The sequence below is a fragment of the Muntiacus reevesi genome, chromosome 6 (genome assembly GCF_963930625.1).
Source record: "Muntiacus reevesi chromosome 6, mMunRee1.1, whole genome shotgun sequence".
NCBI classification, from domain to species: domain Eukaryota; kingdom Metazoa; phylum Chordata; class Mammalia; order Artiodactyla; family Cervidae; genus Muntiacus; species Muntiacus reevesi.
In genome coordinates, this window is record NC_089254.1 from 27,463,696 (window position 1) to 27,607,874 (window position 144,179).

The window sequence follows — 144,179 nt, forward strand, 5'->3', positions numbered from 1 at the left end:
CTAGAAGAATCCAGAAAGTGGAGAAGGGAATGGCAACCCACTCCAGTACTCTTGCCTGGAGAATCCCATGGACAGAGGAGCCTGGTAGGCTGCAGTCCATGGGGTCGCGAAGAGTCGGACACGACTGAAGTGACTTAGCAGCAGCAGCAGCAGCAACCTAGAAAGATGTAGACGTGGCAATAGAAATAATTCTTGAGAATAGAGTAGGACAAAGAAGAAAATTAGGAAAAAAAAAATGTTCAACTGAGGGAAAACACTACAAAAAAACCAAGCAGAAGTGCTTGTATAAAACTCAAGATTCTGTTCTGTACAGCATGTAGCTGGAAATAGAAGGAGGCAAGGAGCATGCCACTGAAAGTAGTACCTAGAATGTGCTTTCAGAATATTCAGTTTCATACCTGAGGCTAAGGGTCTTTCATGGCTTGGAGAGAGGTTGGGAATGGCATAAGATGAACCATAGATGGGTTTAAGAAAAGAATAACAAGTTTATTTACTTATTTACTAAATTATTTTCTCTTTGCCAAAAGTTTTATTTAATTTACTTTTTAATTGAAATATAGTTTACTTATAATGTTGTGCTAGTTTCAGGCAGGATGTATAGTAAAGTGATTCAGATATACACACACACACACACACACACACACACACATATACATACATACACACACACACACATACACACACACATACATATTGCTTTTCAGATTCTTTTCCCTTACAGGTTTTTACAAAGTATTGAGTATAGTTTCCTGTGTTATACAGTAGGTCCTTTTTGGCTATTTGTTTTATATAGTAGTATGTATATGTTAATCCGAAACTCCTAATTTATACCTCCCTTTACTTTCCCATTAGGTAAGCATAAATCTGCTTTCTATGTCTATAGGTCTATTTCTGCTTTGTAAATAAGTTCATTTATATCCTTTTTTTTAGATTCTACATATAATCAATATCATATAATATCTGTCTTTCTCTGTCTGGCTTACTTCACTTAGTATGATAATCTCTAAGACTATGTTGCTACAAATAACATCATTTCATTCTGTTTTATGACTGAGTAATATACCATTGTGTACAGACACCGTATCTTCTTTATCAACTTATCTGTCAATGGATACTTCGGCGGCTTGTCTTTGCTGCCATAAACAGTGCTGCTATGAACACTGGGTGCCTGTATCTTTTTGAATTACAGTTTGCTCCAGGTATACGCACAGGAGTGGGACTACAGGATCATATGTTAGCTCCCTTTTTAGTTTTTTATGGAATTTCCATACTATTCTCTATAGTGGCTGCACCAGTTTACATTCCACCAACAGTGCAGAGGGGTTCCTTTTGTCCACACCCTCTCCAGCAATTATTATTTGTAGATTTTTTGATGATTCTGATCAATGGGAGGTGATACCTTATTGTAGTTTTGACTCTGTTTCTCTTCTCTACTAATTAGCAATATTGAGCATCTTTTCATGTGCCTTTGGTCATCTGTATGTCTTCTTTGGAGAAATAACTTTTTAGATCTTCCACACATTTTTTGATTGGCTTTTTTTTTTTTTTTTTTGCTGTTGAGCTGCATGAGCTATTTGTATATTTTGGAGATTAATCCTTTGTGGTCGGATCATTTAAAAATATTTTCTCCTATTCTGTAGGCAGTCTTGTCATTTTATTTATGGTTTCCTCTGCTGTGCAAAAGCTTTTAAAAGTTTAATTAGGTCTCTTACTTTTGTTTTTATTTCCACTACACTAGGAGATTGATTAAAAAAGATACTCTGTGTTTTATATCAGATTGTTCTGCCTATGCTTTCCTCAAGGAGTTTTATAGTATCCAGTCTTACACTCATGTCTTTAATCCATTTTGCATTTATTTTTGTATATGGTGTTAGGGAGTATCCTACTTTCATTATTTTACACATAGTAGTCTCGTTTACCCAGCACAAGTCATTGAAGAGACTGTCTCTTCTCCATTGCATATTCTTACCCCCTTTGTCACAGATTAATTGATCATAGGTATGTGAGTTTATTTTGGGGTTTTCTGTTCTGTTCCATTGATCAATATGTCTATTTTTGTGGCGGTACCATACTGTTTTGATGACTGTAGTTTCATAGAATAGTATAAAGTCAGGAAGCCTGATTCCTCCAGTTCCATTTTCCATGCAAATGGAAGTCAAAAGATAACTGGAGTAGCAATACTTACATCATACAAAATAGACTTTAAAATAAAGTCTGTTATAAAAGACAAAGAAGGACATGACATTATGATCAAGGGATCAATCCAAGAGGAAGATATATTTAATAACAATAACATAATTATAAATATATATGCACCCAACATAGGAGCACCTCAATATATAAGACAAATACTAGCACCATAAAATGAGAAATCAACAGTAACACAATCACAGGGGGATAATTTAACACCCCACTTACACCAATGGACAGATCATCCAGACAGAAAATTAATCAGGAAACACAAGTCTTAAATAACACATTATACCACAGATAGACTTAACTGATATTTATAGGACATTCCATCCAAAAGCAGCAGAATACACATTCTTTCAAGTGCATATGAAACATTCTTCAGGAGATATCACATGCTCGGCCGTAAAGCAAGCCTCAGTAAATTTAAGAAAGTTGAAATCATTTCAACCACCTTTTCTAACCACAGTGCTATGGGATTAGAAATCAACTACAAGAAAAAAGCTTTTTAAAAAAACACAAACATGTGGTGGCTAAGCCATATGCTACTGAACGACCAATGGATCAGTGAATATAAATCAAAGAGGAAATAAAAAAATATCTAGATATAAATGACAATGAAAAGACACTCCCAAACCTATGGGATGAAAGAAAAGTGGTCTAAGATGGAAGTTTATAGCAATAAAACCTTTCCTCAGGAAACAAAGAAAACCCCAAATAAACAATATAATTTTACGCCTAAAGGAACTAGAGAAAGAAGAACAAACAAAACCCAAAGTTAGAATAAGGGAAAAATCACAAAGATCAAAGCAGAAAGAAAGAAAATCGACACCAAAAAATGAAAGAGGTAAATGAAATTAAAAGCTGGTTCTCTGAAAAGATAAACAAAATTGAAACTTTTAGCCAGACTCATCAGGGAAAAAAGAGCTCAAATCAATAAAATCAGAAATGAAAAAGAGAAGTTACAACTGATATCAGAGAAATACAAATAACCATAAGCATCTGCTATAAGTAACTGTATGCCAATAAAATGAATAACCTAGAAGTAAAGAACAAATTCTTAGAAAAGTACAATTTCCCAAGATCAAATCAGGAAGAAGTAGAAAATACAAACAATGCCAATTACAAGTACTAAATTTGAACCTGTGATTAAAAAGTTCCCAACAAACAAAAGTCCAGGACCAGATAGCTTCACAGGAAAATCATAGCAAACATTTAAGGAAGAATTATGCCTATCCTTCTGAAACTATGTCAAAAAATTGCAGAGGAAGAAACACTTCTGAACTCATTCTATGAGGCCACCATCACCCTGGTACCAAAACTAGACACAGATATAAAAAAAAGAGAAACTTATAGACTGATATCATTGATGAACATAGGTGCAGAAATCCTCCACTAAATACTAGCGAACTGAGCCTAAATAATGCATTAAAAGTACATACACCATGGTCAAGTGGGATTTATTGAAGGATGGAAAGATTTTTCAATACCCACAAATCAGTGTGATACACCATATTATCAAGTTGAAGAGTGAAAACCAAATGATCATCTCAATATATGCAGAAAAAAGCTTTTGATAAAATTCAACATCCACTTACAATAAAAATTCTCCAGAAAGTGAGCACAGAGGAAACATACCTCAACATAATAAAGGCCATATATGACAAGCCAAGAACTAACATCATACTCAGTGATTAAAAGCTGAAAGCTTTTCCTCTAATTTTAGGAACAAGACAAGGATACCCACTCTAGCCACTTTTATTCAACATAGTTTTGGAAGTCCTAGCCACAGTAATCAGATAATAAAAAAAAAAAAGAAAAAGAAAGAAATGGAATTCACATTGGAAAAGAAGAAGTAAAACTAGTAGTAAAACAGTGTTGGCAGATGACATGATACTAAACACAGAAAATCCCAAAGATTCTTCCAGAAAACTACTAGAACTCATCAATTAAATCAGTAAAGTTTTAGGATACAAAATTAACATACAGAAACTGGTTACATTTCTATATACTAATAACAAAAAATCAGAAAGAGAAATTAAGGAAACAATCCCATTTTTACTACTGCATCAAAAAGAATAAAATACTGAGGAATAAACCTACCTAAGGATGCAAGAACCCTTACATAGAAAACTAAACGACACTGATGAAAGAAATTGAAGATGACACAATCAGATGGAAAGATATACTATCTTCTTAGATTGGAAGAAACAATATTGCTAAAATGACTATACTACCCAAAACAATCTACAGATTCAACACAATCCCTATCAAATTACCAATGGCATTTTCACAGAGCTAGAACAAAAAATCTTAAAATTTGTATGGAAACACAAAGAACACCAAATAGTCAAAGCAATCTTGAGTTTAGATTTGTATTTTAGAAGGAAAACTCTCATAGCACTGTGGGAATGAGATAGCTGGGAGTTCAAGAGAAAGATGAGAAAAGCCTGAACTAAGGCAGCAATAAAGGAATTACACAAGAAGGAAAACACTGCAGAAACTTCACTAAGGTGGGATTAATGAAATTTGTTAACTAATGGAAGACAGGGGTTATACAGCATATATTTCTGAGAGAACAGTAATACCTAGGGCATGCCTAAAACATGATACTCTGCTACTTTTGCTTTGAAAAGGGTTCTTTTAGTGAGTGAAAAACAGTTTGCATTTTGTTGTTGTTGTGATTTATATCATACTGAAATGTGCATCTTTATAAAAAACTTTATTTATGACTCTTTAGGAGGCAAATTTTTCAGATAGAAATTAATGTTTCAGATATTTTATCTCCAGGGGATCTCCCCGACCCAGGTATTGAACCTTGCTTTGTTTCCTGCATTGCACGCAGATTCTTTACCATCTGAGCCAGATTTTATTCAGTTCAGTTCAGTTCAGTTCACTTGCTCAGTCGTGTCCAACTCTTTGCAACCCCATGGACCACAGCACGCCAGGCCTCTCTGTCCATCACCAACTCCCGGAATTTACCCAAACTCATGTCCATTGAGTCGGTGATTCCATCCAACCACCTCATCCTCTGTCATCCCCTTCTCCTCCTGCCTTCAACCTTTCCCAGCATCAGGGTCTTTTCAAATGAGTCGGTTCTTTGCCAGATTTTATTACACGTTGTCAACTAATTGCAAGAAAATCTGAGTCAATTTACCATTCTAACATTAATGGGTTCCTATTTCAACCTTCTACTGTTAGACTAAGTATTGTCACTTAAAAATTCTTTGAGCATTTAATGCGCAAAAATGGCATCTGTTTTTTCATTAATAATTTTTGGATAACAGATAACCCTGAACCTTCCCCCATGTTTTTAAGCATTTGTATTCCCTATCCTTAAAACATATGCTGATGCTTTTTTGCATATATGTCTATTGTAGACTACATATTTTCTTATCCATTTGTATGAACATAGTCTGTGTTAAGTATCTTTACCTTTTTTAAAAAATTTATAAACACCTAAGTTTTAAAGAATCATCATCAAATTTGTTGATTTGTTCTTTTGAAATTAGATACACTATTTTTAGAAAGAACTTTTAGTACCAATGCCAGAAAAAAAAATATATATATGTATGTATATGTTGTCTTAAAAGTTTTACACTAAGCTCTTTAATCCATCATGAATGCATTTTGGTATAAAGTAAGTTTCTAGTATAAAATAGTTAAGCAACAGGATATATTCTAAAACACCTGGAAATTTAGCCATTATTTTATAACAACTTTTTTTTTTGAAAGTCACTCAGTCGTGTCCTACTCTTTGCGACCCCATGGACTATACAGTCCATGGAATTCTCCAGGCCAGAATACTGGAGTGAGTAGATTTCTCTTCTCCAGGGGATCTTCCCAATCCAGGGATTGAACCCAGGTCTTCCGCATCATAGGCAGTAGAGTTTAATATATAAAATATTGAATCACTATGGTGTACACCTGAAATTAATATAATACTGTAAATCAACTATACTTCAATTAAAAAAAAGAAAGAAAAGGCTTAGTTTCACATGGAAAAATTAAAATTAAAAAATGCAATGTTTACAAATCCATGTTGCTTTTTTCCTAAATAACTCACAATTGTCCCAACACTATTTTTCTCTCTCTCTGCATTGATATTCCAAGTATATTTTCTGTTAAATTACATTATCATGGTTATTAGATCCTATTTCTAAGCTATTCTATTTACCAACTCAGTCATCTTTTTTTTATTTTTGCATATCACTTCCAAATCAGGTTCTACTATCTTTGAGAAAAGGGACTGGGTTTTACTAATGCTTGTATTTTCCATAGGCCCTATCACTTTACATGTAGTAAATGTTCAATAAATATTAACATATTTATTACATAAATGTTTAAATTTAATATCCTGCATGCAATTTGCAAAGAATTTCCTCAGCACTGTAAAAAGTTACATTCTTCAAGGTGAAACATGAAGTAATTTTGAAATTGGAGAAGGGGGATGAAAATGGAAGCATTCCAAGTTTAAAAATGCCATGTGAATTTGATTAGAATAATTTAAATTTTGTAGTGACTTCATTCTCCAGAGGCGATGTGATCATGAGAAAATACTGAGAGAGAGAATTTAGTCGTGGGCTTACTGTGAATTACCAAAGCTCAGAAAAGCTTTAAGCTGTGTAATGATGTGCAAATCAGTCCACATACCATTGTGGCTCAACAGATGAACAATGTCAATGGTGCAATGTTGTCTTTACAATGTCTGCTGATACCTTTATTTGGGAGAACCAGCTGTGAATCCTTAACACTGCTATACATTTAGAGTATTGAGCAATAAAGCAATAAGATTTAAAATATATATTCATTTCTCCTCCTGAGTGCATTTGAGTTTAAACGTGCTAAATGTTAAATAAAATCAGTATTAAGTATGTTGTCCCTGTCATGTACAAATATGTGAAGTTTTCACACAGTTATTATATCAAATTGTACAGGATGACTTCAGGCTGAAAAGACTGTGAAACAATCTGTTTGATTAAGGAGACATTAAACTAGACCATCATAAAGAATGCTAGGATTACAAACTTCTATATAAAGGCATGCTCACTACATCTATTAATGTGGGTAAAGAATTGTATAGTTCCAGAAAAGGAAAGTTATGTATTCAGCAAAACCAAAGATATTTGATGTTATTTTTATGACAATATGCAAGTCTTGAAATAAGTATTTATGTATTTTCAATGTTGTTTACATTGTAAAATTAAAGCAACCTAAATTACCATTACAAAAACTCTTGGGATAATATGTGATGGATTCTAACAGGTTTCATTTCCCTGTGATTCTCTTTTTAAAGTAGTTTTAGGTTCCCACCAAAACTGCACGACAAAGTACAGAGGGTTCCCTTTTGCTCCATACCCTCCCATACTTTGCTTCCCCCACTATGGACATTCCATTTCACAGCACTACAATGGATAAACCTACACTGACGTACCAGTATCACCAAAGTCCAAGGTTTACATTAGAGTTCACTCTTGCTGTATTTTACATGGAATGTACAATGACATACATCCACCACTGTAGCATTATACAAAGAAGTTTCACTGCTCTAAAACTCTCCCATGTTCCATCAATTTACCCTTCCCTCCCCTTTTAACCTGGCAACCATCTTTTTCCTGTCTCCATACTTCTGCTTTGTCCAAAGCATATTGTATGGCTGGAATCATAGAGTATGTAGCCTTTTCACATTGCCTTCTTTTACTCAGGAACATACATTTAAGGTTTCCTCATGTCTTTTCATGGCTTGATAACTCAGTTCTTTTTAGTGCTGAATACTACTTCATCTGGATATACATCATGTATTTATCCATTCATCTGAAGGATATTCTGGTTGCTTCTGACTTTTAACAATTAAATAAAGCTGCTATACATGTCCCACGTGCAGGTTTTTGTGTGGAAATAAAGTTTCCAACTCCTTTTGATAAACAGCAAAGAGTTCAAGTGACGGATAATGTGAGCAGGGTGTGATTTAGTTTTGTAAGAAACGACCAAACTCTTCCAAAATGGCTCTGCCATTTTGCATTCCCACCAGTAGTGAATGAGGATTTCCATTGCTCTACATCCTTATAAGCATTTGGTGTTGCCAGTGTCTTAGATTTAGAACATTTTAATAGAATTGTAATGATACCTGGTTTTAATTTGCAATTTTGATAGCTATTTTAATTTCATCAGTGCATAAATGAATAAATTCAGTCTCAGGGAAATTAAATAATTTGCCCATGATTCTACAGCTACTAAGTAGCAGATTAAAAATTGTTTTTTACAGATTCCAAAGCCCTTGTGATTTTTATTCTGCAGGCTGCCTGTTAGCTAGACAAGAATAAAATTCAAATTCACACATGGAGAATACCACAGAGTAGTTTCCAGACTGATTATTACTTGTTTTAGTTTGGGTTCCTCCAGAAGAGGACCCTGAGATAAGGAAATATCAGGGAACAGTGGAGAAAGGAAGGAGGGAAAGGCAGTGAATGAAGGATGTTTGAATACACATATTTCTGTGGGCAGCTGCAGCTTAGTCCTACAGGCAAGCTAGGGGAAGAGTGCTCAGTATTACTCAAAATACAGTGTGTGACAGTACCAGTGTCTGGACACATCCAGGAAAAATTATATATAAAAAGTAAAAGTAACAATTTAGAAACTTTGATAACAACTTGACATTTTTCTACCATCATTTTGTAATTCATTTTACTTTTTTCCAATCCATGATAGACTGAAAGTGAAAAATTGGCCCCAAAATTGTTTGAGAAGCACTAACATGGAACACAAGGCCCAATGTGACTCCTTTCAAGAAACAAGGGAGCTGGGGTATTTACATCTCACTTCCCATCAGGTCAGCCCTTGAGACAGTGTTCAGAAGTGTCCATTTCCCAGCACTTCTGGTTGGGTGGAATGAAGTGATATGCCTGTGGTGGCACATGAAAGTCATTAACAATGGGGTCTGCTACAAACTTTGTGAATAAAAATTTTCACAAAGCTAATAAATTAATTAAAACAGCACATCTCTATAATCACACATCACATCTCTATAATCATCCGGGAAATGAATTAAAGGTTAGCTATGATTTAATTTGCTACACGCTACATAGAGAAAGATAATAGGAAGCTAGAATTTGACTATGCACAGATAAAATATTTCATTCTAAAGTACCCATGAAAATAAATAATACTGCCAACCAAAGCATTGGTTAATAGGTAAGGTAGCTAAATTATAACCGTACCATGAACAAAATCCAACTGTAGTGTAAAGGACTAGTCCATGGAATTCAGGCTATGTGAGTAATGAGTATTTGTCACTTTACAGGGTTTCCTTCATCAACCTAAGATAATTTTGTTATCAGCTTGTTGAAATATTTTATTTTCCACTAGGGAAGCTGAAGGCAAGAGTTTTTCCTTCCTTCTCTCCACTCTCAGAAAGCCAGAGGACTGGCATGTGAATAAAGACCTCAAAAATTAGATATTCTCAACCAGGATTCTGAACCTCGAGCAAGTGGTCCAAAGATGAAAAGATGAAAATAAAGCATTCTTATTTTTTGGATACTTAACTGCTACTACTTATACCTTCCCTGGTTTCTGGCCTTATTTAATCTTAGGCTCTCACCCTTCTGCTGATTCTGTGAGCTCTCAATTTCCTTGCAATAATTTCCTTTTTTTTAACTTATGGATAGTCCAAATCTCTTACTTGAAACCAAAAGTCATCACTGATATGAGGTGGTGGTGAAGAATCAGAGCTCTGACTCATGCCGGCTCAGTAATTCTCTTGAAGAAGTGAAATCAGTCTCTTCACCAAGTTGTTTTTTTGTTTCCACATTTCTACAATCGTTTTAGTTCAGCAGTGTTCTTTATGTAAAATTAGTCTGTGAGATGTTCCCTGAATAAAGGATTCTTCCTTTGGAGAATCTATTTGTATGTTGGCCTATTTAGTGATAGTTGCTCAGTTATGTCTGACTCTGCCACCCTAGGGACTGTAGCCTACCAGGCTCTTTGGCCATGGAATTCTCCAGGCAAGGATACTGGAGTGGGTAGCCATTCCCTTCCCCAGTGTTTCTTCCTGACCCAGGAATTGAACCTGGGTCTCCTGAATTGCTGGCAGATTATTTACCATCTGAGCCACCATGGAAGCCTATTTAAGTTCCTGAAAATTTTTCCAGCAGAGGATTTAAGCTTAACCCAGGATCTCCTTAAACTCAATAATGGAAGTCTTATTTCCAAAAATATTAATGTCTCATACAATTAATATCCATAATATCCAGGATATTTTCATCCGTAAATTACCTTGGAAAGAGACACTGGCTCTAGCAGTTCATTTTTCTTTGTCTTTGCATCTGACACTAGAGTTTATCAATAAGCACACATGAGTCCTTTGAGGAGTCTCTGCATTAATCTATCATGTTAGGGGCTCTTAAACCACAGTATATAAAGCACTATTTGAGAAGTCAGTAACAATGCATATTGCTGGGCATCACACCACATCTATGAATTCAGTATCTCCTGAAAGAGTACAGTAAAGAATCACTCTACAGGTGATTATGTTATAGGCAATTTTCAGTTCACAGCATGAGGAACACTACTTTCTGAAACATTTCAGTGAAAAGTACTTCCTGATGGCTTCTATTCTTTATCATTGGAAGAATCTAGAAATCATAGTCACAATAATATATCCCACTGGCTCAATCATTCATCATCTCCGAAAAGTTGTAGATGAAACAAGTTCACAGACAACTTGTGAACATGAACTTAAAACCTCTGAATAAAACTTCGAATATCTTTGATCTGGACTTCAGGAAGATACAATATTAAAATGTGAATATGGTTTTGGTTGTAACCATGGGGTCAATGGGCTTCCCCAGTGGCTCAGCGGTAAAGAACCCACCTGTAATGCAGGAGCCACAGGAGACACGAGTTAGATCCCTGGGTTAGAAAGATACCCTGGAGGAGGGCATGGCAACCCACTCCAGTATTCCTGCCTGGAGAATCCTTAGGACAGAGGAGCCTGGTGGGCTACAGTCCATAAGGTTGCAGAGTCAGACATGACTGAAGCGACTTAGCAGAAGCAGCACTATCCAGTTAAAGGCTGAACACACACTAAAAGGAGCAGTCTCTCAGATGTCTCTCTCACTCCTATTAACTCTCCGCAGCTTACTCATTTCTCACCATAAACTGAGATATCAAGGTTAAAGGAGTAGGTTAGAAACTTAATTCATCCAATCTTATGACTTATTACAACTAAAGGATTCTGATTATAGGAAGCCCAAAATGAATAGCTAAAATGTTATTTTTAGACTATACATGAATTTCATTTGCTTTCATTAACACAAATAATGAAATATCAGCTGTCAGAAATTTCAAAGACAGCAGAACATGATAGAAACAAAAATTACTCAGGTCACTATCTTCTGAAACTTTTTTTCTTTGTTAGAATTCTTCAGGTAATATATGAAGAGAACAATACTACATTTATTCACAATAAATACTGTACATTTTTTCTTACAGGAAAAAGGTGAGTTGTGGTGACAGTTTTTTTGTTGTAAACAAGCAAACTTTGCCCCAAGCAACTAGCTATATTTGGTCTTAGAAAACCTTACAGCTGATTTGCAAGATTTGGGAGAATTCACTTTTGTCTTTATAGCCCCAAATGTACAGATAATTTGTTAGTAAATAGCTTGCAAGGATCACAGTCTTGCAGCTGGAATATTCACTTATTTTGATAACCAGGATTATGACCTCTTCGCAATTGGGGAGTGATGATATATGGAGTTGTGCTTATTCTTCCATGTCTCCATAAAACTGGCATCCTGACATATATTTGCATGAGCTCCATATAACACAATATGAAACTCTTTCCAAAGGGCTTCAAATTTACAATCTTACAGATTTATATGTTTGTTTTATTCCTCTTGCTACTAAGTTGTGTTGACTTAGTATATAGAGCATAGTGACATCTAACAATATAGAGTTTAAAAATTTGTACATACCTTCTCAATTTCACATTCTCATTATTTGCATAAATTTATATCTTATTTAATATGTAACTTCCATTTACATTTCCACATTAAGAGTTAGACTTTAAAATGTTATGAAACTCTGATGTGATAGTCACTCAACAATGCAGAGTGTACTTATATTAACACATCCTTACAGAGTTTATGGACTGACCTTTTTGCTTTATTGTAGTACTGGACTGTCTCAAAGGTGGCTGCATTTCTTAGAATTCCAAAAAACTAATCTCTGGAAAATACACATGCTGCTTCACCGAAGAGTCACTAATCAGAGCTTGAGTATGTTCCTTTTGTGTTCCAATTTCAAATCCTCACCCCCATTCCAGCTGTTTCTCAGGATCTGTCCTTTAGGACCACCAAAAGCAAAACTATAGCTGTTCAAACGTGGAAGTGAGGAAAGAAAAAATGAAGCTGGGCTGACTTTAATTTTATCTACTTAGAGTACATTTCCAATAGTTGAATTATATTCACAAGTATCATTTTTTTTTCAAGTTTGGGTCATTCATTCAGTCTCTCAAAAGGACTTGCTTTGTAGATCCAGAACACTTGTAATTTTCCAACTAGGTTCCTGGCTTGCTTAGCTAATACTGTGGGCCCCAGTGTGCAGTCCACACCTGAAAAGGGGGAGTTTTTAACGTCGTGGTTTATTAACCAGGTACTTTCCATTCACTCAGTTAACAATTAGAAAAGAGAAAGAAAAAAAGAGAGAGAGAGAGAGCGAGAAACCCTCCTACTTGTTTTTTTACTCCAAATATGGAGATGGAAACTATTAAACAAATAAGAAGGCGGGAAACTCCCGCATATTTCACCTTGACCTGGCTGGAATGCTCTGAAGCCTGTAAGAAGTGGTGCTCTATAAAAAAAAAGATCGGGCTGCTAGTGGAAAAAAGAGAGGTCAGACTTTACCACGGGGAACCTCTCCTGCCCCTAGAGGAAAAAGAGAACCATCAGCCTGTCTCAGATTGGAAACAGCGCCTTGTTTTCATTCAGGGGGACTGGGTTCCCTCCCTCGGCCTAACGTCGTAGTAAAGCGACCCAAAGAGGCGAGCGGCTTTCCCGACAGTTGCCGGGCATAACACCGCCTCCCGGCTTGTACCTAAATTTCTGAGCTGTAAACGCGCAGAAAGGCCCTCCCACCTCCTCTCCTTAGCCTCACTCTTCTGCTTCGCCGCCCTTTGTAACGTCTTTGTTCCGTTTATTCGGAAGGTGACGCTTAAGGTCAAAAGATCCATTGTGACTAGCAAAAGCCCAGGGCCACCACAAGACTCTGGGAAGGATAGGGCTGTCCAGCTCAGGGCTGAGGCTCCAAGCAGAGAAGGAGCCGTGAGAAATTTCAGCCACAACTCCGGGTGCAGCCCCTGCGGACCGGCCCGACTCTCCAAGAGTTGGGAAGACGCTCGGCAATCTTGCGGTGGGGCAAAGGGTGAGCTACTAATTCTGCAAGCAAAACGGGCAGCGCGCACCATCGGAACAGAGGGTGTTGGGGGCAGGGAGAGGCCTCTAGACTCCACTTAGTCTGTGGTAGCGGCCGAGCAGTAAGTATCTCCCAACAAAGGGGCGCGCAGCGTCGGGGTCAGAGGCTGGGACTGTCGCGCAGCGCCACTCTTGCTGAGCGTGTCTCCGCGCTTGCTAGGCGGGCACTGGGGTGCAAGGATTCCGGGAGGAGGGGGAAAGAGAACCGGCTGTGCGATTCCTGCTGCGCGGCTACGCATCAGGAGCTCTTGTGAACGATGGGAATGGCAACTATCAGAGCCAAGGGGGAGAAAAAGAGCTGGAGTGAGCAAAACAAAGAGCGAGTGTGGGCCGTGGTGACTTCATGCCTCACCAATGTCCCGCCCACGCTGCTCCGAGCTGTTGCTGCCGCCGGAGCCGCTGCCGCCGCGCCTGCGGGCGGCCGGGGCAAGGAGCTCTGTAGCGTGGGGCGGTTTCCTAGCAACTCGCCGCCCTAACGCTCCTTGCTATCCACACTTTGGGAGCCCCAACCCCCCTCACCCCAGACGGGGGCCGGGGCATGATCATTCCTCCCCCTCCCCTCGCCAGCTTCGCCTCGCCGGAGCGCACCCCAGAGCGCGACAGCTGTCCGGGCTCTGGACGGCGGCACGCCTGAGCCGCACACTGGGGCCAAGAGAACCAGGGCACGAAGCTCCCGCCCCGTGAAACCAGGCTCCTGCGCCCCCGCGGAACCTCCCCTGCTGAGCTCTCGGTCGGTCGTGCGCTTCACTTCGGGTCAAGCAGGGAGCTGCGATGCCTCGCACTGTGTCCGCCGACGCCGGCGGTGGCTTCTAGAGCGCTCAGGGGCCGCCTCCTCTGGTTGCTGGCACCTCAAGCTTCCTCCCTCGCTAACCAGGACGCTGTCGTTTCGACTTTGCCCGCTGCTCAGCTGATGAGGCTGCAAAGCTGCAACTAACTGAAGTTGGCCTCCCTACCCACCTGTGGAAGAAGCTCGAGCTGATTGATGCGCCATCGACTTTTTTCCCCTTCGGCCTCGCCAACGTCCCCTCCCACAGATGCAGCATCACCCACTGAATGTACATTAGGCTGGTTTTTCCCCCAGCTTCGGGCTTTGTTTGGGTTTGATTGTGTTTGGCTCTTCGCTAAGCTGATTTATGCAGCAGAAGCCCCATCGGCTGGGGAGAGACAAAAGCTCTTTTCTTTGTCCCAGAGCGGGCTGCGGAGCCTTTGCTCGCGTCGCCGCCTCGGGCCATTGGCCGTCAGAGGAGGTGCTTCTCGCGGAGCTCTCGGGACCCGCAAGATTGCCGAGCTGGGAGGGCCGCCTGGGCCCTGAGATGCCGAGCTGTGACCAGGCCGGCGTACCTGCAACGTTTGCTCCGAGCCGCGGGGTCCGCCTGCTGGGCCTGCTGGAAACGTCCTAGCAACACTTGGCACTTCGCGCCGCGGAGCGCGAGCGCGCATCCGGTTAGCAGCCAGGCGGCGGGCGCGGTGCGGTGCGGGCTGCTTTGCATTATGTGCCGCTCGGCCCTGGTTTTCTTTACTGCCACATTAGTCTGCCTGCAAAACTGCAGGCCAGGTCCTGCCCCATTCCTCCGGGCGGCCTGGATGTTTTCAGTTGTTCTTGGACTGGGCCAAAGTGGTAAGTTGTTTTGTTTTCTTTTGTTTTCTTCCTTTTCTCCAAGGTCTTGGGCTGTCAAGAAGAGGCTAGGTAAGTGGCCGGGTGACAGCCTCCAACTGCGGAGAACTTAAGAAGGGCGGGTGTGTGTGGCAGTTCTCCATCGCAGGCAGCCCAAGGGAGGCCAGGTGTCAAGGAAGTATTTCCTCCCTGGAGTGATGGCAGTAACTGCTTGTATCAGGAGACACTATGTGTTGCTCAAGGAGGCAGTAACAGAATGAAAGTTTGGAAAGGTGGTGGATATTTACAGAAGCCAGCTTAGGTGTTCCACTTCATCTTTGAAGGTGCCCTCCTTGAAGGCATCCTTGAAGATGCTCTCCATGTTTCTAGCATTTTGGGTCCACTACCCACTAGCTTGCATTTGATTCAAGCCTGAGAATCAACTGGTATAATGAGAGTGATGGTCCTGTTTTTGAGTCCCTGAAGGAAAAGGATAGCAGCACACGTTTATGCTACCTTAGTGCTTATCCTGAATTAACTGAACACATATGAAGAATATTCCTTCTTTAAGTCACTGTTTTCTCAGCTCAAAAAACAGCTGCCAGCTAAGTCATCCCTCAGTGAGATCAATGACTGAGACTGAGACCCTGAGACAGAAGCCTAGAGCAAGACTGCCAGCTTTCATTCCAGGCAAGCCACTTCTGTCAGAATGACCTGATTTGGAGAGGATAATTCTTTATCATCTTCATTTTATAAATCACAAAGAAAAGCTCAAGTCAAATAGTGTATGAAAAGGTGTTTTGGCACTTCTGAATTATATGCAAATTTAAGGTGGTAGTACTGGATTGTTAACAAACAGTAAGACAAAGTAAGTAATAGTAACAATCATGAATTTAGGATGAGTTCTTACTGGCATTAAATATAAGGAAAATATTTATTTTTACCAATGCAGTGATTATTGCCATACTTTTTAGAAAATGTTACTTTATCTGTGTTTGGTCATTGAACCTTTGAATTCTATTAGAGCCTTTCTCTCACCTCTCCTGTTAAAGGAGACTTGTAATTGTTTTGTAGACTAAACTGTTCCTCTATGCTTTGAATAGTCAAATTTCTATATGATTAAATAGAAATTAAAACCATCAAGTCGTAACCATATAAATAAGAGTCTATAATGGAAAAATGCTATCAATTGGTTGCATATATAGCTGTCTGACATTTGTTTCAAAAGATTTACCCAGTTATGTGAAATGAGAGCAATTAGAATTAATTTTTAACTTGTGGCTGTTTTTTTGGCTTGTAAGTTAATTTTAAATAAGTGATACTTAAGGCAAAGGGAAATGTAACATCATTAATTGTCTCAAGTGAAACACTTGTTTGTTGCAAATTTTCTGGATTTTGTAAATACACACACACATATACATTAGTAAAACGATCAAAACTCGTGTCAGCAAAGTATATTTTGTCCCCAGTAGGTAGATAAAAGAAAAAGTCATACATGCCCCCAGATTCTACTAATAATAGTTTTTTTTTTTAATATTTATTGTGTTTGTTAAGATTAGTCAGGTTCTCCTCTAATAGCTGTATTTCCATCCAGTGACTGTAGCTGATTTGAAGCAAATATTATGAATGGGCTCCCTTGCACCTGCAGTTGTGAAAAGGGAATGCTTATCTGAAATCAGAACAAGGCATCCTTTTCCCGGTCTCTGTCAATATACAAAGGTTTCTGATGTATACTGGTTTGCACTACAGTTAAAAACATGCAAAAAATTTAAATTATAGCCAGGACAAGTCAGAAAATTAGAGATCAGCGTAAACTGTTGTACTTTTGTGATATAGCTACAAGTCTCAAATTATATGTCTTCACAGTACAAATTAGATGCTTAAAGCAGAATAGAAATTTAGGTATCAGTTACAAAGGAAATCTTGTTCCCCTGCTTGGTAGTTTACACCAAGGAAATGTTGAGGGCAATAAAGCTAAACAACAACAAAAACCATAAACTGCACAACTCTGGGTTTAATTTCGAAGTAGAATTTACAAGTCCCAAATATAATGAATATATGGTGAGCAAGGGGGATGTTATTAGTAAAATCTGAACATTATTCTGATCTAGAAAAAAAATTATTTGAGTTTGTTTTTCAACTTTCATTGGTGGAAATTACCGACAATCAGAGAAACAATAACACCATAAAATGGTTAATGAGTAACTGGAAAACACTAAAGAATACCTAATGGTTAATATTTGCAGAGCTAATGTAGGAATACTGCTGTTTCTACCTTTGTTAGTTTTGAAAGGCTAAAAATCACTTTAACCTAAATTTTTATATAACAATACGAGTGAAAAATTTCAGAAATTACCATTTCTTTTTAAAAAGTGGTAGCTATTACAATGAAATTTCATCTTCTGTGCATAGTCAACTATTCTTCTACATAAAAATCAACTGGATTACCATTGTTTTGTAAATGTAGTACTATTTTTACCTCAGAACATATTTTATAGAATAAGTCTTTTCAGAATTCTTTATGCTTACCTAAAGTGAAAGGATATTTAAAAGAACTGATGCTTAATTTTTAAAAATCCAGTTTTCCAGATTATTTACACAATAAGCATGCAAAGTGCTTCTGTCTTAAAGTAACTGAGATACTTTTTGATAAAAAAAAAAGCTTATGCTGTATATGAAAAGGGCTTCCCAAGTGGCTCAGTGGGTAAAGAATCCACCTGCAATGCAGGAGATATAGGCAGACATGAATTCTATCCCTGGGTCAGGAGGACCTTCTGGAGGAGGGCATGGCAACCCACTCCAGCATTCTTGCCTGGAGAATCCCATGGGCAGAGGAACCTGGTGGGCTACAGTGCATAGGGTTGCAAAGAGTCGGACACAACTGAAGTGACTGAGCATGTACAAACACACGTATGTGAAAAGGCAATGATGTTTGTGCTGTGTGTTTTCAAATCATATAAGTAGCTGTTATGATTGGGATAATGCCATAAAATTTATGAGCCCTCAAACTGTTCACCTATTATCAAATTATCAGAAATTTCACCATTTAATGGATTTCTTTGGATTAAGCATGGTATTGACACTCTGTTTCTTCTAATTTTTAACTTTATATTATGGAAATTTTCAAAGCACAAGAAGAAAGAAAGGTGTAAGGAATCACCATAGGTCCATAACCCAGCTTCATCAACTATCAACTCAAGCCAAACTTCTTTCATGTCTTCCTCCCACTCATTTTCTTTTCCCAACAAGACTCTTTTGAAGCAAATATCTCATATAATTTTGTCCTAAAATGTTTCAGTAAATCAAAATACTAATAGAGGAGAAACACACAGTTAATCTCCATAACATGAATTTTTTTTGGCTGAAGTTTAGGGCCAGAAGAACATCCACTATCTTTAAAGAATGTAGAAGTAAGGGAGGCAAGCAAAGACAAAGACAGTTTTAAGCATTTATTTTGCAGTGGTTCTATTATATAGCTCCACTAAAAATATTTGTTAAAGTATCCATGTATATGGAAAAAAAATGTAATTACTTTATTCTAATTGAATCACAGCAGGTATACCTTGTTTGAGTTTCAGTTTTAAAGATTGTTCCCCCTGTCTCTTGAATTGTCATTTTTCTCCTCTAGATCATTTATAGCATATGCATATCCATACATGCTGTAATAACTCTCATCTTTTATTCTCAGTCTCCTTCATAGCAAAAATTCTTGAAAAAGTTGTCCATACTTGCTATCTCCAATTCTCCTCACCTTCTCTTTTAAACCACTGCATTTAGGCTTTCTTTATTATCTCTGACGTTATGCCACTGTTATGATTACAGTGACCTTCCTATTGTCAGATCTGATGATCAGTTCATTGTTTTCATTTTTCTTGACCTGTCATTGGTCAGCGAGTTGATACTGTTGATCACTCCCACCTTTGAGGCACTTTTCTTGACTTCCTGGACCCACATTCTCTTGGTTTAAGCCCCTTATCCATTCCTGATGTTGGTTCTTTCTCATGTTCCAGCCTCCAAATACAGGAGTGGCCCAGGATTCAGCCCTCAAATGTTATTTTCTAGATATATACTGGGTCTTAGGTGGAGCGATCCAGTCTTGGGTCTTAAATATCATTTCTATGCTGACAGCTCTAGTCCTGCCCTCTTATCGAATCTCCAGAGGGTCTAGCAAACTGCCTATTCAACACCTCCACTGTAGGTCTGGGGCTTCCCCTGTGCTCAGCTGGTAAAGAATCTGCCTGCAATGCGGGAGACCCGGGTTTGATTCCTGGATTGGGAAGATCCCCTGGAGAAGGGAATGGCTACCCACTCCAGTATTCTGGTCTGGAGAATCCCAAGGACTATGTAGTCCATGGGGTCACAAAGAGTTGGACACGACTGAGCAACTTTCACTTCACTTCACTGTAGGTCTAAAGATAACCTTAAGATATTCAAAACTAAACTTCCCATATTCTCCTTCAAGTTTGCTCCTTTCCCACTCTTCTTCATCTCAGTAAGTGATGTCAGTCTCCCAGTAGTTCAGGATAACACTTTGGCAGTGCCCTTGATTTCTCTAACACCTTCACTGTCGATGCCTGAGTTGGGTTGATTTCTCTGTTTCTCCCACATTCAACAGTCAGTTCACCACTTCAACTGCCTAAAAAGTTGACTTTGTGGTCTTTTTTTTTTTTCTTTGTCCATTCAGAGTTGATAAAAGTTGAATTAATACTGTAAATATTTTTTTTAATATAGGATATCTTCAAATGGTAGAACCATATATAACACTCTATAAAGAATAAGAGGACTGACCAGGTAGAAAAAGTTCTTAGCATAATTTTTTTAAATGTAGTTTTAAAAGTATGTTTAAGTCTTAAATATATATTATTTATTCATGAATATATATATATGTACTAAGCTAATTAAATCTTGATTGGACTGAAAACATGATTAGTTAATAACAACAAAACGGGAAGTAAGAAGATATAGTTTAGGAGAGAAAGGGACATTGTTAAATAGGATTTAATATAGACAATTAATAAGATAATCAGTTTCCACTCCAACTTGATATTTTTTATGAGATGTAAAAGTATACAGTATATATGATATAGCAATATTATATTGCCTTTTCAGTTTTCCTGTGCTCCATTTTGAATGATCCTTCCTTGAAGCAAACAAAGTATTTGAGATAATCTGGTTTGTGTTTAACAGTTTAGAGCCTTTTATGTCCCACCTGTTAAAATTTCATTTATCCAGGTATAGTTTATGTTAAATTTCTTACTTTGTTCACCATGCCCTTCCCCAGGGCCATTCTGTTGACCACTAGATGGATGTCAGAGGGTACAGTTTTTATCTAAAGTTCTTTAAACTTTAATAAATGGGGCCAGGTATGCAGAGACAATCCAGCTTTCTTTAAAAAAGTAATAAACTATTTGCCTTGTGATACAATCTTTCTCTTGTTTGTGCTTATTAAGCAAAGATGCTCAAAGCATCCTTCTTGAAAGTGCCTGTTGTATAGCATTCTCCATTATTTACATGACATCTTTTCACAGGTTTGATAGGTCTCAGTGAGGAACTTACATAAAAAAAAATTTTTTTTATGTTATTGAATCTTACCTTACCAAACTGACACAAGGAAATAGTCTTTTTAATATGTTCATTGAATGACCTGAAAACAGTCATAACCAATCCTGTATTGTTTATGCTCAGCCCTCCTTTGTCCTTAAAACTCTAGTCTCTGATGCAGCCCAAGTCTATACATTTAGAGTTTTGCCAGCATGAGGACTGTGAGGCCCTAAGTATCTCCTCCAGTTCTATATGAAATATATTCTGTAAGCTATTTATTGATTATAAAAGAAGCTATAGAAAAAATAATATTTTATGCTTATGCATATTGCATTTTATTAAATTGAACAATTAGTGAGCTTCATAAGTAGGTGATCTAATTGTTAACCTTTAAAAATGTAACTTTTCCATTTGTATCCAAAAGATGTCATGTTAAGTATGGCTTCTATATGTAGTGGAAAGAAAGTGCAATGCTTATGTAATTTCACAAGCAACTGGGTACTCTTTCTCTGTACCATGCACTGATATAAATGATTTAAATGATATTAATTTAATCTTCATAATAACACTGTGAGAGAGGTAGATTTGTTATTCCTGTTAAAGAAATGAGAAAACTGCTGAAACATAGAAGAGATAAGTAACTCATTCAAAATCACCTAGCTAGTAAGAAGAAAAGATGGGATTTGAACTCAGTTATGCTGCCTCATAATTCATTTTTAAGAAGTTTCTAGATGTTGCTTAAAGTTATACATTCAGTGTGACTATCAGATAGAGGGCCTTTGTCAGGAGGCCCATGGCATATTTGGAAAAAGGTCTTTGATTCAACCCTTCTCAATTGTTGGTGTGCAAAGCGAATTGTGGTGGAAATCTGGGTGTTTTAGGGTTGTCCAGGAGGCAAGGAAGCAACGGCCACAGGTGAGGGCACAGAAGCCTAGAAAGAGAGACTGGGACTCCTTCCCTGGAGCCCTCTGGATGCCCTATAATGCCGTTGCCCTCACAAAATAACTGAAGAGAGGAGGCTCAAGACTGGCGAATCGGGGTGTGGTCAAAATATGCTTCCAGTGGAAGCCCTCGAATACTCCCAACTCAACCCTAAATGCTTCTCACTGTTTTCGTATGGGAGTAAGAAACGGAAAAAACAAGTGGCCTTATGAGAGTAATCTGGAATGAAACTCCGCCTCCCAAAGGATTACCAATGTGTTAAAGATGTGTATGACTTGTTATGAGACAGAAAGGAAAAGGGAACATTCGGTCAAAGAGTTCAAAGAAACAAAATCATGATACAAGGCATCACATAATTGATCAACATAGGGCTCATCACATTCCTAGACAATTGGAGCCTCTCTGTTATAGAGCTTGATACTCTATATTGTTTAAAATATCATATTATTTTTTCCTCCCTGCATTTTTACAAAGTAGGTGTCCCTTCAGTTGTTAATTACTTGCAGTGATTAGTCAGAGCCAATAGTCTAACAATATTGGTCATTTAGAGCATGGCGTTTCTGGTGTATGCCAGGCTCAAGGCATCTACTGCTATCCTTTCTTCAGGCAGAAGTTTTTGCTGCTTTTTGTGTGTGTGTGTATTTGAGTGTTTTCAGTTTTATAACTATTTGACAATCAGCAGTTAGTTCACATCTATGTTGACTGCCTACAGATTTCTGAAACCGGTGACAGGTATATAGGTAATCAACATGTAGAGTTTGTTGAGTGAATCTTCACCCTTGTTTTCTGGACAACCACATATGGATATGGTATGGGACACTCCTTATTTTTTTGGTTCAGTCAGCTTTTTTAAATCTGGTATCAATGCAGATGTCTAGAGTTCCCACCTCCTTCATGGCAAATTTCCAGATATCCTTGAATGTCCAAAGGTCATGCTTCTTCTAAAGCCTACTCCATACATGCAGAGGATGCTCATGGTTTACTTTCTGGTCACCACCCCACTGACGGCAAGAACTGCCCTCTTGCTCACCAGTCTTTTCCATGGGAGTCATCCAAAAAGCAAGATACTGTGACTCTTCAGGCAGAAGTTTAATGCTGAGACATCAAGAGCTCTACTAAGCACTAAGAACACGATGGTGCTTACATTCTAATTGAAGAGGACAAATACATGTGCATGATATACTAACATGATCACAATTTATAACATAGAATACATATCATACATGCATGTATATGTGTGTATATGTGTGTGTGTGTTAAAATGAAGAAAAAGCAGAGTGAAGAAAGTGTTCTGAGAATGACTGGACAGACTATTATATACAAGACAGAGTAGGCCATTCTAATAAGGGAACATTAGATTTCTTAAATGTTTTTCTTTCTATGGTAAACTTAATACAATCTTTCTTATAGTTTAGCTCCTTCTTGAAAATGGGAGGCAAAAAGATATGCTAGGATTTCTAAGCTGTTGACAGTAATAGGAATTTTTTCTCTTTTGCTATTAAAGGGGATCAACCTTTCACTTATGGCTAGGAAGAAAAGAGTTCAAAGGTCGTGAGGGGGGGATGAGATGATAAATAAGTGGGTGATTTTAAGATGATTAAAGGAAAATGGAGGGTTTTGGTTTTTAGCATCAATTCTTTGTTCATAATGGCTTATCAAATCTATCCCCTCCTTTTAATACAGTGCCACTAGGGTAGAGATAGCCTGAAATAGCCTTCATTCCAGGAGGCAAATCTTTTGGCAAATTCTGTGCATGTCCTAACCAGTCTCCATTATTTCAAACCTTTGTCCACATTTTATCTCCCTACTCAGAACCTTCCATAGCTTCCATTGTCTTCAGGCTCCTCTGTATGGTATGCAAAGCTCTTCTGGAACATCCCATGCCTAACATTGTGGCTCCGTGTTCATACCCTGTTTCCTCATCAACCTGTGACGTCCTTGAGAGGAGAAATTGTTCCTGTTGATTCTGTGTTTTCAATGCCTGGCACGCAACAGGCCCTAATAAATTATTTTAAGTAAATGACTCAATGAATGAGGTGAGGATAATAGTGATCAGTTTTAAATTGGGTAGGTAAGCAAATAAGCTGTATTTAGCTCTAATTCTTACTAGAATTTGATTTTTAAGAAATACACTTTTCTTTTAAAAGTGAGTTCTACTATGAAAGGTTTAACATTATAAAAGATGTTTGTTTATGCATTCCCAGTCCACTCTGAAAAGCAGTCTCTTGACTTCATAGGCAAAACTTTAGAAAAGATCAAAACAGAAACTTGGTACTTTTTAATCTACTTTTTACAAGTCTGTTTTGTTTTTCAGATTTCTGTGATTATTTTCATTGTTTTTAATTAAATATGAAAAGTAACACTCATCCCTTATCCTCAATGTATACTTTTAAATTGATAACTGCTTAGATGATAGAAACTGAAATTTATAGTCATTTTAACCAAATATCTAAAAAAATGTAATAAAGAGACCAATTATTCTAATAAATTATTCATCTAGATTTTCTTAAAGCATCTATAACTTATAGTTAACATTTACAAAGTATATTCTGTATGCAAGACACACTCCTGTATATATGGTATGAAAATATATTCTTTAATGCCCACAACCCTCTGAGGTATATACTCTGATAATTGCCATTTTATAGGTAAGCAAACTAAAGAGTTGTTGAATAACTTGTTCAAAATCTCTCACTTAATAAGTAATAGAGCCAGAATTCAGACCTGCGTGCGTTTGACTCTGCAGTCTAAATCATCACTACAGACTATCTTCCAGGAGTAAGAAGAAACTATATCATGGGCCTTTGGGGCCCTGCTCTGGCCCTCTCCACACCCAAGGAATGCATGGGGCATTCCTGTCCAAAGTCTTCAGTTCCCTTCTAGATCATCTTTAGAATTCTCTGCCCAAACAGCCCCAAACTACTTTCTTTAGACAGTGCCACCCATATGCCAATCCCTAGGAGAGGGGAAATAAATAGAGCTTGGACATGCAGGCTGGAGTATCCATGCAGGTAAGTGACAGACTATTTGTAATGCAGAATTAAGCTAGAAGTGAGAGAAAAGAGGGGCAGATTGAGGGCTGGAGGAATAACACACTGCCAGGTTCCCAACCAGAAATCTAAAGAGTTCAAAATTCTAAATTGAGACCTAGCCTTCTAGGTCATGTTTATCAGTATAGGAAAATGGAACTTATTTTAATTAACAGTTTCTTAGCCTGGGTTTACTGTTAAATAGTTAATCCTGTTATGCCTGCCATCATTTGTACTCTGGTTCCTGGCCCTAAAATAAGTTAGGGACAGGTCTGTCTAGTATATTAAATATTACTGGGGTGAGGATGACAGACAATGAATACACCATACATCACTGAATAAAGAGAACTACTTTATGTCAAGGTAGTTTTGGTAAAATTTTTAAAAATATGTATAGATTACACTGCATTTTCTTGCAATTAGTTTCATAGAGGTTAGTGTATGTATATTTTTAATTTAGTTTTACTTTTTTATTTCCCCTTATTAATTTAAAACATATTATAGAAAAGAACATTTTACTGACATGAATTAGCCAATTTGGTTGAATTATTCACTTGGCATATATTTAATATCTATAAGTGAATTAATGTGTACAAAAAATACTGCCATATTTGCCTTTATGGACTAAAAGTGCTCGTTTTCAATTTAAAAGTCAGTTTTAATGTGACTTTCTGTTTTGACAGAAAGTAAGTTAGCATAATTTACATATCAAAGGAAAATGTAATAAAAGTCAAAATGGTTTCCACTGGGATTTTATAATTTAATTAAATACTGTTCTACCTTCACCATAAGGACGAAGATCCATCCTGGTGCTGCTGCTGCTGCTCATGTTCAGCTCTTTGGGAACCTATGGACTGCAGCCTGCAGACTCCTCTGTCCATGGGATTCTCCAGAAAAGAGTACTAGAGTGGGTTGCCATGCCCTCCTCCAGATCGTCCCGATCCAGAGATTGAACCCGGGTTTCCTGCATATTCTTTACCATTGAGCCACCAGGAAGCCCAAATTCTTGTTAGGAAACTACTAACATTAAACAAAAACATATTAAAATGATCTTCTCTGACATTTTAAAAGATTCCCGACTGAAATTAGCTCAGGAAATAAGAATAAGATCATTAAATTAAAATTGCAGTGTTAAAATATAATGGTCTTATTGGATATATACTCTTAAGATGATTCTAAAAGACACTTTTATTTTGAATACTGTTACTCAAAGTAGTAGCAGTTCATTTTTTAAAATAGCACACAAAGTCTTAACAAGTGGTCTTTCATGCTGACCTTATCAATGAGCCAAATATCATCACTAATGTTGTTTTGGAGACAGTTGTTACTCTCTTTCCTGGGTGTGTTCGTAGATGCTTCATTTTAATCTACATATACTGTTACATTTGTCAGAGTTGGTTGCCATTCCAGAACAGCAGTGGTACATTTTGATTATTCTAGAGAACTGCCCCAATAATCACAGCCTCCATGTGGTATAGAATGAGGAACCAGAACAGTGACCAAAGGCTGTTTCAAGCTATAGTCCACGGGAGAGACTGAATTTGGAAGGCCTGAAAATGGGAAAGGCTGGCAATGAAGACAGAAGAACAGAAGACTAGAAGTATGTCAGCCCTGAAGAAATGTGCCAAATACGTATTAGATATGTGAGGTGTGCAGTAGCTTTTGGTCAGGAATGTTTTGATGTTTTGGACTCAGCCTCCTATTAGGATTGAAAGAGTTAACATACTGATAGTAAAATATACCCGCAGTCAAGGTACTGTTGTTCAAAATATATATGTGTTAACAGGGTTCTATCCTTAGAATTGAACCACAAACATTCTCCAAGGCAGAAGCATTTTTCCTGATTTCAATGGGGGCCCATATATTCAGTATAACTTCCTAGTAACTGTTGCAGGTACTAGGTAGGGAAAAGAGCTTCATCCTTACACAATGAGGGATGACCAACATGCTCTGAAGGAACTTCAGAATATTATGAGTTTGAACAAAGAAAAATATTAAAAATTCAAAATTCTACAGGATCTTAAGGAGGTCCTTAAAAAGTGCCAGACTAGAGAATGTCTTTTCTAATCACCTACTCAAGTCATACTTGGAGGTCAGGCTGGCTACACCTAATGGTATAAGGTATTCACTGATTGCAGTAGAACAAAGAATACAGGAGAGTTTTGGGGTGTGCAGAAATTGCTGTAGAATTGGTTGTTCTAGTTGAAAACAAAGAACTCATTGTAGCAGAACTGAATTATTGGCAGAAAAGAGACATAGCTGGTCTCTTTCTTAATATAAGGCGTACCTCCCAAGGTATCACTATTATTGTCTTTCGTGCATTTGGTTTTGATTTATATGGTGAACTGAGGACAAGTGAACCATAATTTGCAAAAGAAAGCCCTCTAGAAATGATACATGAGACTCAAGTTCCAAGAGAATTTATCTGGAAGATGATAACACTGAAAAATACACTCAAGAAGGGAGTCAGTTTCAGGAATCCTGAACTTTGGTTTAAAATGTCGCTTTCAATGAGTGTTTCATTCACCACTATCTAGAACCAGAGCCCTAAGGTGAAGCTTAATGTGTATAATTACAGTGCCCAACCCCTGAGGTTGCTAATGGAAACACAAGGACTAAATATTATTGGTACCAGTATTTAGTTCACACGATGTGGCTTGTTTGATGCCTCTTTAAGACTTGAAGACCCAACCAGCCACCAGATGCTTGGTGTCATCTGATGGAACCAAGATGGGGTGTTAGAAGGGGTTAGGCATCCTGAGTATGTACCTGGGCCCCACTTAGACAGCATAGCACAGGTGCAAAATAAAGCCCAGGGCCCCCTGTTAGGGAGCACATGTTGCTGACCCTTGGCTACTTGGAGGTCAGCAGAGCATTGATGCCTGAGATCATTGTTCTTGAAGAGCAAGGCTGCAGGATAGATTATCTGGTGGTACACTTGTTGGGGTAGAAACCAACTTATAGGCATTTTTAGAAATCACATGTCAGGGATTTTGGGACAAATTTTCCCTTTTAGAAATGTGTTTGATTTTGAAGTTAAAAAAAAAAAAAAGGAAAAGTGCTGTTTATGACTGAATTATTTGGTGGTGCAGAAATGTTTGGTCAGTTAGATATATAATTGGATATTACACCCTGCTTTCTCACAGGGCAGATTTCTCAAATACTACCCAGATGACATGGGTTTTTTTTTTTCTCTTACATTGGGCACCTATAAATTCCTTTGGGTTTAATTTTTTAAACAGAAAAGACCATGTACAGAACTTGGATTTTCTTGGCCCTTCAACTAAATTACATACAGGTATACCTTGGAGATATTTCGAGTTTGATTTCAGACCACTTCAAAAGCAAATACTGCAAAAGCAAGTCACAAATTTATGGCTTTCCCAGTGCATATAAAAGTTACACTTACACTATTCTATAGACCATTAAGTATGCAAAAGCATTGTCAAAAAATAATGTACATACATTAATTTAAAATACTTTATTGCTAAAAAATGCTAAGTATTATCTGAGCCTTCAGTGAATCATCATCTTTTTGCTGCATGGGGTCTTGCCTGGATGCTGATGTCTGCTGACTAATCAGGGTGGTGGTCGCTAAAGGTTGGAGTGGTTTTAGCAGTTTCTTAAAATAAGACAGCAGTGAAGTTTGCTCCATCAACTGACTCTTCATTTCAAGAAGGATTTCTCTGTAGCATGCAATGCTCTTTGATAGTAGATATAGCAGTATTTCTTTCAAAACTGGAATCAATCCTGTCAAACCCTGCCGCTACTTTATCAACTAAGTTTATGTAATATTCTATATCCTTTGTTGTCATTTCAAAAATTTTCACATCTTCACCAGGAGTAGATTTCATCTCAAGAAACCACTTTCTTTGGTCATCCATAAAAAGCAACTCTTCATCTGTTAAAGTTTTTTATCATGAGATTATAGCAATTCAGTTACACCCTCAGGTTCCACTTTTAATTCTAGTTCTCTTGTTATTTCCACCATATCTGCAGTTATTCCTCCACTGAAGTCTTCATTTCCTCAAAGTGATTCATGAGTGTTAGAATTAACTGCTTCCAAACTCCTGTTATTGATATTTTGACCTATTCCCATAAATCACAAATGTGTTTGATGGTATCTAGAACGGTCAATCCTTTTCAGAAGTTTTCTATTGACTTTGCCCAGCTCCTTTGGAAGAATTGTTATCTATGTCAGCAATAGCCTTATTGAAATACATGTAAGAAATGTATTCCTTAAAGAAAACTTGCAAGTTTAATTTACTCCTTTACTCCATGGCTGCAGAATGATCTTGTGTTGCTGCTGCTAAGTCGCTTTAGTCGTGTCGGACTCTGTGCAACCCCACAGACGGCAGCCCACCAGTCTCCGCCATCCCTGGGATTCTCCAGGCAAGAACAATGGAGTGGGTTGCCATTTCCTTCTCCAATGCATGAAAGTGAAAAGTGAAAGTTAAGTTGCTCAGTCGTGTCCGACTCTTCGCGACGCCATGGACTACAGCCTACCGGGCTCCTCCATCCATGGAATTTTCCAGGCAAGAGTACTGGAATGGGCTGCCATGGCCTTCTCCGGATCTTGTGTTAGGAGGCATGAAAATGAATTAATCTTGAATATCTCCATCAAAGCGCTTAGGTGACTAAGTACATTATCAATAAGCAATAATATTTGAACAGAATTTTTTTTTTGAGCAGTCAGTCACAAAAGTGAGCTAAAAATATTCAGTAAACCATGTCATAAGCAAATATGCTCTTATTCTAGGCTTTGTTCTTCCATTTACAAAGTGGAATAAGCAGAGGAGATATATCATAATTCTTAAGGGTCCTAGGATTTTTCAAACAGTAAATGAGTACTGGATTCAACTTGAAGTTACCAGTTGCATTAGCCCATAATAGGAGAGTCAGCCTGTCCTTTGAAGCTTTAGAGCCAGGCATTGACTGCTCCTCTCTAGCTATGAAAGTCCTAGATGACATCATCTCTCAATATAAGGCTGTTACGTTTACAATGAAAATTTGTTGTTTGGTGCAGCCTCTTTTTATCAATTATTAAATGTCTTAGTTATATCTTCTGGATAATTGGCTGCAGCTTCTATATGAGTACTTGCTGCTTCACCCTGTACTTTTATTTTATGGAGATTGTCTTTCCTTAAACTTCATGAACCAACCTCTGCTAGCTTCAGACCTTTTTTTCTGTGGCCTCCTCACTTCTCTCTGCCTCCAAAGAACTGAAGAGAATTAGGGCCTTGCTCTGGATTGGGTTTAGGCTTAAGGGAATGTAGGTTTAGGCTGGTTTAATCTTTTATCCAGACCATTAAAACTCTCTTCATATCAGCAGTAAGACTGCTTCACTTTCCTATCATTTATGTCTTCACTGGAGTAGCACATTTGATTCCCTTTAAGAACTTTCTCCTTCCATTCACAACCTAGCTAACTGGTACAAAAGACCTTGCTTTCAGCCTGTGTTGGCTTTCAACCTGCCTTTCTTACTCAGCTTAGTCATTTTTAGCTTTTGATTTAAATTGAGAGGCATGATATTCTTCCTTCACTTGACTGCTTAGAGGCCACTGCATAGTTATTAACTGGCCTAATTTTATTTCTGTAGTGTCTAAAGGAATAGAGAGGCCTGAGATGAGGGAGAGAGGTAGGAGAATGGCATGTCGGTGGAGCAGTCAGAACACACTTAATATTTACTGATTTTATTGTCTTATATGGGCATGGTTCACGGCACACCAAAACAATTACAATAGCAACATCAAAGATCACTGGTCACAGATTATCATAACAAATATAATAATAATGAAAAAAATAAATATTGTAAGAATTGCCAAATGCTGCAGAGAGACATAAAGTGAACAAATGTTGACAAAGTGGTACTGACAGATTTGCTTGATGCAGGGTTTCACAAACATGCAGTTTGCAAAAACACAGTAACTACAGAGCGCAATAAAGTGAAGCACAATAAGATGGGTGAGTCTGTAGATGCTTTTAGCTCTACATTAAAGAATTCAAGCTTCAGAGTACTCCAGAATTGGGCCTTTGAGCCCTGGGGAGCTGCCACAGTGGTAGAGGACCTACTGACTGTTCCATCCAATTTAAGATATTTGTTCAGTTCAGTTCAGTTCAGTTCAGTCACTCAGTCGTGTCCAACTCTTTGCGACCCCATGTAGAGGCCCTTATTGACAAGCACAGAACACCCAGAAAAATCCCAAGAAATATGGGATTACCTAAACTTTGGTAGTATCTCTCCAGCATAGCAGCCCTCCTATATATGATTTACCTACAAGGAATTTGGGTCCCCAAGAACTTTACACTTAATAGAATAAATTCATCTTTCTAAGGTTTGGGGGATGCTGTACAATAAGTGGCCTGAAAACAGTCTAAATTAGCTGGTCATACAAAGAAAGCTATTGGATGTTGCCGAGATATATAGTGACCCCCTCTACCTAAAAGATACAAGAGATGCTACATGAACACTGGGAGACTAGCAAGGAATTCTAGAATCTGAGAGGGCATTATCAACAACTTATATAACTTAATTTATATATTAAAAATGGCATATTTGGTAAAAAGGCCTTTCATTCATCTCCCTTTTTAACTGTTGGTGTGCAAAGGTGAAGTATGATGTGAAACTGGGTGTTTCAAGGTTGTTTAGGAGGCAAGGAAACAATGACCACAGGTGCACCTGCATGTGAAAAAGAAACCTAGGAACAGAGTTTGGACTTGGGTTGTTGTTTGTTTGGGAACAGAGCAGAACCTCCCAGGGAAGAAGGGGTAGATAAACTGACCTATCTCTGTGTACTCAGTGGATCTGAAAAATGGATCTGACAGGGTGGGGAGGCACTCAAGAGCCCGGGTCATGCTAAAGAAGCAGCTCCTATTTACCATTCAAAAATAATCGTACTTGATTATACATTTAAAAGGGCTTCCCTGGTGGCTCAGATAGTAAAGAATACACTTGCAATGCGGGAGACCTGGATTCGATCCCTGGGTTGGGAAGATTCCCTGGCAGAGGGCACGGCAACCCCCTTCAGACAGAAGCCTGGCCGGCTACAGTCCATGGGGTCAGAAAGAGTCGGACAAACGACTGAGCGACCAAGTACAAGCACATATATTTAAAAAGGCAGCTTGGGAGTCTTTAGCAGAAGCACAAATGTTGAATGTAAAAGGGGTGAGACATGAGGTCCATGGGGAAACTGAGTGAAAAACAGATGGGTTCAGAGATTAGACCTGGGGCGTTGCAGGATGATTTAATTTTTCTGAATGGAATGCTGCTGTTTTGCCATCATTAATTGATCCAGCTGAATGGACTGACTTTCTGTAGCAACTTAACAATACTGTGTGATCTCTAAGAGATAACACATATTTGGGAGCCAGACAGAATAGAGATGTAATCATGTAATAAAAGGATCTAGCAAACTCCTCAAGGAAGTTTTTATTGATCTTCCTTTTAGGTGACATCCTCCTGTCATTTGCCACCATTGCACCCAGCCTCTTCTTTTCATAGCACACTGTGTGATACGTTAGTTTTTGCCATTACTCTATAAACTTTACAAGGAGAAGTAAGATACCATGCAGGTGGTTTAGCTGAGCTTAGAAACTGTGTGAGTACATAACACAAAATAGTGATGTGGGGCTGATGTGGGTGATCTAGGGTCATTAGTGTTGCAGGGCTTTTGACTTCTCCTGAATTAGACAGGATATAAGGTTAAGTGTATCCTGATGGCAAGAGAGAACCTTGAAGTCCCTTCTAAATATTAATACTTAATTTTAAAATTTCCTGTGCTTCAGCAGAGAATTAAAGTGGAGAGCCTTCATTAACTGAAGATTTCAACTACTTAAGTTTTACTATACATATGGTTCACCTTTTCAGACACAATGTATTCCTAGAAACCATCATAAAGTGCATCAACATAAAGCAAATTCAGGCTGTGTATCCCTTGCCCTAAAGTGATTTACTTGCACTGTCTTTAGTTATTGACAGAAATTGTTAAGTCAGTGTATGTTTCAGTCTTTGTCTAAGACTGTAAGTCAGTCTTTGTTTAAGAGAACAAAGAAAAATTTGAGTTAAAGTAATTTAGGTATTCTAGGTAATATAAAGGTAAGGTTGGATCATATCTTAAGTATGAGGACTTGGTAGAAGCATTTGCAGATTTGAAGAGAAAGAATTAGAATAATGAATGTGAGAAACTGTGATGGAAAGTCAACAAGAGATGAATCAGCAAGGCCTAGGGGTTAGGTAGGTGAGAAAGAAATTTGGAAGGAACAGTGCCCCACAAAAACAGCTTCAGATGCTGATATAAGCTGTTGCTTAGGGGATGCATAAACACTACTTCTGTGTATTTTCAACTTTATGTTTAGAATCCTTGGTTCAGGAGCCTGCTTTCTGTCTCATCCTCTGGCTCCTCCTGAATTTGTCCTTTATCTTACTTCTTTTGGTCCTTGGGCCTAATAACTCACTCATGGTTTCAGATCCATTGGCCCAAATAATTCATGAGAATTCCCTGCTGCAGTCCTGGACCTTAGGGATTCCCAACAATTTTGTCTAAGGTGGAGGTAGTGAGAGTGATATGGGTGATTTTATGGATTTGGGTAAGCTTAAAATCATGAGCAAGATAATGAACACATCGTAAACTTTAGAAAAGTGCCTGGTGATGATAACAAAGATTGCGAGGGGCATATTAAATAAGAGCTGTGAACTTGGAAAGAATAAAAGTTGATACATTTTGGGAGGCAGGGAGGTGAGGAATTGGAGGGAGAACCCTACAAACAGTAAGAGCAAGATTAAGGTGTTGGTTGAAGATTTACCCCAAGAATTATGGAATTCTCCAGGCAAGAATACTGGAGTGAATTGCCATTTCCTTCTCCAGGGGACCTTCCTGACTCAAACCTGGGTCTCCTGCTTTGCAGGCATATTCTTTATCTTCTGAGCTACCAGGAAAGCCCCCCGGAGAATGATAAATCCTAATAAAGCTGAGTATTGACAAAGCAGAAACAATAGCTGGACCATTTGGGGAAATATGGAGACTATGGAGTGAGAATTTCAAAGCACAATACATACTACAGTTCATGTTAGACTATCAATATAAAATGCCCTGAATTCCCCAACTCTTGGTGGTTTTGTAAGAAAATATCCTTGTCCTTGGAAAGTACACCTTGAAGATTATGAGGTGAAGCACTGATCATTGATATACATGTATAAAGAAGTACCTAGTCAAAGTCCAGCCCATGGAAGTAAATTGGGCAACTAACTGAAATGGTTTCAGTAATTTAAATACTATAAAATATTAAATTTCATTCCTACAAGATAGAGCTAGGTGAAAATTTTAAATCATAACTCAGAATTTTCTTTGCTTCAGTCGAAAAGTAAAATGAATATTATAAGAGACACTGAAGTATTTAGAATCATCTTTAGCTAAAGCATAAAAGAGATTTTACTGTAGAGAATGGAATATAAAACATATTATTAATGTGTACTTCAAACTATAGTAGAAACTAATACTAATTACTAATACTAAGCAATAATATTAGTACTAATTACTAATCTGGGGATAAATGACTTTAGTTAATTGATTGATTAAATTGACCTCTAAGTCAAAAGATTTATATAATGTGCCACTGGCATACTTTTTAAAAATCACATAAAGTAATTTAATATTTTTATATATATTCTCAAGAAAGGAATCTGTTTCCCCATTGTGCTATGATTGTCCTTTATCTAACAAATAATATTCCATCAAATTTAATTTACAATATCAATCTTAAATTTATTGACAAAATTTACATCAATAAGTCAAGCTTACTGATAAAATTTATATCATTTAAAGTACCAACTGAACGGTTTTTGAGTTATGTATAGACCTGCCAAACTACCACTAGAAACAACATACAGAACAGTTTCATCCCAGCAAAAATTTGTTTGTGCTTCTTTGCTGACAAAGTTAAAATATAAAACAATGAGTGATTCTGTGTTACAGCCAACTGATAAGTAACTAATGTATCTAACATATAGAGTTTTGGATGACCTTTAAAAATACACCTTTCATATTATAAATTGATCTTAAAATGTCCCCACAAACTAACAGGAATGTACATGCTGTAAAGTGAGAGTTTTCCGCTAATCACATCATTTAAACTCATACTCCACTTTTTAAAGTGTTTTCACAACATAGTGGATGAATACAGCATTTAAGAGGAGGAGCACTTTCCCTACTTCATCAGCAAGGAAGCAAAACCTCAGCAAAGTTAAATTATGAAGTTAAGGTCTGAGGATAGGCAATTAGGGCAAGAACAAGTTGCCTGCTTCCCTGTTCCAGATTTGGCTTCCAGGGCAGAAATGGAAATTCACAAATGGAAACTGCAACTGCAAACACCATTTCAAGTGCTTCTGCCTAATTAGCATGCAGCCCAGAACTGTCCCCTGGCAAGAGATTGGGGAAACACAGTTGTAAAAGGAGAAGCTCTCCCTCTTGCTGAAAAAGGGCCAACCAATCTGATTCAGGCACATGGTAAGACATTCAAGCTGAGGCTTTGGTGTTAAAACTCAAAGTTTCCTTGTGCATAGAAATAAAATGAATTTTGAAAAGGGCACCAAAGTACTCAGGGAAGTCTTTGGCACTGAGGACAGAAAATAATTCTACTGGGGAGAATCTAACATCCTCATCTCCAGAGTTGGACTGATGATAGGAAAAGTAATAACATGCTACTAATATGAAAGAACTGTCTTCAGCAACATGGGAATTATTATTGAGTCATCACTTAAGAATTAATAATAGTACTAATTAACAAGGGTTTTAAAATCATACTTTGGTATAACTGTCTTTATGTTTTCTTCTATTCTATATAGGACAGTGTTTAAGAGAAAAGATTCTGTATTCAGCATTAGATTCACACTTGTTCTCTGAGCTTTCTATTTATGTGACTTTGAAATGAGACTTTACCTTAGTTACTCTTCTTTAAAATGGGTATAACAGTGCTTTCTCCATAAGACTTTTATAAATTTTTAGTGAGATAATACATATGAAGTGCTTGATACAGGGCCAAGGAGGGAATAATCACTTAATAAAATTTGGAGTTTCCCCCCTTATTTTATCTTATTGTATATATAGAGTGGATTTTCAAGTGGCAGAGTCAACTATATATACCTTTTTGGTCTCCGAAATGTGATTACAGGAAAACCAAATGCTGAATGAGCTAAAGCTCACTCTTTGAGTTTTAATTTATTTTTTTATTTAGAACAAAATTCTTTACAATACAGGTGTTTCTCTGCTGCTCTAATCAAATGCATACCTGCAACACGACTTCAGGATTAAAAGATAAAATGAAAAAAATGTATTCCTACTATCCTTGGACATTTTTCTTTACCTCCTTAACTAAGAAATCAATAGTACTTGATTTTTTTTGGGGGGGGGGGTAGGAGAAAGGAAATTCATACATGCCAAGAGTTGGAGAGGAAAAATCCCTAGAACTCTAGTGTGCTAGATTAAAAAACACTATTTAGAGGAACAGAATGGGAAACCGGTGAATATTTTGGCTTTTATAAAAAGGGAGTGTGCCTCATAAATAGGACAGTTGGAATGTATGGAAAAGTTCCAGTTAAAACAAGACACAGAGCACATGACTAATATTGCTTTTCCAAGTCAGACAAATGCAGCTTTAACCAGAATTTGTTTCAGAGGGGCCTCTGGAGCCCTCCTTGAATCTTGAGATTTTCATCTTGTTTCAAATTCCAAATCTGAAATAGGAAAGCCATACTAGGATATACTGTGTTTTTGTCCCTCACCTTTCTTTCTGAGTTTCTCTCACTTTGTCACAAATTCTCACCAGGTGAGTGAATGTCAGAAGACAAACTGATATACACAGGCAAAGAAACAAATGCAAAACTGGATTTGAGCCTCTTTAGGCACTATCTTGTTTTATGTTGGATACCTGCGTAGCCCACCAAAAGAATAGAATATTCACTGTTTAGGAAATAATATGAACTGCAAAGTCATTTTCAAATGCAAATGACAAATATTCTTTATAGCCTTTCATCTTCTTGCCATTTCAAAGAAGATATCTAAAAAAAAAAAATCAAACAAATTTTCAGCCAGATTTCTGTATTTTAGCTATCCTTCAAACCTGATGGATCTTCCTCAATGTGAAGAGATTCCTTCAATAATAATTCATGGTGTTTTATTTCTCCTTCTACATTTTCCGTCACCTGAGCATGAATTGCCTTGTGTTTTGTTATTATTTCTTGTTCTATGCACAAAATAACTGTGCACTTAGGATGCCCTGAGGCCTCAGCTTGCCTAAGGAGTTTCAGTTTACACCTGTTTCACCAGTGTAACTAATAGTTCCCCCTTTCAAGTTAAAAGGTGCTCTGGTGTAGGGCATAAATTATACAGTCACCTAAGGTGGTCTGCAATCAGAACTTTTTCAAAGCAAAGGTGGTTAAAATGTATATAAATGAACCACAATAAAAGTTTTGATATGACCCCTCCAGATTAGCCTTCTTGCTGTGTCCATTTCAACACAAATGAGTGCCATCAATGGCTTCATAATGGTTCTTGTAAATTCCATCATGAATTAAGAGTTTTGATTTCTGTCATCCCAGCACACTTTAAATACTGACTCATGTTGGGATTGCCCCAAACAGGGCAGGGCAGGGCAGACTAATGGAATGTGAAGCATTGCCCTAACATTTCTTAACCTGCCCAGTGTTTAAAGTGGCTTTATTTTCTCCATTTATGCTCCAAAAATTTTTGTGCTAGCATAAAAACTGTATTGTATTCACATGATACTTTTTGCTGTGTACTAAGGAGGGTTTAAATTTGTCCCTGAAACAAGGATTACATATAATAAAAAGCCACATATAATAAAAGTCTAATAAACCTAGTTAATGAGAAGAAAACATACTAGTGCTATTTCCTAACATTTGCATTATAAGGAAGTTCTGCTCAGTAAGAAGTTACTCAATCTCACAGGGGCAAAGAACATTTGCTGAAATGGAATTTGATTTATATCTGAACAATAAGAAAAATAAAATAAGGGCTTCCCTGGTGTTCAGTGGTAAAAACAAAATCCACCTGCCAGTGCAGGGCACACGGGTTCGATCCCTGATCCAGGAAGATCCCACATGCCTTGGAACAACTACTTAGCCTGCGCTCTAGAGACCCTGATAGCTCGGTTGGTAAAGAATCCACCTGCAGTGCAGGAGATCCCAGTTTGATTTCTGGGTCCGGAAGATCTGCTGGAGAAGGGATAGGCTACCCAAATCCAGTATTCTTGGACTTCCCATGCGGCTCAGCAGGTAAAGAATCCACCTGCGATGCAGGAGTCCTGGGTTCAATCCCTGGGTTGGGAAGAGCCCCAGAGAAGGGAAAGGCTACCCACTCCAGTATTCTGGCCTAGAGAATTTCATGGACTGTACAGTTCATGGGATCGCAAAGCTGCACTCTGAGTGGTTTTTGCTTTCACTTTCACTTTCTAGAGACCAGGAGCCCCGACTACTGAGCCCATGTGCTGCAAACTGAAGCTTATGTGCTCTAGAGCTTCTCTGCAATAAGAGAAGCTGCCACAATGAAGAAGCCTGCTCATGGCACCTAGAGAGCAGCCCCCTGCTCTCTGCAACTAGAGAAAGCCCAGACAGAAATGAAGAACCAGCACAGCCAAAAATAAATAAATATTTTTTTTAAAGAGAAAGAAAGCTAGTGAATTTGGTAGGTTTGCATCTGATAATGGTAGCATTCAAAAGTGCTATTACAATTCAGTATCATTCCATTGAAAGATCCCCTGAGGAGGAAATGGCAATCCCACTCTAGCCTGGGAAATCATGGACTGAAAAGCCTGGTGGGCTGTATGTAGTCCATGGGATCGCAAAGAGTCAAACAGGACTTAGTGACTAAATAACAACAACAAAAAAATCATTCCATCACATTTTCAAAGTTCTTTAGAAAGAAACTAACCTTGCTTTTTTTTTTTTTCTAACCTTGCTTTTTAAAAAACCAGCAGAATTATTATCAGAAGACTAATGTAAGGAAAAGAAATTTGTCACTATAGGTATATTTGTGTTTTTCTTCACGTTTGGAAAAATCAACATAAATTCATCCAGATGTGAAATATTAAGTAAACATAGCTATATTGCCTTTTGCAAAAATATGTTGGAGAAAGAAAGATTATTTAAAAATGCAAATAATCAGATCTAGAAAGACATCAGAAATTAAATAGATAAACTCAATTTAGAATATCAATTTTTCGGGCTTCCCTGATAGCTCAACTGGTAAAGAATCTGCCTGCAATGCCTCATCACACATTTATTGAGTGTGTACCAGGTGCTAGGCTTACACACTGAGGAAAGAAAGAAAACAGATATAATCATCTGTTTTCTAGGAACTGACAGTCTAGTAGGTTTACTTTTCCAAGGTAAAGCAAAACATGAAAAATCAGTCTCTTTATGATAGATGATCTGTTTTTTTAATGCTATGCTTAGCATTTCTAAAAAAGTATTTACATTAATTCTACTCATTTTTCTCTTATTTTTTTATTGATATATAACTGACATATAATATTGTCATTTACTGATATACAACATAGTGATTTACAATTTTTAAATGTTATATTCCATTTATAGGTACTGTAAAATATTGGCTATATTCTCTATATGATACAATATATCCTTGTAGTTTTTTTTTAAAACATAATAATTTGTACTTCTTAATCCCCTAACTATATCTTGCTCCTTCCCCCCTTCTTTCTCCCCACTGGTAACTACTAGTTTTTTTTCTCTATATCTATGAGTCTGTTTCCTTTTGTTATATTCACTAGTTTGTTTTATTTTATATATTCCACATATAAATTATATCATACAGTATTTATGTTTCTCTGACTTATTTCACTTAGCATAATACTTTCAATTCATTCATGTTGTTGCAAATAGCAAAGTTTTACTCTTCTTTATGGTTGAGTAATATTCCATTACTCAGAATAATAAAAGATATAGAAGATGTGTTACATATAAACATATATGTATATAACATATATATTAAAATATACATAAATATATAAATGGAATATTTATACATATATATAGACTTCCCTAGTAGCTCAGTTGGTAAAGAATCTGCCTGCAGTGCAGGAGACTCAGGTTCAATCCTGGGGGCAGAAAAATCCCCTGGAGAAGGAAATGACAACCACTCCAGTATTATTGTCTGGAAGATCTCATGGACAGAAGAGCCTGGCGGGCTATACAGTCTATGGGCTGCAAAAGTTGGACACGACTTAGCAACTAAACCACCATATATATACATATATATCCCACATTTTCTACATCCATTCATCCATTGATGGACACTTAATTGCTTCCATATCTAGGCAACTGTAAATGATGCTGCTATGAATATCTTATTAATTTATCCTTTGAAACAGATGAAAAATTATCTTAGGCATTGTGTTCATCTACTAGTAAAAGGGCCTTTAAAAACAGTGACTTAAGTAAGATTGGTGTGAATTTTCCTCTTAATGTCAGAAACAGTTCTGAGAGACAACCCAGAAGGAGGGGATGACTCCACAGAGATGAGCAGCTTGGGCTCCTTTACTTTTGCAATCTTTACTATCTGTCTGTCTATCATGAGACAGACAGACTGTGGCTGTCATGAGAAAGGTTACCTCAAATCTGAAGATTGCTGCTGCTGCTCGGGACATCACATCCATGTTCTAGGCAGGAAGAAGGAAGACAGGCGTAACGCAAAAGGGGCCTTCCAGCTGAATCAACCCTCTTTTTTGAGGAACTCTGACAGAAGCCCCATTCAGCAACTTCTGCCTCCTCATCCTAGTCATCAGAACTAATCATATGACCACATAAGATAGGCTGGCAAAGGTGGTGATCCAGATCTTCTCAATGCCATATTCAGCAAAACTAGGATACTGTTAGTAAAGAACCAGGCAGGCAAATAGCTGTCCTCTGCCTGCTACTCTAATTATTTACTGCTATTTAGGGTACATCATTATAGGAGATACTGATGGCACCCCATCCAGACTCCTTTTATAGGCTAGCACACCATCCCCAGCTACTCTGAATCTTGACTGTTAATGCCTTCAAATGTCACCTTCTCAGAATTGGCTTCCACCGAAGTGACCCACATGTCTCAAAGATAAATGGGACTTTAATCCACCCTGTTCCCTTCCTATGCCCTCCAGGCTGCCTGCAACCAATGACTGGTATGAGGGTATAAAAGTCAGACCACCTTTGCCTCAAGGTGGAAAAACACTTTTGGTATCAATTTGCTATGACTTCTAGGTGGGATTAGGCTGAGATCAGACTTTGCACCAACATATTTGCTAAGCAAATGAGCAATTCAATTTTATATTATATATGTGAACTCTCAAGGAACCAATGAAGAAAAAGATAAATACCAAAGGCTATATTCCTTGCTCTCCCTCTTTTGAGATACTGCTTCAGGCACTAACTTCTTTGTAATATACTTCTAAGCTTTACCCAGCTTCCCTACCCAGATCCATCTTTTCCAAAGAGCTTCCGATATTTCCATCTTTTCTCTGTTGCCTCTTTACTTAATCCTTATTAAAATTTAACAGTGAAAAAAAAATAACCGTGACTTTGGTGGTTTTGTTTCCTCTGCCTGATTTTCTAAGGAAGAACCATAAATCACCTCCTCCCTCTCTATATTTTTTGAGGGGCCTTTAGTAAACAGTTCTCAATCAAAACTTTGAATAACCAGATATTTGCAAGTGATTAGAGCACAAATCTATTTCTTTGTTTTCATTTTTATATCAAATGATAGTACATTAAATTTCATGTACACGAGAGCTTTCAGTAATCAGGTAATATATTTCAAAAATATCTAACATTTACATGACTATGATATACATCTAGAACAAAGAAACTCTGAAGTTATATTCCAAACTTTATTTTGTGTGTGCTCAGTTTGCCTGGTTTTGATTGTTATCAAAAAAGAATACATATCCATTATAATATGATTTGTTTTTTATAAAGGAAGCAGTTTTATATAATTACCCAAGTTTAATTTAATTTGTACTGTAAATGCAATCAAGAAGAGGATACCGTCTGGAAAAAAATGCATTTCTGCATTTTTCACAAATTATTCTGTCTAGAAGTAACAGGAGAATCTAAAATGATTAATTCTAAATAACAAGTACAATAATCTTTATTAGTTTTCATTGTTAATTATTCCAGATAACTATGGACATCCTTTGAATTTTGTTGAAATTCTGTGGTCTAGACTTTAGAGCACAAAAATGTTTTCTAAACTTCCACTTAATCTGATCATTTGATTTGTGGAAAGATCTCAAGTTAAACACTGAAATTTCTACTGTCTTTAGGTTATTTTTTCCTGGTCCAACTTCTTCCTCTTTTTTACTTCTATAAATTAAACATTCTCAAAATAATATTAATAAACATATTGTTTAAAACAAAATACATAAATAAGTCTCATGAGCATGTAATTTCTTGATTTTTGTGTACTCTATCCTATTGATGATTACTATTTATTACACTTCATGACAGACAGTTAAGGAGGTTTTCTTCACATGTATCATAAACACTTAATTCTGGGAAATAATTCAAAAAGTATTCAGATTAAGTCAATGTTCACTTTGTAAAATTTGAACAAAATGAAGGTGTTCTAAGAGATTTTCAGAAATCCAATTAGAGTCATGCCAAATTGTATTGTAATAGATCGGACTGATGTGTGTCTATTTGACTAAATTGTTCGGTTTTTCTCTAGTTGTGGCAAGCAGGGGTCACTCTCCTGTTGCAGTGCACGGGCTTCTCCCCGAGGTGCTTGCTGGGGAGCACGGGCTCCCGGAGCCGAGGCACATGGGTCCAGCTGTCCTGAGGCGTGTGGAATCTTCCTGGGTCAGGGATTGAACCCATATCCTCTGCACTGGCAAGTGGGTTCTTAACCACTGGTCCACCAGGGGAGTCCAGGACTTTCATTTTAAAGAAAACCAGTTACATTTTAAACAAACTTAAAGACACACAATGCCTTCATTTTTTATTTTTTAAAAGCAGAACTAAGCATATATACACAGATGTATGTGTATCCATTAGTCACTTTGTGTCTGACTCTTTCCATGTGTTATAGCCCACCAGGCTCCTCTGTCCATGGAATTTTCTAGGCAAGAATACTGGAGTGGATTGCTGTTTCCTTCTCTGGGGATCTTCCTGACCCAGAGATTGAACCTGGTTCTCCTGCATTGCAGGCAGATTCTTTACCGCCTAAGCTATCAGGGAAACCCTACATAGATGTGTGTATGCACACATATAAATATATATGTATAAATATATACATCTGCATATATATATATACACATACACATATAACTTTACATATAACCCCTTTATTGAGTGCCTAATATACCCCAAGCACTATTCCCGGCATGCTTGTACTTGTGATGCATTTCATGTAAGTATTTTGATACAGGTAAAGTTAGCCCCATGTTACAGTGTATGAAATGGAGCTTCAGAGAATTTAGGTAACTAGCTTGAGGGCACATAGCTGCTAAATGGCAGTGCTATGGAAAATTGGTACTTTGCTCCCAGTAACCAATTAGCAATGCTACCTCATCACATCTGTTACCCCTAGGTGTAACATGATGAGAAAAAGTAAGACTTTCCACTCATGGTCATAGATCGAGGAATTTGACTTATTCAGAATGTATGCAATTACTGACAGTATGATGTTAAATCCTTTATTGATTTCTGTCATGGCAGCACACTTTCTAATAAAATAGGGTTTGTGAGGCACTTAGGCCTAAAACAAATGGACACAAAAAAGAGTTCTGAGGATATGTGGTTTATAATATTATTATTCTGTTTCCACTGGCGTAAGAATTTGATTAGAATCCATTAAAAATCCTTAATTGAAACACAGTGGTGGAACATAAAGAACAAAGTGATTAAAGCCACATAACTGGACAAATACCTGGATAAGTAGCCACCACTGCCATAGAGGAGGGACAAGAACCGCTCAAGCACATCCTCTAATGAGGTGTCAGCGCTGAAGGCTGCTAGGAGACTTTTGCTGGAAAGCAGCCTTCCTGTGATGCTGAATCAGGGATGGGAATAAACTGAGAAGATCTGGAGACTGATCACACACACACACACACTCTCCTAACACTTGGGTGTCTAATAGCCCACATAGTAGCATGACCGTTCAGTATAAACAACTGCTGACTAGTGTGATATTTTTATGTTAGGTATTAACTTACTTGTATACTTTAAAATTGAAAATGAAATCCTTAAAATATGCTTACCAAAGTGTATCTGACTCATCTTCTCTAAAGTCTAACCATGACACTCTCTAGCAGTAATATTTGACACTAGCCCCGTGGAGTTCAATTTATGGCCTTACTCCAGTTCTGCAGAACCAGAAGGCCCACCTCCTTTATATTCATATATGGGAACATTTTTCCTGTAGTTAAGTAGACTCTGGGAAATGTTAGCCTTGGAACCTAGGAAATATTAACAGAACCAAAGTCTCTATCTCTCTTGGTCATTATCCTTAGGTGACAAAGTTTGAAAACAGAAGTTGGGATTAGAACTTTTGAAACAAAACAGTCAGAAAGCAAAATTCAGAGACAACAGATGTTTGCTTATAAATTCATTGTTTACTACATGTGCTATAGAAGTAGGAGCCTGACTTGAACTTGAACTGGGTTAATTTAAGACAGAGTCAGACAGTTATTAGAAACAAAGACCAGAGTCAAAGAATCTGCAGTTTCCCTTCTAGGAGACTGTGGTCTTCACTGCCAGAGAAAAAGTCTCACCTATTCAATGAAAGGCATGGTCAAATCTGATCTGAAATAGGCTTAATTCTATCTTCCAGTTGGGTCAAGCTTCATTTCAGTTCAGTTGCTGAGTCGTGTCCTACTCTTTGCGACCCTATGGACTGCAGCACACCAGGCTTCCCTGTCCATCACCAGCACCCGAGTCTTACTCAAACTCATGTCCATCATGTCAGTGATGCCATCCAACCATCTCATCCTCTGTCATCTCCTTCTCCTCCTGCCTTCAATCTTTTCCACCATTAGGGTCTTTTCCAATGAATCAGTTCTTCACATCAGGTGGCCAAAGTACTAGAGTTTCAGCTTCAGCATCAGTCCTTCCAATGAATATTCAGGACTGATTTCCTTTAGGATGGACTGGTTGGATCTCCTTGCAGTCCAAGGGACTCTCAAGAGTCTTCTCCAACACCACAGTTCAAAAGCATCAATTTTTCAGTGCTCAGCTTTCTTTCTAGTCCAACTCTCTCATCCATACATGACTACTGGAAAAACCATAGCTTTGACTAGACAGACCTTTGTTGGTAAAGGAATGTCTCTGCTTTTTAATATGCTGTTTAGGTTGGTCATAGCTTTTCTTCCAAGGATCAAGCTTTTCTTCTAAGGCTCAAGCTTAAGAGTTGGTAAAGGTCAAGTTAGGTCTGCAAATGTGCTTGATTTATAAACCTAAACTGACTTCCATTCTGGGGACAAAACTAAAAAGGTCATTCCTTTCCTAAATACTTTGGAAATAAGCAGGCTTCACAGTTTTGGAGGATAAGCCAAATGGAAAGTTTTTAGGTTATGGAGTCTTCATAGTTGGAAACCACACTCATAGTAAAGAGAGTCCAAATATTAGTTATTTTTTTAGTCCCTGGAATTCTAGACTAGTAAAGAAAATTCTAGGCCAGTGCATCTAAATCAGGGAAGATGTTTTGGATAGTGTATTTTAAAAGCTGATGTAAAGTCAAGGAGAAAGAATGAAGGCGACATAGAGAGGGATAGTAGAACAATGAGATGCTAGGGGAAAATGTTTTTAGCTTAACTCATGGATGTCTGGGAAAATTCGGGAAAGAATGCGCACTACCACCTCAGGTTAGCACCTCTCTGCTATGTTTACTCTCCTGTATTCCTCTCTCCACTGCCAATGCCCATCCCATGCCACCTCCAAGTCAGAAGATTCCAGAATGTTGGAGCAAATTGAGAGAGAAGAAAAGAAGAAACCAATTAGATGGGAACAGCTAGAGATTTTGTAGGTTCTATCCACTTCCATGTGTGACTGGGCACACACAGTCTTTTTTCATGCCTATTACATGTTTGAAACAGAGATAAACACAAATGAGAAGAAACAAAATGAGATGGCAAAGAGACATGCTATGTATCACTGCCTCTGGGGAGCCATCGTTAAACTTTCCCACTTCTCCGACCCCTGCCCTCCCCTCTAAGCAAAGTGAGATGTTCCTCACTATATTCCCATAGCGCATTGGTGATATTTTGTTATGCCTATCACTCTGTATTTTATTGCTTGCTTATATGGTTTTAACCCCACCTAGATTGCAAACTACTTAGAACCAAGATATCTATGATATGTACTGCGTGTCTGAAGTAATGGGTAGAATATTGTGATTTCCCACATTTCATAGTAAAGGATGAAATATAGGAAGCATGTAACTGTTCCAATAAAACCTTATGATAAAATAATTTATGACTCACTCTTTATTACATTTTAGGTATTTAAGTTTATAGTGATGAGCCTCTTTTTAATGATCTGAGTAGTTAGTGGCTAGAAGGATAAAGGTAAACAGTATCCCAGTACAACTATGTTATTAACACATAATAGAAAAGTGTGGGTATCTATGCAAAAGTGAATTGGTCATGATATTAAAGTGGTTCAGTCACAGAAATTAAATTAGGTTAACTAAAACAACTCTTTCATTTTAGCCATTTTACCTCTAAAATGATGAATTATGCCATTTTATCTGATTCTGATATCCTTCAAGTCAAAACAATCAATATTAATGCAGTCAGAATTACCAAGTGAACTACTCTGTATGTCCATTAAGATTGTTTCACAGAAACTTCATTCACTATGACTCAACACATATTTACATGTTGAGATTGAGGTCTGTACATGATTATGTTTATAGGAAGAATTCTAAATCCAAAACCACCTCATTGGTTCAGATAATATGAACTATGGTGAAACTTTAGCACACTAAAAAATCTGGAGGATCCTCTACCATTGCAACAGAATTTCAGACCAAACCCCCAAGACTGATTAAAGTCATATTTTTATCACCTCCTTCTCCCTAATCTTATAAAGCTAGATAATTAACTACCTAGAAAATATGGCACATATTAATTGCAGTGATCAGGTTAACTCTTCTCAAAGAACTTATATATTTTTGTTGTCACATATTTATAACTATGGGTAAGCTTATTTCAGTTTTCAAAATACAGTTTGGTCTAGAATTGCACATACTTCCCAATGTGAGAGTAAACCATAATGCCTCATTTTATCCTCCATTACAGAAGACAATAGATGTGCATCTTCGAATGCAGTGTCCTGCACCAAGTGCCTTGCGCTGGGTCCGGAATGTGGATGGTGTGCTCAAGAGGTGTGCCTTTTTCCTTTCTTTCCCTTTTGGATCCTTCGTCTTTTCCTGAAAGAGACCTTGCTAGCATGATTTCATTGACCTAATACTCTGTGCCTTGAAGATGCATCAGGAAAAAAGAGAGAGATTGTTGAACATCAGGAACATGTTCTTTGGTTTTATGCTTGGAAACAGCATGTTTGGCTGACTATAAGTATAACCTTTTTATTAGGAAAATTATGGTAATTTTAAAATGAAGTGCAAACCATTTTATGTTTTCCATCTGTTCTATAGAGAGAATTGGCAAACACAGATAGTAACTTTTGATGGGTAATAGGCTTTGTGTGAAATTCTTGCTGCAGCTTGGGGCATTAGGTTATATATCCAAGTTGGATCGTTGTTTTGTGCTTGCTTATTAAAGAAAAGCAAGCTAATTTATTATTCCACCTCATTTGTTTTTATTTGAAATACTTGGAGATAAATGATTTGCTCCCTTTCATAACACTGAACATCAATTCATTGACTACTTATGGAAAATTTGATGCTTTTGTTTGACATATGACCCTATTCATGCAATATTGTGTACATTTAAATTCTGTGACATACAGAATAATCAGAAAATGTTTATTCTTCAAAATTAGTATTTTTGTAGTCAAATAAAGAGAAACATATCCCAATAGCAAACTTTTTAGGAAAACAATTAGTGTTTTCCTTCCTTGTTGGGCTCTAAAGTTGTTTTCAGTTATTTCTTTTGTTGGTAATTTTCAATCAAAACTACCTTATATATTAAGTTTCAATGAGGAAGCCATCTGCTAATTTGGGGTTTTTAATGAGATTTCCTAGGTAGCATACAATTATTTATGTAGTTCCTGGAAATTGAAACTAATAGACTTTTAATGGCCTTTTGCTTGGCGTGAAGAGAAATCTTTAGCTTTTGCAACCTCTTGATTTAGTTGAAAACACTGTACCTATCACTATCTTTACAATCTCTCCTGTTACTGCTTGCCCTTATGCATCCCCCAGGAGGAAACAGAAAAATGAAAAGTAGCAAAGGATGATGGTCAATACTTTCTTCTATGCAGCAAGTCAGAAAAAAGGCAGGGGAAGGGCTCATGAATAGGCACCATGTCTATAAGTAAGCAGTCCCCCTGCTGACAGCCTGAAAGCTTCCTGGATGTACCATGGGCTTTATCAGTCAGAAAAACAGATGCAACTCAAAACTAGGCACTGCTTTGCCAGAACTCATGGAGTCAAGCAATATAATAGGACAATTCCAGAGTTTCCAGGATCAATTTCATTCCTCCTATGATCCAAATGACCAGACAGAATTCACTCTTTTCTCTGAGCCTCCCTTTCCTCATCTCTACAGCCTAGAGCTTGGAGTTTACTTCCAGGTTTTCCTTGTCAGGTATGCTTGATATTCATTGATATGTTGATATTTCCTGACCCTTACCCAACATTCCATTAGATTTTCACTGCAGAACTAAAGAAGATCATTGCCCTGGAGAAGGAAATGGCAACCCACTCCAGTATTTTTGCCTGGAGAATTCCATGGACAGAGAAGCTTGGCAGGTTACAGTCGATGGGGTCGCAAAGAATCTGACACGACTGAGTACAAGGCACACGCTGAGTATACACAAAGAAAGATTATTGCAGTTGTGAAGACTGTGCCAACTTAACTTCAGTTCCTTAGAAATTCAGCGATTATAGTTTAGAGGAATTTTCAAAACATGGCTCAGAAACCCAGTTGTCAGCTAAGTGCAACATGCCAGCCATACAGAATCAGTCAGCTTCCAGAGAGCACCCTTCTCCATTTCACACCTCTACTGGCACGAAAAATTGGAAGAGTCACAATTATGGGAGCAGCAATGTCAGTCCTGGCACAGAGGAGGGATTTTGTATATTCAGAGGAGGAATAGGTGGTCAACTGGAAGGAGGTAAGCCAAGAAGGAAAGGTAGGGTGGCTTCCAGAGGTGTTTGCTGTTGGTCCAGTCTTCAGAAGGGGATCTCAGAAAATACCCATAAGTGACTTGGCTGTTCATGTCCCAAAATATTCTTCTATGTGGTACAAGGTAGCCTAATATTTGTGTTGAAAAACCAGGCTCTGAAATGAGATCAACTGGGATTCAAATCCCAGTTCCATCAGTTTCCAACTATGTATACTTGGCCATGTTAACCTACCCACTGTGAACCTCGGTTTTCCCTAATTCTAAAATGGAAATAATAATTGAAACTATAACAAGTGGTGGAGTTTAAATGAAACTGTATGTGGGAAGCATTTGGCACACAGGCATTGCTTAAGTTACTATAAGAGCTACAGTGAGACTCAAGCAATTCATTCAGACTTAAGAAAATTGCCTGAATTAAGAACATGTTAGAGGAAGCAACCTGTGTTAAGACTCAGTCACACTGAAAGATAAAACATTTGGTTTCCTTTGTTTGCTGGGTCAGTCTATTGTACTTTATTTTTGTTGGACTGTTTTGATTTTGCTTATATTCAGTCACAAGTGTGTATATTCAGTCACATGTGTATATTCAGTCACACTTTTTATTGTTGTCATAAATCTCAGCCTCTACATTGGGCTTTTGCAGTTCTATGCAGTTTTCCTTTTTTTTTTTCTTTCTTCTTCCTTTTTTTCCTTTTATTTTTTTATAATTTTAATTTCTCTAAACCTATTATATTTTTACTACATTTATTCCTTTCTTTGTCTTACCTACTGTACTTTTCCCCTTGCAGTTAATCTTTGATATATATAAATCTTCATCCACCTCTATTTAACTTTGCATATCTATTCTTTCTTTCTTTCCTTCCTCTCAACTTATTTGTTAGTTTTGTTCTCATTGCTTTATTTCCCACTTGGCACCTTGCTTTAGTTTTATTTTCCAGTTTGTATTTTAGTTTTGTTCTTAACTGGAAAATATAATTTTTTATTTCCTATGTTTACTGAATCAACCTACTGTACTTTATTTTGTTGAACGGTTTTTACTTTGCTTATGGGTGTGTATATATATATATGTGTATATTCCATTATTTTAATTTTTATTTGCCTGATTTCATAACTGCAATTTATCTGGGGTTCAACTTTGGTTTTTCAGTTTTGGGTATTTGTTTTAATCTCACTTAATCCCATAACAAACCACTTGTGGAATCTTAGTTCCTGACCAGAAATCAAGCTGAGCCTTTGAAGTGGGAGCACTGACTCCAAGACCCTAGACTACCAGAGAACTAACTCTAGGGAGTATGAAATAGTGAGAACTCACACAGAGGAAACCACTTAAATAAAGAATGGGTGTCACCCAACCACCAGTAGCGCACTGTGCAGGACGCCTCATCTGAACAACAAACAAAACAAAAATACAAACCCAGTCATCAGCAGACAGGAGTACACCTCACTCAGCCTTGCCCATCAGAGGAAAAAGAAACAAAACTCAGCACAAATCTCACCCTATATGAAGCTTACGCAAACCACTGGACCAACCTTAAGAGGACAGAAACCAAAAGGAAGAACGAATTCAACCTTGAAGCCTGGGAAAAAAGAGACCTCAAACACAATTAGTTAAAAAAAAAATGAAAAGGGAGAGAAATACCACACAATTGAAGGAACAAATTAGAAACACAGAAGTCCAAATAAATAAAGAGGAAACAGGCAAATTACTTGAAAAAGAATTCAGAATAATGAGAGTAAAGGTGATCAAAAACCTTGAAAACAAAATGGAGAAAATGCAAGACTCAATTAACAAAGACCTAGAAGAATTAAAGAATAAACACATAGAGACAAACAACACAATTACTGAAATTAAAAATACTCTAGAAAGAATCAATAGCAGACTGTCTGAAGCAGAAGAACAAGTTAGTGAGCTGGAAGATAAAATGGTGGAAATAACTTCTGAAGAGCATAATAAAGTAAAAAGAATGAAAAGAACTAAGGACTGGTTCAGAGACCTCTGGGACAATATCAAATGCACCAACATTTGAATTATAGGGGTCCAGAAGAAGAGGAGAAAAAGAAAGGGAATGAGAAAATTTTTTGAAGAGATTATAGTTGAAAATTTCCCCAACATGGAGAAGGAAATAGTCAATCAAATCCAAGAGGCACAAAGAGTCCCATACAGGTTAAACCCAAGGAGAAACACACCAAGACACATATTAATCAAACTAACAAAGACTAAACACAAAGAAAGAATATTAAAAGCAGCAAGGGAATAGCAACAAGTAACATACAAGGGAAACACTATATGCTTAGCAGCTGATCTTTCCGCAGAAACTCTGCAGGCCAGAAGGGAATGACAGGATATATTTAAAGTACTGAAAGGGAAAAATCTACAACCAAGATTACTGTACCTGGCAAGGATCTCATTCAAAATTGATGGAGAAATAAAAAGCTTTTCAGACAAGCAAAATTAAGAGAATTCAGTACCACCAAACTAGCTTTACAACAAATGTTAAAGGGACTTATATAGTCAAGAAATACAACAGAAGAAAAAAGATCTACAAAACCAATCCCAAACAATTAAGAAAATGGCAAATAGGAACATATATATATATATATATATATATATATATATATATATATATATAAAATTACCTTAAATGTAAATGGATTAAATGCTCCAACCAAAATACACAGCCTGGCTGTATGGATATAAAAATAAGACCTATATATATGCCATCTACAGGAAACCCACTTCAGACCTCAAGACACATATAGACTGAAAGTGAGAGGATGGAAAAATATATTCCATGCAAATGGGAAGCAAAAGAAATCTGGGGTAGCAATCCTATCAGACAAAATATACCTTAAAATAAAGAAGATTACAAGAGATAAGGAAAGACACCACATAATGATCAATGGATCAATCCAAGAGGAAGACATACCAATTGTAAATACCTATGCACCAAAAATAGAAGCACCTCAATACATAAGACAAACACTAATAGACATAAAAGAAGAAAATGACAGCAACATAATAAAGGTAGACTTTAACACCTCACTCACACCAATGGACATATCAGCAAAACAGAAAACTAATAAGGGAACCCAAGTCTTAAATGATACATTAGATAAGATGGTTCTTACTGATATCTTCAGGACATTTCATCCAAATGCAAAAGAATACACTTCTTCTCAAGTACACATGGAACATTCTCCAGGATAGGCCACATCTTGGGTCAGAAATCAAACCTCAGTAAATTTAAGAAAACTAAAATCATATCAAGCAACTTCTCTGACCACAACACTGTGAGACTAGATATCAATTATAAGAAAAGTCTGTAAGAAACACAAACACATGGTGATTGAACAACACATTTCTAAATAACCAACAGGTTACTGAAGAAAGCAAAAGGTAAATAAAAAAAAAAATTCTAGAAACAAATGACAATGAAAACACAACTCAAAACCTATGGGTTGCAGCAAAAGCAGTTCTTTGAAAGGGAAGTTTATAGCAATACAATCCTATTTCAAGAAACAAGAAAAACATGGAATAGACAACCTAACTTTACACCTAAAACAACTGAAAAAAGAAGAACAAAACCCCCGCAAAATCAGTAGAAGGAAAGAAGTAATAAAATCCGAGCAGAAATAAATGAAAACAAAATGAAAGAAACAATGGTAAAGATTAATAAAACTAAAAGCTGGTTCTTTGAGAAGATAAATAAAATTGACAAACCTTGAGCCAGACGCATCAAGATAAAAAGAAAGAGGAATCAAATCAACAAAATTAGAAATAAAAAAGGAGAGGTTACAACAGACAATGCAGATACACAAAGGAATATAAGAGGCTATTATGAGCAACTATATGGCAATAAAATGGATAACCTGGAAGAAATGGACAGATACTTAGAAAAGTTCAATCTTCCAAGACTAAACCAGAAGGAAAGAGAAATTATGAACAAACCAATTACAAGCACTGAAATTGAAGCTGTGATTAAAAAATCCTCAACAAAATCTTAGCAAACAGAATTCAGCTTCATCAAAAAGCTCATATACCATGATCAATTTGGGTTTATTCCAGGAATGCAAGGATTCTTCAATATATTAAAATCAATCAATGTGATACACCATATTAACAAATTGAAAGATTAAAACCATATGATCATCTCAATAGATGCAGAAAAAGCCTTTGACAAAATTCAACACCTATTTATCATTAAAACTCTTAAAAAAATGGGCATAGAAGAAACATACCTTGACATAGTAAAGGCCATATATGATAAGCCTACAGCAAACATTATTCTCAATGGTGGAAAACTGAAGGCATTCCCCCTAAGATCAGGAACAAGACAAGGGTGTCCACTTTTACCACTGTTATTCAACATTGCTCTGGAAGTCAAGCTTCAGCAATCAGAGAAGAAAAATAAATAAAAGGAATCCAAATCAGAAAAGAAGAAGTAAAGCTCTCACTGTTTGCAGATGACATGATACCTTACATAGAAAACTCTAAAGATAGGATCAGAAAATTACTAGAGCTAATCAGTGAATTTAGCAAAGCTGCAGGATACAAAATCAATACACAGAAATCACTTGCATTTCTATATACTAGCAATGTAAAATCAGAAAGAGCAATTAGGGAATCAATCCCTTTTACCATTGCAACAAAAAGAATTATATATCTAGGAAAAAAACCTACCTAAGGAGACAAGAGAACTGCACAAAGAAAATTATTAGACACTAATGAAAGAAATCAAAGATGACATAAACACATGGAGAGATATTCCATGTTCCTGGCTAGGAAGAATCAATTCTGTAAAAATGACTATATTACCAAATGCAATCTACAGATTCAGTGCGATTCCTATCAAATTACCAATGGCATTTTTCACAGAACTAGAACAAAAAATTTCACAATTCAGCTGGAAACACAAAAGACCCCTGATAGCCAAAGCAGTCTTGAGAAAGAAGAATGGAGCTGGAGGAATCAACCTTCCTGACTTCAGTCTATACTACAAAGCTACAGTCATCAAGACAGTATGGTACTAGCACAAAAACAGAAATATAGACCAATGGAGCAAGATAGAATGCCCAAGAAATAAACCCATGCACCTATGGGTGCCTTATTTTTGACAAAGGAGGCAAGAATATACAATGGGGCAAAGACAACCTCTTCAATAAGTGGTGCTGGGAAAACTGGACAGCTACATGTAAAAGAATGAAATTAGAACACTTCCTAACACCATACACAAAGATAAAATGGATTAAAGACCTAAACATAAGATAAGAAACTATAAAACTCTTAGAGGAAAAATAGGCAGAACACTTGATGACATAAACCAAAGCAAGATCCTCTATTACCCACCTCCTAGAATAACGGAAATAAAAACCAAAGTAAACAAGTGGGACCTGATTAAACTTAAAAGCTTTTACACAGCAAAGGAAACTATAAGCAAGGTGAAAAGACAACCCTCAGAATGGGAGAAAATAACAGCAATGAAACAACTGACAAAGGATTAATTTCCAAAATGTACAAGCAGCTTTTAGAACTCAATACCAGAAAAACAAACAACCCAATCAAAAAGTGGGAAAAAGATCCAAAAAGACATTTCTCCAAAGAAGACATACAGATGTCTAACAAACACATTAAAAGATGTTCAACATTGCTCATTATTAGAAATGCAAATCAAAACCACAATGAGACATCACCTCACACCAGTCAGAATGGCCATCATAAAAAAGTCTACAAACAATAAATGCTGGAGAGGGTGTGGAGAAAAGGGAACACTCTTGCACTGTTGGTGGGAATGTAAACTGGTACAGCCAGTATGGAAGACAGTATGGAGATTCCTTAAAAAACTAGGAATAAACCACCATATGGCCCAGAAGTCCCATTCCTAGGCATATACCCTTAGGAAACCAAAATTGTAAAAGACACATGTATCCCATTGTTCATTGCAGCACTACTTACAATAACTAGAACATAAAAGCAACCTAGATGAATGGATAAAGAAGTTGTGGTACACATACACAATGGAATATTATTCGGCCATAAAAAGAATGCATTTGAGCCAGTTCTGATGAGGTGGATGAACCTAGAACCTATTATGCAGAGTGAAGTAAGTCAGAAAGAGAAAGATAAATTTCATATTATAAAGGATATATGTGGAACCTAGAAAAATGGTACTGAAGAATTTATTTACAGGGAGCGATGGAGAAACAGACATAGAGAATAGACTTATGGACATGGGGATAGGGGAGGAGAGGGGGAGACGTATGTAAGGAAAGAGTAACATGGAAACTTACATTACCATGTGTAAAATAGATAGCCAACAGGAATTTGTTGTGTGGCTCAGGAAACTCAAACAGGGGCTCTGTATCAACCTAGAGGGGTGGGATGGGGAGGGAGATGGGAGGGAGGTTCAAGAGGGAGTGATATATGTATGCCTATGGCTGATTCATGTTGAGGTTTGACAGAAAACAACAAAAGTCTGTAAAGCAACTATTCTTCAATAAATAAATAAATTAATTACCAAAAAAAAAGTCACTGGCCATATCATTAACAGAAGGAACTATCCACTCCCCACACGCTGACCTGATATCACTGACAGGAAAAATGCTATGGTTATTTTTGAGAGATCACCCACCATTTAGGCACATATGCAACTGATGATTTTTTTAGCCAGCAAGGGTAGAGAGACAAGAAAGGAAGATTCACTTTTTTTTCTCTGCTCATGACAGAAAAGATAAGTGAAAATAACTTAAGCCTGGTTTTTATAATTCTCAAAGCTAGACAAAAGTAAAAGTTCACTAGAAAATTTACAGAGTATAATCAATTTGTCTGCATTCTTGTGTAGCATGTTAATCTGTGATTTTATATATTTGACTTCTCTTTCTCTCCATGTTACATAAAAGTAACTGGGAAATAACTTAGGACAGACAAGAGTGTATTAATATTATCTAGTTCAATGTTTCATATTCCTTTTAACATATGTGAAAAACTTGAGATATCTATGTGGGGAAAAAGAGACAAACATACGTGAAAGTTTTAAAGGCTTCTCTTCCTCTTCTGCCTGATGTGTCAGACACAGGTTGTGACTGCATAGTCAGAAGTTTTCAAATCAGCCTTGGAACATGATTAAACTAAAATATAATACTGGGCTGGCCAAAAAGTTCACTTGGGCTTTTCATGTCAGCTTACTGACAAACTCGAACAAACTTTTTGGCCAGCCCAATACAAAGAGCTTTCACTGTTAAAACGGAAAATGATAGAATCTTTTCATTTCTATGCAGATTTCCATGCTTGGAGCATAGAAAAGGCTCAGAAATGAGTACAAGAAAAACCTTTTCCTATTTATATCTCCATATTATTACATTAAAGGGATGAAAGTAACAACTGATGAAAAGTCAACTAGGGGAATAACTTCAACCTGGGTGTTTCATCCTCCAGTAGGTTTTAGATGCAGACAGTTGGGAGGATGATTTTGCTTGAGTATTTCTTGTTAAAAAAAAAGTAAAATCTAAGAATTAGAAGACATTAAAATGACTCAAAACACCAAAAGTTAAAAGGGTGTGGTTTCAAATTCTTTTCTTTTATACAAAGTGGAAAGTAGGCCACAGTGGGTAGGGGCAACATTCCATTCTTTGTTTTGATGCCACGATCTTTTCTTCCCTTTTCAAATCTAACTGTCAAATTGGCAACGTACTTCTAACTTAGTTTTTATAGTAAAGTAAAAACAGCCATGCTGATTCAGACACTGCAAAACAGTTGAGACTTTTTTGCCTATTTCAGCAAAATGATTTGACATTTAAAGGTCAAATGATATAGCTTGATGTATAGTTGCAATGAATTAACCACATTCCCTTCTTTTTCATTCTATATATAAAAATCACAAAATTCTGGCTGAAAAGAAAAATATGAGTTATTTGTACCTTATTTACTTTTCTAATTTGAAGTCCTGCAGTTTTTACTTTTGTAAAACACATGTGGCCTTTGGTCTGTGGCCTGTCATGGGAGGCATGAATGAGCATACATGTACCAAGCCCTATATGCCCTCAGTATTCCCCAAGCTCTAAGGACTGATGAGATCCCCTCATCTAGCCCCATAAATCTAGCAGTATATGCCACTTTTCTTTGAGTAGCTCCAAGTTGTTTAAGAACTAAATCTTACATTTTGTACCCCTAAGGTTTATCAACAGATAGGATAAATTTGGAAATGAGAAAAGAAGGCTTTAAACATTTTAAATTCCAGGCTAAAATCTAGGTTTGTGGCCATCAGCAAGGCAATTTTTTTTATTCCCTTGAAGTCATTCACCAATGACACCTGGAGATCTTGACTAAAAAGAACATATTCTTTCTTGTCTTTTAATTATATTTATAACTGTGCACCACACTCTAATTCACGATCAGTACTGTGAAGGGTAACATACTAAACATTTTTGTGCCACATACTGTCTCTGTTGTGCATCCTTCTTTTTTATTGTTTTACAGCATTTAAAAAATGCAAAAAGTATTTTTTAACTCTCAAGCCATACATCAACAAGCTATGGTTGTGTTTGTCTCACTGTCTCTAGTTTTCCAACCCTTGTTCTAAATTGAGAGAAGAATTAAATTAAATTATATGAATGTTTTTATACTGCCTACCTCCATTCCATCTAATTCTTCATCAGTGCTAGGGATTTTTGAACTCATAATTAGTGATCTCACATTCAAGTAATATTAAACTTGATAATCTCCTTTCTCCATAACACTATGACATTCTTTGCTTCCTCTAAATTTAATGCCTATGATAATTACATTAACTCACTTAATGGCTGAATTCTCTGATGGTCTGCTGACTTAAACAGGGACTCTATCCATCTTGTTCTGTTCTGCATCCTCAGTACCTAACAAAACTACTGTCCCTGAGTTAGTATTCAATCAATACTCTTTTGATTAAATGAGTAACTGATTGGAAATGCAATTTTTTGAATCAGTTGAACTAGAGAAGGAATGACTGAATGCCAGATCAAAATAACCACTTCCAGGAAGGTCACTAAGCAAATATTCAGCTAATACATAAGCAAATATCCCAAATAATTCAAGCCAACATTATATATAGTAAACTATATTTCTGTACTTTTCAATACATTTCCTGGTCTTAGGGAGAAAAACAAGTTACATGAAAAATAAAAATATTAAATTTTTCTCAGTCAAGATAAATTTTAAGCCTGCTCAACTAATTCCAAGTTTATTGGATGGCTATGGAATTAGCATGAACTAACCAATGCTAAATTATAATGAAAGTTCAAGATTCAGGTGCAAAATCAGGAGAATCTGAGCTGCAATTTTATATCTCCCAGACTCACTGTAGCATCTTCCTTGGTTTACTGAATTACTTACATGCTATTATGTGTATAAGAAGGGAGGCAATTTTCAGCCCAAGAAATATAGATTTCCAGTTCATTATTTTATGAATTTTGGTACCTAATTAGGCATGTGATTTCTGAGGACTTGCTCCCACATTCCAAACATAATAGAATATAGTAAACATACCAGTTGGGTTCTTTGAGAATTAAACCTTACATGCAGAACCACAGTGAATGGTCTATTTTGCCTAAATTTTCTTTTGGAGCAGTATTTCCAAAGTAAAATATTTAGAAAGAATTAAATTGGTATAATTTTACAGTGATCAGTTAATGATATTTAAAGTAGTTGGTTTAAATCTCCTTTTTAATATTCATTTTTTCTTTCAAAATAAGATTCAGAAATTAGACTTACTTAAGTCAGATTTGCCAGTATTCTTATTGGAAACATGCAGCTATTCTTAATAGTCATATAATTTGTACAATATTGGAAGATGTTTTCTTGGTAGTACCCATTATGTGGTCTTCTTTGGTTATAATTGGGATGATATGCACTAAAACATCAGTGATTTTCTTTCTTTTAAACAGGACTTCATTTCAGGTGGATCAAAGAATGAACGTTGTGACATTGTTTCCAATTTAATACACAAAGGCTGCTCCATTGATTTAATAGAATACCCTTCTGTGCATGTAAAACCAAGTGAAAATGAAATTAATACCCAGGTGACACCAGGAGAAGTGCTGATCCAGCTGCATCAAGGTATGGTTATTTCCAAATAAATCAATGTTTATTCTTAAGTTAGAATTATGTCTAGCCTTTGTTGCTGTACGTGTGCTCAGTCCTGTCTGAGTCTTTGCAACCCCATGGACTGTAGCCCACCAGGCTCCTCTGTCCATCCAGGCAAGAATACTGGAGTGGGTTGCCATTTCCTTCACCAAAAGATCTTCCTGACCAAGGGATCAAACTCATATCTCCTGTGTCTCATGCATTGGCAGGCAGATTCTTTACCACTGAGTCACCTGGGAAGCCCCTATCCAGCCTTATTTGTTCATATTTAACATTTTACGACAGGCAGTATTGTTACTGTATAAATAACAATGGGCTCAGAATCAAGAAATCAGAATTCTAGTCTTTCTTGTGCCTATAGCTAGCTAGCTGTGTGGCCTCGGACATTCTCTGCAAACCTGACCATGCTATATTATAATTATGTGTTTCCAGTCTTGATCACATTATACTATAATTGTGTTCCTAGGACACTGCCAGCTCTGTATAAGAAGAAGAACATGTTTTATTCCATTCTGTTTTTCCAATGCCTATCAGAGTGCTGGCATGTAGTAAGCATTCCATAAGTGTTTGCTGAATTTGTTAGTTGATTAATTGGTAAGAGATGTGAATTAGTCTTAGAGCCTTTGTGATAAGCTTTCAAAAACAAAACTATAATTCATAATTATCATAATTAACTTGAGCTGCTTTAGTCCCTGAGAGTAAGGCATACTCTTCCTCCTATACTTCTACTTTTCCTTCCATACATTTATATTCCACACTTTGGCATATGTAGTAGGCCACTGGAAATTATTCATTTTCTTTAGTGCCAGAGAATCTCAACGAACAAACTGCATATGGCAAGATAAGTTCAAGTACAAAGATATGCATCACTAAATTAAGATACATTTAGTTTTAAGTGGTATGCAGTTGCCTTCAAGCCTTCATTATTTCATTTTGGGTGGCCTTGTCCTATTACTAAATTTTTGAATAACCATTATCGACAAATGCCCTGCCAATTCCAAGCTATTTTTCTCTAATCTTTGATTACCAGAATAACAAAGTCCATTTCTTTCTTGGCCCTAGGCATACTCTCAACTTCAAATTAAAACTGTGCACGTCACCATATCAAACAATTATACAGGCTAGTATGGACATAAATGAATGTCAGCTGCAAAGGGATACACAAAAATGAAAGTAACTAGGTTGGTATTATGACACTTGCCACCTTCTATTGCTTCCATAACGAAATACCATATAGTAAGTAGCTTAAACAATAGAAATCTATTTTCTCACAGTTCTAGGACCTAGAAAGTCTGCCATCAAGGCACTGCCAGATTCAGTTTCTGAAGGGGCAGAGAGTGACAGATAGAAAAGGAGCTCTCTGTTGTATCTACATATAAGTGCAATGATTCCCTCACGAAGACCCGACCCTCAGAACATCATCTAAACTTAATCAACTCCCAAAGGCTCCATCTCCAAACATTACCATATTGTGAGTTAGGGCTTTAATATATAAATTGGGGGAGGGGACAAAACAGTCCATAGTCCTTGATATATAAAATAATATTTTCTGAGTTCATGAAATAGTTTTATAAATTAATTTTATTTTATACAAAAAAAACTGAACTCTAAAAAGTGAAACTTTTTATAGGCCAACATCTCTGAACACCTTGCAATAAAATTTGAAACCAATATAAGATGATTAACACATATTAAATAATGGAGAAACCAAGGAAAGCTTCTCCTAAATAAATTCTATCTCCAAGAATAAATAAAAATTCTAGTCATAGACAATTTAATAATAATGATAATAACACAGCACACATCAGAACATAATGGGATGTGTTCAAAGTTGCTCTCAGGAAAACTCAGCACTTTAAATGCTCTTATCATTGAAAAAGAATGAAGCATACAGATAAAGATATAGGAACAACAAAAACAAAGTAACTGTAAGGAAAACAAGAGGAAGAAATTAATTAGTTAAGAAAAAAACAAAATGAAATAAGAAATAGAAATTAAAAAGGAAATGAATGTATAAATCTAATAGCTAAATTGTTGGCAAAGCCAATTAGAAAAAGAAGACCCAAAGCAAATGACCTAATTATACAGACTATGACCAGAGGAAAAAATATTGGGGGAAAAACTTCGAAATATTAAAAATGATAAAATATATTAAAAATGGTAAAATGTATAAATTATGATAAAAATAATTTCCTAGGAGAATACAGATGACTAAAATTGACTCAAGAAGTAGAACCCTAAGAAATCTAATAAAGATACAAGAAGTTAAGAAAATTCTAAAAGAAAGTCTCCCTAAAAACATTAGGTCTAAATATTTTCATGGGAAATACACTTTAATGTTCACCTAAACATTCAAGGAACACATTATCCCTAGGCTACATAAATTCTCCCATGGTTTTTTGAGAAGGCATAGAAGCTACTCAATTTTTACAAGTTATCATAACTTTAGGATCAAATCCCTAATAACATTTTAAAGAATCAAATTAAACTTCATATTATAATAAGAGCAATGTCACCATACAAGTAGATTTAACCTACAGCAGTTGCTTATCCTAAAATCAATGTATTTTTTATTATCTTGGTTTGCCAAAAGAAGAAAAATATATATTGTTATCTCAAGATGCCAGAAATCATACAATTAAATTTAGTGTCCATTTCTGCCCAAATGAAATTTGAAGAATACTTTGTTAATACATATTAAAATCCTTCTCAAAGTTTTATATAAAAGCAATAAGACAAGGAAACCAAATACAAGTGATAAACATATTGAAAAGATAAAGTGAAATTAATTTTATATGTCTACACAGAAATCCAAGCAAATCAAACAAAACTAATACTATAGTTAAAAGGCTGTGAAAGGAAAATTTTTAGATATTCAAAAATCAATGAATTTCCTATGTAATATTAAATGTAATCTAAAAGAGAGCATTTCAAAGCAGCAACCTAAAATGTAAACTGTCTGACAATAAACTTTCTAAAAAATATGTACAGTCCATTGTGCTACCTAAAATCCAGTATGAATAAATGCAGAAGAATTCTATGTTTCTGAAAAGGAAAATAATATTATAACAACTACAGTTCTATACATATATATATATATATATTCTAGTAATATAACAAAATCTAAGTGAATCAATAAATGTAAGACAATCCCAATGAAACTTGAATGCACTTTGTTGGAACAAATATTCAATGATACTCATTATACACGTATGTATCTATATCTGTCTGTCTCTCCATGTGTATATAACAACCTATTTATTTAGGATACATTTCTTTTTTTCTTTTTTTTTTTTTTTTTTAGGATACATTTCTAGTCATAGATTTACTAGGTTATATATATTATTAGATTATTCACAAGAAAAATTAATATCCAGTTAAGCTTTCCAGAATCAACTTTGCCTATTTCTCATTCTTTTTAATCTCTTCAGTTTGCTAAGTATAACTAGTCCATTAGCCATTTTCTTTTGTTTTGTTCCTAGTACTAGAAAGCTTGAACCTTTTCCTTAAGTTTATTAACTCTCTTTACCTCTCTATTTTGTGTGTGATTTGCCCCATTCATACAAATTTGCTTATTTTTCTCACCACATGTTAATTTTCAACAGCTTACAGATGAGGCTTATCATATATTATTTGCCTCTAAAAATATGACTAATAGCCTTTTCAAATGTCTTGCTCTTTTTTTAAATACTTAAGATTTGAAAATTACAAGGTGCATTTTTTCTACTTGTATGTTACAGTTAAATTTACACACCTTAATGAATTTAGTTTGTTCTCTTTTGTAGACATAATGGTGGCTGAATCCACCTGAAACTATAAAATAATAGTTCAAAACTTGAGAAATTGTTTCAGTGCTGTAGATAAGCAATGGCAGTGGTGGTAACAATGCAGGAGAAAAATGGCCAGACTTGAGAGATAATGTGGAGGTTTTGTCCCCAGAGATTGGTGAAATCATTATGGGGCTTGATTTTAGTCAATATTAATGAATTTGTGTATGAAAATACTATAATTGTCTAGTGTGTATAAGTTATCCTTCCTATAGCTGTGAAAAACTATATTTTTATAATCTGCATATATAGCAAATAATTATTAAAATAGGTTTAATAAATTCATCCAAAAATGCACTGTGGCATCAAAGACATGCCAGCTTTGGGGCATAATATATAAAGCTGTATCTGGAATTTTACCAATTCCATATATATATACATAAACCTCATTCCTTATGATGTAAAACTCCTTTACATTCTAACACAGAGATAAGAGTTGAGGGTCAGTTACAATGCATCCTATGTATAAAATGTGTTTATTCCCTAATACTGATATTTATTTGTTAGATTTATTTATAGATAATCACTTTATTTTTGTCTGATAAAAACTCATGACCTTCTATTAAGAATTTTTAAAAGCTTTTATGGATATTTCTATTATATCATATACTGACTAAGCTTTTAAAAGAATATTAAGAATATGTACAAAATACACGCAATCAAATATTTTAAATGAGATTTTTAAAAGACACTTCCTTTTACTTTCTATTTCTTAAACTATACCTCTTTTTCTTATTTTTACCTATCAATCTTACAGAGAAATAATAACAGAAATAGGCCACTGATCCTAGTTGATATTCCCTAAGAACAGTGAAATGAGATGAAATCTTTAGGAGGGTAGGGAAGAGAAGAAAATTCTCGATTTCTGCTTCAGAAGTAATATATGACAGGGATTAGTATAATTTATACTTCACTAACTGAAGAAAATGTTTCAAACTTGATTCATTTTAATAATGTAAAGAAAAAACTGATTTAGTGTAGCTTAATTTAAAATGTAAAGACTCTTCAGGTATTCTTGAATTCAAAACTTAAAAAAAAACATACAGAATCATGCACTTTTGCTCAACACCTGGCCCATATCACTTGTTTTACCCCTACAGAAATCCAGAAATGTGCTGGAGTCTGTACTTTGCTGTTTCAAACCTGTCTCATTCTTGGACCTTCTCCTTCCCCTGCCCAAAGACAATGAATAGAAATTGGCAGCTCTTTCTTCCTGCTATATGTCTCCATATTTTCTTATGACTTGTTAGTTTCATCTTATGCAGAATATTTTTTAGTTATCTTTTCTTAGTGTCCAGACATGTTTGTTGCAACTAGTTCTTCAGAGATGCTCACACCATTAGTTGAGTGATTTAAAACTCATTCTAACAACTTTAGTTCTTTGGTCTATTCAAACCAATATTGGCAATAGCTGTAAGTAGGTCTCAACTTTCCTACAAGTCCTCTTTCTTATTCTATGCCACAAACTTTTTTTTCTTTGCCTTTGAACTTAATCAAGGGAATAGGATTAGAGCCTTTAAAATCTCAAATTATGAAGATGAAGCTTTCCTGCAGCTAACATAAGTGGTGACATAAATATCTGAGGGCCAGGTGATACTCTTTTCCTCTTATAGAGAGAAACTATTAATATTTACAATCTCCTGAACTATGCAAAAGAAATTATAAATATCAAAATTTTAAAAAGAAGAAAAAAGAAATGATAAATATCAGCTTCTTACTATGGTATATATGTGGGCCTTTTGAAATGCTATATGAAAATATTCTTCAATTATAGTTTAAAGAACATTTATGAGTGGCTATGCATGTACCAAATCAGAGGCTTCAGAGATGAATAGTTCTTATCCTAATGTTGCTTAGAATCTAGTAGTAACAATAATGGTAATAATTACTAATGTCTATATATTTGTGTATGCGTGGTAAGTCACTTCAGTCGTGTCTGACTTTTTGCAACCCTGTGGACTGCAACCCTCGAGGCTCCTCTGTCCATGGGGTTCTCCAGGCAAGAATACTGGACTGGGTTGCGATGCCCTCCTTCAGCGGATCTTCCAGACCCATGGATCAAACCGGTGTCTCTTATGTCTCCTGCATTGGCAGGCGGGTTCTTTATCACTAATGCCATCTGGGAATTTACTAGATGCCAAATATTGTGGTAAATATTTTCAATAGATCACTTCAGTTAGTAGCTCTTACTCACTAAAATAATCCACCCCCATGTAACTCCTCTCTCGGAGTAGCATTTAAGACTTTTCTGCTGTACTTTATATTACACTGGTGATAGCCACAGATATTGTTTTTAGATTTGATTCTTTCTCATTCAGTATATTCAAAACCTTTTTAATGTCATTTTCCCTTTGAGCCCAGTGTTGGTGGAACCCCACTATGAACTGAATGAGGATTTTATCAAGGGACATAATATCCATATTCCCATGAAAAGGTATTTATTTCTACTGCCTATATGAACAGAAGGTTTCTGCTTCATATTCAATTATTTAATCCAAAGCCAATCTGAGAGCATAACAAGGGAGCGTCATGGAGTGTCATTTGCTCATTGGCAAAATGTGGTAATCTAAGCTTGGCCCCTTCAGCTTCTTCCTCAACAAGCAGAGTGGTCTGGGGTCAGCCTATCTAGGGCTGCCCACCTTAAACTTACTGCTTAAAGCTAAAACCTTTTGGGAAACTCAAGTGCCTTGCAATTTTAAAGTAGTGATTATTGTTCTCTCCTGCAATGTGTAAAAGGCCTGTATACAGAAAGATTTTCCTTTCTCCTATAGTGAAAATTTGTCTTACTGAGGTGTCAGTCCATGCTGAGGTCTTCAGCTGACCCAGGTACATGTGCTAATGCCAGCATCTATGTAATCCAAAATCAAGCCACAGCAGACTACACCCTCTAACCCTGATCATCTGGCAAGGGTTCCTAAAAACCCTCTTCTTTGCTGAGGCTAGTGAGCCTAGGATTTGCTTGCTCAGCTGTGAGCAGTTGATATGTGCTGAAGGCCCCTGAATGGCTGGAGCGCCCCGAATAGCTCAGACCTCCAAGGACTGTGCTTTTGTTGATTCTGTACAGGCTTTGCCTGTGGCTGAGATAACCAACCAACAATATAACAACTCACACAAACCACTGAATATCTGATGTATTTTTCAGTGACTGTCAAAATAGGCAGCCATTCATATTTAGGCAGAGCCAACATAAACTACAATGATCCATCAGGGTGAAAATACCATGTGACCAGTGCCTGATGCCTCCAGCCATATGCCTCAGTCAACAGTTAAAAAACAACTACACAAATCAAAAAAGAAAATTAAATGCTGACCTACATATTAAAACGCAAGCTCCTCCACATGAACTACACTTCCCAACATACTCCATTTCTATTTTTCATCAATTCAGCTCTGTCTACCCAATTCTATCATTCTCTTGAATTAAACTTCTCTACCCAAACTTCAGGTCACTTCCATGGGTAGGCTTTTTCACCATATACTTAGAAAGCAGAACTGAATATATGCTCTCTGTAGGCAGCCCAGCTCCTAAAAAATAGGGAGTAAGAAAGTTGGCTGGGCTGGGCTATGCAAACCCAATTTCTCCTCCCAAACTCAGGCTGATGAAACAGAGATGTTATAATAAAGAATTTTCCTGCATGTAAAGGCAAATTTAGGAATAAGTAAGTAGCCACTTTCTCCCATAATTAATATTAATAAACCAAAAAGCTTACTGTTTTGAATACATTTCATAATCTGGCTGAAAAACATCTGAACTACTAAATAAGTTTATAATGTTGCTATTCTTAGGCTATATTGTGCTATTATGCTTTAAATATCCCATATGTTTAAGCATATTAAGACTGAAAATGATTTGATAAATTATAGGATTCCTTTTCATAAGTAGATCAGGCTACTAACTATGTACTCAAATTGGTATTTATTCATTTTTTTTCCATTCAAAGTATTCCCCATATACAAATAATTAATGACTTACAAAGAATTTGCTTTATTGTTTAAAAAAGTAAAATTCACAAATTGTCTGTATTTAAATTGATTTAACTTTTTACCACATACTTTAAAAAGTTAAATACAGAAGTACTCATTCTGCAAGGTACCAGATCTTTGTATCACATGATAATGGCCAGAGAACTAAATAAAACTGTATTGCAAAGACAGCTGTCTTTTGGAGCCTCCCAACAACTCTCCTTATGGTGACCTCTTCTCATCCAGTTCCTTTGCCTCTGTGCTCCCCCTTCAACATATACGCTTATCGAGCACTCATGCATTGGACAAATGCGGTCCCCTACATAGCTTAGGTTCTCATGTGGCTGCTGCATATCATTCTTTAGACCACTGTCTCATTTTTTCTTACAACTAATGGTCGGGAAGAATCTTATCAAACAACTCATGATGAGATAGTAAGTATTCTGAGTAGCTTAATGTACTTCTTAGTACCAGAGTTTCTGCATCTCATATATAAATATGCCTTAAGCCAAATTAATTAATTTACACCTGCATCCAATAAGGGGTAAATTTTCTTAGAATGCCTTTCTGGATGTCTTCAAACCTAAAAGTCACCTGCAAACAAACACAATCATCTAGTCCCTCATAATAGAATGCTGCCTGATGTCTGGGCTGTGCTTTACTAGACACTAGAAAAGCAGGTTCATATGGTGATAAATATATTCCCTATTACATTTATATTGAGCTGGTCTGTTTCCTGTTATCTTTGCCCCATAGAATTATGAGAAATGCTTTGTAGAAGTTAGAGACTAAAACATTGCTATGTTCTTCTAACTGTCTTAAAATTATTCCACAATATTCCCAATTTCCTTCATTATGCACAAATTAGTGATCACTGTTCTATACCTAAAATGTGACTGATTTATTGATAGCTTAACCTGAGATGTTAAAAATGAATACTACACTATGTTTGTCTTTCTTTGAACTAGGAGCTGAAGCTAATTTTATGCTGAAAATTCATCCTCTGAAGAAATATCCTGTGGATCTTTATTATCTGGTTGATGTCTCAGCATCAATGCACAATAATATTGAAAAATTAAATTCAGTTGGAAATGATTTATCTAGAAAAATGGCATTTTTCTCCCGTGACTTTCGCCTTGGATTTGGCTCATACGTTGACAAAACAGTTTCACCATATATTAGTATCCATCCAGAAAGAATTCATAATCAATGCAGGTATCTAAAACTAGACATGGACTTCCTAATGCTAAACAAGTTTAAAATCTTGTAAAATCTCATTTTGGTTTTATATCAAGGACTTACTAAATTATCTATTTTTGTTTTAATTAAGTGAGAAATAAAAATATTTATAGAGGAAGGATGTTCCTATCTGAAGACTTCTAAGATTGAAGGGGGCTTTTATTTTTATACTTTTTCACTTAGTTTTTTATTACAAACATCCAATAATCAGGCTACCATATATATAAATACTTGTTTGAATATTCTGTATTTCTCTTTGTTATTGCTCCAAATTTGCTGAAGCAAGGCTTACCAATTTTAAAGTACTTATTTTGCCAGCATTGCACCTACATTTCCATTACTGTATTGTGACTGTGCTTATAATTATGTTGCTTATAATGTTATTTCCAAGAAAACTCAGCTAGCACATGGAGGGTAGGTAGGTCAAAAGATGAGAATTTGTTTGCTAGAAAGAGCTCTTTTTCTTATCATTTTGGAAGGCTGATTATAATTAGTGTGTGCCCTACTATGAAAGGAAAACCAGCCTTTAAAATACGAATTTCTCACACAACATTTAGCCTGTTGAATTTACGGAAAGCAAATATAAATGTGTTCAGTTCTTCCTTAACAAAACATTTAATTTATTATCTTCTTTCTGACTTTCATACGTTGCCCAAATCACTTTACAGTGTACAGTCTAATTTACCAAAACAGCCCGGCTGTCTGCAGCAGTGTTAAAAGACTGATGCATCTCCAAACGGAACTTCATACACCTTCTCCCCAAGCACAGATGCACCTGAGAAATAATCCTTATCTTTGAGGACATCATGGATTCTCAAAACAATTTTAATGAATTTTGACCATTCATCAATGATTCTACAAGAATCACTTTAAAATTAGCAAAATATTTTAAAATATCTAACAAAAGTATAGTATTTTAACTAAATTCCTAAAAATATTTCCCCAAAAGTGTTTTTCAGTTGTTCCATGAACAAATCTGATAGGAAATCACTGAAAATTCTCATCTCCTGTTAAAAATTAATAGTGTTTATTAGCATAATAAAAGCCCTTAGGTGTCCTATATTAAAGGAACATGCTTAATCTTCTTTATGTTTTGAAACCAAGCCATTATATTCCTACCTGCAAAGAAATATTCAGCAATATTGAGCTTTTCTCTGATTTTATAAAATATAGATTTTTCTCTAAAAGATTTTTATTGGCAAAAAAAAGTATTCCCTTCTCACATCAAGCACACACTTTTACATGAGTAATATTTTGGATCTTTGAAGGACACATAGCAAAACAATTTGCATTTCTTCTGTACCCATACAGTGACTACAACTTAGACTGTATGCCTCCCCATGGGTATATCCATGTACTGTCTTTGACGGAGAACATTACTGAGTTTGAAAAAGCAGTTCACAGACAGAAGATCTCTGGAAATATAGATACACCTGAAGGAGGTTTTGATGCTATGCTTCAGGCAGCTGTCTGTGAGGTAAGAAGTTTCATATTATTGAGTGTTTGCTCAGATATAAAATTCCCCAAGAATTTATGATTTCTCTTTGATTTATGGAGTGAAACATAGCATAAAAGAATACATTCTTCTCCTATCTCTTGTTTGTCACCAATGATACTCCTTTTGGTATGTGTTCAGGACAGAGGGACTAAATTAGAAGTTTATAAATAGGAAAAGATATAAGGGAAAGAAAAACTTATGTTCTTGGAAAATCATTTCCAAAAGGGCTGCTCTTTTCATTCACTACTCTGAAAGGAAGAACCAGAAATAGCTTGTTGTCCTACTCACATCACATTAGGCAGTCTGCACTTTGTAAACCTGGCCTTTTCCTCCTCTGTGGTAACACCAGAAGTCTCTTGCCAGGAACAAGTGTGGTTTAATGAGGTGGAAGAGGATACACAAATAAAAGTTAATGCTATTTGTGAAACAACATTGAATTTATGCACATAATTCTAGCCTGACTTAATATTTGTTAACTTATATTTAATGTTTACTTGAGATACAGACCACAGTAAAGATCTATGTTATTGTACAAGATCTAATTACATGTTTATTTTAAGAGTCATATTGGATGGCGAAAAGAAGCTAAAAGATTGCTGCTGGTGATGACAGATCAGACATCTCATCTTGCTCTTGATAGCAAATTGGCAGGCATAGTGGTGCCAAATGATGGAAACTGCCATCTGAAAAACAACGTCTACGTCAGATCAACGAGCATGGTACTGTAACAATAGCCTATTAGTAGCTATGACTCTTTGGGTTAGTATAAGTTTAAATTGGCAAATTCAGCTGTCCCTGCACCAAGAAATTACCTAAAGGGTCATGATGCAGAGTCAGGACAAGTCATGAGAGACAAGTTACAGAACAATGCAATCTATAAATTTTGGTCAATAAAATGTAAGACTGAAATACATGAATAACATCTAGTAGCTGACTCTCTAATGTCCTACAAAGCAATGTATAATTTATGAAAATAAAAGTGATAGAAAGCTTACTTTTTTATGCAACTGAAGAACCTTCAAAGGTAAAGAGCATATACATATGTTTGCCTGACTACTTTACTTGTAGCTAGTTCTACAGGGTTAGTATTCAAAAACATATTAGAGATGAAGAAAAGTGTATTTGGCCTGAGGAATCCTCAGAGTAAAACAGAATCTAAGTAGAGACTAAGAGAAAAATGGAGTAAAACAAGGTTGGCTTTCAATATTTTATACCTCACTTCTTCCTTCTGAAGTTTATCTGTATTGGGGCTTCCCTGGTGGCTCAGATGGTAAATAATCCACCTGCAGTGCTGGAGACCTGGGTTTGATCCCTGGGTTGGGAAGATCCCCTGGAGAAGGGAGCTTCCTGAGGGTTAGTTTCACCTCTGAATCATATATTTAAATACAATCTCCTAGAACTGTTTTTCCCAGCATTAGCTATTCTACATGTAGAAAGTCAATTGCATAAAGCATCATTTATTTGTGATGTGATCCCTGTTTATACATGCATGGAAATGTTAGAACAAAAGCTTCCAGTCTTTCTTATATTGTGGCACCTAGATCTTAGTAATCTTTACCCTGGTACACATAGGCAAAACAAAGAGCCTGACAGTTCTGTTTATTAAGTAGTTAGGGCCCAATAACATAACTATTTATGTAGTTTAACTAGTAGCCAGTTAAAACAATAATACAGATGAATCATATATATATATATAATTTGTGTCATTCTTAGTAAATATATTATAATGGGAACTTCCCAAGCCTTGGAATCAAACAGGACGTAGCCACCCTCATTTTCTGTTACACGCTGATTTTCATGCTGCTTAGTTTTGTTAAGATATGACATCACGTAAAAGAACAGAGCCAAATGTAATCATAAAGCAGTGAACCCCTTCCAGCTGGTAGTTCATGGATACCTGACAGATGTCAAGTATTGCTATGTGGTGAGTGTACCACAGTGCTTGAAGACACCTCATGCACAGTTTGGGAAATGTAGTATCAGAAGCATACAAATTATGCTGAAATGTGTGTGGTTCCTATAAATGAAATTTAAATAGTTTAAGTTAGTTAATCTGAAATGCCCTACCAGACTTTTTGAAAGTCTAAAGGAACAACTGCATTACCACATAAAACAAGATCAACCCTTGGTTGGTTTGGATTCTCAAAAGCAACCTCAACATTTAAAGATTTTTTTAAAGTACCTAGAATTTGAATTTTAAAATCTAGGATTTGGAGTTATTCCCTTAGTGTCTTTCTCATTGTTGATTCTCTCCTACTCAGTCACATTTCACTTCAGTAGATTCATCCATTTTAGTCATTTCTTATCTTTCCTTCTGTTCAATCTCTTTTAATCTGAGATAGAGTGCTAATTCATTTACTGGGAGTTGAGAGAAGACAAGAGGAACCATTCTATTGTGAGAAAAGTAGAAGCTTTTTTTTTAAGGAAAAATAATAATTACATTATTCTCAAACTGCATTGTAATTATCCTTTTAAAGTTTTGCCAAGTCACTGAAGTCAGCTCTCCACAATTGTACTTTAGATGGTGCTGCTACTCATCTAGGAAGGATTCCTTAAGGCAAAGAAATGTTCTCATAGTCTTAGACATATTCCATGCCATATAACCTTATGGAAACAAAGTATAATTCTGGTGGAATTTTACACTGTGTTTGGACTTATATATCAGGAATTTGGACAGACTATCATGATATGTATTTGCCTTCTTGAACACTGTTTTACCTACTTAAAAGAATGAACATGTCACTGATAACCTTCCACATGTCACTGATAGGTACTGAATAAACCAATATTGCTACTACCTTAGAAGAATATTTTATCTCATTTATCCCATGCCTGTGTTTTAAGGAGGCCTTTCCTAAGAAGTCTCATTCCCTTCATTTCCAGGGACACTCCCCTAAAACAAAAGAAACTGAAGCATTTTGATTGACCCCTTGACTGTGCATCTATACACACAAGATGTACTGCTGCTCTGAAACCTCCTCTATCCAAAGTTACCCTGAGCCTAACTCTAAGCATATTTATCTGCTCATTTTAAAACGACATCTGTTCTCTCCTATTCAGCCATTATAGAGGAATTTGAAAAGATAAAGTTTAGACAAGCAATCAAATATTTTGCTTCTTAGTTTTATCTCCAGCAGCCAATACCAGTAATGTTGAATAGTATCTGGGCCTCTTGGTCCAAGACTCTGGTTCTTTCATTTATAAAAGGTAATAATTGATAAGAGGCCTTTCATATGTCTAATTTACATCATCCAGAGTTCTACTGCTTATTCACATAGCTATTTCATGAGGATCAATGTGAATTTCAGAACAGTAACATCTACCATGTTTTGAGGTTTTATTAACTGAAATCACTGTTGCTACATACGGTATCAGTATATTACATATAGTACAGTGCATACTGTATGAAATTTATGTTTATAACAACCTGGTAAGAGAGTCATAATTATCTTTCTTTTATAAACAGAAAAACTGAGGGTATAATCAATCAAGAGGACACACAGCTAAAAAGTTAATCAGTGGCAGAATCAGGGTTCAATCCAGTTCAATCTTTTAATAAATATGTATTCTTAACTACTTTGCCATACTGTCCTAAGGGATACCTAGAAGAAATAGAGTGGTGAAGTTCTTGGTGTAAATTTTACCCTGCTTTCTAGTTGCAATCTTACTTATAGAAGAAATAAAATTAAGTAGATAATTTGTCTTATATATATTACACAATGAGATAAAATTTTAAATAATTTATATTTAAACATTGTTATATTTTATATCAGAGAAGGCAATGGCACCCACTCCAGTACTCTTGCCTGGAAAATCCCATGGACGAAGGAGCCTGGTAGGCTGTGGTCCACAGGGTCACTAGGAGTCGGACACGACTGAGCGACTTCACTTTCACTTTTCACTTTCATGCATTGGAGAAGGAAATGGCAACCCACTCCAGTGTTCTTGCCTGGAGAATCCATTGGCAAATAATGTTATAGTATTAACTAAATTACATTTTCTACTGCTTTTTCTCCAAGTGCCAGAATGAAAAACTTGAGTAGTAATATAGTTTTATAATTTACCAGTAATAACAGCCATTTAAAATTTTAAAATTCATTCTAAAATGGTAGAGGTTAGTATAAAAATTATTAATGGTGTAGAAGACAAGTTGTTGATACTGAGGCTTTAGAATTTCATCCTGTTTCCCTACCCAACCTCATACAGAGCCCTCTTCACAACCATTCACCCCACCCTCAACCACAAGTAACGCCAGAGTCTCCAATAACAATGAAATGGGCCCAGGGAGCAAGTATTTAGAAGAGGCAAACAGGTCACACAATGAACCACTATTAATGAGATTTTCAAATATTGCTGTGACTCTGAGTCCTCATGGAGAGATGCAAAGAGGCAAGATCCTACCACACTGCTAATTGTATTTTAGTAGCTTAGATTTGGTGTTTCTTTCTCTGAACCTTTTTTTCCCTCTTTGTGCCTCATTTTAAGGTCAGTGATTCTTCACTCCTCCTCTCATTTAACTCCCCAGAAGTCCTTTAATTTATTTAGTCTCACAGAAATTACTAATATGTCATAAGAATAATAAAGTTAATTCTAATATGGCTAAACTAAAGCATATAATCAAAACTTTCACGCTATTTCCTGATTGATACTTTGTTTTTCTCTGCTTAACACTGTATAAAAACTTTCAAAATTAAACAGATAAGGTTAGTTTAGAGTGTTAGCACCTCTGGGTTTTATGAAAATGCACCATCAGCAAAGTAAAGGGAATTTCACCCAGGCAAAAAGCACCTAGAAAGTTTTAAGTTTATATGCAATTGTTTGTTTGTTTGTTTGTTTAATATTATTACGACTTTTAGTTTAAGGTAAGAGAAAACTTTCAGCAAGAGAAAAACAGAGTCATATACAGGGAACACCCATAAGGCTATCAGCTGATTTTACAGCAAGTTTTGCAAGACAAGGGAGTGACATGACACATTTCAGAGTGTTGAAAGGAAAAAAACCCTACAACCTAGGATACTCTATACAGCAAGTTATCATTCAGAACTGAAGAATATATAAAGAGCATCTCAGACAAGCAAAAACTAAGAGAGTTAATCAATATTTTCCAAAGTTAAATGTTAGAGTGCTCTTTAACGCCACTGGTAAAGGCAGATATATAGTAACGTAGTAGTTCAACTACTTAAATAAGCGAGTGACAAGGTTAAAAGACAAAATTATAGAATCAACTAAAACTATAATAAATAGTTAAGGGATAGGCATGAAAATGTAAAACATGATATCAAAAACACAAAAGGTGGGAGAGGGATAGTAAAAAATTTAGCTCTTCTACAATATGTTTAAATTTAAATGACTAGCAGCTTAAAACAAGCAGACATAGTTACACGTCAACATATATGAACCCCATGGTAACCACAAATCAAAAACCTACAATAGGTATACAAAAGCTAAAATGAAAAGAGATGAACTAAAGTCTACTACTAAACTAAAAAGAGATGAACACAAGCATACTACTAAAGCAAATCATCAAACCACAAAGGAACAGACTAAAGCAAGAAGACAAAACAGAGAAACAACCAGAAAAAAAGTCACAAAATGGCAATAAGCACATACCTGCCAATACTCATTTTGAATATCAATGGGCAAAATGCAGCAATCAAAGGGCACAGGGTGGCTCATTGGATAAAAAAAAAAAAAAGAAATCCATCTATATGCTGCTGTAAGACACTCACTTGAGAGCTACAGATTCACAGACTGGAAGTAAGGGGTTGAAAAAAGATACTCTATACAAATGGAAACAAAGGAAAGCTGAGGCAGCAGACCCGTGTCAGACAAAGTAGACTTTAAAAGAAAGTCTGTGACATAAGACAAATAAGGGCATTAAATATTATATAATGATAAAGGGATCCATACAAGAAGAGATTATACTTATTAACATATACATGCCCAATATAGGAATACACACACACACACACACACACACACAGAAATAAAGGAAGAAACGGACAGTAATACAAAAATAGTAGGACACTTTAACATCCCAATGACATCACTGGGGAGATCATCCAGACAGAAAATCAATAAGGGAACAGAGGCCTTAAATGAACCATTAGACCAGCTGCACTTAATAGATATCTACAGGACATTCCATCCAAAAATAGCAGAATGCACAATCTTCTCAAGTATACATGAAACATTCTCCAGAGACCACATGCCAATTGTCTCGACAAATTTAAGAAGATAGAAATTATATCAAGCATCTTTTCTGACCACAATGGCATGAACCTAGAAATCACTTATAGACAGAAAAGTGGGAAAAGAACAAAGACATGGAGACTAAACAATATGCTAGTAAGAAATCAGTGGTCAATGAAGAAACTGATGAGGAAATCAGAAAATAACTTGAGACAAATAAAAGTGGAAACACAATATTCTAAAATCTATGGGCTATACCAAAAGCAGTTCTAAGAGAGAAGTTTATAGTACAGGCCTATATCAAGAAATTAGGAAAAATTTAAATAAACAGCCTAACTTACCATCTAAAGGAATTAGGAAAACAAACAGAAAGTCCAAAGTCAGCAAAAGGAAGGGTATAGTAAAGATTAAAGCAGAAATAAAAAATTGGACAAACTAGAAGAAATAGGTAATTTCCTACAAACATACAATATTCCAAGACTGAATTAGGAAGAAATAGACAATTTGAACAGATCACTAACTAGTATAGATACTGAATCAATAATCAAAACCTCCCAAACAAAAGTCCAGTACCAAAGATCTTCAGGAGAATGCCCCCAAACACACAAAGAAGAGTTAATATCTATCTTCCTTAAGCTGTTTCCAGGAATTGAAGGCACCACTTCCTGAGTGACTTTCACTGTCATTTTTTTCACTTTCAAACACTTCCAAACTGATTCTATAGGGCCACCTTTACCCTGAAAGCAAAAGCAGACAAAAACAACACACAAAAAATACAGCTCAGTATCTCTGATCAATATAAATGATTATATCACTATATGCAGATAACATGATACTATATATAGAAAACCATAAAGTCTCCATCAAAGAACTATTAGAACTAATGAATGAATTCAGTAAAATTTCAGGATACAAGATTAATATACAAAGCCTGTTACTTTTCTATACGCTAATAATATATTAGTATATATTTTCTCAGGAACAGAAAGCAAGAAAACAACTTCACTTAAATTTGCATCAAAAGGAATAAAAATACCTAGGAATAAACTTAACCAAGAAGGTGAAAGACCTATGCTCCGAAAACTATAAAACATGATGAAGCAAACTGAAAATGACAAAAAGAAATGGAAAGATACCCCATGCTCTTGAGTTGGAAGAATTAGTATTGTTAAAATGGCCATACTACCCAAAGCCATCTACCCAAAGATGTAATGCAAATTCTCAATTACCAATGGCATTTTTCACATAACTAAAACAAATTATTCTAAAATTTATATACAATCACAGAAGACTCCAACTTGCCAAAGAAATATTGAGAGAAAAAAAAAAAGCTGGAAGTATCTTCTGACTTCAGACTATCAGTCTGACTTCAGACTATACTACAAAGCTACAACAATAAAAACAGTACGTACTGACACAACAAAAGACATATAGATCAGATACATAGAGAGTCCAAAAATAAACCCATGCACATATTGCCAATTAATCTATGACAAACGAGGCAAGGATATACAGTGCAGAAATGAAAGACTCTTCAACAAATGGTGCTGGGAAAACTAACAGCTACACTCAAAAGAAAAAAACTAGAACATTCTTTTTTTCACATCATATTCAAAAGTAAACTCAAATGGATTCAGACCTAAATGTAAGACCAGAAACCACAAAACTCTTAGAAGAAAACATAGGCAGTATGGTCTTTGACAAAGATCTTAGTGCTATTTTTCAGACCTGTCTCCTCAGGCAAGGGAAACAAAAGCAATATAAACAAATGGAACCTAATCAAACTGAAAAGTTTTACACAGCAAAAGAAACCATCAACAAAATGAAAATGCATCCTACTAAATGTGAGATGTTTTCAAATGATATGTCTAATAAGAGGTGAATATCCAAAATATATTAACAGTTAATACAACTCAATATCAAAAAACAAACACACTGATTTAAAAAATGGGCAAAAGACCTCAATAGTTATTCTTCCAAAGAAGAAATACAGATGGCCAACAGACATGTGAACAGATGTTAACATCACTAATCATCAGGGAAGTGCAAATTAAAACCACAATGAGATACCACCTCATACCTGTCAGAATGGCTACCATCAAAAAGACCACAAATAACAAATATAGAGGAGGAATGTAAAGAAAAGGGAATCATAGTGCATTGTTGGTGAGAATTTAAACTGGTATAACCACTATGGAAAACTGTACTGAGATTACTCAAAAAATTAAAAATAGAACTAAGATATGATCCAACAATTTCACTCCTAGGCATATATATCTGAAGAAAATGAAAATCAAAAAGATCTATGTACCTCAGTGTTCATAGGAGCACTGTATACAAAAGTCAAGATAGGAAAGCAATCTGTCCATCAAGAGATAAATGAAGTTTGTGGTGCATGCAATATTTGCATGCAATGGAGTATTACTCAACTCTTTAATGAATTATTGCCATTTGCAATAACATGGATGGATCAAGAGGGTATTATGTTGAGTAAAATGAGTCAGAGAAAGACAAATACTGCACATTTTCACTTATACGTTGAATGTGAAAAAAGTACAAATGAATGACTATAACAAATCAGAAACACTCACAGATACAAACTGGTAGTTACTAGCAGGGAGAGGGATGAGGGAGGGGCAAGATAAGAAAAAAGGATTAAGAGGTACAAATTATTAGGTATAAAATAAGATATAAGATGTAAAGTACAACACAGGGAATATAGCTAATATTTTGTAGGCTAGGCTATTATAGCTAATTGCTTATAATCTATAGAAACAGTGAATCACTATGTGTACACTATATGTACATCTAAAACTAATATAATATTGTAAAGCAACTACACTTCAATTAAAATAACATGTACAAGTATATATATATATATATATATATATATATATATATATATATATATATATATATATTACAGCCTTTAAAACTAACGAAATGCCTGATTTTAGCTTGCTACTCTATGATCTGTTTAGAACTGCAAATGCCATGTGAACAATAAGGACTTCAATAATAACTTTCAGTTCAGTTCAGTCACTCAGTCGTGTCCGACTCTCTGCAACTCCATGAATCATAACACACCAAGCCTCCATTGAGTCGGTGATGCCATCCACCCATCTCATCCTCTGTCGTCCCCTTCTCTTCCTGCCCCCAATCCCTCCCAGCATCAGGGTCTTTTCCAATGAGTCAACTCTTCGCATGAGGTGGCCAAAGTACTGGAGTTTCAGCTTCAGCATCAGTCCTCCCAGTGAACACCCAGGACTTATCTCCTTTAGGATAGATGGGTTGAATCTCCTTGCAGTCCAAGGGACTCTCAAGACTCTTCTCCAACACCATAGTTCAAAAGCACCAATTTTTCAGCATTCAGCTTTCTTCGCAGTCCAAATCTCACATCCATACAATGACCACTGGAAAAACCATAGCCTTGACCAGATGGATCTTTGTTGGCAAAGTAATGTCTCTGCTTTTTAATATGCTATCTAGGTTGGTCATAACTTTCCTTCCAAGGAGTAAGCATCTTTTAATTTCATGACTGCAATCACCATCTGCAGTGATTTTGGAGCCCAGAAAAATAAAGTCTGACACTGTTTCCACTGTCTCCTCATCTATTTCCCATGAGGTAATGGGACCAAATGCCATGATCTTAGTTTTCTGAATGTTAATCTTTAAGCCAACTTTTTCACTCTCCTCTTTCACGTTCATTAAGAGGCTCTTTAGTTCATCTTCACTTTCTGCCATAAGGATGGTGTCATCTGCATATCTGAGGTTATTGGTATTTCTCCCAGCAATCTTGATTCCAGCTTGTGCTTCATCCAGCCCAGCATTTCTCATGATGTACTCTGCATAGAAGTTAAATAAGCAGGGTGACAATATACAGCCTTGATGTACTCCTTTTCCTATTTGGAACCAGTCTGTTGTTCCATGTCCAGTACTAACTGTTGCTTCCTGACCTACATACAGGTTTCTCAAAAGGCAGGTCAGGTGGTCTGCTATTCCCATCTCCTTCAGAATTTTCCACAGTTTATTGTGATTCACACAGTCGAAAACTTTGGCATAGTCAATAAAGCAGAAATAGATGTTTTTCTGGAACTCTCTTGCTTTTTCGATGATCCAGCGGATGTTGGCAACTTGATCTCTGGTTCCTCTGCCTTTTCTAAAACCAGCTTGAACATCTGGAAGTTCTCAGTTCACGTATTGCTGAAGCCTGGCTTGGAGAATTTTGAGCATTACTTTACTAGGGTGTGAGATGAGTGCAATTGTGCGGTAGTTTGAGCATTCTTTGGCATTACCTTTCTTAGGAATTGGAATGAAAACTGACCTTTTCCAGTCCTGGGGCCACTGCTGAGTTTTCCAAATTTGCTGGCATATTGAGTGCAGCACTTTCATAGCATCATCTCTCAGGTTTGAAATAGCCCAACTGGAATTCCATCAGAGTAGACCTAATCTGAATGCTTCTCATGCTTGCAGAAAACTAGCCGGGAAATTATTTCTGCAAACAGTATTTAGGTGTTCTTTTTTCTAAAAGTGAAAGCAAAGTTGCACATAGAATAACCTGGGCTAGGCTGAAAGTAAACTCACACTGCTTTTCTAATGCCCCTGAAAATGAGAAAAAATAATGATTTTCCAAATAACTCAACAAAAACAAAAACTGATGAAAATATTTATGAAATAGAATGTTCTAAATAAATTATGTTTGGTTAAATCATGTTTAAGCAGAAAATTTTTTATTACCATTCTCACTGAACAGCTTACAAAAAATGATTAGTCCATGCCCCTCATTCACTAATAAGGATATCAAGAACGCAACGGACACCATGTTGACAGGAGCCACAAATTCAAACACTTCAGGAGCCAGGTGCAAAAGGTAAATCCATGAGGCAAGTCAAAGCATATCCAAGAGCCCAGCATCTAGCCTTTAGTAATGGTCTCCAAATGTCTTTTACTGAAAGCTGTCTTTTATTAAGCAGCTCTGGTATTTGCTTCTTTTCACTTCGGGAGCACCATCCATCATCCCAGTGAAGTATAGATACTGCTGTTACCTCCATTTATTAAGTGAGAAGATGGAAGCACTAATAAGAATCAGGTACTTGTCTGTGATCACACAGCCCAACATAGCAGTGCCTAGGTAAATGACAAGCAATGTGACATCAAGACATGAGCCCCTCAGTTCCGTTCCGCCCAGTCGCTCAGTCGTGTCCAACTCTTTGCGACCCCATGAACCGCAGCGCGCCAGGCCTCCCTGTCCATCACCAACTCCCGGAGTCTAGCCAAACTCATGAGCTCCTGCTTATCATTAATTTGGGCTTAATAATTAGAAAATGGTAAATTAAACACGTTAACCCATTTAATCCCCACCATAACTCTGAGAAGTAGATACTAGATACTAGTATTTATACCTCTTTTACATATATAAAAACTATATCACAGAGAGGTAAAGACAGATTCCCAGTGTCATGGAGCTAATAATTGCAGAACCAAGAGTTGAAGCCCCAAGTGGTCTGTTTCCAGGGCCCCTGCTCCTAGTATGGCTATCAGCCAGAAAAATTTTGTATCCTGCCTCCACGAAGATATTTCAATGTCCAGAGATAGTTTGGTTGTTACAACTAGGGGAGGAGGGACATACTGGCATCTAATAGGTAGAGGCTAGGGACATCACTGAGTATCTTACAAGACGCAGGACAGTCCCACACCACAACACAAAATGTAAACAGTGCCACTGATGAGAAATGCAGGCCTATGAGATTATTACTGTGCAGCCATATGGATAGAAAAATAGGCCAATGGGAGAGATGGAGATTGACAACACATAAGTCTTCATCTTTAAATAAATCTGTGCTATCAGATTGTTTTCATGCTCTGTCATCTAAAAATTCATTTATAAAAAGTAATAAAAAAAATCCAGATAATTGATAAGCTTTCACTTAACCAAGACATTTTTTCATATCTTATTATGATATGCAATAGTTCAAATTCTATATTATTGTATAAGAACTTTTTATAATGAATCTCACTTTTATGGAGAGTCTCAAAAACTTATTTTTTGTCACTACATAGGTACATTATTAAAATTCATACATCTCTACACAGTTATTTCATTAACCAAAACTCTTTCCATTTAATCTTTCTTACCTCCTCCTTCCTTCTGACATTTTAAGCTATTTCTCACAAATCACAGTGAAAGTGTTGGTGAAGAAGAAAAATGTGAAAGGAATTCTTTTGCCCTTAAGTACTTAGGCGCTGCCTTGCCACATTGCTTTCCCTTCTCCCTTTTGGCCGTGAAATTCTTGTTATCTCTATTAGTTATTTTCAAAGTTTAGAGAAACAATATGTAAGGGGTTAGATAGAGGGGGAGTTAAGGCTGAGGAGTAGTGACGTCACCAAACAGGACAGCTGGCTGAGAGGGAGTATTCCTGCTAGTGAAATACAAGATATAAAAGGTAGAATACTTCATACTTAAAGATACTGTGCTTCATGGGGGAAAGGGGAAAGGGCTCAACAACGGCCATTAATCCACAACTCTCCTGTTAACAATGGTTTATTTAAACATCTGTTAAGCATTTGTAACTTTAACAAATTGGCCTCGAGGTACTTAGAATTTTCTTTTAAGACAGTTCTTTCTAGGGTTAAAAAATGTGTTCTTTTAAGCTTAAAAATACACTGACCTTCTTAATGATCTTCTGAGAAAAAATAATTTTCTGGATTTAAATTTTGTATATTTTCAGGCAATGTTGCTTCCTGTTTTTGAGAAGGAGAAAGAGATTGAGATTAAGAAGGCTCCAAAAACTACTTACATTTTGGACTGCTTTTTAAATATTGATTTTATGTGTGTTAAGTATAATCTGGTCAAAAATATGTGGATTAATTTTTCCATAAAATATGAATGGTTTAAAAATTAAGAAGGGGGCATGCTTGGCAAACTCTGATTATTTTTTGTCAAAGCAAAAATATTTGAAAAGCAGTTGTTGCCATTAGAAAATATTCCCAATGCAGCTAGATACAATTTTTACCATAAACTGACAACCCAGGATTTGAATATAGGATTTTCTTCTTTTAAATAGACTTTGTACTACACCATGTTACATATCAAATATATATTGCATGCATGCACGCTAAGATGCTTCAGTTGTGTCTGACTCTCCGCAACCCTATGTACTGTAGCCCACCAGGCTCCTCTGTCCCTCAAATTCTCCAGGCAAGAATACTGGAGTGGGTTGCTAGGCCCTCCTCCAGGGGATCTTTCCAACCCAGAGACTGAAACCTGGGTCTCTTGTGTCTCCTGCATTGGCAGGCAGGTTCTTTACCACTAGCGCCACCTAGGAAGCCCATCAAATATATATGTACATATACATTAATATATTTGCATTTCAACACTTGTTACAGAATTTCACCTCAGAATGTGATTGTCACTAATATGTCTCTGTTTCTGAATATTAGATAATCTTTTAATTATGTCACTTGGAGTCCAGTGTTAACCTAAAAGGTGCTAAAGACTTTGTACTATGTTGAATGCAACCCTCTTCATTTTTCTGAGCTTCTGATATTTTTATGGCACTTTTGTCTTTAAAATATCTTTAATACTTTGATGTTAACCTAATTCTTTTTAGTAATTTAAATGCCTCTAGTAAAACAATAATCCTTTCCAACCCAATACATTTTTATGTTAATCATACATATGGTTCTCCTTATAACAGATGTTTGGAACTGTGTGGAACTGATCCACTAAATTTCACTCCCTTCTTTATCTCATTTTCTCATTTCTCATTACAGGAACATCCCTCACTAGGCCAACTATCAGAAAAGTTAATAGACAACAACATTAACGTCATCTTTGCAGTTCAAGGAAAACAGTTTCATTGGTATAAGGTATGTTAACTCCCAAAATGTAAAAATTAAAATGTTAGCATCCATAGTTAAAATTAGAATACTTCTCAGAACCCCAAGTAAGGATTCTGGGGTTATTATACTTTGTACAATCTAAATTTAATATTGTATTAACTAATGTATACTACACAGTGTCCTAAGTTGACATTTAAGTATAAATAAATACAAATTCTATGTTTGCAAACCTAAAATTAGAATCAGTGAGGGCCCTGGTAGTACTTTGTACTGACTGTGACAATATTGGGTAGACTTTTATCAGGTGAAAAGTGGCTCACACCCCAAATATACCAGGTCCACATTTCTGCTTATTCTAGTCCATGGGCATATCTTTATAATACATTAGTTTGGGGAGCATCAGTATATTTCAACAAATCTAGCACCAACATAGCTAGATTTTGTCTAGGTCATCTAATAAAGGAACAGGAGGAGCCACGGAAGTGACTGACTCAGCCAAAGCCTTCCTACCTAAGAATCATTTTGGTTTTGTCCAGTATCTTTTCAGCCAGGTGAGTCCTAGAAGCAGAATAGACATTTGACACCTGTGTCACTGTGGCAGCACCCCATGGGATTCCTCCTGTCACCCCCAAAGAGAACTTCTGTGACTCTGCTATAGCTCTCTCTGCAGTCTTTTAGGTTCTTTTTTCCAGGAAACTCTCTTTTCTTCATTTCTACAATGGTGTCCCTAATTTTCTTTACACATGTCTGGATCTTCATCTCCCTTGTTGTCTTTGCTTTTACCTTGTACCCACAATGTCCTTTACTTATTTTTTTTTAATATTTCAGAGAAACTATTTTTTCTTTTGGTTTCAACAGCTACTTGAATTCATTTGCATTTGCCACAAAGCTGGTGTTCCCATCACCAGTTTCCCTAATATCTGACTACTACATTTATCATCTCAAAGTGCTACTTTAATTATATCATTTCATCTCTTAGCGATTATATCATTTCTTCCCTACAGTGAAGATGTAATTCCCTGTTTTCCAAAATTTACATACCATGGAATTCGTTTTAAGGAAAGAGCTGTTAATATCCACAGGAGTAGAGCTTGGACTCAAATTAAATGCCCAAATCACTTTATTAACAATAGTAACAGCATCCACTTACTGAGTACTTACTGTTGTCAAGCACTGAGTTTATTAACATTAATCCATTTGATACTCTTAAAACTCATAACAAGAAGAATAATATTACTAATATGCCCACTTTAAAGATGAAGGAAACAAAGGCATTTAGGGAGGTTATATACTTTCCTAACAGCCCAAATCCTGTGTTCTTAACCTCTAAGCTTAAATTTCAAATTGAATTTCAACTCACTGAGCAGTTTTTTATTGTTCTGCTCTTTTTTCTCTGCTATTTATTACTTCTTGAATTACTTGCTCTAGCAGTTTCTTCCTACTCCTTTAAGAAAATTTCCACTGACTGTTAAACCATAAAACCAGGTTTATTATTAACTGAATTGCATGCAAAGTAAAAGTCAACAGGTTTTTAAAAGCGTAACAACCTCTGCTGAGTCCTGTATATGCCATGCAGTCACCCAACTTGGTTGCTCACAGACATTTTTATCAATCACCTTTGTCTGAGTTGTAACAGCTTCCTAACCCATCTCCCCAATCCACCTTTCACCTGGTTGCAGGGTGAGCTATTTGAATCACACTGAGTAAAGTGCTCCAGTGGTTTCCTCTGATCTAGAGGATCAAGCCTTTATTATGGCACATGAGGCTAGCGGGTCCCTGCTTGCCTCGCTGACCTCATCCCCCAAAGCTGTCTGCCTTAAACTTGTCCCTCCAGTCACGCTTCTAATTCTCCTGTGAACACACTCACCAGGCTCTTTCTTTCCTTTGTAACCCTGTTCTTGCTACTTATCTCCCATCCCTGGAAGCCTTTCTCCATTATTATTAACTCTTACTCATCCTTGAAGACACAACTCATGATTCACCTCCTCCAGGAAACAGTCCCTGACAAATTTCCCCAGCCCTCAAATGCCTGCTCAGTATCCCTCTCATTAGGGTCCATATATATGACTATTGCTTCATGGGAACATCATTTTTTGAAACTGTCATTTACATTCCTGTGAGATTCTTAAGGGTAGAAACTATGTGGCCTAATAATTAAAAAAGTGGCATATGATGCTACTTAATAAAAGTTATATAAATGAATTTTTAAAATATCTGACAAATATATTTCCCTTTTATCTGAGGTACTAAATTATTTGTAGTAGCTTACTATTCAAGTAGTAGCTGGCATACAGCAAGAACTCAGTGATACTTGTGAATGATAAAATGAATATATAAATGCATTTCAAGTAAAACTAGTTACTTCTCTATTCTTAGTTAATCTACAACTTCAGTAAACCTTTAAGCCTTTACTAATTCTCATTTTCTCACTAGGAGTACCTAGAGTCCATTTTTTATGGACCATCAGAACACCTGTTCGATGAAAATTCCATTTGTGACTTTGATTTTTTTTCTCCTGTCTGGACAAACATGTCCTAAAGACCGCTCCATGGAAAAGCAGTTCTGCAAAATATTTATGTTATATGAGAAAAGAATTTTGTAATTAAGTAAATGTTAGAGAATGTGGCAGTTATTATAATAATGCTAAATTATTTCTGAATTGCAGGAGTATACATTTGGAGTCTCTATGTGGAAGAAACCATATGCAGAACTTATCAAATTCATTTGCCCTCAGAACCGTTTTCATTTTAAAATCTCTCAGGACCAGGTTCTGTGGTCTATACTTTAAGGTTTAGGTCAGCATGTAATTTGGGTCCTCACACACACTCATGCACATACAAATATATATCATTTCAGGTATATATGTTTTAGCTGCTTTAGTTAGTTGCTTATATTTTTTTCTTGTGTTTTAACTTTTTTATTCATGTAATGACTCATCTTCCATTGATACCTATAAGATTTTTAAATATTTCTTGATTGCTAAGCCACTGTACGTAGTTGTAATTTAGTGAATGTTATTGGTATGTTTTCTAGGACCTTCTACCCCTCTTGCCTGGCACCATTGCTGGTGAAATAGAATCAAAGGCTGCAAACCTCAATAATCTGGTTGTAGACGCATATCAGGTATGTATATATTGTACACACTTTTTTTGCAAATAAACTTTTAACCCCAATTTCTACAGCAAGGTACAAACTAATGCCCTATCATCTTGAGAGGGGTGGTGGAAAAACATTAGATTAGGAATTAGGAACCTGATTTAGCCCTGGCTCTACCACTAACTAGTTACAGAACCTTGTTAAAGTCATTTCAGCTTTCTGTGTTTCACTATGTCCTTTGACACAGTTTACTAAATTCAGGTTAAGTTAGAGACTATCTGAATTTCCTTATTAAATGTTCAGAGAGTCACCAAGTCACAGCCATAGAATATACTTTATTACCAAGAAATATCATACTTTCCAAGACCATAAAGATAATCAATCCACAGTGTTATTTCAACAGCAACTTTTCATTAAAAATGAACTGGGATATGGAGACTACTAGGAGAATTTTGTTGGGGTCTGCTAGAACATCACAAGGTTGTTCAGTTGTTTGATTCAAAGAATTACCTTGAGAGATATACTATTTTATTGAGATGACAGTTGTATGCTGTTCCCAGGTTGTGAAGAGTAGGTGCTAAATACAAAGTTAAAGAAATATCTGCTCTCTCAACCTAGGTCATTCCTGGATAGAATAATCTCTTTTAGGACACTGTAAGAACAGTAACTGTCATTTTAACACCACTATGAACTAGTTACTTTCCATACATGACCTCATTCAACCCATTCAACCCACCTATAAGGCAGGTATTAGTACTCCCATTGTGTATTTGTAGAATTTCAGAGAAGCTAAGCAAATTAACCAAAGGTCAAACAGCTAACAAGCAAAAGAAGCAGAACCAGAACCTAGGTTTTCCTAAATTCTAGCTTTCAGGTGCTTCCTTCTGTATTATACGGTCTGTTTTCTTTTTTTACATGGTGTTCAAAGATATGCTTTGTTCTATCTTGAATTTATGTGCCATTGACAAACTCTCACTTCTTCAAATTCTCTTATTGCCTTCCTGACACAGTAGAGTTGAACAGTATTAACAGTAGCCCAAGTATTGTTAGAAATCTCAGGCTTCTCATTTTCTTTATGGAACATCTGCCTTCAACTCAGGTACGAAAGAAAAAGGCAGAAGTGGATACAGGATAGAAAGTGAAGGACTTGTTTAAACTTTCTTTCTTTAAAAGGAAAATAAATCTTGCAAGGTTTTTTGTTTGTTTGTTTGTTTTGCCAAGGCATTGTTCTATGTCTCAAGACTGTGTTGGATTAAATAGGAAAAGCAACTTTAATTACAATTTCTTTCTCACTGTTACCAAAAAGAAAGTATTAATAGGACTGGAGGGACATGTTATCAAGGAAAATCAAACCTGTGTACAACTCATTTCCAACAGTAGTTTGTTCCCAAGGATAATCAAAATAAGAAAGGAGCTTACAGTATTAGAAGTCACCCTATTTTTCCTAATATGAACCCACATATTACCCCTTAGAAAAAATATAAGTTGATAAACTTTCCTACATATCAAATTACACCCATGGAAAAAGAAACAATAACTTTTTTTTTCATGTTCTTTATTTGCGAGGCTAGGTCTGTGATGCATTATCTAATTGTAGTTCTGATTAACCTTAAACAATTTTGAAAATACTAACAAAATCAGCAAAAACTCACTAACCAATATCCTTAAGCTGGGATTCTGTTATAATTTTATATGTTTGTACTTTAGAAAATTTTCAGAAAATTCATTTCGTCTTCACAGTCCAACAGAAACCATTCATAATTCATTGAAGAAAACACTAATATTTTATTCTACTTTGTAATTCTTTGCATTTCATTTTTAAGACTTTTGTAAAATTACATACAAATTTAGCACATGGTGAATGTGATTGTATTTTATTTTTTATCCTTTACATTGCCATCAAAATATAAAACTATATAAAAATTTATATAAAACTATATAAAAAACTAAAAAACTATATAAATTAAAACTATATATATAAAGTATATAATTACTTAATCATAATTAACTGAAATTAAAAAATAAATTATATTGACTAAAAGGAATTATACTTCATAAAAAATAAACTCTGTCTCTGCACCTGTTAGATATTAAAAGGCAAGCTTAAGACTGTCTGAAACTTGGGGAGGGAGGTGGGAGGGGGCTTTGGGATGGCAGACACATGTATACCTGTGGCTGATTCATGCCAATGTATGGCAAAGACCGCCACAGCATTGTAAAGTAATTAGCCTCCAAATAAAAGAAAGAAATTCATTTTTAAAAAAAGAAAAAATAAAAGACTGAAAATTTCTTAATCTCAAAACTGGGCAAAATTTTAGATATTTGTCTTCATATCACGCTTGAAAAAACACTGATATAACTAGCTTAAGGTTTTAAGGGAAGCAGAATTTCAAAAGGGCGAGAGAACACTGACGGCATTAAGAGCTCCCTTCTGCTTTGGCAGACCATCACCGCATCAGCACCGCTAGTGCACTACCGCCTGGGAAGCCCAGGTGGCTCAGTGGCAAAGAATCCACCTGCAACGCAGGAGATGCAGGTTCCGTCCCTGGGTCGGGAAGGTCCTCTGGAGAAGGAAAATGGCAACCCACTCCAGTATTCTTGCCTGGAGAATCCCATGGACAGAGGAGCCTGGAGGGCTACAGTCCATGGGGTGACAAAGAGTCAGACATGACTGAGCAGGAGAAGTTTCTATTTTTTCCTGAAACTGTTTAATTAAGTGATTACAATGTATGGATTCTCTGGTTGATAAAAAATGTGACTGATATAGTCTTACCTAATTCAAATAGAATTTACTAATTTGAGGAAGTATCTTACTCTAAAGATTTACTACCATAATTCTATGATCAGTTATTAACCTCTTTGTTGACTATACAGTTGAAAAAGAAAAATTACTCAAGTAAAGAATTAGAAGCCAAGGGGATATCTTTTTCCTTCATACCATGTTGGCTCACACTCCTTTCTTACATACTTCATCTTTCCCCTTTCCTTTTGTTTACAAAAATGTTAAGGATTTTTGCATGTGGTAGACTCTTAGTTTTATCAGATGAAATTCACATAGATCTACAGAATATATTTAATGTAGTTGTAACTTTTGGAACTGAGATGGGGAGAAATTAAGATGTGCTTGATACACATAATCAGCATAATTGGCAATACATACATGTTTTTGAATGACTGTATAAATAAGTGAATAAATGAATGAATGATTTTCTGCCCAGTAAGAGGCCCTATTTCAGTATTAAGAATTGAAACAATAAGCAAGCTCAAGGGATTTGGCAGAAATCCTAGGCCATTCTTGGGGAATTTACAGGGCCATAACTGGCAGGTATTTCTTATACCTACAGTATAGAAATGGCCTCCACAAAATTTACTTTTCAATTCTGTATCAATAAGACATTTTTGTTTCCATGATAGTCTTAAGCATCTGAAACTGAAATGTTTCTTTAATAGCAGTAAATGTCAGAAGCGTGTTCCAGATTTTAAGCTGTTAAGACTTATGTACTATGATGTATCGTATTGTGTATGTATTCTCAATGCTTTATTCAAATTTTATCACAAAATATAAATATTATTGGATTAAAATGATTAGTTTTGTAACACAGACTGAGTGAGAAATGTCTCTGAAGTGATCATAATGTAGTCATGGAAATACGTGAAAAAAATAGAGCAATTTAAACACAGATAATCTAATCCTTCAGTATTTTTTATGTATTTCAAATGTAGCTAGGTCATTATGTGGAAATACTGTTTTTAATCAAGATTTTATAAAGACAGACTTTGATTTAGTTAAAAATTAAATCTAGAATGATATGATAAACTTGACTGTTTAGTTGCTTACATTTGAAACTGCTATAGTATACAACTAAAAAATGTCATCTCTGCAGAAACTCATTTCAGAAGTGAAAGTTCAGGTGGAAAACCAGGTAAAAGGCATCTACTTTAACATTACTGCCATCTGTCCAGATGGGACCAGAAAGCCAGGCACAGACGGATGCGGAAATGTGACAAGCAATGATGAAGTATGTGGGTGTGCATTTTTCCGATTTAAAGTAAATTAACTTGTTTGGCATGCTTTCTCACAGAAAACTCAAACCATTCTGAAAATTTTGCTTACCACTGACCTTAAGAATCTCATTTACACTTCAAAGTAACTTTCATTGTCTATTCCTAAAATTCCTACTTGTTGTAACTCCATTGACTGTTCTCTCAAATTCTCTAGTACTTATTTTAAAATAAATATGTATCATATTAAATACTTATTTAATAATAATCTTTGTTATTATTATTGATGACACAGCCAGTATATGTTAGAATTTCACATCTCCTCGAACAAGAAGTGTCTGTTCTTATGATGATGATAATACCTTTTTGTTTCAAATCTGAAAATTCTCAGAGTAAATGTGAAAGCTGAGGGTAAAAGCAATAAAGAAGAATGGGAGTGATGGAGGGGTTGATAAGGATTAAGAATTATAAAATCTTTCACTTTGTGATTGTCCCAGGACACTTACATTATCTCAATACAATGATCTAGGAGGTAGGGAAATTTGTTAAGGACAACAACAACAAAAAGAAGTGTCATCATTTAACTAAAAAGGAGTGAAATATGGAAAAGAGATTCAGATTATAGCAGCATGAGGAAATAGGACCATGGGAGATAGGGACTCTCCCAGAATTGGCACAAGAGAGAGTAAACACACAGAAATAGACTTTAAAAAGAAATTCTTGTAGAACAAGTGATTTTCAGTGAGTCATTTACCTCAGTGAGGCATCAGTTGCCTCATTTTTAAATAAATAACTTGAACTAGAATATTTCTAATCACTCTTCCATCCATCTCTAAGGTTCTATGACGTTATTATTTTAATATCATGATATACAGAAAGAGCTACTGAAAGATTAAAAATCCTACTGTTCTGTTAATAAGGTTGAATAAAGAAGAATCTTCCTTTCTTTCTAGTTAGAATATACTTTTCCCTCTTGGAAAGTTTAGAATCTGCAGGTAGTATAGTTGTTCCAACAAACTGTATATTTGAAATTAATTATTTCAAATTCAAGTTCTGTAGGCTTCTCCATAATCACTCCTTGAATTTTGTCCAAAAGGTATTTTATACCAGTTTACAAAAAATAAATTTTATTTACACTGAGTATAGAGAAACTTTTTTCTTTTGTGCTCACAAAAAATAATGCAGTTATTACTTTTTTAGAAAGGATTACCTTCTTAGAAGAAACTCTTTCTTTTGAAATCAATTTTGGCAAAATGGTTTAGCTTACTTCTTTTTCTTTGTCTAAATCTATTTCTTCCCCTCAATTTCAACCAAGTGATATAAACAGTTTGACTATCAAGAAGAGTCATTTGACCTCAATTATAGAAATCCCAAGTTTTGCTCTACTTAATTTTGGCAGTGACCACATTATCTTACAATCTGTTACTCCTTAATATTTTAAAGAGAAAAATACATTTCAAGTCTGACACCAACTGTACTGATTTTAATATTATGAGACTAATTCTAATTCTGCATGGATATGGATAACATATAAACCTAAATTTAGATCTTTCTTTGTGTGTGTGTGTGTCTGTGCTTGTGTGTGTATATATTTGTGTTAGGCTTTTTGGTTGGGATGGATATCTATAATCTACATACATAAGAAAGAGGAAATCTCTATATATTCATATATATATATATATATATATATCCATCCATATCTATTTACCTAATCTATCTCCATCCCAACCAAAAAGCTTAGCACAAATTATTTTTAAATTGTAATATATCTCAGTCTAACATGGAAGAAAACTATAAGCCTTGTTTGCCAAAATATCTGAAGATTATATGATGAATTAATAAACATAAATACACACACTAAGCCAATCTTATTGTGGAGAAAAAACTGAGAAAAATTTGGCAAGAGAGAGCAATTATGTAGTTTCATGGGGGAAACCAATTCCTGACAGGCCAGATCATTAGTTGCAGACTAACATCTCCACTGAGAAAAATGTATGACTTTGTATTGAGATCTTAGGACCTAAAATTTGAGAGTCCTGAATCTTTTTCCCTTGAGTAACATCAGGGAAAGCCCCATGTTTTCCTCTTAACATTATGTATAAACTAAAATTTAAGTCCAAAACTTTACTTGGGCTCTAGGAAAACAGAAACAAAATAAAAACTGTTCATTTGAATAACTGCTCATTTCAGGGTTTTAAACCAGTAGAGCAGAAGCCCTTGACTTTAGTTTATTTGATCTATCTCTAGTGCCAAATATTTGCCGTAACTCCACAAGTTAAGGCCTGGATCTAGAAAATGGTCTATTCTCTCTCGTTTGCTAAGAAGTCATCTGAGGACATAAATGAATGATTGGAAGTAGATACCTTTCAAATAGGTTTGAATCCATGTCCATTTAATGGTGCATGATAGGCAAGCCTCAGTCATTGCATCCTTTAACTCTCCAGTTCCTTAATAAGGAAATAAAATGAAATTAAAAGGTAATGTTATGTCTACATATGAAAAAAGAATGCATGTGTAATTTATAAATATTAATTTCTTATAGATGGTATAGTACTGACAAAATATCATTAACATATATAATATTAGTAATAAAAACAATCAAAGTATATAAATGTATTTTCTTCCCTCTAACCCACAAATTTAGGTTCTTTTCAATGTAACAGTTACAATGGAAAAATGTGATGTCACAGGAGGAAAGAGCTATGCAATAATCAAACCTATTGGTTTCAATGAAACCACTAAAATTCATATACACAGAAACTGCAGCTGTCAGTGTGATGATGGCAGAGGACCTAAAAGAAAGTGTGTAGAAGAAACTTTTCTAGATGCCAAGTGCTTCCAGTGTGATGAGAATAAATGTCATATTGATGAGGATACATTTCCTTCTGAAAGTTGCAAGTCACACAAGGATCAACCTGTTTGCAGCGGTAGAGGAGTTTGCATTTGTGGGAAATGTTTATGTCACAAAATTAAGTTTGGAAAAGTGTATGGAAAATACTGTGAAAAGGATGACTTTTCTTGTCCATACCATCATGGAAATCTGTGTGCTGGTGAGTATAAATGTGTACATGCAGTTATTTATATAGTTGTATATTAAGCTAGCATATATATGTTAAAGTATCTTTAAATCACATCTTTATAATTACCAACCCTGAATCTGAATTTGATACTTAAACTTTCAAAGTCTGTGAAATTAGGACATAGCCACAGATATACTGCACATGATTCTGATATTTATAGTTTAAATTATTTTGTACAGGAAATACTTAAAAATTAAAACCAAAAATTAATTCATATTTTCAAGTACGCCTTGACCTTGTAAAGACATATACCAGAAAAGGAAATTCCTGACAATGTTTGACAGGTTTTCTATAATCTGTGTATTCTTCTAGAAGACTCTGATTTATCCTCATAAATGGTCACTCCCTTCATCTTGTTCAGAGAATAGTTAGCCATAAAAATATACTTTCAATTCACTGTAAAATTCTTAATGTGTTATTAGAGATGGCATTATAAATCTGTAGTAATATAAACCTGTCTACTTTATTTTTGGAACAACACCAGCAACAGAATTGTCAAAGGACAGTACTCTTCAAGAAAATACAGGTTTCATAAGAAATCAAGATTCATCCCAGAGGCCACATACAGACCAAATTTTAAAATGAAATAATTTAAAACAAAAAATATCAAAAGTATGTTTTGGCTAATTCAATTTACTGCCACCTAGAGGTTAAATTCTAGAAAATATATACAACATTTGAAAATTAATGCAAAATACTTTTTAAATTAATTTTTCTATGGTAGTGTACTAAATCCATTTATTGTTAAAGTACCTGTTTAATGTTTGCATTCTGGTAAGCAAATATTAAATTACTGATAACATGAAATATTTCATTTTAATAAGCTTATGGAAAGTAATAAACATATACAAAATAAGTTTTTATTCTTGTATAAATTAAAAATGTGCCCTATATCACATAAATATGGGATGGACAATTTCCTTTATATCTTATACACATAATATTTTATATTCTAAACATTCATTCAGCTGTACTTGGCATCTAGGTAGAAAGGGTTATAGATGACTTGAGAATAAACCCACAATTATCATCTAAGTTTTTTAGTGCTAAAACTGCTTGGGACAGGGAAGAGAAAGAATTCTGAGGTCATCATTTCCTACAGCTGTCAAACTCTCAATGAAGTCTGAAATATTGAGACACTGAGAATTCCAGTCTCTGTTAACAGTAAAATATTAAAAATCAGTCTACTGGTCCTTTTACATGACTGTGATAACTACTGTTCCAGAGGCAATTGAGAATCTGCTTTGAATTATTTGTATATAAATCATAACCACAAACTGTAGGCTGACAAGTATTTTCTTCACTAAGGTCCTTTGAAAATAATAACACATGTTCACAGATCTGCTGGCTAGTATTAAGCATGTAGCCCATATACAGAGAATTGAACCTGGCAGGCATTTGCTTGGCCTGGATATGATTAATTTTACAATTAACAAACTGAGCTGATCCAACAGTAGAGGTTATGGAACAGTTACCCTGTGAGGTGTTCCACAATACAAGAAGAGAGGGCATAAGCCAGAAATTGAGGGAACTAAGAAAAAGAAGGCGAGGAGGAGGGAGAGAGAAGAAAGGAAGGAAAGAAGGAAGGAAGGAAAAGTGTTTGGTCAGATAAACTTGAAAAACATTATACAGCCCTGAAAATGTACCCTCTCTTGAAAATTTCTAGTTCACATTAGCATATTAAATTTTGGATACCTTCTACAGGCTAAAACCCACTTAGAACACTGATTAAGAAGTGTTCTTCCTCAACTCCAACATGCACAAACATACCACCCTGATTTCTCTCTTGCTTTCTCTCATTTACCACCTAATAACATTTCACAACATACCTTATTAAGACATGCACCACTAACCTGCTACATAATTTGCTGAAGATGTGAAAGGATTACTTCAACTTCCCTGGAGATCTCATCTTTAATCAAGGCACTAGCAGAACTGAAGCTTTTAGAAGAGTTTGCCCAATGAACCTTCAAAGTTATCCCAGGCCCTTAGCAATAATGAGCGACTAGGAGAGAAAATTATGGAAGCTATTCATAAAATACCCTTCTCTTTCAAATTTCAAATCAGACAACACTACTTCAGCCTCTGTTACTTCTTTATATCTGTGTCTTTTTACTTTAGAACTGAATATACAGTGACCTTAAAGTAGCTGGGCAGTCACTGCAGCAGGGCAGAATTTACAACGGTCAGCACAGTAGATTAGCAAGGGGAGATTATCTACAATAGGACAGCTTTAAAAATAGTCACTCCTAAGTCCTGGGATTGTTTATGTCAGACAAATAGAAAATGATGCTGTTTCCATTCACTTGACTGTCAGTGTGTTTCCACTGGATGGAGGGGAAATTCATGTTTGGAAATGCTGCACAAAGTCAGTGATCTCGGTAACTTAGATCCTGGAGTATCTTCGTTGCAGGGCATGGAGAGTGTGAGGCGGGCAGATGCCAGTGCTTCAGGGGCTGGGAAGGGGACCGCTGCCAGTGCCCATCTGCATCTGCCCAGCTCTGTGTCAGCCCAAAGGGCCAAGTGTGCAGTGGGAGAGGCACATGTGTATGTGGCAGGTGTGAGTGCACCGATCCCAGGAGCATCGGCCGTTTCTGTGAGCACTGTCCCACATGTCACACAGGCTGCAGTGAAAACTGGTATGTGTTTTCTGGTTCCAAACCTATGTAAAGCAGTCCTTCATTTAGCCATGTTTAATCTTTTCTATTTTGCCTACCTTAACCAAAAAGTTGCTGGATCTTCTCCAGACAAATAATCATCATGCTAAAAAAAGAACCGAATGAGGAATTTAAGAATTAGAAGACTTAGATTCCAATCTTGGGTCATGCATGAGAATTTATCTAGGTATTCACTGCCTTTTTTTGAAACAGTTTTTTTTTAAAGAATAATATTCAGTGTTGATAAAGATTCAGTGGGGCTGTCCCCCCAACTTTCTTGAGATTTAATTGACATATAATCTTGTGTAAGTTTAAGATGTACAATGTTATGATTTAGGAGCTGACTGCTTCCCAGCTTACTATTAATTAGCTTTTTGATCTAGGACAAATTGTTTAAATTGTCTGTGCCTTAGTTTCATGATATCAAAAGTACAGATAATAATAATGCTGTGCTATAATTCTGTGAAATAATTAAATTAGATGTTCATGCAAAAAAGCCCTAAACTTTTGTACTTGGTGCACAGTAATCATGGAATAAATGTCACCTGTTATTATTGTTTTATTTTTATTCTTTTAAAGATAAAAGAGCAGTAGCTATGAAGCACTCTAGAAAGGAGTGATGGATAAGTAAAAGGTTACATTAAATAATGGCGGCATTGTTGTTTTGTGCCAGTAATTAACTGCTCAAAGACAACTACTCAAAATATCGCTATGGCTTACAATTTGTTTTAATAATTTTTTAGAAGATATTCTCAAGTTTTCACAATTATGCATGAGGTTATGTAACTCATTAGGAAGATGATGATGAAGGTATTTTTAGTCAACTCAATCAAATTTTGAACTGTATATTCACTGCAAAATTTTTTCTAGCAGTATCATAATAGTCATCTTCTAAAACATCTGTGCTAGATGGTTTTGTTTTTGATTTTATAGTAAGGCTATCTTATTCATTTCCTGGAAATTTTATTTTCAATACAAAAAATATCATTATGTTGCTTTTATACATTACAATATTTTAAGTGACTAGAATGTAATTTTGCTTGGTATTAAATTCAGCCAAGATTACAAATAAATGTCACAGGTTTAACAAGTTTGCTGTCCTAAAAAAGTACCTTTTTTTGTCATTTTATTGTTTACAGAAAATACTACAAGCTACAACCTTTTAAAGAACTAAATGTTTTCACTTCTGTTTCCCCTTATAGGAATTGTGTGCAATGTCTTCACCCTCACAATCTGTCTCAAGCTATACTTGATCGGTGTAAAACTTCATGTGCTCTCAAAGAACAGCATTATGTGGACCAAACATCAGGTAAACAAAAGTTTAATAATCAAAGTACTGAAGAGCATCTATAGAGAACCATGTCCCCCCAAAAAGCTCAGCCATCCTAAAAACAGAAATAACTGCCTCAATGTTTACAGTCTCCCAGAAATGGTACTCTATAAAACCGGTTGAGGATATTTGTGACTAAACTATTAGATCTCTCATCTCAACTACCCAGCTAAATTCACATGCTATGCAACTCCATGGAATTATACCAAACAGATTTTCTTGAGAGACCTCATGAACCAAGAATAGGCGTTTCCTATGTAGAGTCCATTTCACCTTTAAAGACAAGGTCTGTTTTTCTGTTTTGCAGAGGGATGGGGTGGGGAGGGAGGTGGGAGGGGGGATCGGGATGGGGAATACATGTAAATCTATGGCTGATTCATGTCAATGTATGGCAAAAACCACTACAATATTGTAAAGTAATTAGCCTCCAACCAATAAAAATAAATGAAAAAAAAATAAAAACAAAGACAAGGTCTGTGGAGCCATAATTATCCTTCACAACCCAAACCTGCTTCCAGTCATAAGCTTCCTCATGTGAAACTAACATTTACTTTCATGTTTCAGGTGATGCAAAAAAAAAAAAATCTAGGTAGTAATGATCTGTTTTTGAGAAGTACATAACTTCAAAAGGCAATAATTTTCATTCTGATACAAATATAATCTAAAGTTGAATGAGAGTTTTCCAGGTGTTCCTAATGGTAAAGAATCTTCCTGCCAATGCAGCAGATGCAAGAGATACGGGTTCCATCCCTGGGTTGGGAAGAACCCCTGGAGTAAGAAAAGGCAACCTGCTCCAGTATTCTTTCCTGAAAAATCCCATGGACAGAGGAGCTGGGCAGGCTACAGTCCATGGGACTGCAGACAGTAGGACACAGCAGAGCAGAGCACAGCTTTTTTTCCCAGGGTGAATAGATATAAAGATGGCACAATGGAAACGGTATGGAAATTTTAGTCTGAAGACCTTAGCTTAAGCATGTTTATTGATACTCTTAATAGTAGCTAAGCCATATGAGCCCTCTTAGAAAATTTCCCTGAGCCTCAGTTTTCTCATCTATAAAATGGAAAAAAATATAAACCTCAAAGAGTTGTGTCAATTAAGCCAGTGAACATGAAAAAAATTTTAAAGATGATATATGAATGTAAGAAGCATGTGAACTCTGTCTTCAAAGACCATTTTGAACAAAAGTTCACTAGAACCGAAATGCCAGTGCCCTCCTTTTGTTCAGGTTTAAGATGTTAAACTATATAAGAATTCGAAATGAAGCCTGAAGTTATGTATTCATTGAGAACATTCCTACTGCTACTATTATTTCTGGTCTGTCTTCCAACCTGTAAGAATAATTCTAGGTCTTAGAGAGATTGCACAGAAGAGTAAACTTTCTCCAGGGTTTTGTTTCCTCTCCCCTCATATCCATACTAACCTTAGCCCATAATAAATTTAGATTTGAAAAGAGCCCATGTGCTGCCAGATGGGGCTGCAGCAATCACACCCAAAAGCCAAGTGCCTTTTCTAATGAATAGAGCACTAACTGTCAACATGTAATTTATTATGTTAAGTAAATAAACCTATTTTGACCTAAGTGTGGCTAACAAATGTATTCCCTTAAAGCTCCTTAGGAAAATCCCTTGCTTGACCTAAACTAAGAAAAGAGGCATGGCTGGAGCTAAATTTTTGGTTCTCCAAAATTAAAAAATTTTAAATGCATGCAGATTTGAATCCTGAAAAGGTCTTCCATCCTAAACCATTAGAAATATTTATAAAATGTATTAGTATTAATAGCTAGAGGGCTCCCCTCCCCTTCACAACTGTTGTGCAAGGAGAAGAAAAAGGGCATATGTTAACCACCTCTATTATCTATCCACTTGATCACACTTAAAGGGTTATTTTGCTTTTCCTGGCTAAACTCCTACTAGGCAAGAAGCCAGAAAGTGAGATCAAGCCACGCGCCCCCTTAGCTGATTACTATTCTAAGTCGGCCAAGGGAAATGAAAGGCGTGCATGTCATGAACCTGGGCACTACCAAAGGTAACACGTTTTAATAGAGCATCTTGGATTCTCTCTTATGTATGAGACCATAACACAGGGGACTCACACTTGGATTTGGTGCTTCTACTCCAGTTAGTGGTCCTCCAGTCTCCTTTTAGCAATTCTTTCAAGGAACCTTAACATTATGACCAAAAAAAAAAAAAAAAATCACTGGCTGTAAGTCTTCCCACTTGGAGAAGAGCCCTTGCCCTTTTTACTGAATTCTTGGCTATTTAAGAGCATGCTTGGTCATCCGTGGGAATTCAAACAGAAATCACTCATGACTGGGTGACTGCTTTTCAAAGTCTTGGCAGGTCCCCTCCCAAAAACCCTTCTCAAGGAGACTCTCAGACAGTTAGATGAAGTCCCCAAAGTCTGGAAAATGTGCAGAAAAACACATGGCACTTTAGGCTGGGAGGTAATTCTGTGAGTGTGGGGCAGCTGATGAGTTCTGTGGAATACTTGTGTATTATGCAACCATGTTCCTCTTAGATTAGGGTAATACCTCTGGCAGCCACAGAGGCTGTAGACTTTCCAACTAGAGTTTGCCAAAGGTCTAGTGCTAAAAGAGAGACCTAGCATGCCCCTCTTAATACAGCATTTCCTTTTCCAGCTAGTAATTATCTGTTCTTGAAAAAACAAAAAGTGGTATTTTTAGAAGCAGAATATGACAGATTTAGTTAACAGACAAGTAAAAAAGAAATTAATAAAAATTGAGGAAAGAGATTTGGGTATTGTCCCAAATTGTACACTCCCATTTCCTGGAGAAGCTATGCGTAATAATAATGAAAACTTACACTACAGTTTCAAAGGAAATATTTATTCATCTATTAGAGTAGTACTGATTTTAGCTTCTGCAGATGTTTACTTTATTTTCCATTACTGATGTGTAACAAATGAGGAGTAAGCATAACAAGAAAAACATATGTTAATGCACGGAGCTGTTAAATAATTCTTAAATCCTATTTTCCACTTAGTGATCCACATCATACCACAAAAACTGTCCTTCTCTCTGTCATGGTTGAAATCATATTTAGTTAAGGATTTGGACATATCCTAGTCAGTACAAGAATCAAGCTGAAAAAAAATAATCTTAGTGAATACCTTAATTGTGGCTGTTCTCCGAAGGAGAGTTTTTTGTTGAAAATACTTGAATAATAAATGTGTAATAATAATTAGATTACTTTTGAATCAACAACAATGGAAGTCCTTTGTTTTGAAAATGTAGATTTGCAAATATCTCTGATCCTATTAATTGAGATGATAAACATTATTTATTTCTAATACTACTGTTAGAATCCTTTGATTTACTCATTCCAGTTTTTTAAACCATGTATTTGTTTGCTTCTTTACAGAATGCTTCTCTAGTCCTAGCTACTTGAGAATATTTTTCATCATCTTCATAGTCACATTCTTGATTGGGTTGCTTAAAGTCCTGATCATTAGACAGGTGATACTTCAATGGAACAGTAATAAAATTAAGTCCTCGGCAGATTACAGGGTGTCTGCCTCAAAAAAGGTCAGTGAATTCTAAAAATGAATTACTATCAGTGTGTTATTGTCTACTTTCAATATTTAGGCCCTTAATTAATGATAATATTTCTTCCTTATCAAGGACAAGTTGATTCTGCAAAGCGTTTGCACAAGAGCAGTAACCTACCGACGTGAAAAACCTGAAGAAATAAAAATGGACATTAGCAAATTAAATGCTCATGAAACTTTCAGGTGCAACTTCTAAAATGATAAAAAAAAAAAAAAGTACCTTATGGGAAACTGGATTTTAAATAATCGCTCCTAAAATTTACTATTTTAGAAGTCACAGGAGGGGACAAATTTGCTAGATCATGCCAGTTGCTGGTTGTCTGCTCGAATGAAGACTGACAAGCATCCTCATCATCATGTGACTCACACTGCTGCTGAATTTTTCAGAGAAAAATGTGTCTTACTACTGTTTGATACTAGTGTCATTGTAGCACTTTACTGTAATATATAACTTATTTAGATCAGCATAGAATGTAGATTATCTGAAGAGCACTGACTACACTTTACAGGTACCCACCGTTTGTACACTTCCCAGAGAGACAATGCTGTGAGATAGTTTTGGCATTGTGTCACTACAAGGATACAATAATCCGTGCACCAAACATGCAGACAAACGAATAATGCAGTTATACTAATGTTGCCAAACACTTCAACAACTGGCAGCAGTGAATAGACAAGACCAGATAGGTGAATAAATGAATAGTGTTTCATTCGTTCAGGAGATAAACAGATAAAACCTTAATCTTGAGGGATATTGCTTTTGAAATAGTTTTATGCATGTGGGTTTGTTTTCTTTGACAAGATGGATACTAATTCTAGCATTCTTTCCTCTTTGCCTTTATATTTTGGTTTTCTTTCTTACAGGATAAGTTTATATATGTCACAGATGACTGGATTAATAAGTGCTAAATTACTACTGCCATAAAAAACTAATAATAATACAATGTCACTTTATTAGAATATTTTTCAAAGTTCAATGTTTAATAAGGGACACTTCAAGTAACATCAAAATCTGAACAGCTTCATTGTTTGCTGATGTAGAGTTTTAGATCTTCTTACCTGGTAAACTGGATGGATTATTTCACCACTTCATTTGTCTCATCATCAGGTTGAAACTCACAAAATATTTAGAAACTCTGCCTCAAACATGCGTTTTCTCTAATATTTATTCAAAGCAGATAGTAGTATTTTCCAAATTAAAACTAAATTAAGCTATGTTACTTTTGCCCTTTGAAGCAGTCTAAGGACATTCTTTCCCTGAATCACCTCAGTCCAACTCACCAGAATTCTAAAAATACACAATTAGAGATGAGTAGACAATATCTTTAGAAATAAGCTAATTCACCCTTGTGGTTATTCAGGGGAACTGAGGCTCAGAAAGTTCAAATGATTTTTCAAAAACCCCTCAGTGACCAAGTGGCAGCACTCAGAGAGAACGATCTTACTGCCAGGCCAGGGCTCACTGAACAATGCAGTACTACCTCTTGAATCTTTAAAATAGTCAATTGGCAAGTGTTTTTAAATGTGATTTACTGAAGTCTTAAGTGAATAAGCATGAGACAATTCTCAAACAAGGCAGAAAAAAGTAATTCAAACCGAATTGTCCATGGTTGGCGTCCAGTCTTTCTGCTAATCAGCTTCTAAGAGACTGCCAAATGGCCTAACTAGAGGGAAGTCCACTCACACAGGTTGTGGTGAAGAGCACTTCCCCTGGGGTCGTGCAGTGCTCAGCCCAAGAGCTTGATACAGAGGTGATGAACTTTTATCTTCCCTAACAGGAACTTCATCACAACTACCATATCCTTACAGATTTATTCACTCTGATTTTATTGGCTAGAAGTCAAAGAGGCCTGTGTACAGCACAGAGCTTTGCCTATGACAACAAAGGAAGTTATTTTAAATTCCTTTTAAATGTCCTCTTACAATCAGCTTCCCCGATTTTCTGTCTTCCAGCACTTAAGTTAAACAAAGTGCCAAATATCTACATTCCGATGAAGACTATATCCCATCCATCCTAAAGAAGATTAAAAAATGTATAATAAGTTGTTCTAGAGCCAAAAAACACAGTACTCCCATCAGCCGTCCCCTGAAGCCAGGCAATTATGATGCTAAGTTGAGCAGTATTTCCTTCCCCAAATGAGTGATCAGCGGCATTGACATAATTCAGTATTGTGACTCACTTATGTAAAATACCTTTGATCACCAAGGATAACATAAAAATTGTTTTAGCAGCTTGCCTGTCACACATTGCATCCTTTTAAAAAAGGAAATAAATGAATACCTGTCAGCCCCAAAAGGAAAAGTGGAAAATATCCATTCATTGAAATACTGAAAACTCTTGACACATTTAAAATTTTTAAAACATTACAAGGTTCATTAACTAATGTCTATGTGGGCTGAATTATCCAAAAGAGGATAATAAAATGAAATCCTTAAAATAAAGGGATGGATATTTGGACACTCTCATTAGTTTGCACTAATTTATTATGAAACAAGGCTCTTCTCATAGTAAGGGACAAGCTTCCTGATAGGCAGTTCGATACTAGATGGCGATTGCAGTTATGCTTGTGATGTCTTGTGCTTTCCTTTTTTATTTAAAGATCTAATCCTTAAAGATTTTAGAGTTTATATTTACTTGAATAATTGATATTTTCCTTGTGAGAAGATAATTAATATTTGATTAGTTAGAATTAATGAAAAGTTGAGGGAAAACAGGGTATTCTTAGATTAAATAATTTATGTAAACGAAGCCTATTTCAACTAATATGACCACAGGAGCCTTTTGAGATTCACTGATATTAAACACAAGTAATGAAACTTTAAATGGTTAACGAAGTTAAGAACTTGAACAACTCTTTTGGTACGACAGCATTTCTGTGCCCTAAAGTATGTCATGATTTAGAAATAGGCCATATATACACTACAATATAACTGTATGAATTTTACTTCTCTGGGGATATCTTTATACTGCAATATGTGTGGATTTATAAGCATCTGTTTTTTTTTAATTTATTAATATTTATGTACAGACATTCTCTGAAAGACTCAAAAATTTACTAAAACTCTGATTATGTCCTAAACATTCAATTTAGTTTGGTTTAAACAAATGTAAAAATCTAAGATTACATAGAATAGATTTCTCTAGAGGCAAATTTTTCAAAATTCAAAATTAAAATTAGTGGATGCATCAGATACAATAGTCCACTAAAGAATAAATTTCAAACATTTTTAATATACACTTAATCGCTATTGAATATATTCTTATGCATGACAATGGACATCCATACAATGTTGAAATATAATTATGATGGATTATGAAAATTCTTCTCCATAGAATTATATTCCTTATGATACCTTTATAATAAGTTAAACTCAATGGCTTTTCCTTCCTTCTCTTACTCCTATTTGTTTTCTACTTACTTTTCATAAGAGATTGCCCCAAAACTTCAAGCTCAATTAGCCTAATTGTGAAAAATAACTGACTATAATAATATAATGAAGTTCTTCATTTCCAAACATCTCTTAATGATTTTAAAAGTCATTTGAATCTATGTACCTAAACAAAGGCCCATTAAAAACTGAGAATTTTAAATTTTTACAACTGTTCGAGCTTATTTCAATTTTAAGGGATTTGAGATCCATATATTTTAATAAAAGTATCTAATGAAATACAGGTACTTGGGAGTTCAATCTTGTGCATATATATTGTTTTATTTACTCTTAACATTTAATTTACAACTATCCTTATTTATATTGACCTTAAGAACTCCACTTAATGCAATGCAAGCTGAGACATATTTTCAAATAAATATGAAACTAGCATTCTTTCAGATCATTCCCCTTTTCTCTTATAATTCTTCAATGGCCAATTTATTATGGGTTATACATGTTCATATTTCATTAAGTCTAAGATATCTACTTTTCAATTTAACATCTCTGAATATCTTGCAATTATTGGCCTCTAAGATTCAGTTTTATAATTTTACTTAAATAAATATTACACTAATTCATCTTTAACTAAATGTTCACGGGTATAGAGACATTCATTTTTATATAAATATTTAAGAACGCACGTACGATAACACGTGAAGTCAGTTTTCAGTACATCTGAATCACATTACCACCTGCTATGGAGCCTAACCATCTGATTATGAGTTTAGATTCTGCAGACCTTTAAGTTATAAAAGCTCTTTCAGCCTTCTGTTTATACTTTATGCTAGTTGCTACTGTTTCAGCAAACCCTAACCTAACTGACAAGAATGAGTGAGTTTCTCCTAGGTTTGTTAACAAATGTTTATTCTTTCTATTACTCTCTAAAGAATACTTTCATGTGATCATCTCACTCTTAAACAAAATTAACTGGAAAAATATTACATAACATCATCACATTTAGATTTTTGCAATTTTAAGATTTTGAAGCATTTTATGTGTCTTATGTCAATGACAGGAGAAAAGTATCATACAACCTATCAGTGTTGTAAGGAAATTTTCCCTTAAAGTCCTCCTACACTTTTATTTTTCTATATCATTTCTGTTCTATATCATCTCTGTTCTGTTCTTTTGTTTGATTTTTTCCTTTGGCTTTAATAAATTCACCTTAAGCCCATGTAATGACTCATAAAACTGCATATTTAAATTATTTGACTTACATGAAATGACTGTTCAGCTATCTGGACAGCTGTCAATGAAATACCTGAGAGTAATAACACTACTCCTTTATCTACCTGGATTACTTTCCCACAAAAATTTATGTTCATAAACTAACTCTATTAATCAGATTTCTAAGCTCCATTACCTATTTCAGTTAAAATCATCTATCCAAAAATAAAAAAAAAACAAACTGTAATCATCAAGGATGGAGATGTATGATTTGTATAAAAAGTCTTTACTAACTTTACACTGTACCACAGATAAATGTGATTTTGATAACAGTTCAATACAATGACAAATATGGCACATAGATTTTCTTTAAAATACTGAATATAAAAATATTTTAATTCTAAATTATAATAAAATATAAATTTGCACATATTAATATAGAAGTTCATTTTGTATATATTTAACATAAGTTTAAAACTATTTTACATTTACCAGTTATTTCACTAATTTTTAAATCTGCAAAAAATTAGTAATGTTTTAAAATTATCAGTAATATAACCTATGTGTTTCATTTAACAACTCCTGCCTCTGTAGAAAACATTTTAATATAGAGTGTATTTTTAAATTAAAGTATTTGAAATCAAAATAGTTCTAAGAAAGAAACAAATTCTCATTAAACAAGTTTCTTACTATTTCTGACTTTGAATTTTACAGAAATTTAAATTGCCTTAAATGACATAGAAAATTGGTAAGACAATAATTTCACTTAGATACTATGAGCCTGTTCATATAATTCTGATTGACTACTAACTTTGGTTTATGTATTTATTAAAAAGCTGATACTGTAGTTTGTTGTGAGATGTTTATTTTTCTAACAGAGCTTATAACAGTTATGACAAGGCATTTAATTAATGCATCATTTTGTTTTAAAGTAGGTGTTAACCAATATGAAATTCTATGTTTCAAAATAAAAATGTGAAGATCTAAGAATGCACAGGATGTTTCTTTATTTATCATTGTGTGCTACATGACCCTGAGCGCTGCCAGGAAATAACACATTGTCACACAAGGAAATGTAGTAACATTCATACATTCTCATCAGTAGAGGACATTAAATTCCAAAAAGCTCCTAATCGCTGGAAAACTGTAGAGTTAATGATAAAGATGTAAGGTCATTCTCATTGACCTATTTTCCTTCCATAGCTGCCCAGTGGTGAAAGCAGAAGAAATATCCTAATTACAAAGAACTGAAAAATTAGCTAAAAGACAAATTGGACTTTTTTTTTTTTTTAGCAACCAAAGGCTTCTACCATCACCTTGATACAAACATAACATGTTCATAATCTTCAACTGCACATTCTTCAGAACCATATTTCAACAAGTGAAATTTATGGGATACCCTTGTGTTGTGATTTTTCTTTGTTTAATCTAGTGGAGAAGGCTCTATTTATAATAGCCAGGACGTGGAAACAGCCTAAGTGTCCATCAGCAGAGGAATGAATAAAGAGATGCGGTGCATATACAGTGGGACATTTGAGTGGGGGGCTGTGTGTGCTTAGTTGCTCAGTCATGTCCAACTCTTTGGAGCCCCATGGATAGTCTCCTCTGTCTATGAGATTTCCCAGGCAAGAATACTGGAACAGGTTGCCATTTCATTCTCCAGGAGATCTTCCTGACCCAGAGATCAAACCCACATCTCTTGCATCTCCCGCACTGGCAGGTGGATTCTTTAGCTAGGAAGCCCAGAATGGAATATTGCTCAGCCATATAAAGGAAAGAAATGGGTCATTTATAGACACGTAGATGGACCTAGAGACTATTATACACAGTGAAGTAAGTCAGAAAGAGGAAAAAAAGAAACATATACTAACACTTATATGTAGAATCTGAAAAAAAAAATGCTATCAATGATCTTACTTACAAAGCAGAAATAGAGTCACACAGGGATAGAAGAAACCTACGAATACCAACTGGGGGAATAGGAATGGGATGAATTGGGGGGCTGAGACCGACATGTATACATTATTGATACTATTTATAAAATAGATGGGATTTCCTGGGGGCTCAGATGGTCTCAGATGGTGAAGAATCCACCTGCAACGTGGCAGAACTGGGTTTGATCCCTGGGTTGGGAAGATCCTCTGGAGGAGGGCATGGCAACCCACTCCAGTATTCTTGCCTGGAGAATCCCCATGGACAGAGGAGCCTGGCAGGCTACAGCCCATGGGGTCGCAAAGAGCTGGACACAACTGAGCGACTAAGCACACACATAAAATAGACAGCCAATGAGATGATACTGTATAACCCAAGGAACTCTACTCAATGCTCTGTGGTGACCTAGTGAAAGCGAAAGTGTTAGTCACTCATCCGTGTCCAGATCTTTGCAACCCTATGGACTGTAGCTCTCCAGGCTCCTCTATCCATGGAAATCTCCAGACAAGAATACTACAGTACCATTCCCTTCTCTGGGGTTTCTTACTGACCCAGGGATCAAACCAAGATCTCCCACATTGCAGGCAGATTTTTTAAAGTCTGAGTACCAGGGAAGTCCTAAATCAGAAAGAAATCCAAAAAGAAGGGGTGCATTTGAACTGTGCTCCTGGAGAAGACTCTTGACAGTCTGCTGGACTACAAGAAGATCAAACCAGTCAGTCCTAAAAGGAAATGAAAACCCTGACTATCGATTAGAAGGACTGATGCTGAAGCTCCAATACTTTGGCCACCTGATGTGAAGAGCTGACTCACTGGAAAAGACCCTGATGCTGGGAAAGATTAAGGGCAGGAGGAGAAGTGGGTGACAGAGGAGGAGATGGTTGGACAGCACCACTGACTCAATGGACATGAATTTGACTAAGCTCTGGGAGATACTGAAGGACAGGGAAATATGGCATGCTGCACTCCAGGGGGTCGCAAAAAGCCAGATGCAACCAAGCAACATATATATATATATGGTTGATTCACTTTGCTGTACACTAAAAACTAATACAACATTGTAAAGTGACTATATTCCAATAATTTCTTAAATAAAAAATAATAAAGTAAAGCAGATGACGGAATATACTGACAGCTAAATAGGTTATGTAGACAAATTTCCTATCTTTAAAGAGTTGTAAAAGTTTGAAGAAAAGGGTATATGTAGCATGAAAGTGAAAGTCACTCAGTCGTGTCTAGCTCTTTGTGACCCCATGGACTATACAGTCCATGGAATTCTCCAAGCCAGAATACTGGAGTGGTTAGCCTTTCTCTTTTCCAGGGGATCTTCCCAACTCGGGAATCGAACCCAGGTCTCCCACATTGCAGGCAGATTTTTTTACCAGCTGAGCCATCAGGGAAGCCCCAGAATACTGGAGTGGGTAGCCTATGCCTTCTCCAGAGGATCTTTCCAACCCAGGAATCGAACCAGGGTCTCCTGCATTGCAGGCAGATTCTTTACCAGCTGAGCTACTAGGGAAGCATGTGTAGCATAGAGAGACAGGTTTCACTGGAAAGATCAAATGGAAGCCATCAGGTTTAACAAGGCCTTTGTTTTTGAGTATTCATCTCATTTGGGTTTGGGCTACAGTCTTTTAGGCTCAGAATACTGGTTTTGTTAGGAGTGCTATTTGGTCTCATTCTTGTCTTCTCTCCTTAGCAAAAGGACCCACCCCCTGAGTTTGAATAGAGCACACAGCTGAGACTTAACCATCCAGACTCCTTTGCAGCTAAATGTGGTTACAGGACTAAATGCTGGCCAATGTGGCAGATGGGAGAGGAACCCAGGATCTCACTTCATCTTTCCATGTTTGTTATCTGGACAACTGGAGCTATCTTGGCAAAGGAAATCCTCTACTGAAATATTCAGAGCTTCCCCTCAACCAACAACTGCTGTCCTCAACTGAACCCTAGTAGGGAAAACAATCTTTCTCAGCTAAACCACAGCATTTGATGTTACAGCAGATAATCTGTACTCTAATAATGTGCTATTTATAAAACTATCTCACTAATTCTTCAGCAATACTAAATATCCTTTCTGTCAATTTTTCAAGGGAAATGAAGGCACAAGAGGTTAAGCATCATGTCTAAATGCGTGCAGCCTGTAGGTGGCCAAGGCCAGATTCACAATCAAATTTGTTTTTCACTCCATAAATTACTGATGATACGCTTTGTGAGGACAGATTTTACTAAATTAACTAGTTTTACTAGTTTAACTATGTCCTTATGAACCAAAAAACATGTGCAATAAATAAAGGTGAAGAGCTAATATATGCACAGAAAAACTACACAGAAAGAATTGAATGGAATCTAAAAATGAAAAACAAAATGTTAAGCACACTCAGATGTTGTAATTAGACTGACGTAAGTCCATGGAGATTAGCGTTTGGCCTAGGCCTTACAGAAAAGGTGAGTGTAGACATGCAGAAAAGCAAGGTCAGGGAGTGGTAAAGGAATGGTAAAGTAGAAAAGAGTGGGGATTCTATCCAAGGACACTGAAAACTTGTTGAGATGGAGCATTGGATAATGAAAAACAGTGATCTGCAGGTAATGGTCTATGGAAAGCTTGCTTCCCTGGTTAAACAATTTGAAATTCGGATATAAGGAAAAAGCAAGCTCTAAAGTTTTTGCACAGAAAAGTAGTATTATTGGAATTACACATGGTTTGGCATATACTAATATAAATTAAATATAATCTTTAATTAAAACGAATTTTATCCCTTCTAATACTAAATACTACATAACAATATTAAATATTGATTTTTAATGCTATTTAATAATCAATTTAAATACCATTTAGTACTAAATCTAAAGTATACAAAAGGAGAAAAACTGAAAATCCAACTTCCTAACAGCAATCACTCTAACACATAGGCATATTTTCATTTTATTTTTCTATGCCCTTTATAACTTACTATGCAGATAACACATATTTGTTGTAAAATATCCAAAATACCTAGACATTAAAATTAAAATATTTTTCCAATCCAACCACCCAGAGTTGACCATTGACATATATTATGTGTGTGCGTTTGTAATTAAGAAAGAAATATGCTATAAATAGTATAGTATAAAGACACTTTTTCTTCAAAAACATTTCAAACATTTTTCCATGTCAAGACTTAAACTATAGCTTTAATAGGTGGATATTATTCTATCCAAGAATGTGCCACAATTATAGCTCTTATGTTCAATGAGAAAATGAATGACCAAGAAATGGTACCAAACATGAAACAATGGTTAACAACTTTAGTATTCAATAGGAGATTGGTTAAGTAAACTTTTTGAATGTGAAAGATCTCCACATTTATAATGGCAGATGAGAAAGAGCCAACAAAAAGAGAAATGTTTATATTGGGAAGGTTTGCATTAGTCTAAGGTATAATAGGGGAGTATTTCAAATTATGACAAAGAGGAATCAGTGAAATGAGCTTGGGAAATTTTCATGAGGAAATAATGGGTTAGACAAAAGTACAAAGACAGGGAACAAGAGCTACTCTTACAAGGAAGATTAGTGAGAACAGGGAGACTAACTAGATATACAGCTGACAAGGAAAGAATTAAGTTGAATAGAATTCTGATGTACGGTCTAAAAGTCACTACAGATGTCCACCAAAATTGGATAAAACCCCGAATCTGGTCTCACAAACCACATTGTTTTTGCCATTCCATGACTTTTAGACTAAATTCTAACTTTATCAAAATATTTGGCCAGACAAAACTAAAGCTGCAAAATTTTAAACCATGTCAATGGTAATGCTTTCAATATTATCAAAATAAGCCCAAGTGTGATGTAGGCATATTTCCTTCTAATCTTGTTATTTACATATGACTATTTTGATCATAACTAGAAGCAGTGTCAGGCTGCACAAGAAAAACAAATGGCACCTTGACTTTCAACTTTGCAAATCCTTTAGCACTTATTTGGACTGGTGCATTGTTTAGGGCACAGTGCTATTTAGACTTCTTCCAATGAATTGCTTAAAGTTTACTAAAAAAAAGAAAAAGAAAAAAAGTCTGTCTATAATAAATAGTGAGAGGAAAACACTCTTTACTGGGCTTTGTCATACTTTATGCTATTTTTCCATTGTTATGACTACAAAATACATTCTAACCATCATTAAAGTCATGAATAATAATTATCCACTAAAGAAAATCTTAATTTGCCATTAACAACATTTTTTAACATTCTGTCAAATTAAGGATTATCTATTATCAGTCCATGATTTTTAAAGAGTAGTTCCCTGACCAATAGCATCAGTGTCACATGAAAACTTGTTAGAAATGCAGACTTTTAGTCTCTACACCAAATCTTCTGAATCTGAAACAGCCCAGCAGTTTTAACAAATTCTCTAAGTAATCCTGATGCCTGCCAAAGTTTAAGAATCAATTTTCATAAACAGTATAAGTAAGCATCAGGAAACCAAAAGTTATAAATTATACTTTTTCTTGTACAGCAATCAGTACCTGATACTGAAAACTCAGTCCAAGTAGTTACTTATTAAGTGTTGAGTGAGTCAGTAATGTTGTTTTCTTTGAGCCCTTCGGAAATGTCCCCTTGAAAAGATTGTGCTTAAAATCTGTCATTTGTTACATTAATAGTTAAAATAATATTGTCTGTCATGTTGTTTAAAAAACAAAATTGACCTCAATAACTCCTTCAAACAAGTCTAACATATTCAGTATATGTAGAGGAAGCCCACATTAGAAATTATTATTATCTATTCCTGTTATCCATCTATAGTTCTCTTTTTTTTCTGTCACTTAAACACTCGCTGGGCTTCCCTGGTAGCTCGGCTGGTAAAGAACCTATCTACAACGCAGGAGACCCCAGTTTGATTGCTGAGTTGGGAAGTTCTCCTGGAGAAGGGACAGGCTATCCACTCCAGTATTCTTGGGCTTCCTTGGTGGATCAGATGGTAAAGAATCCACCTGCAATGCAGGAGACCTGGGTTCGATCCCTAGGTTGGGAAGATCTCCTGGAGGAGGGCATGGCAACCCACTCCAGTACTCCTGCCTGGAGAAGCCCCATGGACAGAGGAGCCTGGCGGGCTACAGTCCATGGGGTCACAAAGAGTTGGACACAACTGAGCAACTGAGCACAGCAAACACTCTCTCAGTTCAGTTCAGTTCAGTCGCTCAGTCGTGTCCGACTCTTTGCAAAGTGAGAGAAGAGTGAAAAAGTTGGCTTAAAGCTTAACATTCAGAAAACTAAGATCACGGCATCTGGTCCCATCATCTCATGGGAAATAGATGGGGAGACAGTGGAAACAATGTCAGACTTTATTTTTGGGGGCTCCAAACACTCTCTATTCTCCTTAAAAGTTAAATGCATGTAGATATATGTGTGGGTATATGAGAAGCAGAGAATCTCTACCACTGCCCTAATTAATTGGAAAATTCCTAACATGGTCTGTGGAGTTGCATCTTGGTCAGAGGACTAAATCTTCTCCTCACACTCTCATGTCCACCAAAGTATATAATTCCTCTTCTCCCTCTTTGTCCAGAGACACTTGCAAGTATCCAGGTCTGCTGGCTGTCTTTATCAAAGACAACTAGGTATAGCCTCCTTTCCATTCCACTCCCTGGTCACTGGAGTAGAAAACCCTTCTACTCCCTCTTACTTTGAGGAATCATATTTATTTACTCTTCTCTGGAAAAAACATCTATGTTACTCCTTTCTCCCTTACCCCAGATCTAGTTTTATCTCATCTTAAAAAAAACAAAAAACAAAGTAGCTTTATAGTCATGTCTTCAAATTTATCTCTACTCCTCTAAATTTTTCACTTAGTTTGGTAGCATTTCTGCTTTAGTATTGACTTGGGCAAGGGAAAACAACCTGTACAGTACCAATGAATAGAAAAAAAGGAAGGAAAATACATACACATGTATATAGGAGTCAGATAGACCCAAGTATTAAAAAATGGTACTGAGAACATATTCTGGGACTCTGGACCCCTCAGGCCAAGTAGGATATAAGAGAAGGCAGATTCAGGAAGAAATGGTTACTGTTAAAAAATAATTTCTGAGAGACCCCTATTTGAATCTCCACCTCAGCTCTCTTTGGGGGTTAGGATAGCATACTCCCTCCAACTAACAGCCTAGTGGGACTTCAAGAGAACCCTTTCAGTTCAGTTCAGTTCAGTTGCTCAGTCATATCCGACTCTTTGCGACCTCATGAATCGCAGCACGCCAGGCTTCCCTGTCCATCACCAACTCCAGGAATTTACTCAAACTCATGTCCATTGAGTCAGTGATGCCATCCAACCATCTCAGCCTCCATCGTCCCCTTCTCCTGCCCCCAATTCCTCCCAGCAACAGGGTCTTTTCCAATGAGTCAACTCTTCACATGAGGTGGCCAAAGTATTGGAGTTTCAGCTTCAGCATCAGTCCTTGCAGTGAACCCCCAGGACTGATCTCCTTTAGGATGGATGGGTTGGATCTCCTTGCAGTCCAAGGGACTCTCAAGAGTCTTCTCCAACACCACAGTTCAAAAGCATCAATTCTTCGACGCTCAACTTTCTTCGCAGTCCAAATCTCACATCCATACATGGCCACTGGAAAAACCATAGCCTTGACTAGACGGACTTTTGTTGGCAGAGTAATGTCTCTGCTTTTTAATATGCTATCTAGGTTGGTCATAACTTTCCTTCCAAGGAGTAAGTGTCTTTTAATTTCATGGCTGCAGTCACCACCTGCAGTGATTTTGGAGCCCAGAAAAATAAAGTCTGACACTGTTTCCACTGTCTCCCTATCTATTTCCCCTTAGGTGATGGGGCCAGATGCCATGATCTTAGTTTTTGAATGTTGAGCTTTAAGCCAACTTTTTCACTCTCCTCTTTCACTTTCATCAAGAGGCTTTTTAGTTCATCTTCACTTTCTGCCATAAGGGTGGTGTCATCTGCATATCTAAGGTTATTGATTAGGACCTTTTAAATATAGTCCCTACACCCGGGAGACAGGAATCTGATGCCTGGCTCATGCCAGAGAGAGGCTTCATCATAGATTAGTGCTCATAACACATAAGGCTATGACCTGGGTCTTATCTCCTGTCAGGAAAACCAGAGGGAATCAATGAGTAGTACTAGGTATGTCTGCCTTAATTCAAACAAAGTGTGAGTCTCACTCTAGAGGTGAGAATGCATGCATGCATAGATTCATATATATAATTTGAAACAGTGCCATTTTCTTTCCTTTCAAATGTCAACACAATACTATCAGACTCTTCTCAAAAGTGATATTATATGTAACTTAAACTCCCTCTCCCCTGGTCAGAGAATCTGAAAGCAACAAAAAACATGTATTGAAAACATTTGCAATAATGTTTACTATATTTTATGACTATTTGAATTCATTTTTAGTACATTTAATATGTATGAGGTTACTGTGCATAAAAAATATTCACCTTAATCTAAAATTGATTTTGCAAATATTGGTTACTTTTCACTTGGCAATTTTCTCACTTCCTTTGGTTTGACTAAGGTTTCTATTGTTTTCAAAATTACAAATACAGAATATTATTCAACATTTAGAGACCACAGTTCTCTCTTTTGTCCGTGGAGAATTTGTGAACAGGCCAATTATTAAGCTTCAAGATTTCATTATTTTGTCCTTTGATGACATTGACTCTATTTGGGTAAAGAAAAATATGTAGGGCTCTTTAAGTCAAAATTGTTTAACCAGAATGGTACCTATTTATGTCAGCTTTTAAATTTCCTTTATTAATCAAAGAAATATATGCAATTTAAGCTTCTTCCTAGCTCTTTAGTCAGTTAGTAATAATAAGCATATCTCTTAACTCTCTATTCTGGTAATGAGTAGATAATGGCCTAATTAGTCAGTAAATCATTTGAAAACAAAAGCCAACAGAAGGAAGAAACCCACACGCTTCCAAAGATATGAGGATAAAGTAAATGCGTTCTTTAAAATGATGGTGAGTAAAGATACCAATGAGTTTTTATGATGGGTGTAGGTGGTTCACGAATAAAAGAGTGACAAATGGTGAAGAAAAATCACAGCAGGAAAAATCTCCATCACTTACCTACCAGCCCTTACACACACACACACACACACACACACACACACACACACACACTTAGGAGTAGAACTGTTAGGTCAAATGGTTAGCGTACAGTTGTTGTTTTCAGAAACAACCATTTGGTTTGCAAAGTGGTTATACCACTTTACATTCCCAGCTGCAATAGATGAGTATTTCAGTTGCTCTGCAATGATGTTAGGAGTTTGTAGTGTCAGGTGTTTCTTTTTTTTTTCCCCAAAACTTTAAACTTTCAATTTTGTACTGGCGTATAGCCTATTAATAATGCTGAGGTAGTTTCAGCTGAACAGCAAAGGGATTCAGCATTTCAGGTACATGTATCCATTCTCCCCTAAACCCTCCTTCCATCCAGGCCAGCATATAACATTGAGCAGAGTCCTTGTTAGTTATCCATTTTAAATATTGCAGTGCATACATGACCTTCCCAAAGTCCCTAACTATCCCTTCCCCCTGAAAACCTTAAGTTTGTCTTCTAAATCTGTCTCTTTCTGTTTTGTAAGCTCATTTGTATCATTTCTTTTAAGATTCCATATATAAGGGATGTCATACAATATTTCTGCTTCTTTGTTTGACTTACTCACTTGGTATGACACTCTAGATCACCCATGTTGCTGCAAATGGCATTATTTCATCCCTTTGAATGGCTGATTAATATTCCATTGTGTACATTACCACACCTTCTTTATCCATTTTTCTGTCAATGGACATTTAGTTTGCTTCCATGTCTTAGCTATTGTACACAGTGCTGTAATGAAAACTGGGGTACATGTATCCTTTTGGATCATGTTTTTTCCCTCAATATATGCCCAGGAGTGGGATTGCAGGGTCATAAATAGCTCTATTTTTTAGTTTTCTAAGGAACCTCCATACTGTCCTGGATAGAGGTTGTACCAATTTACATTCCCACCAACAGGGTAGGAGGGTTCCCTTTTCTCCACACCCTCTCCAGCATTTGTTGCCCATGGACTTTTTAATGATTCTGATCAGTGTAAGGTGATATCTCACCGCAGTTTTGATTTGAATTTCTCTAATAACTAGTGATGCTGAACATCTTTTCATGTGCCTATCTGTCATCTGTATGTCCTCTTTGGAGCAATATCTATTCAGGTATTCTGCCTATTTTGTGAATGGGTTCTTTGTTTTGATGCTATTAAGCATCATAAGCTGTTTGTAAATTTTGGAGACTAATCCTTTATCAATCACATTATTTGCAAATATTTTCTCTCAATCTGTGGGTTGTCTTTTCATTTTGTTTACTGTTTCCTTTGCTGTTGCAAAAGCTTTTGAGTTTAATTGGGACCCATTTGTTTATTTCTGTTTTTATTTCCATCATTCTGGAAGATGGATCAAAAAAAGATGTTGCTGTGGTTTATGTCAGAGAGTGTTCTGCCTGTTTTCCTCTAGGAGTTTATGACTATTGGTATCACATTTAAGCCTTTAATCCACTTTGACCTTATTTTTGTGCATGGAGTTAAGGAATGATCTAATTTCATTTTTTTACATGTAACACAGGCTTAAACGACACTTTAGATGAGTTGGACTTACCTGATATTTTATAGAGCATTCTAGCCAAAAGCAGCAGACTGCATGCATATCCTTCTCAAGTGCACACAGAACATTCCCCAGGACTGACCACATTCTAGGCCACAAGGCAAGCCATGGTAAATTTAAGAAAACTGAAATCATATCAAGCATCTTTTCTGATTACAAGGCTATGAGATTAGAAATAAATGCTATGAGATTAAAAATAAATAAGAAGAAAAAAACTCTAAGAAACACAAACATGTGGCAGTTAAACAATACGCTACTAAACAGCCACTGGATTACTTAAGAAATCAAAGAGGAAATTAAAAAACAGCTAGAGACAAATGAAAACAAAAGTACAATGATCCAAAACGTACAGGATGCATAAAAAGCAGTTCTAAGAAGGAAGTTTATAGCAATATAATCTTACCTCAAGAAACAAGAAAAATCTCAAATAAACAACTTAACTTTACACTTAAAACAACTAGCAAAAGAAGAACAAATAAAACCTAAAGTTAGTAGAAGGAAGAAAATCATAAATATTAGAGCAGAAATAAATAAAGACAAAGAAATCAATCACAAAGATCAATGAAACTACTGACAGAAAACAACAAAATTCTGTGCAGCAATTATCCTTCAATAAAAAATTAATTAATTAAAAAAATCAACGAAACTAAAAGCTGGTTCTTTGGAAGAATAAACAAAATTGATAAAGCTTTAGCCAGACTCATCAAGGAAAAAAGGGAGAGGACTCAAATCAATAAAATTAGAAATGAAAAAAGAGAAGTTACAACTGACTCCATACAAATATCAAGGATCATAAGAGACTACTATGAACAACTGTATGCCAATAAAATGGACAACCTGGAGGAAATAAGCAAATTCTTAGATACAGTCTCCCTAGACTGAATAGGAAAGATATAGAAAATATGAACAGACCAATCACAAGTACTGAAATTGAAACCATGATTAAAAATCTCTCAACAAATAAAAGTCCAGGGTCTGATGGCTTTACAGGCAAATTTCATCAAACATTTAAAGAAGAGTTAACATCTATCCTTCTGAAACTATTCCAAAAAGAGCAGATGAAGGAAACCTCCAAACTCATGTTAATGAAGCCATTATCACCCTGTTACCAAAACCAGACAAAGACACCACATAAAAAGAAAACTACAGGCCAGTATGACTGATGAACATAGAAGCAAAAATCCTCAACAAAATACTAGCTATCTGCATCCAACAATACATTAAAATATACTGTGATCAAGTAGGATTCATCCCAGGGATGCAAGGATTTTTCGACATCCCCAATTCAATCAATGTGATACACCATATCAACAAACAGAAGAATAAAAATCACATGATTTTTATTTATTTATTTATCTCAATAGATGCATTAAAAAACTTTTGACAAAACTCAGCACCTACTGATGATAAAACTCTCCACAAAATGGGCATAGAGTGTATACACCTCAACATAATAAAAGCCATAAAAGACAAACACAACTAGCATCATACTCAATGGTGAAAAGCTGAAAGTATTTCCTCTAAGATTAGGAACAAGACAAGGATGTCCACTCTCACCATTTTTATCAACATAGTTTTGGAAGTTCTAGCTACAGAAATCAGAGAAGAAAAATAAGTAAAGGAAATTCAAATTGGAAAAAAAAGAAGTTAAACTGTCACTGTTTGCATATGACATGATACTATACATAGAAGATCCTAAAGATGCTACCAGAAAACTACTAGAACTCATCAATGACTTTGGTAAAGTTGCAGGTTATAAAATTAATGCGCAGAAATCTATCGCATTTCTTTTTTTTTTTAATTTTTTTAAAATTTTTTTAATTTTTCAGTGGGTTTTGTCATACATTGACATGAATCAGCCATAGAGTTACACGTATTCCCTATCCCGATCCCTGCTCCCACCTCCCTCTCCACCCGATTCCTCTGGGTCTTCCCAGCCCACCAGACCCGAGCACTTGACTCATGCATCCCACCTGGGCTGGTTATCTGTTTCACCATAGATAATATACATGCTGTTCTTTCGAAACATCCCACCCTCACCTTCTCCCACAGAGTTCAAAAGTCTGTTCTGTACTTCTGTGTCTCTTTTTCTGTTTTGCATATAGGGTTATCATTACCATCTTTCTAAATTCCATATATATGTGTTAGTATACTGTAATGTTCTTTATCTTTCTGGCTTACTTCACTCTGTATTCTATCGCATTTCTATACACAAACAGCAAAGGAGCAGAAGAAATTCAAGAAGCAATTCCATTTAATAACACATCAAGAAAATAAAATATCTAGGAATAAGCCTACCTAAGAGACAAAAGAACTGTCCTTTGAAAACTGTAAGATGCTGATGAAAGATATAGAAGACATAAACAGATGGAAAGAGATACCATGTTTGTGAACTGGAAGAATCAATATTAGCAAAATGACTATATTATTCAAGGCAATCTACAGATTCAAAGCAATCCCTATCAAATTACAAATGGCATTTTTCACAGAATTAGAATAACAAAAAATCTCAAAGTTTGTATGGAGACACAAAAGACCCCAAATAGAAAAAGCATTCTTTAGCAAGGAAAACAGAGCTAGAGGAATCAGGCTCCCTGACTTCCAACTATACTACAAAGCTGCAGTCATCAAAACTATGGTATTGGCACAAAAATAGAAATATAAACCAAAGGAACAGGATGGAAAACTAGAAAATCCAGAAATAAGCCCATGCACCTATGGTTAAACAATCTATGACACAGGAGGAAAAACTACACAATGTCGGAAAGACAGTCTCTTCAACAAATGGTGCTATAGTGTCAGGTTTTTCATAACCCTTCTAGTAGCTGTGTACTGCTCTGTCTTGGTGGTTTTAATTTGTACTTCCCTAATGTTTAAAAGTGCAGAACTTCTTTTCAAGAGCCTCTTTGCTATCTGCAGTGGTCAGCATCCAAGTTGCCCTCCCCCGCCCCCCGACACCACATGATCCTGAGATACTGGTATTCACATCTCTATGTACTTTTCTCCTAAATTCAAAAGGGCTTTGTAGCAAACAGAATATCATGAAAATGATTCAACGTGACTTCTGAGGCTAAGTCATAAATACCATTGTTGCCTCCTCCTTGATCGCTCTTAGCTGACAGACTCACTCTGAGGTAAGCCAGCTGCCATATAATGAGGACATCCAGAAAACCCTATGGAGGGACTTTACTTCCACTGCAGATGCCAAAGATTCAATCCCTGGTGGTGAAACTAAGTTTCCATACAGTGGATATAGAGGTTAAATTTAAAAAAGAAAGCTTAAAGGGAAAACCCTATGGAGAGATCCACCTGATAAAGAACTCAGGCCTGCAGACACTAAATTACCCAGCACCAATTTGCCAGCCATGTGAGCCATTCTGAAGGCAGATCATCAAACCACAGTTAAGGTTTCAGATAACTGCAGCCCCAGTTCAAAAAAAAAAAAAAAAAAAAAACAAAAAAAAAAAAACAGAACATCACCAGTTAAACTGCACCAGTTTAACACCACCAGTTAAACTGATTCCTTGATCTACAAAAGCTGTGAGACAAATTGTATCATTATTTAAAAGAAATCAACTTATTTAGTAAATTATTATGTGATAATAGACAATTAACACACCATTCCTATATCTTTTTTTTTTTTGTAAAATGCATGCTCATGTCTTCAGTCTATTGTTTTAATGGGCTGTCTTCTTAGTATTGAGTTAAAAGATTTCTTTATATATGTCCTTTGGGTGTAAATCCGTTTTAAGGTAGGTGTTTAGCAAATGTTTCCTCCCAGCATTTTGGCTTGCTTTCTTTCATTTTCTTAACAGACTCTTTCAAGAAAATAAATTTCATATTTTGATGAAGCCTAATTTGTCTACATTTTTATTTTGTGGTTCATGTTTTTGGTGTCATAGTTAAGAAATCACCCTATGAAAGGTCGAAACAGTTTTCTCATATTTCCTTCTGGAATTTTTATAAATTTATGTCTTACTTTTGCATATACAATCCATTTTTAAATTCTTAAAAAATACAGTGTTCATTTTTTTCAGTCTTAATTATTCTACCAACATTTCTTAGAAAGACTATTCTTTATCCCTTAAATAAATTTGGTATATTTGTAAAAAAAAAAATAATAATCAATTGACTGGAGTGGACTCTCAAAACAATGCATGGGTTATGGGAACTGATCAGTTGCACAGTCCAAAATGTGGGCATAATTTACAGTCAGCCCTTAACTGTGCATGATTCCTACTTGTCTGTGATTCAGTATCTGCATATTCAACCAACCATGGATCATGAAACACTACAGTATTAACTATGGGAAAAAGTCTATGTATAAGTGGACCTGAGCAGTTCAAACCTAAATGTTGTTCAAGGGTCAAACATACATGGATGGGGTTCTATTTCTAGTCTCTATTCTACTTCGTTGGCCTATTTGCATATCCTTTACCAATATTTTATTACTCTAGCTTTAGAGAATAAATCTTGAAATCACTATGGATTTTCCAACTTTGTTTTTCTTTATCAAAAGTTCTTTGGCTATTTTTAGTACTTTGTTTTCATATGCATTTTAAAACATACATTTTTTAGTTTCTGTAAATAAGTCTGATGAAGTTTTAATCAGGACTCTATTAAATATATAGATCAATGTGGGGTGAATTGAAATCTTTACAATCTTGATTTCTTTAGTACATAAGCAAACTACATCTCTCCACTTATTTAGATGGTCTTTGATTTTTCTCAGTGATTTTTAGTTTTCAAAATAAAAATCTTACACATATTTTATTAGATTTAACCCTATGAATTTTATATTTTAATTCAATTTTAAAGATTTTTAAACTTAGGTTTCAGTTTTAATTTTCCATTCTCAGTCTAGAAAAATGCAATTGATTTTTGTGCATTTACCTTTTATCCTATGACTTTTCTAAACTTACTTCTTAGTTTTTGCACTTTTTTAGATTTTTTGTGATTTTCCATTTAGGCAATCACGTCACCTATAAATAAAGATAGCATTTCTTCCTTTCTAATTTATATGGCTTTAATTTATTTATCTTATCCAACTGTACTGGCTTGGACCTCCAGTACAATGTTGAATAAGAATAATGAGAATATGCACTTTGCACTGTTTCCAACTCTTGGGCGAAGGCATTTGTCTTTCACCATTAAGTAAGTTATGAGCTGTAGACTTTTATATTTATGATCTTTATCAACTTGAGGAAATTCCCTTCTGTTCCACATTTGCTAACAGTTCCCTCATGATGGTTATTGACTTTTTCAAATGTCTTTACCTCATCTATTGACATGATCATATTTTTTTTTCTTTCAACACGTTGATATGGTAATTTGCATTTACTGATTTTTTGAATGTTAACTAACCCAGCTGTTTGTAAAGACTCTCCACAATATAACCCTGCTCTATATATATTCAGCCAAATTTTGCAGAAGCTGCAATCACAAACCCTAAGCTGTGGGACCTCCCTATCCTGATCAACTAATGCTTTTTCCTTCACCTATCTAGATCCCTGTCTCCCTTCAAGGTCCAGTTCAACCACCTTCTCCGTGAGCCTTTCTCCAGTTATCTAAGTTCTCTCTCCATGGGCCAATTATTTGAACATGAGCACTCCTCCAATTATTTTATTAGCAAGAAGTAATATCAAGAAGAAAGAAAAATTGCTGGGGGTCAGTAATGGAGATAAATGCCAGTAGAAGAGAGTAGGGTAGAATAATATCTGAGTATCACAATTGGCATTTTTCTCCTAGTACAATAATACAGGGAATTTCTAGTCCTAGTTCTGGGGAGATTCCAGTCATGTTATGCTCATAGATAATCCTCCTCCCACCCTTACTGTTCTTGGAGAAATTCTGAAAGATTGTGCTCATTTGCTTTTTTTTTTTTTTTTGGTAGAACTGTAAAGACAAAGAAAACCTCCTGTTTCTCTGAAAATCCTCTCTAAAAATATGGATAAAATAAAGATAAATTCTGTATTTATTTATTCAGTAAATGTCCAGCAGTACCTCGTATAAAACATTGTGTTAAATTTTGTAGGGGAAACAAAGTTAAAAACTGTTTGACATCTCTGAATTTAAATTACACATAATGCAATTTATGTATACTTATGTTTACTTATTCTTTCTTGTGTTGAAATCTCTATTCCTCTGTGGTTCCCCCACCCCAGAAACACACAACTTCCTTCCACCTATGAAAAAGTACTATTCAGTATAAAAATACTAAAATATATTATCACAAAAACACATTATTAACATCTATTTTGCATAGGTTTACAAAGCCAGTTTTATTATCAAGCAATTGTGAAATATAATTCTTAAACTTTAAAAATCATTTTGAATATTTTGTCATAATCTTTGAATAGAAAACCCATTTAAAACATAACGAACGGTTTTTAATAAAAATTAAAAATAAAAAGCACCTTGTTTAAAGCCAGCTTTTAGAATTAAAACCATATGGGAGCTCTGACAGTGCAGCTTTTGGCTCTGTCAGGATTCCCTGTGATGAAACTGGCACCTGTTTTCATGGAAGTATTTTGCCAGTTATGCTTTTGGACATTTGCAGTTCTGGCCTTAATAACAGTCTCCAGATGATTATTAAATTACCTGGATAAGGAACTGCAAATTGTTAAATATTTATTTTTTTAATTTATTTGTCTTAGTGTGGCAGACATAGTACAGAGTAACTGCCTGAGCAAACAAATATTGCCAAATGCTGGATTAGCACTACCCCCTCAGATCAGAATCTGAAGACACAACAGTAAAACTTTGGTGATTTCCATGATCCAAGATGAAAAACAAAGAAGAAAGTCTGATACTGTAAATGATAGTGGGGATTTTTCTCCTTTATATTAAAACTCTGCTAATTAAAGTTCAGCTGGAATTTATAGTACTCAATGGTCAAAATCAAATGCATGACTTGAACTACAAACAGAAGTCAACTGCATTGAGTTACAGACCAGGATACTGGATGAATCCCAGTTTTACACATTATTCATTATCAAATTGTGTGCAAGCCTTAATTCTACCTTGAATAATTTAGGAATTATCTGCATGAAAAAGTCTGTGTGAACAGACTTTCTTCTATCCCCTGACACTCTGATTTTCTGCCATGTTTTTCTAGTTAAGACTTATCAACTTGAAGTAAAAAATTCATTAGTTAGAGTTAAGAAATGATGGTAAAAGGAAAAATAACATAAAACAGTTTATAAAAGAAATGGTTCAATAGTCTAAGCTATGTAGAGTCTTCTTCAGTGACTATCTGTAATTCATCCATGAAAACTGGTATAGAGAGTTCAGAGTATTTGAGCTGAGAGGGAATATAGGAATCACCCACAAGAAAGAATACCTTATTCACCCTTTTCCACCTCCTGCAGAGCCATACCACACTGAGGAGGAAATAATCTCCACAAATGCTGTCTTCCCTAAATATAACCTTTGATTCATTCCTGTAAGGTGTGTTTGTTAGATATGTTTAGTGTATTATTTAAGAATATTCAATTCTTCTATGGAAGGCAAGAAAAGCAAATGGAATCAATGAAACTCATGAGAACTATTAAATATAGACTGTAAGTATAAAACTAGCTGTGAGACACAGGACAAACTCATATGCTAAACATGGATTGTAATTTAGTAACCTGTGAGATACATTAGACACAGATAAAATAAGAAGGACATAATGATAAATACAGGTAGAGATATAAAGAACAAAATACCAAATATTCATATGGCACATGAGACACTAAAACTTAATACTCTACCTAGTATTTATGAGGCAAAAGAGAAACCAAATATTTATGAGATACTCAGTGCTCATGGGATTTAAAGTTGCTCCCCACCCACTGGTGATACTCATTCTGGCTCACAAGACCTCTGCCTAAGAAAGGCAGATAAAATCTACAACTGCTCAGCCAGAGACTGGGCAAGTCACAGTTGTGGCCAGAAATATTTGCCCCTGTGTCTCTCCTATAACATAAGAATTTATTGACTTCAGGCACTTTTCATTGGCTGAGTTCCTTGCTCACTCTCAACTCTGGTCCTTGCAAATCACCCTAACAGTGGGTATGACTGATAAGGCAGAGAGAAAGATAAGACATAGAAAAAATGTATAGCACAGAATTCACATAAAGTGGTCCTTCCAACCTTCTACCCTTTCCTTAATGTATAAACCTATCCAATCTCTTTCTCTTATTTCTCACTCTTCGTTTTAAGTTGATTCAACAAATCATAAGCTTTGATGATTTGAGTTTAGTTTCTGAGTCTTTCTGCTGTGTGACCTCTGGGAAAGCTTCTCTGGTTGTATACTTGCAGGCTTCCATTGAATCAAGGTAATTTCCCCATATGACACCCCATCCCCACCACCTCCAATGTTGACTCTCAGCCTTGCTGTCCTGTTTGGTGTAGAATATGACAGGTATTTAAGGAGTCCAGAAAGTTCTTGTTGATGCTGTTGAGCTCTTGCCTTAGACCCTCTTGCTGTCATCTGCACCTAAATAACAAAGCACTTTCCTATACTTGAGGCACTTTTTATGTAAGTAGATTAATTTTCCTTACATAATCTCCCATTTCTTTCTGACATTTAGGTTGCCAGTTTTCCATTTTATTAGTTTTGCCATAAATATTTTTTTTATATTTTAGATCATTATTGGAAAAAACTTATATTATTAAGAGCCTTCCTCCCACTCCTATTTCTAGTCACACAGTTTCCTCCTCCACAAACACCAAGTATTTTCAGTTTTTTGAGTAGGAGAAAGTAGACCAAAAAGAATGACACAAGTCACTCAACCAAATTTAATTTTTACATTATTCCCAAGTCTAGAGAGGATAAAAGGAAATAATTTAACCAATTTATACCAAAAACTATTTAAAGTATTTTATTATTATAGAAATAATTAAGAGTGGCTTTTAGGTACTTTGCATCATGTAAAGGAATTTTCAAATTATGTTTTGATAATCACTGAAACTCCTTGAGATAGAAATACAGTAATACTAGATGTGTGATCAAGTTCCTTAACCCCTATGTGCCTCAGTTTCCTCATTTCATAAAAATGAATATACTGATAGTACCTATCTCATAAGGTTGTTATAAGTATTAAAATAACTAATGCATATAAAGTGCTTAGAATAAATGCTTAGTACTTAATCATTTGAATCTTTTCTTTTGTAAATTGTTCCTATCCTTTTATGATTTCTCTAGACATGTTTATTTTTTAAAATAATGCTGTAAGCATTCACCACTTATAAAAGATATAAACCAGTTATAAAGATAATACTATTTAGAGTTAGACTTTATTGAACTCTTGCCATTTCCCAGGAATTCTGCAAAGTACTTTATCTAGATAATCTTATTTAAAACTCAAAACAACCTTATGAGTAGATATGTTATTATGTCACTTTAACAGATAAGAAAATGGAGATTTATCATGTTTAATTAGTTTTCCCAAGGCCTCAAAACTGGAAAATAAAGACATCTTACACCAATGAATTTATCAACTTCTGTCTCTAAAGTTCATAGTATTAATATTGTGTTTAGTACCCTTTGTCAAAACATTTTCTTTTTCTTTTTCTTTTTTTGTGGAGGCACCGCATAGCATGTGGAATTCAGTTTCCAGAACAGGGACTAAACCCATGTCCCCTGCAGTACACTTAAGCACTGAACCAGCAAAGAGGTCCCTATCAAAACTTCTTAAATATTTCACACTCTATAATTTGCCTTTTAGCTTTCCTTAATTATGACACACAAACGTTTCATTTTATGAAGTAAGGTTTAACATGTTTTGTAGTTTCTTTCATTGTTTTTATGATTAGAAAAGTCACTTTCCACCCCAAGATAAGATATTCTGTAATGTTTTCTAGTTGCTTTACAGTGTTTTTAAACCACATTTAATTCATTGATCAATTGGTATTTATGTTTTTAATGTGAGGTTAGGGATAACTTGATTTTCATTTCCAAATAATTAACCAATTGTCCCAGCATCATTTATCACATAATTCTTTCTTTTACTAATATGTGAATTCACTGTAATCACACAAACTGAAGGTATATTTTTCTTTATAAATTTGAATTACAGGAATATGAGAACATGTTCTACTATGAAAACATTAGCAAAGCATCATTTGAGCAGAAAATTCAATACCTGCACTTTAAAATCTCAGAAGAATATGGCAATTGCAAAAAGAGAGTAGGAAAGAACGACAGACCATCTATGTCCCCAAGCTGCAGGGTGCCTCTAGCACAGTGCTGTGTATTCCAGTCAATGATGACGCTGGCCTGTGCAACTCTGGTCTGTGAGGCCCTGTAAACAGCCACTGGTTAGTTTGGGCTCCCCTAGAAGCCACCTCCCTCTCTCCTCAAAACACAAATGGAGATGGTTTATTTGAGAGGTAACCTGAAGAAACACTGGTAGGCAAGTGGGGAATTGAAAGAGAAAATGACCAAGGAAGAGTGCCTTATAAAACTCTACTGCTATGGGCAAAGTTTAAGCCTAAGTCATGGTAGACCTCACTCCTTGGAAGTGTCTACCCTAAGGATGAGGAACCTGGATATTTTATGCAGCCAGTCTCATCCATCTGGGGTTAAAATCTATTGGCAGTGGTGTCACTTCAATAAATCCGGATGCTTCTGGAGGCAGACCTGGCTTCAGCAGCCAGACGACTGCAGAGAGAATGTAGGGTGCACTACAATAGTGAGCTCGGGGAATTGGGATAGGGACTTCAGCCTTCTTTCTGCTCCACTGCTAAATAAGAATGCCATTAGTCAGCATTCATCTTAAATGAGTTACTGAATTATGAGAAACCTTTAGGAATGAGTCCCATGTGATTGCAGTGATAGAAATATGACTACTTTTCAGTATGATCTATCCATCTACTCTACCCATTCTATCTATTCTAGGGTGATTACTTATTCTGATCTATCCCTCTGTCAATCAACTCTTGTACTACTTTGATATTCTAACCACAACAGTTAGGTATTTTAGGACAAATCCTTCCTTTTTATATTTTTCTTCAGAATGTTGTTAGTTAATTTCATTCTTCCAAATGAAAATCAGATTTTTTGCCTCAAGTTCCACACCCATCAAAGACAGAAATCCTGTTAGGGATTATATATTAGGATTTTAGTAAAAATGAATTTAGTAAGAATTAACCTCTTAAGGGACAAAATCAGTCTTCCTGTACAAATCTGCAAATTCAACTCTTTTTTTATACCTCTCAATATATTATTGTAGCTTTATTTGCAGGACACACAAATGCTTTGGAGGATTATTTCTGGATATGCTATAGGGCTTTCTTTTTTGCTATTCAGTAAAGAATATCCCATATCCTCTCTTTATTATATCTTTTAGTTAGGTATAAAGCTGCATATAAGAAAGTCATTGATTTTTAAAACTTCCTCTTATTTTATCCCATCTATCTTTTTAATTCTAAGCATTTTTTAATTACTTTCTTGTGCTTCGCTAGGTTATAACCAAATCATATGTAAAAATTATCATCTTCCACCTTCATAAAATTCTATCATTGTTTGTTTCTTTGAATCAAAGCAGTGTCTCTAAGGAGTAATATCTTTCTGGGATAGTAAGAACTTATTTTGGTTTTATTAAAATCATTATCAGTTTATTAATGTGAATTTACTAATCAGATCATTTATAGGAGGATATTTAATTGAGATAATGTATTAAAGGGGAAAGAAGAAAATATACCAGTATTAAGAAAATGCTGGGGTTGTTTTAAGCCTGTGGAGGTAAGATATGAACAAACCTATTAATGTTGGCTGGGGAAATGCCAAACAAATCTGTCCTGTCTTCTACAATGATAATTAGGCAAGGCTCTGATCTCCAGTGGCCTCCCTACTTATCAACCTGGCCCCTGTCCAGGTCTGCATCTAGCTACTGCTTTCACTCCATTTGATGACAAGAAAGAACAGAGCAAGAATTGCTTTCACAAGGAACTTGGCTCAATACCCACACATTTTTCTGAACAGCCTAGGGCTGCATGCTTGGGATATGAAGAGTATAAAATTCTGGATTTGATTATTACACAGCTAGATTATAAAGCATTTTGCTAAGCTTCTGGAAGTACGCTAGGGCATACAAAATAAAAAGATTAAAAAACAGCTTCATTGTTTTTACTCAAGAATACTAAGTATTGAGTATTTTTTCCAAAAAGTACAGAAATTTAACTTACAAAGATAAACCTTTAGGTAGAATATTAGCATTTTAACTAACTGTAAATGACTAAAAGGAAGAAAGTCTCTATTTGCAAATTCAAAACTTCTCTTACTAAGCACTATTTGATTGAAAATAAGGATGGAAGGAAAGAGGGAGGGAAGGAAGAAAAAAATGGAAGAAATTCTTATATAACCAGCAATTCAAGTGATTTTTTTCAATGAAAGAATTAGATCTAATTCTCATTTTTGTATTTTATTTTCCTTTAATCAGTATGCCTTTCTGTAAGACATCTTCCTGAATATCTTTGAGGAAAAATTACTGTGGGGATTCTCCAAATGGAAGTACCATTCTGAAAGCTAAAAAAAGTCTGAGAAAATTATCACCTTTAGAAAATGTAAAGCTTTTGTGTGTGAAATGACTGACATGCAAAGCTTGTTTTTAGACCCAATAAACTAAGATTTTCCAAAATTATTCAAAACTAGCTTTAATTATTGTCTTTTTGGTAAATGAAATAAGATTAACACAGTCTAATGTTTTGGAAATCACTAAACAGAAAATAGAAAGTCCTAAAATGTAAAGGTAGAGGCACATATTTCTTAATTGGAACCAAATTAACACTGTCTGCTATGTTTTTATTCAGCAAAGTCAAGCCCTTAAAATCCCATATATTAAAGAATAGTTTATTAGACAACAGTATATGAAATGTTGTCTTAAATATTTAATTATAAATATTTAAATATGAAACTCAGTGAATAAATATCATTAAATCATAATCATAATTTAAATATATTCATTTTTAATAACTTTCAATGGATCATAGTTCTTATGCAAAATGTTGATGAACACAAAATAAGTCAGAGTTTCAAACGTCACTTGCTTTCAAAAAACTTAGATTAACTTACACAATTAGCCAATTTCAAATCAAAAACTCTTTTAAATATATTTTACTGAAAAAAATTTGCCATATTCTCTACTCACATAAAGGCATCTAACATTTTCAGTATTTTGTGCTATTTTAGTAATTCAAGTCACTCTTTATATAATGAAAATGGACTTTGGATACTGGAAACTCTCAAAAATAACAGAGTTATTAAAAAAAATTTTTTTTCCTACCAGTCAGTGCAATAAATGCCTAGCAATACTTTCACCATTCTTGTGGTTGAACTCATTAAGTGCTCCAGAATAACTTTCACAATTGTAATTACACAGTTAATCTAAAAACTCAAGTGTAGTATCAGATTTTAAAATCTTCTTTTCTTTATATTCTATAATATTTTGGTTCCCTTTCATTTAATAATGAATTTGTCTGGCCTTCGTCCCCGGTTACTAGGAGGTATCCTCTAAAGCTTTGCATTTTTTCAATTATAGGGGTATTTTTGCTATTCATGGTGGGCCTTTAAAACCACACTCAAGTGTATGCTAGCTAGGTGACTCTTGGTAGACCCTTTGATAGTTTATGCCAACAAGATGACTTGGGTTGGCCATGCCAGAAAGACAAACAAGGTGATTAGAGGGTCAGGGTTTTTAGCCAGGTGACACCACCTCAGCCACTGAAGAGGAGAGAGGGACTAGAGGCTGCGTTTAGTCATGTGAGTAGTGGCTCAATCAACCATTCCTATGTACTGAAACTGGAGTGAAAATACTAGACAAAACTGGGGTGAACTTTGCTAGGTGGCAATATATAACTGTCATACGCTGCTGTGCTGGTAAAGTCACATATCCTCACTCTTCAGGGAAAGGACAACTGAAGTATTGTGTTTGAAAACCTCCCAGACCTTACCCTTCAGATCTCTCCCTTTGGTTGGATGTGATATGTATCCTTTGCTGTAATAAAACTATAATAATAAGTATAGCACTTTCCCTGAGTTCTACAATTCATTCTAGCAAATTATCAAATGCTGGGAGGAGAGAGGGAGTGAGAATCCCTAAATTGGTATCTAGCTGGTCAGAAGTGAAGGTGGTCTAGAATTCCTTTGTAGTCTATGTCTGAGATTAGGGTAGTTTTTTTTTTTAATTAGTTAATTTATTTATTTTACTTTACAATATTGTATTGGTTTTGCCATACATTGACTTGAATCCTCCATGGGTGTATATGTGTTCCCCATCCTGAACCCCCCATCCACCTCCCTCCCCATCCCATCCCTCTGGGTCATCCCAGTGCACCAGCCCTGAGCACCCTGTCTCATGCATCGAACCTGGACTGGCAATTCATTTCATATATGATAATTTACATGTTTCAATGCCATTCTCCCATATAATCCTGCCCTTGCCCTCTCCCACAGAGTCCAAAAGACTGTTCAATACATCTGTGTCTCTTATGCTATCTCGCATACAGGGTTATCGTTACCATCTTTCTAAATTCCACTGATGCATTAGTATACTGTATTGGTGCTTTTCTTTCTGGCTTACTTCACTCTGTATAATAGGCTCCAGTTTCATCCACCTCATTAGAACTGATTCAAATGTATTCTTTTTAATGGCTGAGTAATATTCCATTGTGTATATGTGTAGGGTAGTTTTTAAAAAGGACTATGCTCCTAATCTGTGAAGTTAGGCCTGGTTGGTATCAGAATCCATTGCAGTCCTTTTTAAATTAAAATCATGTCACATTCTACTTATATTCTAAATTATTATGTCTTTTCTTCTTTGCTTTCTTTCTTCTATTAGTGATTTAATAGCCACCTGTAAGACTGGAGATAGTGAGGTTTTTTTTAAGTATAATTGGGTTAAGGAGGTCACATCTGGTACTGTTACTTTTCCCTGTTTTCTTCCTAGGTGGTGGGGTGATATTCTTACATCAGGATTAATTTATCTAAGCCATGTTTCTACACAGCATCTTAACTATTTCAATCTCCTAAAGATAGCTTTTTAATCTTTATTTTTTAGAAACCCTTTACTTCTAAGAGAAGCTTCTAATCATAATTTCTTATGATTATCAAATAAATTGATTTTAAAAGAAGATTTTTCTTATGATTTAGCATTCTTTTGCTAATTTATTAGATCAGCTCTAGTTCAAAGGAGAAATTCTTCTGCCTGACAGCTAAAATAAATCTTTAACTATACTATTATTTTAATAAACATCTTAATTTGTATCAATAATATACAGTAATAAATGGCAATAGAATAATGAACCTCTAGAATTACTTCATCTCTTTTCTCTGCTAGGACACTCAGATATTACCTAGGAAATTATTCAAGTTACAATAGTCTCTGAGGTCCACATGAAATAACATATATGAACTACTGGCTACAAGAAGTAATTTGCCATTGATGGGAAATGCATGAGATTCGAAGCTCCTTAGGTTATGTAAAAGGTTCCCTTATCAAATAGTGTTCTCAAGGAAGATTCTAACTGCAAGAATAAACAAAGAGATCCTGGCATTTCCCCCACCATTATCAAGGAAGTTCATGTTTCTGATTTTATTTTTTAAGACGAAATTTCAAAAAAGTAAATGATCAAAAAACCTTACCATGTAGAATAGGATCAGAGAATGTAAATGTCTTTGATATGCACACAAGGAGCAGTCTATCAGGAATGTTAGCAGGAGCACACAGTTCACTTACCCAACCAAAACCCAGTGTCAAAGGTTTTGTTTTTGAAGAATCTAAAAATGATGAACCTATGTGATTCATGTAAATGAATTTAACAACTGTGTCAGGAAATGTTTGTTATTTAATTTTCACTTCATTTTTGTGTCTAGTAACTTCAGTTACACCAAGGGTCTAAAAAATGAGGAACTGAGAAGCAGAGTCATATCAACATTACAGAAGCAATTTAACATTGCATATTGCTTCATTTCTCAGGAGATGAATCGCTTGAAGTAGTTATTTAAGGATAATTGTCTAAGAGGAAGAGAATGTGGAAGACTAACTAAAGCATGGACCATGTGCCTTCTCATTCATGGCTAGCTTTTCTTTTTTCCCAGCTTGCTTCTTAGACAAGAGGTAAATTTTCAGGAAAAGACAAGTGCACTCACACTTTCTTTTTCTGCCCAGCTAACTGTTATTTCAAATAGTCACAGCTGTAACTCAGTTGGTAAAGAATCTGCCTGCAATGCAGGAGACCCCGGTTCAATTCCTGGGTCAGGAAGATTGTTGGAGAAGGGATAGGCTACCCACTCCAGTATTCTTGGGCTTCCCTTGTGGCTCAGCTGGTAAAGAATCCACCTGCAATGCGGGAGACCTGGGTTCAATCTCTGAGTTGGGAAAATTCCCTGGAGAAGGGAAAGGGTACCCACTCTAGTATTCTGGCCTAGAGAATTTCATGGACTCTATAGTCCATGAGGTCACAAAGAGTCGGACATGACTGAACGAATTTCACTTTCAATGGCAGAAAACTGGAGGGAAAACAACAAGATGATCAATATTTGGGCATACTTACCTCCCTTTAGAGTAAGAAATTTAAACATGCCCTTGGTAAACCTAAATCTTCGTTCTTCATGTTTATTTCATCTTCCCAACAGACACTATTCCTATTTATTTGGTTTGTTTGCTCACGAAGTCCTGCCTTGTTCATCAAAGGAGTTGGAACACTTTAAAGCCAGAGTACACCCAATAAAAATACCTATAGAGTATGAATTAAAAGAGAAAATTTACACAGAAAAGCATGCAAATAGACAATCTAGACCAAAAAGCAACCTTGGTTCCCTTAGTTGGCTTTCTGTGTTTCGAGGTAAAATAAAAGAAGAATATAATCACTCAGTTCTCACTTTAGAGAAAGAGAAGGTCATAAGTCAGGTTTTCTAGGAAGGAGACTTCCAGGCTAAGATTTGTATTTAGGAAGTTTAATGACAGGGGTGGGTGCTCTTCAGATTAGGGAAGTCCAGTGGACAAACAGAGAAGTTGGACTGTGAAGCCAACAAACATAGACTCTCCTATGGGGAGCACTAAAGCTGGGGTGGCTCTTCAGAGTTGTTCCAACTGGATAACACAGGCTTTATACCTCTCACTCCACCCCCTTAGATTGGGCTGTCACTGATGCAAGCTGTTTCTGGGAAGTGGAGTAAAGTTAGGCCAGGTGGCTTGCTTCAACAGAGTGCAATGAGGGTAGATGGGAAGGGCTTTAGCTGCAAGTCATCAGCTGTCAATTCTCCCAGGAGATTTGTTATGTGGGCTTCAATCCTGAAGGTCATGCTTTTGGTTGCACCCATACTGTTTACTTACAAAAGAAAGAAAACAGATTACTCTCTCTGGGAAAGCAAAGTTATTCCAAAACAGGATGAAAAATAAATTATTTTTCATTACTTGGTATACAGAAAACAGAGTAATACGATGGAAAAAATTCTCACCAACTGCCCTACAGGAAACATGGTTAACAGATTTCATGGGATTGTTTTCCACAGTATTCTTGATAAGAGAATGACACTAATATGTCTCTCCATGAGATTCTGTAATGGTGAATCACAATCCTAGGACCTGCTGGTGAAACAGCTTCATTCATTCATTTGTCCCTCTATTCAAGAAATATTTATTGAGCTCCTACTGTGTACAAAGCACTTTGCTAGACACAAGAAAAATTATGAGATGGGGGAAAGATCCAAAATTGCAGACTTTAATCAAAGAATCACATAATGAACAAATGTGAAATCACATCTTTGAAAATTACACACAAGAGAGGCTCACTCTCCAGGGTTATCAAAGCTTCTAACAGTGAAAACAGACCTGGTTATGAAGGTCAGAGATGCCTCACTGAGGAAGTTGTTATTTTTCTGAAAGGTGAAGGCAGAGGAGGAACAAGCCAATTGTAGCAGAAAAGGGCAACAGACACAGTATTAGAAGGGACCACAGAACACCAAGAAGGCCGGTTTGGTTACAAGTGCAGACAGATGCTGAGGGCAAATTTGAAAGAAAGATAAAACAATAGCAGTAGGGAAAAGCAACCCAGGCAAAAACTTGTAAGTTACGTAAGGGAATGTGGTCTTCATCTTGACAGGAATAGGAAAATCATTCAAGTGTTGGAGTGAGGAGGTAGTGCTCATAAGAAGGTGCTGAGTGAGAAGAAACTGCTTGTAAGACTCATTTGGAGGATTATTAGTTCTTTATGGTTGCTATAATACATTAGCACAAATTTGGTGCTTAAACCATACAAATTTATTACTTAAAATTTTGTTGTTCTGACGTTTATAATGAGTCTCACTGGGCTAAAATCAAGTTGCCAAAGGGGTTCTTTCCTCTCTGGGGGCTCTAGGATAGAATCTGTTTTCTTGCCTTTTCCAGCTTCTAGGGACTACTCACAATCCTTGGCTTATGGCCCTCTTCCATCTTCAAAGCTAGCAATGGCTAGTAGAGTCTCATATCACACTGCTCTGCCACAGATGAACGTGCATCCCTCTTCGACACATAGGTACCTTTTTGATCACACTGGGCTCACTCAGACTATCTAGGATAACCTCCCCAATCTCAATATTAGCTAACTAGAAAATTTAGGGCTTCTTTGGTGGCTCAGATGGTAAAGCATCTCCCTGCAATTCAGGAGACCTAGGTTCGATCCCTGAGTTGGTATGATCCCCTTGACAGGGGAATGGCTACCTACTCCAGTATTCTTGTCTGGAGAATTTCACAGACAGAGAAGGCTGGTGGGCTATAGTTCATGGGGTTGTAAAGAGTTAATTCCATTTGCAGCCTTAATACCTCTTTGCTTTATAACCTAACACAGTCAGAGTTTCCAGAGATTAGGACGTGGACATTTTGGGGTCTACCTACCACAGCATGGACCTGAGTGGAGACAAGGAGAACAAAGGGAGAGGGTTTTGGACATGGCAGGGTCAATATGCAGAGCTCTGGACAGACTGAGGAGTAACTTAGGAACTAAGACTGAGAGGACTAAATCATAGTTGTCCTGGGAGTGAGATCTCCAAGGCAACGTAATAATTCTCACTTGAATGTATTCATTTACTCAATATTTCTTTTTGTTCAGATACTTTGGAAAAAGATATTGTGCTATTTTCTGGGGATGGAGCACTGAGTAATTCATAACAGCCCCTGCCCTCTTAGAGCTTACCTTCAAGATGAGCTGCTTATGCCAAGAATGACTGTCTATAAATATATATATATATTTTAAGCAGACATTTGATGGGCACTAGATAGTCACTCCTTTCAGATAAGGACATGATTGAAGCTTTATGCTGTATTCTCATTCTCTGTTGGCTACAGACACAGGCTATCTGAATTTGAATTACAGTTTTGATATGAGCTTATGTGCATGCTAAGTTGCTTCAGTTGTATCTGACTCTTTGCAACCCTTTGGACTATAACCTCCAGGCTCCTCTGTTCATGGGATTCTCCAGGCAAGAATACTGGAGAGGGTTGCCATGCCCTTCTCCAGAGGATCTTCCCAACCCAGGAGTTGAACCCATGTGTCTTATGTCTCCTGCATCAGCAGGCAGGTTCTTTACCACTCGTGCCACCTGGGAAATTAGCAATTGTGTGATTCAAGCAAACACTGTCCTCAATTTGCCACAACTGAATTCTTCATCTCTCCAAGAGTGATAGAAATCTGCCATAAACCTGCTCCTTAATTCTGATTATCACATGGTATATGAGAGTCTTAAGAGAAAAGAGATGCCTTTTGATATTCAATAAAGGGCTTCACAACGGACTGGACTTCAGACATTTTGTCTCACAGGAGATATTTTGAACCTTATAGAACTTGTCCACTTTCATACAGAGTGTTTCATAAGAAATATACAAATACCCCTCATAGATTTTAAGAGTAAAAGGAAAGAAAAAATTATCTATTGTAGAGATATATGAAGCAACACCAAGCAGAGGCCTTCCGCAGGTCTGAATGTCTTTTAGGTTCAATAATGCCTGTATTTCATGCTGCATGATTTAGTTCCTACCTCCTGAAGCAGATATGGCATTACATATCACTAATCCTTTTCCTTTTCACTAAATAATTCTGCTACAAATTAAGATAAACACAATATGCTTATAGCATAAAAGTTTCATGCTTGCATTTACTCAAGTTTTACAAACTAAAAGTATATAACCCAATTCAAGTCATATTATTTTGCTTCTCTCCTTAAAAAAAAATATATATATATATATATATATATATATTTATGGGAAATTATCTAAATTTGTTTGGCTGCACCAGGTCTCAGTTGCCACATGCAGGATGTTTAGTTGTGGCGTGTGGGATTTAGTTCCCTGAGCAGGGATTGAACCTGGGCCATCTGCATTGGAAGCGGAGACTTAGCCACTGAACCACCTGAGCAGTCCTTGAAAATCTTAAAATTTAAATCAGCTTTTGAAAGCAAGGAAGATTAGAGAGACAACTCTTACTCCTAAAGGCTTACCCTTACATGCAATTTCAGATAGCTGCCAAAACTTTCAAATAGGCTTGTTAGGACTAAAATTACTAAAAAAACAAAAAACATTAACTTCCATGAAGTTGACTATGTCTTCTCCTGCATGGGGTTTGCAATTCTCTGGTAATACATCTCTGAAAATTACTTTGTTAACTATAAATGATATAGGTAAACAATGATTATTCTTCAGTTATAACAATTAATCTGGACAGAAACATGAAATTTGTTAAACAATTTCTACACACACTCACACACACACACACACATCTCACACATCAGATGTTCTACTTCAAACATGCAACATGGAGAAGTAATTTTGGCAGATGGTCCTAAACATTTCTCTTCCTTAGATGACCATCTGGCTTAAACATTCACCTCATAGTTTTCAACTGCTCATTTCTATTCTTCAAAAGAAATTGGTGTCTAATTTTACAACAAAATGGAGAATAATGAAACTGACTTTTACCTAGTTGGAGCACTGTTCCTTTGTGGAATCTTACAACTAGTTAGCCATATATAAGAATGAGTGTGAATGAATGTATCAAGAGCAATACAGAGTTTAAATCCCATACATGCCTCACCTTAAACATTATTTTTGTACCATGGAGGACAGAGTAGCATTGGTAGGATGTGGTACATGGCATGAAAAGAACCAGTATTCTTAAAAAATGGGAGAAATTCATTCTCTGGAGGAGAGAAAGGCGATTAAAGAAGGCTTCATGTACACCCATGTTACAGTAGCACTATATACAATAGCCAAGAGGTGAAAGAAATCCAAGTACCACCGACAGTTGAATGGATAAACAAAATGTGATAAATACACATTGGGGCTTCCCTAGTGGTTCAGATGGTAAAGAATCTGCCTGCAATGCAGGAGACCAGGGTTCAATCCCTTGGTTGGGAAGGTCCCCTGGAGAAGGAAATGGCAACCCACTTCCGTATTCTTGTCTGGAGAATCCCATGGACAGAGAAGCCTACAGCCTATGGGATCGCAAAGAGTCGGACATGACTGAGAGACTAACACTTTCACTTTCTTTCAAATACATGTAGTGGAATATTTGTTGTTGCTGTTCAATTGTTAAGTCACATCTGACTCCTTGCGACCCCATGGACTGTAGCATGCCAGGTCTCCCTGTCCGTCACCATCTCGCAGAGTTTGCTCAAACTCATGTCATTGAGTTGGTGATGCCATCCAACCATCTTGTCCTTTGTTGTCCCCTTCTCCTCTTGTCGTCAATCTTTCCCAGCATCAGGGTCTTTTTTAATGAGTCAACTCTTCGCATCAAGTGGCCAAAGTATAATAAATATTCAGGGTTGATTTCCTTTAGGACTGACTGGCTGCCCAAGGGAGTCTCAAGAGTCTTCTGCAGGAACATAATTTGAAAGCATCAGTTATCTGGCGCTCAGCCTTCCTTATGGTTCAACCCTCAAATCCGTACATGACTACTGGAAAAAACATAGCTTTGACTACCTTGGACCTTTGTTGGCAAAGTGATGCCTCTGCTTTTTAATCTGCTGTCTAGGTTTGTCACAACTTTTCTTCCAAGGAGGAAGCATCTTCTAATTCCATGGCTGCAGTCATCATCTGCAGTGATTTTTAAAAAGGAAGGAAATTCTATCACATGCTGCAAGATGAATGAACCTTGAAGACATTAGGCTAGGAAAAATAAGCTGGTCACAAAAACCCAAATATTGTTATGACTCCAATTATATGAGATATCTAGAATAGTCAAATCTTAAAAACAGAAAGACTTCTGGCTGCCAGGGGCTGAGAGCCGGGTGAGATGGGGAGTTGTTTAACAGATACAGAATTTTCTATTTACAAGATGTAAAAGTTCTGGAAATTGGTGCTTCACAACAATGCAAATACATTTATCACTACTGAACTGAACATGTAGATATGATTACGATTATACACTTCATGTTGTGTTTGTTTTTTTTTACCACAACCCTAAGAAAAGAAGTCTTCAGAGAGAAAGATCTTTTGAATTAAACAATAACATGAGTAATTACAATAAGCTGGTGGAAGAGGGGACAATTCTAGGGAATCTTAAACCAAGAGAACACCTTTGGAAAAGGATAGAATTCGGAAGATACAGAATAGTCACAAACCAGCAACAAGTTTAGTGTGGGTCATATTCCATTTACTAATAAACTGAAAGATGCAACGAAGATTTGAGCCTATGGAGGACATTTATTTGTCTGCACAATACCATCTCTCAGCTGTGCATGACTTACTGCCTCTTTCATTTAATCTTCCTCCATCCATATGGATTGGGTAGACTTAACCTCAGATTTCAATAATAAGGGTATCCCCTCCCTCAAACGTATATAGACATATACAGAAATGGATCATTTACATTCCTTTCTCGGATTCTGTAGGAACTATCAGGAAAGAGGGACTTCCCTGGTGGCTCAGGCAGTAAAGAATCTGCCTGCAATACAGGAGACACAGATTCAAGCCCTGGGTCAGGAAGATGCCCTAGAGTAGAGAAGGGCTATCCACTCCAGTATTCTTGCCTGGAGAATTCCATAGACAGAGTAGTCCACAGGGTCGCAAAGAGTCAGACACGACCAAGCAGCTAACATTGCATTACTGCTAACAGGAAAGAGACTCTGTCTTCCCTAGACATTTAAAATTTAAACATCATGTCAACCTGTGGATGAACCTAGGCATCTTTTTCCACAGAGAATCCTCTTGAAAATTCAGAATAAGTTGAAATAGAAAAGGAAATTGAGTAGGTAGAAGGAAGGAAGAGAAAAGAAGGAAGGAAGAAAGGAAAAGGGGAGAGAGAGAAGGAAGGAGGAATAAAGAAGGAAGGGGAGGAAGGAGAAAAGAGCAGGAGAGAGGGAGATGGGGAAAGAGAGAAAGGAAAGAATGAAGAAAGTGGAGAAGGAAAACTTGATACTTTTAAAGAATATTTAAACAGCTGAATCCATCTATGCCAGTGGGAACAACCCTGGACTGTTCTGTTCTACAGAACAAATCCCTTGTTTGGTAAAGGCTGGTTTAAGAAGAATTTTTGTCCTTGAAATCATAAGAGCTCTGAATAATCTAAGGCTAGATTATAGGGAGCCTATAATAAGGCAACTGAAAAATATTTTATGAGAATTCACTTTGTTAGACACAGTGTTAAGTCCTTCATTGCAATGAACAAAATAACTTTTCTTCCTGCCTTCACAGAGGTAATAAATTCTTAGGCCCATAACAGATACCTGAACCCTGAACCTCATTCCTGCTAACAGACATCTGCTGCTGTTGTTTTTTTTTTTTTTTTTAAGCCCTATTTTGACAGTAAAGCACAGATAGATTTGGTAATCACTAATCTAGAAAAGCATATCCAAACTTTCCTGATGATAACTCATCACCAGTCTTGCCTACTGAAAAAGACTTAGGTCATCCCCAAGAACAACCTAATTAGAATCTCTAAGGGTGGCACTTGAGAACATTTTAAATCATTAGTTGCCCAGCTGATTCTTACCAGCAGAGAGCTTTGTGAAATGTGGGTTTTCAGTGTGGGTTCTGTTCAATGTGGGTTCCTTGGACCAGTGGTGGCTACATCACCTTAGAACTTGCTAAAAAAATGTGGTATCTCAGTCCCCTGCCTAGACCCAGTGAATCTGCCTCTAATACTTTACTATGAACAGCTTATATTATATGAAAAATTTTAATCTAAAAATCAGACAGGAAGAAAGAAGTCTAAAACAGTTCACTCAGAAGTACTTTCTATCAAAATCCTTTTATTTCAAAGTCAAGATGATATTAATAAAAATGAGATTATACTTTCACTGCTTTTGTTCTAAGCCCACTGCAGTGATGTCCCCCTTTGTGAATTGTATCAAAGGTTAAATACTATCTATATCACACAAGGGGGCTTCCCTGGTGGCTCAATGGTAAAGATTTCACCTGCCAATGAAGGAGATGTGGGTTCAATCCTTGGGTAAGGAAGATCCCCGGAGAAGGAAATGGTAACCCACTTCAGTATTCTTGCCTGGGAAATCCCATGGATGGAGGAGTCTGGTGGGCTACAGTCCATGGGTTACAAAAGAGTCAGACATGACTTAGTGACTAGACAACAATAGTATCATACAACTCTAAAAGGACCATTAATGTTGTGTGCATGTGAATGATGACCTCAAGAATTATATACAGCAGCAGCCCTGGATCCAAGTGCAACCAGAGATTCCTTCTGAGTCGAATTCTGAAAATTGAACCTCCGGATTGCATCAAAGTAATAAGGAGACCCACCTCCATTTTTGATAACTGAGACACTGACAGTGACAATGTCTAAACAAAACTTCTTTTCTCTTTGAAGAGGGCTTCTTCTAGTCACTAACAGATACATTTCTAGCAAACATATGATAAAATAATACAAGATATTAAGATGATAGAATAGCATCTGCTTTTATCTTGCACCCTTGTTTTTACATTTAATTTGTCTTATAGGTATAGAGGGACCTATGACTTGCTTTTACAGGCTTTTATAGTGATAATCTGCCACATTCATACATTTGCAGATGAAGAAAGCACCATCATAAGGCAACTGTTAGGGGGTTCCCTGGTAGCTCAACAGTTAAAGACTCTCCTGCAATGCAAGAGACCCCAGTTTGATACCTGGGTTGGGAAGATCTGCTGGAGGAGAGGTAGGCTACTGACTCCAGTATTCTTGGGCTTCCCTGGTAGCTCAGCTAGTAAAGAATCCACCTGCAATTCAGGAGATCTGGGTTCAATTCCTGGGTGGGGAAGATCCCCTTGAAACTGGAACAGATACCCACTCCAGTATTCTGGCCTGGAGAATTACATGTACTGTATAGTCCATGGGGTTGCAAACATTCAGACACGACTGAGCAACTTTCACTTTGCACAAATCACTCAGCCCTATTTTACAAGACTGTCAACTATATAGGCAGTTAGTAAACATATGATCACTCAAAGTACCTAGTTTCAGCTGCTATAAAGTGACAGTATAAGGTAGTAATTAAGAGCGTGGACACTGGAGCCTCTAGGTTCACACTGACTTTACCACTTACTAGCTATATAAACTTAGTTCAGTTCAGTTCACTCAGTTATGTCTGACTCTTTGTAAACTCTTTGGACTGAAGCACACCAGGCTTCCCTGTCCATTACCAAGTCTCAAAGCTTGTTCAAATTCATAACCATTGAGTCGGTGATGCCATCCAACCATCTTATCCTCTGTCGTCCCCTTCTCCTCCTGCCTTCAATCTTTCCCAGCATCAGGGTCTTTTCCAATAAGACAATTCTACCAATCAGGTGGCCAAAGTATTGGAGCTTCAGCTTCAGCATCAGTCCTTCCAATGAATATTCAGGACTGATCTCCTTTAGGATGGACTGGTTGGGTCTCCTTGCAGTCCAAGGGACTCTCAAGAGTCTTCTCCAACACCACAGTTCAAAAGCATCAATTCTTCAGTGCTCAGCTTTCTTTACGGTCCAATTCTCACATCCACACATGACTACTGGAAAAACCATAGCTTTGACTAGACAGACCTTTGTTGGCAAAGTAATGTCTCTGCTTTTTAATATGCTGTCTAGGTTGGTCATAGCTATTCTTCCAAAGAGTAAGCGTCTTTTAATTTCATGACTGCAGAAACCATCTGCAGTGATTCTGGAGCCCAAGAAAATAAAGTCTGTCACTGTTTCCATGTTTCCCCACCTAGTTGCCATGAAGTGATGGCAAAAACTTAAACTTAAGCCAGATACTTAACTTGGATCTCTCTTTCTTCATCTATATAATGCAGATAATGGAATTTTTTCAAGAAGTATGAAGTCTTAGATTTTTACCATACCTGCAAGCTAACAAATTAACTTGCTAGTTTCACATATACTGACAGAAAACACAAGACTCCTGGATCTAAGACAGGACTTTACTCACAGCAAAAGCAGAGGCCAGAGTGTCAACACTGCTGTGCCAGTTCCCCAAAACAAAATTTCCAGTAGCTTTGTAGGTCTACCCAGATAGACGTTTGCACACACAGAGAACTGTGCTACAAAAGAGGAATTCTGGGCCTGGGGAGATTCTGCT

General features: G+C 36.0%; 2 protein-coding genes across 2 annotated transcripts; both read left to right on the forward strand.

Moving 5' to 3' along the window:
* The first annotated feature begins 11,013 nt into the window (after positions 1-11,013).
* LOC136170293 (uncharacterized) lies at positions 11,014-15,058 on the forward strand. Its single transcript, XM_065938461.1, has 5 exons — positions 11,014-11,046; positions 11,680-11,686; positions 13,249-13,608; positions 14,226-14,388; positions 14,848-15,058. The coding sequence occupies exons 1-5, from the start codon at positions 11,014-11,016 to the stop codon at positions 15,056-15,058; spliced, it is 774 nt and encodes a 257-aa protein (XP_065794533.1).
* On the forward strand, positions 15,010-107,084 carry ITGB8 (integrin subunit beta 8). The gene is made up of 14 exons (XM_065938594.1): positions 15,010-15,276; positions 47,073-47,158; positions 58,999-59,170; positions 67,956-68,202; positions 69,538-69,703; positions 70,285-70,443; positions 83,690-83,785; positions 86,792-86,881; positions 90,739-90,873; positions 93,501-93,906; positions 96,350-96,575; positions 97,796-97,902; positions 101,305-101,468; positions 101,565-107,084. The coding sequence occupies exons 1-14, from the start codon at positions 15,150-15,152 to the stop codon at positions 101,685-101,687; spliced, it is 2,304 nt and encodes a 767-aa protein (XP_065794666.1). The 5' UTR covers positions 15,010-15,149; the 3' UTR covers positions 101,688-107,084.
* Positions 107,085-144,179: the final 37,095 nt, after the last annotated feature.

Excerpts from the sequence above, each read along its gene's own strand:
- LOC136170293 (XM_065938461.1), top strand. The coding sequence starts at position 11,014 with ATGGGGTCAATGGGCTTCCCCAGTGGCTCAGCG. Across the intron at positions 13,609-14,225 it reads ATCTTGCGGTGGGGCAAAGG|CTTCGCCTCGCCGGAGCGCA; the intron begins GTGAGCTACTAA and ends TCCCCTCGCCAG. Across the intron at positions 14,389-14,847 it reads CCTCCCCTGCTGAGCTCTCG|AGCGGGCTGCGGAGCCTTTG; the intron begins GTCGGTCGTGCG and ends TCTTTGTCCCAG.
- ITGB8 (XM_065938594.1), top strand. The coding sequence starts at position 15,150 with ATGTGCCGCTCGGCCCTGGTTTTCTTTACTGCCACATTAGTCTGCCTG. Across the intron at positions 68,203-69,537 it reads AGAATTCATAATCAATGCAG|TGACTACAACTTAGACTGTA; the intron begins GTATCTAAAACT and ends GTACCCATACAG. Across the intron at positions 69,704-70,284 it reads TTCAGGCAGCTGTCTGTGAG|AGTCATATTGGATGGCGAAA; the intron begins GTAAGAAGTTTC and ends GTTTATTTTAAG.